General features: G+C 33.9%; 7 protein-coding genes across 10 annotated transcripts; all 7 read right to left on the bottom strand.

The window, feature by feature from the left end:
- Window positions 1-4,517: 4,517 nt before the first annotated feature.
- On the bottom strand, window positions 4,518-56,021 carry LOC142610217 (glutathione S-transferase L3-like). Of its 2 annotated transcripts, none has more exons than XM_075781973.1 (11): window positions 56,012-56,021; window positions 7,695-7,724; window positions 7,467-7,541; window positions 7,190-7,250; window positions 6,609-6,695; window positions 6,418-6,516; window positions 6,203-6,305; window positions 6,036-6,115; window positions 5,667-5,774; window positions 4,915-4,995; window positions 4,518-4,797 (listed from the first exon to the last, which is right to left on the bottom strand). In XM_075781973.1, the coding sequence occupies exons 2-11, from the start codon at window positions 7,703-7,705 to the stop codon at window positions 4,789-4,791; spliced, it is 714 nt and encodes a 237-aa protein (XP_075638088.1). In that variant the 5' UTR covers window positions 7,706-7,724; window positions 56,012-56,021; the 3' UTR covers window positions 4,518-4,788. The 2 variants fall into 2 exon arrangements, with proteins under 2 accessions (XP_075638088.1, XP_075638087.1); XM_075781972.1 differs by lacking the exon at window positions 56,012-56,021 and adding an exon at window positions 31,397-31,415.
- Window positions 28,569-31,652, bottom strand: LOC142610218 (glutathione S-transferase L3-like). Its single transcript, XM_075781974.1, has 10 exons — window positions 31,371-31,652; window positions 31,148-31,222; window positions 30,836-30,896; window positions 30,533-30,619; window positions 30,342-30,440; window positions 30,146-30,248; window positions 29,980-30,059; window positions 29,609-29,716; window positions 28,910-28,990; window positions 28,569-28,794 (listed from the first exon to the last, which is right to left on the bottom strand). The coding sequence occupies exons 1-10, from the start codon at window positions 31,379-31,381 to the stop codon at window positions 28,786-28,788; spliced, it is 714 nt and encodes a 237-aa protein (XP_075638089.1). The 5' UTR covers window positions 31,382-31,652; the 3' UTR covers window positions 28,569-28,785.
- On the bottom strand, window positions 40,956-45,082 carry LOC142610219 (glutathione S-transferase L3-like). The gene is made up of 10 exons (XM_075781976.1): window positions 44,883-45,082; window positions 44,670-44,744; window positions 43,276-43,336; window positions 42,980-43,066; window positions 42,789-42,887; window positions 42,592-42,694; window positions 42,425-42,504; window positions 42,056-42,163; window positions 41,357-41,437; window positions 40,956-41,240 (listed from the first exon to the last, which is right to left on the bottom strand). The coding sequence occupies exons 1-10, from the start codon at window positions 44,891-44,893 to the stop codon at window positions 41,232-41,234; spliced, it is 714 nt and encodes a 237-aa protein (XP_075638091.1). The 5' UTR covers window positions 44,894-45,082; the 3' UTR covers window positions 40,956-41,231.
- Window positions 53,034-56,078, bottom strand: LOC142610216 (glutathione S-transferase L3-like). The gene is made up of 10 exons (XM_075781971.1): window positions 55,985-56,078; window positions 55,793-55,867; window positions 55,609-55,669; window positions 55,350-55,436; window positions 55,158-55,256; window positions 54,964-55,069; window positions 54,809-54,885; window positions 54,479-54,586; window positions 53,387-53,467; window positions 53,034-53,266 (listed from the first exon to the last, which is right to left on the bottom strand). Exons 1-10 carry the CDS (start codon window positions 55,993-55,995, stop codon window positions 53,255-53,257), a joined length of 717 nt encoding a protein of 238 aa, XP_075638086.1. The 5' UTR covers window positions 55,996-56,078; the 3' UTR covers window positions 53,034-53,254.
- A 7,881-nt stretch (window positions 56,079-63,959) lies between these two features.
- LOC142610483 (glutathione S-transferase L3-like) lies at window positions 63,960-72,085 on the bottom strand. Its single transcript, XM_075782294.1, has 8 exons — window positions 72,000-72,085; window positions 69,462-69,522; window positions 69,011-69,097; window positions 68,822-68,920; window positions 68,633-68,735; window positions 68,468-68,547; window positions 68,101-68,208; window positions 63,960-64,076 (listed from the first exon to the last, which is right to left on the bottom strand). Exons 1-8 carry the CDS (start codon window positions 72,083-72,085, stop codon window positions 63,960-63,962), a joined length of 741 nt encoding a protein of 246 aa, XP_075638409.1.
- Window positions 72,086-95,044: 22,959 nt separating this feature from the next.
- LOC142610729 (glutathione S-transferase L3-like) lies at window positions 95,045-97,873 on the bottom strand. Its single transcript, XM_075782652.1, has 10 exons — window positions 97,778-97,873; window positions 97,561-97,635; window positions 97,153-97,213; window positions 96,854-96,940; window positions 96,658-96,756; window positions 96,470-96,572; window positions 96,294-96,373; window positions 95,933-96,040; window positions 95,419-95,499; window positions 95,045-95,296 (listed from the first exon to the last, which is right to left on the bottom strand). The coding sequence occupies exons 1-10, from the start codon at window positions 97,786-97,788 to the stop codon at window positions 95,285-95,287; spliced, it is 717 nt and encodes a 238-aa protein (XP_075638767.1). The 5' UTR covers window positions 97,789-97,873; the 3' UTR covers window positions 95,045-95,284.
- A 6,711-nt stretch (window positions 97,874-104,584) lies between these two features.
- Window positions 104,585-107,869, bottom strand: LOC142610867 (glutathione S-transferase L3-like). Of its 3 annotated transcripts, none has more exons than XM_075782833.1 (10): window positions 107,817-107,869; window positions 106,730-106,804; window positions 106,411-106,471; window positions 106,164-106,250; window positions 105,978-106,076; window positions 105,789-105,891; window positions 105,624-105,703; window positions 105,265-105,372; window positions 104,922-105,002; window positions 104,585-104,806 (listed from the first exon to the last, which is right to left on the bottom strand). In XM_075782833.1, the coding sequence occupies exons 1-10, from the start codon at window positions 107,825-107,827 to the stop codon at window positions 104,795-104,797; spliced, it is 717 nt and encodes a 238-aa protein (XP_075638948.1). In that variant the 5' UTR covers window positions 107,828-107,869; the 3' UTR covers window positions 104,585-104,794. The 3 variants fall into 3 exon arrangements, with proteins under 3 accessions (XP_075638948.1, XP_075638949.1, XP_075638946.1); XM_075782834.1 differs by lacking the exon at window positions 107,817-107,869 and adding an exon at window positions 107,029-107,078 and having other exon boundaries at window positions 106,164-106,203; XM_075782831.1 differs by lacking the exon at window positions 107,817-107,869 and adding an exon at window positions 107,029-107,072.
- Window positions 107,870-109,351: the final 1,482 nt, after the last annotated feature.

The raw sequence follows: 109,351 nt of genomic DNA, 5'->3' as shown, positions 1-109,351 counted from the left end.
AAAATATTTATATAAATTCTTCAATTCCTATTTGTTCCCTAAGAGAGTCAAGCATCTTTTTATTCTGTTTCAATTCAATATTGTGATATTAGATATGTCTCTATATTTGTAATAATTGTTAATACTAAGAAAATTATTCTATTTTGTATGTGTTTTGTATTGTGATATGTGACTCAAAATGAGTGTTTTTAGAATTGATCAGATATATGTGTAAATCTGCTCATAGGATTGTATGCGAGAATATGTGTTGATCCCTCATCAGTAGGGGTTAGATGTTGGTATCCGCTCATAGAATTATATGTGAAAATATGTGATATGTGTATATGTGACACTATGCTTTAATCAATTATCTGTATATGTTTTCGAATGACTTTAAGATTTGATTATATATGTATTAAATGATTCTTTATATGTTTGGAAAACTATATTTGAGATTTTGAGTGAAATTGTAAAATCAAACTTGTGTTTTGCTTGACTTTATTTAGTTGTGTATTCTGTATAATTACTTACTAGATGTATGGCTCACCCCCTCAATTACTATTGTTAGATCAAAATTTAGTTGGGAATATATAACCTTTGGATTTCTTTGTAAGGTGCAAGGTAGAGCGTGGAAGTTGTAGGCGACTTTAGTATTACTTGAAGACTTATAGAATTTCAGTTACCTTTATTTTGTAATTCATGTTTTATATAGTGGAGTTTATATAAGTTCAGCAGGTTAGTCATGCATCTAAATTCATGTTCCATGGATTTTGGTTGTGACATTCAATCCCTACCTACACAAAAAATTGATTGATATCTTAGTCTGATAATAAAGAGTACTTATTATCAGAAGAGGATGCAATAGGTTGAGACTCTCTCTAAAAAAAAAAAAAAAAATAAGGGCAAAATATTTTTGATAATTTTTATTTTTCACAACTATTAACATTACTTATTGTAATTGTAACATCACTTTTACCGGAGTATTAGTAATAACTTGAGGGTCAACATGGATTATATGGCTTGGCTGATACTGACATGATGTCTTCCTAAGCTTCTCCGATACTTAAGTTAATAATCTCTCATCTATGGATGTAAATAGATTCTACTCAATGTTTTCTCATATTTGTGACTAACGGAATGAGACAGTTGATGTAGGTTAATTTTAGTGTTTTTTTTCTCCATAATTCTAGCCATTTTCGGTGTCATGGGTGTTATAGCCTTGATAGAGGTTATTGGCGTCATTTAAGAAGCTCAATTCTCTTTTAGGAGTGAGTCCAAACAATTATCATCATACCCAAGCATCATGATTGATAATGACATTTTAATTATGTGATTATTATACTAGTGTTGAGATAGTTCCTGACCTGAGAGATTTTAAACAATTATTGTGCATATTTATGTGGTATCAAAGATTGTTGATTTATACTAAAAGTCTCAATTACTCAATTAACCTATCTTAATATTTCTAACAATGGTATTCAAAGTGAAATCTCCCGTATTCAGTAGCAAGTAACTATTGATTTATGAATAATTATATATATATATATATATATATATTTTTTTTTTTTTGATAAGTTGAGTTGACTTTTATTTGAAAAAAGAACGGACTTTTATGATTTTATCTTTATAAAAAGGTTAAACGGACACCATATTAATTATATGAAGCTTCTTCTATACTACTATTTAAGGGGTTATCTTTGTTTAGACCGGAATTTTTTGTTCCAAAATACCCTTACACCCCTAGGTTTAAATAGGGATCAAACTAAAGGATAGTTTGGTAAAAACACATGTTTAACATGCACTAAAACATTGCCTATAAAATATAAACACTTTTTCACTAATTCACTTCTTCAAAGTAATTATACGTTGATTGTTATTTTTAAATAGAAAAATAAGTTAAACAACCCACGTTTGCTACTATTTTTTTCCTTTAAAATAAACACTATTTTTTTTTTCTATGACTACTAAAAAAAAAAGCCTCATTTTTTGCGTGTGTAATGAGGCTAGTTTTACTTAAGTTTTTTAATAATATATGATGGTGGGCCTTGTTTTCGTAATCTGTTTCTGTTGTTTGAATGGATTAATTGATAAGGTGATAAAGGTGGAGTGACGGAACTATTCATTGACGAGAGGCAATGCTCTAATATTTTATTTTCATTTTTATTTTTTAAATAGTATATTTAGATACATAAAAATAAAACGATTACCCAATTGCTCATGGTCGCTTCCAAACACCCAAAAAAAAAAAAAATCATGTTTTATTAATTTGTTCTTCTTTTTCAAATGGATGTGTTTACTGTTCAATACTTTTATTTTTTTAGTTATTTGGGCTCCATTTGGTAATATTATTATAACAACATTGTTTAAGTGTTGTACAAATACATGTGGATAATAAAATATTGTGAAAATACATATTGTGTTGTTTAAACAACACAACTAAACATCTCCTTACTTTTTCGGATACAAAGTTGGGAGTTGGGACTCATAGTTATAGCGGGTAAGCTTGTGAAAAAATTTATTTCTATTTTAGTATAAAAACTTAATTTTTAATATTTTACGTACTCACTTTTTAAAACATCTCATGTCAGATTATTTATTTTATATTAAATTTCATTAAAATGTAAATTTTTCTTGATTTTATGAATTGTTTATCTTTTTTCACACACAACAACTACAAACAATTTTCTTTTTTCATGTAAAGAAATAATAAAAAACTACTAATTACAAAATGAATAGCATCAGTATAAATTTACATGGTTACTGTCTCAACCATGCATGTATTATTACTCAACTTTACATGGCTTAATATGGGTAAATTTTAGGCTTGATTGGGTAAAATGCGATACTTTTTCTATTAGAGCAAGGACAATACTCTTAAAAGTTTAAACTTTGAAATTTAGATGATGTGATGTTGTTGTATAACTCCACATTGCCACCTTAATAATTTGGTGTTTTATTTATAATTTTCTTTTTTGCTTGACAACACATTAGTAAAAAGAACAAAATTTAGTTACAAAATTGGCTACAACCTTATTCAATATCTTTTTTATTGGAAATAAATTTTGACAAATCCACTATTGGACTGCATTTTTTTTTATATCTTCCATACTTGCAAAATTTCTAAAAAATTAAAGATCAATAGCTATGTCATTAATAAATTGTTTTAATTGCAAGTTTTTGTTGTTTAAAGTTATGCATAAAATATAAGCTTATAGATCATATAGTAAATAATATTTGATTGACACAAAATTTGACATGTGTATTAAAAGCGTAAAGAACATGCAATTCAGTGGTTAAATATTCAAAATATGTACTAATATTTAATTTATTCGGTAAGGTTATAGTTAAGGTTAAAACAAATTTTGTAACTAAATTTTGTCCTTAGTAAAATGTTGGAAATATTATAGAACATAATGTTGGGTGATTGAGGAGCTTAGTAATTTCAATTTTTTATTAAACTTTACGAAATGATTTTTTTAATTAAAAGAATACTGAACATATGGGAGAATAAATATGATTTTTATTTGATTTAGATAATAAGAAAATTATTTACAATATTTTATTTTTATAGTCATGAATATCATCAAAATTAGAATTGCAACAAAAAAGAAGATGGTTTTTTTTTAATGAAATCTTTGATTTTGTACATTAAAAGAGAAATTATTGTAAAATCTAGTGCAAAAAATCACATATAATGATATTTGGAATTTAAAACAATGTCTTTTATTTTTTGATCAAGCAATTATTTTTTATTATTTCATCTATATTTTGTTAATGCTAAATAAATGATAGTTTGGATTTTTTATATATTAATTTAATTTTAAATTTTAGTATATTTCTTCTCGAATAATGACTCTTTCTTATTTTTTGGTCATGCTTTACCCACAATTCCCAAAGATGAAATCTTGACTCCTGCTCTCCACTGAGCGCACTGTCTCTCCCCCACCTTTTTTTTTTTTTTTTTCTTTCATTTTTTTTTTCACGTTTAGAAAGAATGATAGGTAGAGAAATGGCAGGTAGACCAGTACTGTGTAGGCCACATCTATGATCTACCTCGGCCTAGTAAATCCTTTACTGTACAAGTAGAGTAAAACTGTAAATGTTTTTTGAGATGCGCTTTATAGTTGGAGCTGGCTTTAGCTGTGGTTTATAGTTGAGCTTCTTAGTCCTATGAGTGCAGGTGGGGGCTTTTATAATGTGGTTTGAGCAACACTGTGAACAACATATCTAAAGAGAGATCAATTACCATGCAAACATGCTTGCTAAGATGGCCTACACTCGTGGATTTTATAATTAATGAAATTTTCCCACTGATTTGTCATTCCTCATTTGTATTCAGAGTTCCGGACCACGCATTCTGATAGTGTTTATGCTTGGAACTATTTAGTTCTAGTATCAAGTTGAGGCATATTGCCAAAATTGTCATTGGAAAATCCAGTTGTTAGAGAATCAACAATCAACAATCTGCTTCACAAGTCTTCAAAGAAACATTATTCCAAGGCCCAATTTTGTTGGAAAATATGATCGGAGAATGGAGATGAAAGAAAAGCACATATAATATTTAATTTTTGCTGAGACACATATATAATATATTTAAACCAAGTTAAAAACATAATTATCATTTATCAACGTACAATAACTGTTTTAGTACTTTACCAAGTCCCAACTTCTATTTATTTAAGTAATCCATGCATACTGATCACAAGCTCACACCTAGACAGTTCATATCTTCAACTAGTACAGAACACAGGCACACAGCCGCTTATATATTTAGCTTATTAATGTCCAAAAGCCCTGCTGGATTGTTCACTACTGAGCCTGTGAAAGAAAATTAGATTGAAGGATGGGTTAGCAAAAGGCATACTTGTGGGAAATGAGAGTAGAAAAACTTCTACGAAGTCAAATTCATAATTCCATATACTAAATGGACAGTACCAAGAATTTGGCTTTGTATCTTTCAACGAGATCTTTGGGATCCGTCTTTGTTGGCTTATAAGCATCAATCTTGTTTACCTCCTGCACAAGGGTTACCAAGAATAATTATAATTCAAGAAACCAAAACACTGATACAATCGGAACTTGTGCCTCCTTCAAAGCCATGTTTTTTCCCCCTTTACAACAAGTGGGAGAGCGGAGGAGGATTTGGACACAAGTTCTCCACCTAAGAACTGGATAATGTTACTAAGTTACAAGACTCTTTAACCTCCAAAACCATGCTTTAAGTGAAGAGAATATAAATATTTTGTATATATAGCATTTGTATGCATGCCACACCATGCAACAGGTAGATTGATTGTTTCTAAACGCGAACAGAAGAGTATGATCAGGTTCAATCAACTCAAGCAAAGGATATCACAAATCAATAAAAAAGAGATCTTCCTCCAACTATCAATCTACATTCATTATCCTTTAGGTTTCAGAAACAATACCGAAGACGTGTACTACTTTTTTTTTGGGGGGGGGGGGGGGAACGCAAACATTTTCAGTCACAACCTATTACAATTATTTATAGTAACTGTAGCCCCAATGTTGCAACTCAATGCCACAACTTCGAAGCCAAAGCTATCAGTCGATTCAGTTCCTATCAATGAGGTATAGATTCTAGAACTAATTAATCTTACAAGCAGTAAATTTTAGTCCACTAGAACTCGCAATTGCCACTAAACATCATATGGGTTCTAACTTACCTCAATCCACTTTGCAAGTTTAGGCCTCCCTGCAGTGATGTCATAATTCCACAATGCTGAAAAGGCGATTTGGAATCTTTCAACAAATGGGATGTAAGCTATGTCCGCCTGAAGATCACATAGCTCACAAATCAAAGGAGGAACACTCATATTATAGAAAATACCGTTTAATAATCATATTACTGGTTTCCACTTCCTATATATATGTAGCTAAACAGTCATTGTCTGTAGCATAGGTAGAATAAAATATTAAAATCTGAATCTTCAATATGTTTATAAAGAGTATACCAAGGTCAATGAATGAACAAAAGGCAAGCAATACAGCACCAAAGAATGATAAAAAATAACATAATGGAGAAGTCAACTTACCAAACTGAACTCATGGCCAAGGAGGAAAGGCCCATCTTCAAATTTACTAAGAGCATTCTCTAGGTGGTCAAAAGCAGGACCTGATGAAAGTTGGAAATTTTAGTAATTCCAGAGCTTCTATATAAAATGCTGACAAGACTCAAGAGGCAGCTAGTTTTAAATCTTACCAGCTTCTTTAATTGCGTCTCCTTTGAATGATGTGAACACTGTCTTTTTGAATGTATCGGTGTAGGCTAACAAATCTTCAGCAAACTGTTTTTTAGCATGATCCTACAATATTTTCACATCATAGATTTTGTCAAATTCCAAGAGAGGGAGAGTGTTTTTTTTTTTTTTTTTTTTTTTTATAATGAAGGGCACGAATAAATTATGCAAATCTTACATTGGGGAGAAGAGAAGGCCCTTCAAAGTTGCTGTCTACATATTTAATCAAATCAAGGCTCTCCCCAATAACTTTTCCATTGTGTTCCAATGAGGGTACCTGTTAATATGGAAAATTTGATGATCAATCAAGAAAATCAAACAGCTCAATCAAGTATGCATTGGATATTCATATTTACAATAAAATATCACCTTGTTTTCAGGGTGGACTTTCTCTTTGTACCAAGCAGGCCTGTTTTGAAGGTTAATTGGAACTACTTTAATCTTGTCATATAATCCCTGCACCTCGAGATATTCATCAACATAAATATTGAATTAACAAAAAAAAAAAAAAAACCCAACAAAAGGAAAAGGACAAATGATCCCAGAAGAACTAAAGGATCTGTCTTTTAATTGAAACTAGAAGCTAGAAAAAGCAGTATCAGACAACTTAAGATGAATTCTAAAAACAAATTAAGGAATGAAGACTCAGAGCAGGTCAATGAAGATGTACAAGGCTAAGCTACTTGTAGTTTTAGTCCATGCTTTGTATATAGCCTAAACTGTGTAGTTTAGTTAGTCTTGTAAATAGCCTAAGTGATGCACGTGACTGAGCACGTGTAGGTTTTCTGTTTTTCTGTTAAGTAGCTGTCATAGTTGTTAAGTTAGTTAGTTAATCTCTGATTGTATATAAGGATCAATCCCGTGTATCATTAAACAAGTTAAATGAGAATTTCATTTTAGCAAATATCTCTTAAATGGGAACAAAGAGGACAAAAAGTAGTGAAAATAACCTTATAGTTCCTGGTGATCCACACGCGCTGTGCAAATGGGCATGAAAGGGAGATGTACAACCTTTAAAAAAACAGGGTCTAATTCATTTTAGCACAAGGTATAAAAATAAAATCCAAACAATACATAGACAACAAATTTCACAACTTGTTGAGGTCATTGGTATCGTCATTTTTATTATTATTTTTTATCATCTTCAGGCTGTGAAATTTGTTGGGTCACTTATTGAAATCCTAATCAAAGACACAGAAATAGGACAAAAATGAAAACAGAATGAACCTTGTAGTTCCATCAAATAGTGGAGGTGGTTCAGAAGTGGCATCCAAGGGTGTGGGAAGTTGCTCATTCACGGTTCTGTACAACCCATAACAACATAAGTAAAAACAATCTTATTTTTACCACAAAATTCAGAGAAACCCAAATGGAAAAACCAAAAAAAAAAAAAAAAAAATCCAATTGAAAAATGAAGAATTCTTGGTGTGATTTTTTGAATTTTGAGACACTTACGCTGCAGCCATTGTTGATGATGTTTTTTTTTGTTGTTGCAGTTGTTCACAGAGTGTTCCGCTGTTTCTGATTAATTTTCGAATTTGATACCGAATGGTGTCTAAGTTCACTTAAACAACAATATATATAGGGGTTTCCAGACCGTGAAGTCGTGAGCAATGACGACATGTGTATGTGACGTGGAAGAGAGAGAAGAATATTCCAGACGGTGGATTGAAGAAGAGTAGTGCTTTTTTTAATTTTTTTTTTACTGTGCGGGCACACAATAATATATTACTTATTACTTGCCACGTGGCAGTTTAGTTTGCATGGGATGTCGGCGTTCAAAAATGTTATTTTTGAAACTGTATCCCGCGTGATTTTCACACTGCTCTGTCAGGCCCCAACATACGACCAGCTACAATGATTGACGTCATTGAGAGCGTCAGCATTAGTTGCATGATTTCAACATGTGGGTCAACAAGGAAAGTCCACCAATAATTGAATTTTTAGTGCTTCAAGATGCTATGCACTTATTTTCTTTGTAATAAAACTTTCTGTCTTTCTTATCAAAAAAAAAAAAAAAAAAGACAAAAAAAAATGGGTTTAGAAGCTGTAGTTGTGTCAAGTAGTTACATCAAATTATAAAAATATTTTGGATAAAAAAAATTGTTTACATGGAGAAAACAATTTATTTATTTTTATCAATTTATTTAGTTAAAATAATAATACGTGTTTTAACAAAATATGCAACATGCATATAAGTTTGAGTTAATAGAGACAACAAATTATTTATTCTTATCAATTTCTTTAATATAAAGTAACAATAGGTGTTTTAACAAAACATGCAACATGCATTTTAGACAAAATAACAACAAGTGTTTTAACAAAATATGCAACATACATCTAAGTTTCAGTTGATAGGGACAACAATTTATTTGTTCTTATCAAATTTTTTAAATAAAACAATAATAAGTGTTTTAACAATACATGCAACATGCATCTAAATTTCAGTTGAAAGAAATAACAACTTATTTATTCTTATCAACTTCTATAGATAAAGTAACAATAAGTGATGGGTTTCAGTTAGTTTAACTAGTAAAGCCTCTCATCATTGAATAAGAGATCTGGGGTTCAATCCCCGCTTATACCAAAAACCGATAGGTGTCTTAGTTTGATGATAAAGAACTATCATCATGAGCGGACGTCATAGGTTGAAACTCTTTAAAAAAAAAGTAACAATAAGTGTTTTAACAAAATTAATATGCAACATGCATCTACACCAAAAACCGATAGGTGTTTTAGTCTGATGATAAAAAACTATCATAAAAAACGGACATCATAGGTTAAAACTCTCTAAAAAAAAAGTAACAATAAGTGTTTTAACAAAATTTATATGCAACATGCATCTAAGTTTCTGAAATTAAAATTCTACTCTAACTAAAAATCTATTATTAAAATTTCAAAACTTTTATACATTCACCAATAGTCTTTCCACAGAATCTCTCTTGCACTCCATATTTTTTCTTTTTTGAGTTGCAACTTACGCATATGTATTTGTGTTAGAATGATATAAATAAATATATATATATATATATATATATATATATATATATATATATTATATAGATTCACAGGAGTTGATAAATTTATATGGGGTCATTCTATGGTACCCCATTTTTTTTGGGAGGGGGGGGGGTATGGTACCCACTTAAATCTCAGTTATAGATTTCTCTTGTATTAATTTGGTCAGTTTATTTAATTTTAATAAGATACTTGCTACCAGTTATCTAGCTTTTCTGTAAAACTCAAAACAAAACATATGGGTTCTTCTTTGTCATGCATTCTAAGAGTTCTATTTAACTAATATCTTTGATCTCATTAGGTCTTTTAGTTAGATAATGATTAATAAATGTCCTTAACTTTTAAGGACCATAAGAATTAATCACTTTATATAGAACCATGTGTAATCTCATTACACATAACCTTGCACTTCATCTATGTTTTAACACTTAGTGAAAATTAAAAAAATAGGTCATTCGTGAATTTTCAGCTTAATTCGATTGATTCTCGATTGCTATTCAATCAATCGAAAAAGAGCATTTGATTGATCTAATACAATTCTCGATTGATCGAATATATGAAGAATAATTTATGTCCAATTCGATTGGCACTCGATTAATATTTTGATCAGTCGAAAATTTTGATTGGTACTCAATTGCTATTTCGATCAGTCAAAAAAATGAAGAAATAGCTTCTGTCCAATTCGATTGCTACTTCGATCAGTCGAAAAAATTTGATTGGTACTCAATTGCTATTCGATCAATCTAAAATCATGTAACCAACTTTTTCAGCATTCTTCTTTTAACCGTTTTTTATGTTTCCAATGAATAAAACACATTCTTAATGATAAAAAATGGTGAGATTGTGATTAAAACTTGAATTTCATTGATGTTAAAGTGTTAAAATTCAATTTTACATGGTTAAAATCAAACTTAAACAACATCATAACATCAAAATTAGTTTTATCAAACAATATTTTCAAAACTAATATATGCAGAAAAATGACTGCAGAATTTTCAAAACTATGAAAATAGTTTTCTTTGATTCTAAAACTCACTCAACATGTTATACAAACATGAGAGTGAAGATGGCTCTGATACCAATTGTTGGAAAAACACATGGAATAACAGATTTGTATCTCATACAGATACACGCAACGAAATATGAACGGATCTACTTCATTCATGTGAGATAACATGTAATATTGGAAACAAAGAATGAGAGAGCGTACCTTGGTGCGGTGAAATTCAAAACCAAAGATTAGAAGTACTTGGGAACACATTTTAATCTTCACTCAAATTTCACTTTACACCCATAAAGTGTGGTCTCTCAATCAGTTTCCAAGAGAGAATAAAAGTGTGGCTTACATTGACATACACACCATTTCATTTCATCTATGATCTCATGAAATTTTGTATGTTTCTCTCCTTATATATAACTGATTATCTAGTCGGGCTAGCCTTTTGGGCCATTCCAATTGGGCTTTAGTATGTGGCTTGGAGTGGGACTAAAAAGGAACAAATAAGACTTTAGCTTCAATGGGCTTTGTGCTTTTCTATCAACTTTTGACAAGTCCAAAGTTACCATTAATTATATTTAATACCGCTATATAAATATAATTGCACTCTAGGCCTTATTAATAAATTATATCCCAAGACTTTATTATACGTGCAACCTCTTCATTAAACTATGCGCACATATCATTATTATTATTGCGTAGATAAGAGTGAGAAAATTTGTACCCCCTGGGATCGAGAGTGTGGAGGAGATTGAAGCTCAGCTCCGCCATTTTTGGCGGAGAGAGAGAGAGAGAGAGAGAGAGAGAGAGAAAGAGAGAGAGAGAGAGATTAGGGTTTTGGAATGATCTAATGGCGAGTCCTTGAATTTCTGCACATTTGAAAGTTTCTTCTTTTCTTTGTTTCTTTGTGTTGTTTTCATGTCAAACTAACTAAAAAGCTTTGTGCGAGTCGTTTCGGTTTTATTTTTACAGTTGTGGATTTTTCAAACGTTTCTTTGTTTTTTTTTTAGTCGTTACAGGTGGAGGTTGATGATCACGTGCTTGTCTAGCGGGTTGGGCTTTGCTAGAGAGACAGCACTTGAGTGTGTTTGGAATTTTAAGGACGCGTGGCGGAAATTTGGAGGGTTTTTGGGTGACTACCAAATGGGGTAATTGTTTTAACCTTTTGAAGCTTTTTACAAAGAGAAATGATATGTTCATAATATTTTCACAATATTTTTACAACAAATTTTAAGTGGTAGGTTGTTACTGGTTATTATTGTTGGGACAAAAAAGTAATCTTAGTATTAGGTTCAAATTTGAACCAATAACAACTAACCACCTATGATTTGTTGTGAAAATATTGTATATGTAGTACCTCTCACTTTTACAAAGTAATATGACACCAAATTTTTTGTTGCACTGTTAGAAATTTACTGTTGTTTTTTTCTAACTTGTTTGCCAATAAGTTTGGTTGCAAAAATTGGTCACAAGTTTTGTCTTTTAATAAATGTTTGTGAGGTACGTTATAATGAATGCACAAGAAAAATGGTATAAATGATTAGTTCATGTGAGATTACTATATTGGAAAAAAAAAAGTTGATACTTAAACAATTCAATAATAATAAGGGTTAAATAAATGATCTGGGGTTCAATCCCCGCCTACACCAAAAACTGACTGATGTCTTAGTTTGATGATAAATAGTTATCATCAAGAGCGGATGTCATAAGTTGAAACTTTCTCTGAAAAAATAATAATAATAAGGGCGAAATATTTTTGATAATTTTTTATTTTTATTTTTCACAATTATTAACATTACTTATTGTAATTGTAACATCACTTTTACCGTAGTATTAGTAATAACTTGAGGGTCAACATGGATTATATGACTTGGCTGATACTAATATGATGTCTTCCTAAGCTTCTCCAATACTTAAGTTAATAATCTCTCATCTTTGGATGTAAATAGATTCTACTCAATGTTTTCTCATATTTGTGACTAACGGAATGAGACAGTTGATATAGGTTTTAGTGTTTTGTTTCTCCATAATTCCAATGTTATTAATTCCGTTTCGGACCCCGTTTTGGTTTGTCTAGTAGAATGGAATATTTCGGTACCAGCCTATTTCAATGTACCGTTTTAAGGTATTTCAGGTTCTTAAAAAAATAATAAAAATATATATACATTGAATATTTTTTTTTCATACTTATTATTATAATCAATTAATTCCCTCACATTGTGTGATAAAGAAAACTCCACGCCTACACTCTATATCCAAAGTACTTCAATAGGCAAATAGATACTAATAAGTAATAACCCATCTCACCATTCAAAAATCAAATAAAATAATAATTTTCAGATTCACTAAAAGACAATTATATCTTGAAAGTAGGAGCTATTCAAAACTTTACCAAACCAGATAACCATTGTTCAAAAAAATAACAAGTCTCAGGTTTTTAGCATTTAGCTTAACAAAGAAAAAAGTCTCAAGCTTTTAGCACTCTAAAGGTTGGATGAAATGTGAGGACAAGCAAGTGAAAAAATGTAGTGCAAAAAGAAAATAAAGCCAAAAATGAAAAGGGAAAATAAAAGATAGAGCATGCAAATGAAGGTTGGACACTGCCATTGTTGTTAATTTCCTTTTCTCTTCTTAATTTCTTTTTGAATTGTGATTATTTTCTTATGAATTTAAAGCTTTAGATCTTGTCAAAATAGAGGCTTTACATGTGTGAATGGATCTGTGAACATTTGATTTAAGATGTAAAACAACGTAGTTGCAGGATAGATTTTTTTTTTCTTTTTTTTTTTTAAAGGCAAAACCAATACTGGCCAAAATTCCCATTTCACCCGAAATTGGAATTGATTAGAACGGCCGAAACACCCCGAAACAGGTCGGAATTTGACCTGAGGTGGAATGGGTAGTAGTACCATTCCGGATTGCACACCGATACGAGAAATTTCAGCTGTTCCGGCTGGAATGGAACGGAATTAATAACATTGCATAATTCTAGTAATTTTCAGTATCATGGGTGTTATAGCCATGATAGAGGTTGATGATGCGAAGAAAATCAGTAGGCTGGATGCTCCGGACTTGAAAGGACCACTCGCTCTACCTATGGCCTGAAAAACAAAGGAAAACGATCAAAGGTGACCGGAATCGCCAGCCAAGTACCCTCCGATGGCAAAGTCAGGTTTCTCTCTATATTTTTGGAGTTCCAATTTCTTAGGAAATGTTCAACGTAGCTTCCATTGGTCTGAATGGGTGTTTATATAGTGTCCTAAGGACAGTTATTGAAATTGTAACCTCCCCTGGATTTGAGGAGGTCCGGGGTTCTTGGATAACTCCCATAACCATCTAATAGTTGCATTTTCTCATACAACGGTCATCGGAAGTTATGCGTGTATTACGGAGTGGTGAAATGTATTTAGTAATTCCCAAGTGTACATTCTCGTCCAGGGGTCCTCGTGTGGACGAATCCCTTCAGGAGGGGGCGGTCGCCTTCTACGGACAAGTGATGTAGGTTTGACTTTGTCCATGGACGGCCATGGCGTTAGCCCCGTCTTGATGCTTTCCTCTGGACGGCTGCTGGTGTGGATGACCGTGGACTATCTGGAGTACTTAATTCCTTATCAGAGGTTATTGGCGTCATTTAAGAAGTTCACTTCTCTTTTGAGAGTGAATCCAACCAATTGTGAGTGACCGCGACCCTAACCTGCCAATTTTTTCTCAATCTGGGCCTAACCCGCGCGAACGGGTGGGATCGTGATGCTTAAAATGTCGAATTCACTGTAAAATGTACTCCCCCTTAGATCGAGGGTTTTACATGGAGTCGCCACTTATTTAATTTAAATAAAAAAAATAAGAAAACCTTCAATATAAAAATGCTTTTGTTGTATTAATATATATGACAATTTACATCAATTGTGTAACAAAAATTTACAATGCTTTTTGTCCTAGATACAATCTAAGAAAAATAAATTACATTACTTTATTTCCTAGTTACATTCTAAAAAATTTGAAATTGCATATACAATAACATAGTCTAGAACCCTTGATCTTGGTTCGGAGGCTAATTTACGAGACGAGAAGGGATTAAGCACCCATCTCGCCAAGTTAAACCGGTCTCCTAGGTTAAGGTGGCCAACATCATGTCATGTCAAAAAAATATAAACAATATGTCATATAAACTTGTTAATTTGCAAGAATTGTAAGCAAATATGTGTTAGGGGAATGTGATATAAAGAGAAACAAAAAAAATGAAATTTGTTAGATACAATTTTAATGTAAAGAAAGCATGAAGGTAATGGCATGTTCATCCAAGAAATCAATGTAAACAAAGAATTCCTAGTCTAGACATGTTCATCTAAGCATGTGAAAAAAAAGAAAAACAAAGTTGTCATGTTATTTGTCATCAACATAATTGCAAAGAGAAAAAAATAAAATAAAACATTTAAGCATATTTGATCATCCAAGCAATTATGAAAAGAAGTAAAGGAAAATCCCTTAGACATGTTCATTTAGAGAAAATCAAAATACTTAGACATGTTTGTTAAAGCATTTAACAAAGTAAAACAACTACTTAGACATGTTCGTCTAAGTATTCAAGAGAAAGTTGTGTTTTAGCCTAGAAGTGTTCATCTAAGCATTCAAGAAAAAATTTGTGTATTAGCCTAGAAGTGTTCATTTAAGCATTTAAAATGAATATCAATGAGACATATAGGCATGTTCATCCAAGCATATCATGAAAGAAACAAATAATGACTTGTTAAGCATTTATTCAAGCACGTGTAGAAAGTTAAGAACATAATTAACTACTTACCAGTATAGAGCATAAATTAAAAGGGGGAAGTGATCACTTAAAGGGCTAGGGAGAAAACAAGGAAGTACTCAACTACAATCAAAGTAAGAACAATGGTTGCACAACAGCTTTTCTTTTCTGCTTTCTCACTAGCTCTCCAGAGGGAATTCGGGGTCCAGAAAATGGAAAAGATCTTCTCTATTTATAAGGGAAGGGATGGCTTAGCTTTAAAGCTAAGTTATTAGCTTTCTTCTGAAGCAAAGGGAGGAGATTAACCTGTTTAAATGAGCTGGAATGGATTTGGTGTTGATCCCCATTTGAATTTTGAAAGGAAGTTGAAGATGATGCTGAACTTGTGTAATCTTCTGCACCTGTTTCGTATTTTGGCTCTAACTTTCTGCTAAAAATTCTAATTGATTCAAAATTAGTGTTTTCTGAAAGGAAATTCATTTATCTACAACTTTTACAGAAATAGAGAAAACCAAATTTCAACTTTTTATAGGCTAAAAATGCGATTTAAGTTGCCGCTGAAAATTGTAACGTTTTTTGAGCGTTTTTCTGTTTTTTGAAAATTTTCAAAGAATGTATCTGTTTTCCTATCCAACTTGTTTTTCAAAAACTTTCTTTTGAAGCTAAGGGAGGGAATAAGCCTATTAGATAAGCTTGATCAGATTGGGTGTTGATCCTCATTTGAAATTTTGAAAGAAAATTGAAGATGATGCTGAATTTGTGTTATCTTCTGCACCTGTTTCGTATTTTGGCCATAAATGTTTTCTCCAAATTCCAATTGATTCGGGATTGGTGTCTTTTGAAAGGAAATTCAATTATCTACAACTTTTCCAGAAATAGAGAAAATCAACTTTCAACTCTTTCCCATCCAAAAATGCGATTCCAGTTTCTGCTGAAGATAATAACGTTTTTTTTATAGAACATTTTTTCATGGATCATATCTTTGTCTCTCCAAATTGTTTTTCACAAGAGCAGATAAGATGCCATAAAGGAAAACATTTTTTATTAAAAATAAATAAATAAGATGAAATCCAATTAAAATTCACACTTAATTAATTTTAAATTAATTCTTGTTGCAACTAATCAAAATTAAATGTTTAAGATAAGACGTGATTGGGCCCATCGTGTAGGTGAGCCATGATCATTTGAAAATTATTTGTATGATAACTTTTGATCAGGTGGTCTGATCAAAACTCATGACATATCATTATGATCGTTAGAGCATCAAGATTTGTTTTGTGTCACAAATCTGAAGATCTACCGGTTGGTTAAATGTAAATTGTAAAATGGGGTGTCTACACCAATTATCGTCAGATCCAAGCATCATGGTTGATAATGACATTACAATTATGTGATTATTATACTAGCGTTGTGATAGTTCATGACTTGGGGGACTTCAAACAGTTTTTGTCCATATTTATGTGGTACCAAAGATTCTTAATTTATATTAAAAGTCTCAATCACTCAATTGACATATCTTAATATTTCTAATGAAGAGACTTAACAGTCAAATCTCTAGTCTTCAGTTGTAAATAACTATTGATTTAAGAATATATATATATATATATATATATATATATATTTGGTAAATTAAATTGACTTTTATTTGAAAAAAGAACCGACTTTTATGATTTTATCTTTATAAAAAAAGGTTAAACGGACACCATATTGATTTTTACATTATTTTTCCTTAAGTATGATAAGCCAAATATGTATTGATCTCTTGTGATTGATTAATGGATTAATTATTTAAATTTAATTAATTAATAAAATTAACATGCAATGTATGTGGCAGCACAAAGAAATCACCAGCTAAATAAATATGCAGCAGAAAATAAATTGACACGGTGATTTATTTACGATTAGGAAAAACTTCCGAGGCAAAAAATCTCACCGGGTAATTTTAAGGTCACCACTCTCGAAAATCCACTATTATCAAAACAAGTGGTTACAAGTAAATGAATTCTAGTACCTTATACCAACTTACAGTTGAACCCTTACCCCATTTCCCAATTCCCAATTGGACTTGTTTTGTAGTAACAATCTTTTCTTGTATTGCACGGCTCCTAGTACGTGACTATCTAAAAGATGCGCGGATCCCAGTACGTGACTTGATCACCAACTTGAGAAGGATGTTGGCTGCAAAGTTCTTCTATTCATCACACGATGAAGATCATAAAGTTGCTTGGTCAGAAAATCCTATGGTGTACAAACATAGTAGCTTCTTCAAAAGAAGGAAGAACTAGGGCAAATATTGTTTTCGGTCACAATTTGCATGGAAAAGACTTTGTTCAATACTCGCACAACCTTTGACGGCCCTTAAGATAATCCTTATATATATTTAGGGTTGTGAGAAAAGAAAGCTCAAACATACATTCACGGATTGGATGAAAATCAGAACTGAAAATCTGTTTTTCATAAACCTTGACAGATACCCTATCTATCGAGTAGCTGTCGAGCCTCGGGATAAAATAGCTTTTTTCTCGATAGATACTAGCTATTGAGCTTTAATGAACAACACTTCTTCACTTGATTCTTGGACAGACTTGCATGACTTTAACACTTGAACTTAAAACCTTGTTTCTTGAAGCATTAAACATATCCTAGATCTATCCAATTACAAGTAAAGTGCGTTTTGTCAAAGGATTAGTTAATTACATAAAATGTTAACATATGTTCATAAAATGTTGACATATGTTCTTAACATGAATCACATATATCCTAACAAAGTAGTTGAAGTGTGATGATGCACTGAAAATCAGTAGGTTGAATGCTCTAGGCTTTAATAGGCTAGTGATTGCTTAGAAGGCCTGAAAAGAAAAGACACAAGATCAAAAGAGATAGAGGTGAACCGGCTAAGAACCTTCTGATACTTAAGTTAGTTTTTCTCTCAAGAACTCAAGAGTCCCAACTTTTAGGAGTGATGGAAACTTACCTTCATTTGATGTGAATGAGTCCTTATATAGTGAGCTTTGGAGTGGTTACTTGTTTAGTTACTTCCCCAATATTTGTGGAAGTTAGAAGGTTCAGACTTAACTTCCATAACTGCTATAGAAGTTAAAAAGTTCAGTCTTATCTTCTATAATTGCTATAGAAGTTAGAAGGCTCAACCTTATTCTCTATAACTGCTATTGGAAGTTAAGAACATAGTGGGAGGCTAGAGCGATGAGTGAGGATTTCGCTCATAATTCGGAATAGTAGAATGTGGTCTAGATTATAAGTTTTTGGATATAAACTTATTCTGAAAATCTCTAAGTGTTGAGGGGTCGTCCATCAGGTGCTTCCCTAATGGACGACCGTCATAGCCATGGACAACCTCTTGAGTGTGGATGGCCTTCTCATGCTGGGTTAATATTTTTGCCTTTGGACAACACTATGGAGGAATTGGAGATAGTCAAATTTAGTTCACTATCAATTGTCCCCTTTGTCCAAGGGTTGTCTAGATTACTATAGCATTTACTGTTGATTTATGACACGTGTCAATATCTTAATGGTTATATGTCATGCCACCCGTCGTCATTACTTTGGCTGAATTTTATCATTCCAAATCGTGCCATGTGTCGTAATCTCATTGGTTGAATTGTCGCATCGATTCAACTTTTTGAGAAAATGCCATGTGTCATTTTCTGTTTGGTCCACGTCGTTTTGCTGACCTCATCCTTGGACCCTATAAATATGTGCATTCTCTCTCTTACCCTTCACTTTTCACATAATTTCTTTTTTGCCATCTTGTCCAAGAGCCTCGTCTTCTAGTTTCGTCAGGTATTTCCTTCCTCTCTTCCTTAGGCTTTTGTCTTTATTGTTTTTTCCAATTATGTCTACGTCTAGTAGTAGTCTAGAAAGCGAGATAGATGAATACCAGGACATGTCCTATGGAAGTGGTGGTAGTAGTTATGAGAGTGGTGAGAGTAGTACCAGCAATAGTAGTGATAGTAATTCCTCAGACGAGCATTATTTGTTTAGGGATCCTGGTTTTTCTTTAGAGGAATTCTAGGAAATGCAATGTAGGATGGCTTTTAGGATAGGGGCTAGCTTGTCTAGAAGATCACCTAGTCCTCCTTAAGACGAAGAGGAGGAAGAAGAAGGGGAAGAAAATATAATTTATAGTTGTGCTCCCGAGGTAGTGTCTACTCTGGACGTGAGTAGATTAAATACCCTTGTAGGTAGATACCAAATTCCTAGTGAATTTAGACCTTGTCTACCAAAAGAGAGGGAATGGTGTTGTTCTCCTTTTTTTGGTCTTGGTGTTTATACTCTTATCTTTTAGCAAGTCTTAGGTTTCCTTTGAATTCTTTTTGTAGAGGTCTTCTCCATAGGTTGGGTATTGGACCAAACTAGCTTAATCCTAATGGATGGAGGACAATAGTAGCCATGCAAGTTTTATGGTGTGAGGCGCTTGAAGGGAACCGTCCAATCACAGTGGACGAGTTCCTTTATTGCTACATGCCCTCAGAGATTAAACAATCTGCTGGTTTTTACCAGTTCTCGTCCAGGGGTCCCTACTTTAGTTTGATTAGGGGTCATAGTTCTTCTGACAGGCTATGGAAGAAAGAATTTTTTATTATTTTTGAAAATTGGGTTTGGGACCCAGTTAAGATGAATAGTGCCCCCTTTCCTCCTTTTACTAGCCCCTAGGTTGTCTCCGTCCTGAGGGTATATCTTCCTTCCATTTTTTATTTTATTTTTTCTAACTCTTTTTTACTCATCTAGCATTCTTTTTGTATTGGTGCAGCTGTTGCTTGTCCACGTTTGGAAAAATTCTATTTGAACCATATTGATCAAGTTCGTGCCTTCCTTAAGAGATCCTTCCACAGCTTAGTGACTTTTAGTCATCCAGCTGCTTGGGGGCTTGGTCCTAAGCCATTTGCAAAGAACGTTGCACACGAGGAGACCACCAGTCAAAGTGAGTATCGTCCATCCTCTATTCTTTTTTTTTTTTTATACTAATTTTGTTTTCTTCATCATAGGGTTGGCTACCACGAAGTAAAACAAAGAGAAGGCTGTTACAAGTGGTGATGAGGACTTCCAGGCTCAGGACGATACTACTCCTATCGTCCAGAAGCCTGACATCCAGGTGGGGAAGAGGAAGGGCATATCTAGCTCGGTGGACCTTGGTGACCTTCCAAGTCGTTAAGGCTCCAAGAAGCAAAAGTCTCACAAGACTCCTCCTCCTAAGGTTCCAAAGTTTACTCCTCCAATGGTAGACCTAGACGACCAGGCAGTGAATGTGGTGCCCGTCCAAACCGTTCCACCTATCCAATCTGAAAACCTTCGTCCTCCTTTAGCTAAAGCTCCTCATAGGACCCATCCTTCAGAACCAGCCAAGCGTCCTCCTAACTTGGTGTTGGACGAGGGTTATGCTTGGAGGTCGTTTAAAGGACTTGTCATTAAAAATGAGGTGAATGCTTGTTACAACATGTTAGTGAAGGACTTTGAACATTCTGCCATCCATGACCTTTTTAAGGTAAGTAGCTTTTCATTATCTCTAGTTCCTTTTCTAAGAAATTTAGAGAAAATTTCTAACTCTCCCTCTTCTATCCACTTTTCAGGCCATGTCGAAGTTTTACACTGTGTCCACCCAAGCCAAGGAGCTTTGTGCTAAAGCTAAGGTTGCTAAGAAGAAGAATAAGGAGTTGTCTAACGAGATGCTTTTGAAGAAGGGGGAGGTAATCAAGCAGACTAAGGAGGTTACTCATCTTATGGTAGTTGAGACGAAACTAAAGAATGAGGTGGAGGGGCTCAAGACAGATTGTGTTGAGAAAGAGTCTCATATAAGTCACCTTGAGGTGAAAGTCCAAGAGCTTACCTTGTCTCTAAAGAAGGCTAAGGAGGAAGCCAATGTAGCCTTTATGAAGTCAGACAATTTTACCACTTGTCTAAACCGCTACTATGCTGTTAGCTATGAGGACTTTTGTGTTAATGCCAAGGAGACTTACCCCTGAGATGGATTTTGACTCCTTCAAGATTCCCACTGCCACAAAGAGTTCTTTACTTCTAACAAGCTCTGAGGGTGTGAACATTATGGATGATGCCTCAAAAGAGCCTGCCAAGGATGCCACTGTTGCTAACAAGGACGACCTAAAGTTTGGGGGTGATGCCCCCAGTGGTTTATTTAAGTAATTTATTTCTTTTCTAGAAAATTTATTTATTTTCCTTTGTTGAGGATGCTCGTTGTTTTGGGCTTTATCTTAAAATATATTTAAGTACAATTCCCTCGTCCAAGTTTATGGACGAAGAACAAATACAATTGCCTTCAGACTTTATGAACGAATACAATAAAAGCAGGCATTCTTGTGAAGGGTTTTTGGACGGTGGTCGTCTACCCTTCTTTAATTTTATGAATGAATGTCTGCTTTTATTTCTTACTTGGTGTTGAACATGTTATATACTTTATGAATGAATTTTGTTTACATCACCCCTATTATTTCTATGGTTTTTTTTAAATGTGGTCCGTTTACTCATGAAGGCATTTAGCTCGTCCATGTTAGATTAAAATTTTTGTGCTCAACACTTCTACCATTCTTTAAATTTCACAAGTATAACTTGTTTAGGAATGGTGTTCTTTTGCTGGCTTTATTCGTCCATATATTTGACTTATAGCTTGCATTATTCTTCATCCATAAGTTTGACGATCCTTTATTCATCTTTTGGTCAAGACATTTTCAGCATTTACTTGTCCAAATATTGGACTGTTTGGCTGGTTAAATTCATCCATGGACTTTGAAATATTTTTACATACACGTTTTTCCTCGTCCATTAGTTAGACCAATACACCTTAGGTTTTACCTCGTCCAGTGCTTAGACGAATATATCTTGGTTATTTTTCTTTGCTTCAACCTTATTCTAAGGAAAGCTTATAGATGTTACATCCTTGCGTTTAGAGATTTTACTGTCTTAGGCCTTTAGCCTTTTTATGGACTAGCTTGAATGAACATAACATGAGAATTAAAAATTCACACAACATTATATACATTGAGAATCCAAACTGTATATACATAACATAAACATCGTCCATAAGTGTGACACATGCTTAGAAACTAGTGTCTTAGGGAATGAAAAATACTTATATACAAATAGATAGACTAAGTACATGATTTCGTTCATCACAAATTCGTCCATAGATAGCACAAAAGTTAGAAACTAAAGCACTTTTAGGGAATTCAAATATTTAAAAACATACAGTAGTAGTAATAAACATAAGCAAATATGAGGAAAACAACACATAACTTCAACTTCGTCCATGATGCTCGTCCATGGTGGTGCTTGTCCAAGCTGACCCTTCATTGATAGTATCTTCTTAGATGCTTAACGTTTCAAGGGTGTTCTACATTCTGTCCATCTAGGGCTTCCAAGTAGTATGATCCCTGGCTTTTGCAGTTAATTACCCTATAAGGTCCTTCCCAATTAGGCCCTAGCTTTTCATGGGCAGGATTTTTGGTTGCCAATGAGACATTTTTAAGGACGAGGTCCCCAATGTTGAAGCGCCTGGGTTTTACCATTGCATCATATTGCTTAGCCATAAGACTCTTGTATCTTGTTGTCTTTTTCTCTGCCTCCATCCTTACCTCGTCCATAGGATCGAGGTTAAGGTGAAGTTGTTCTTCATTCTCCTCATCCTGATACCTCATTACCTTGTGGTTGGTCATATGCACTTCCGCTGGTATGATTGCTTCACTTCCATAGGCTAGCTTGAAAGGAATTTCCCTTGTGGGGGTTCTCACGGTTGTCCTGTAAGCCCATAGTACACTTGGTAGCTCATTTTTCCATACTCCCTTTGCCCCCTCAAGCCAAGTCTAGATGATCTTTAACAACGATCGGTTTGTTACTTCGGCTTGTCCATTTGCTTGTGAGTGGGAGGGTGAAGAATAATGATTCTTGATTCCCAGCTGCTCGCAAAATTCTTTAAAGGGTGTGTTATCAAATTGTAGTCCATTTTCTTAAACTAGCACTCTAGGTACCCCAAACCTGTATACAATGCTCTTCTAGACGAAGTTTTTGACATTTTACTATGTGATTTTTGCTAAGGGTTCAACTTCCACTCACTTAGGGTCCGTTTGGATACAACTGAAAGTTGAAAACTGAAAATACTGTAGCAAAATAATTTTTAAATGTGTGAATAGTACTGCGGGTCCCATTTTCAATTAAAAATAGGCTGAAAAGTGCGTGTACTATTCATGAATAGTGCATAAACAGTACACGCACAGTGATGAACAGTATCCAATGTCCCCTGGTTGAAACTCGTGCGCAGAAAAAAAAGAAGAAGAAGAAGAAGCTGGAAACGCTGAACGCTGGACGCGTTCAACTATCCAAACCAAGCCTTAGTGAAATAATCAATTCCCACCACCAAAAACTTCATCTGCTTGGCTCCAATTGGAGAGAGACCCAAAATATCCAATTCCCATTGTATAAAGGGCCATGGGGCCATCATTGAGGTATGGTACTCTGACGGTTGTTTAGGGACTTTACTGAATCATTGACATTGATCGCACACCTTCACATAAGCCTTAGCATCTGCTTGAATGGTTCGCCATTAATAACCTGCATGGACAATCTTGTAGACGAGTGCTCTAGCTCCTGAATGTTTGCCACATGCTCCCTCATGGACTTCTCTCAATACATATTTTGTTTCATCTAGAGCTAACCACCTTAGGTAAGGCTGAGAGAAGCTTTTTTTGTATAGTGCCTTGTCTATAAGGACATACTCAATCTATTCCTTTGCTTTCTAGCCTCGTCTCTTTCTTCTGGAAGTTTTCCATCTTTTACGTCGGTGACTATTGGGTCATCCAATTTTCTTCACCTTCTATTTGTTGTACCTTTGGAAGATCTATACTTGGCATGTATTGGACTTCATCAGACTCGTCCATCGTTCCATTTGCTAATGCTTCTTTGGTTAAGATGTTTGCTTCCATGTTTTCTTCCCTTGGGACTTGAATGAAACTGGCTTCTTTAAATTTCTTAACAAGGCATCTCACCTTATTAAGATATTTCTTCATCCGTTCTTCTTTAGCTTCACACATTCTATTCACTTGACCTATAGCCAACTAAGAGTCTCCCTGGACGACTATTGACTTTGCCTCTAAGGACTTAGCCAATTCTAGCCCTTTAAGAAGAGCTTCATACTCAACTTCATTGTTGGTTGTTTGATACTGTAGACGAACCTTATACTTTAACTTATCTCTTTCTGGGGACTGGAACACAACTCCTATTCCTACCTCCTGCATATAGTGTAAACGACCCATCCACATGGACAACCCATTTTTTAACCTCTTCCACCTCGTCTAAACCACCATGACTTGGAGTGAATTCTGCAATCTGCTAGAGCTTGAGCTTTTATTGCATTTCTTGGTTGGTACCAAGGTTTTCAGACCTGGACCGTTCAATGAACTGAAAAAGAGAGAGGTTTAAGGTTTTTAAGGTCGAACCGAGGTTGAATCGGGGTTGAACCGTGATGATGTCATAATTAATTTAATAATCATTTAATAAATAAATAAATATACTAAATTAGAAATAATAAAAAATTTGACTAAAATAAGAAAATATTTAGGTACCAAAAACATAATTTTATAAAAATAATTTTTTTTATGAAGCCTACGTCTAAGCCCATGCCTTAGGCACAGATTAAACCAAGCCCATGCCTTGATGCTCAAGCCCATTAGAACGGTCAACTGTCCAATGAAATTTAAGAGTGGAAAACAAAAAAGATAAAGGACTTAAAAAGAAGAAGCTAGAAGTCTACTCATTAAATAATAGCCTAAATACAAAGCAAAACCCAAGAATAAAGTGGTTGGTCAGTGAGTAGATGACAACCAAGCATTTCTTCACCATCTCCATCATCTGCAAAGCAACTCCAGAGTCCTCAGTCCAGACACAGAAATTGAAACGGAAAAAGGCAAAAAATGAAGAAAAATTAGCGAGAAAGCGCGAGTTAGATGGAAAAGAAGAAGAGAGGCGATGCGATCTAAAGGTCTAACAGCATCTCATGGTGGTTTAAAGCATCAACAATGGTGGTAAGTACCAAAAATAAAATCCAGATCTGAACCGTAAGAACTGTCAACGGTTCTCAAACCCAGGAGGTTCGACCGTAGTTTGGACGGTTCACTACTTTTCTTGTATAGGCCGGTTCTTGAGTGTTAAATACCCGTATTGATGAACGGTTTCAGGTTAATACGGTCAGACTGTATGGTCCGGTCCGAATTTCACAACCTTGGTTGATACTTGATATCAAACTCACTAAGTTCAACGGTCCACTGGATCAGTCGTCCTATGGCTTCCAACTTGTTCATCGCCTTCTTGGGCGGATGATCTGTCATGACATTAATGACATGAGCTTGGAAGTAATGCCTCAGCTTTCTGGAAGCTGTTATTAATGCAAACGCCAACTTTTCCATCATTGAATATCTTCCTTCTACTCCCCTTAGTGCTCGGCTTATGTAATACATAGGCTTTTGGACCTTCCCGTCTTCTCTGATTAATGCTGAAATGTGGGGACACTGTTAAGTATAAATATAACTCCTCACTTGGTATGGATGGACTTAGCAGGGGAGCGGTGGTAAGATAGACTTTAAGATCCTGGAAGACCTTTTGGCATTCATCCATCCATTTAAATGCCTTTATGAGAATTTTGAAAAAGGGTAAACATTTATCTGTAGCTTTTGAAACAAACTTGTTTAGAGCTGCAACTCATCCAGTAAGGGATTGAACTTCCTTGACATTCTTTGGTGGTTTCATGTTCAGTATAGCTTGGATCTTATCTGGATTTGCTTCAATTCCCCTTTTTGAAACCATGAATCCAAGAAACTTCCCTGATGAAACCTCGAAGGCACACTTACTTGGATTCAGCTTTATATTGTATCGTCTAAGTGTGTCAAATGTCTCCTGTAGGTCGTCTAAATGTTTCTCCTCGTCCAAGCTCTTCACCAGCATATCATCCGCATAAACCTTTACATTCTGTCCTATCTGTGGACGGAACATGTGATTAACTAACCTCTAATAAGTTGCCCCTGCATTCTTCAAACCAAAGGGCATCACTTTATAACAAAATAAACCTTGACTGGTAATGAGAGATGTCTTCTCTTGATCTGCCTTGTCCATCTTTATCTAATTATACTCTAAGAAGGTGTCCATGAAGCTTAGTAACTGATGACCTAATGTTGAATCCACCAATTGATCAATACGTGGCAAAGGATAACTATCCTTGGAGCAAGTTTTGTTCAAATCAGTGAAGTCTCACACATCTTCCATTTGCCATTTGCCTTCTTGACCATCACCACATTAGCTAACCAATTCGGGTAATAAACTTCTCGAATTAATTTTGCTGTGGTTAACTTCTGGACCTCTTCCTTAATAGCATTGTCTCATTCTAGAGCAAAGACCCTCTTCTTTTGACGAACAGGCTTGGAAGACGGGTGCAAATTCAATTGATGGGTAATAACACTTAGATCAATTCTTGGCATGTCTTCATGACTCCATGCAAAAACATCAATGCTCTTCTTTAATGGCCTGTTTGGAATTTTAGGGAGGGAGGAGAGTAGATGAGAGGAGAGTAGTGGGAAGGAGAGTAAAGGGGAATGGTTATTTTTCACATTGTTTGGATGTTTTTAAAATTAGTAAAGGGGAAATGAGTAATTAGCCCTTCCCCTTGTTTGGATGTTTTAAAAATTAGGAGGGAGAGGAGAGGAAATGATTTAAATAGACAAATTTTCCCCTATTTGAAAATAGACTTGCAATATTGGTCTATGATTAATTTGTTAGATTAAATAATTATTTAATCAACATTCTCATTCCATCAAATACCACTAATAAAAAGTATAAAACTAATATTAATTATTATAAAATAATTTTTATTACCTAAAAAAAATTATAATAAAAATAAAAATAAATTCAAAAATTCAAAACCCAAACAAAACCATGAGTTCCACAGGAGGTTCAAGGAAGGGTGGCCGAGGCAAACCAAAGTCCTCAATGTCTGTTTCTCAATCACAGAAAGCTGGGCTTCAATTCCCTGTGGGTTTGAGACGGATGAAGAAGATGATGAGGAAGCAAACATTGATTCTGACGACGACCTCGAGAGTATCTCCGGCCATGGTGGCGGCGCCAACTCAAACTCAAACTAAGAAGCCCCCGAAGTTGCAAACGTCGAAGACTCCAATGAAGATGACTCCTTTTTTCGCACCTTCCCCACAGCTCGCCTCGACGCCGCCAACGCGGGTGGAGGCTCCGACAATACGAAGATCAAGACGGAGAATCTGAGCTCCTACGCCATGGTTAAGATCGAGAATTCGGATGGCACGGATGGTGGGGCCTAGGGGACCAGTCCGACGAGTCCAACAGCTCCGGCCCCGAGCTCAATGCTTGGAGTCGTTGTTAAAGAAGACGCCACGAAGATCTTCATTGAGAACATTCAGACCAGTGGAGATTATAGTGCCAGAGAAGAAAGTTTGGAGAGAGAAGTAAGTCTCTCGCTCTCTCTGTCTGTGTAGAATTTAGTAGAAATTGTGTTTGGTTTGTAAGAAAGCACTGGGAAGATTTGTCATTTGTAGTATTAAATTTTCTAAGGAAACAAACAAAGATAATTCAATTTGTAATTTTGTTAATTTAGAAAGGGTAAATTGAGGAATTCATTTAGCCAATAATTTATTTACTTTGCCCTCCTTCAAATCTCTCTAATTTGAGAGAATTAAAAATGAGGGGTTAGAGGTACTTGAAACCCCTCCAAACCCCTTCAAATCCCTCTCTCTCATTCTTTAAAAAACTTCCAAACAAGGTAATTGAATTACTCTCCCTCCCTTTACTCTACTCTCCCACCTTTTTTTAACTTCCTTTTTTTAACTTCCAAAAAGGCCATAAGAATTGGACGAGGTCTTGCAAAGCATGTTTGCACAGTAATTGATTTCTTTGTAGATATGTTGCCCCCACCTGTACTCATAGGACTAAGAAGCTCAACTATAAACCACAGCTAAAGCCAGCTCCAACTATAAAGCGCAGCTCAAAAAACATTTACAATTTTACCCTACTTGTACAGAGGAGAAAAGAGTTGTTGCAGAGCCCACCGAAGCTCTAGAAGACATCCTTGTGTTTCTGTTGGATAATCTGCCCCCTGCCTTGCTGGCAATTTGTAAGGCAGATTATCCCCCTTGTTCCGTTCTTTTTTAGTAATGCATTGCTGATTATCAAAAAAAAAAAAAGATGGCCTACACACGTGGATTTTATAATTTATGAAATTTTCCCACTGATTTGTCATTCCTCATTTGTATTCAGAGTTCCGGACTACGCATTCTGAGAGTGTTTTTATACTTAAAAATATTTAGTTCTAGTATCAAGTTGAGGCATATTGCCAAAATTGTCATTGGAAAATCCAGTTGTTAGGGAATCGACAATCAACAATCTGCTTCACAAGTCTTCAAAGAAACGTTATTCCAAGGCCCAATTTTGTTGGAAAATATGAACGGAGATGAAAGAAAAGCACATATAATATATATATATATATATATATATTTTTTTTTTTTTCTGAGACACATATATAATATATTTAAACCAAGTTAAAAACATAATTATCATTTGTCAACATACAATAACTGTTTTAGTACATTACCCAGTACCAACTTCTATTTATTTAAGTAATCCATGCATACTGATCACAAGCTCACACCGAGACAATTCATACCTTCAACTAGTACAGAACACACAGGCACACAACCACTTATTTAGCTTATTAATGTCCAAAAGCCCTGCTGGATTGTTCACTACTGAGCCTGTGAAAGAAAATTAGATTGAAGGATGGGTTAGCAAAAGGAAAACTTGTGGGAAATAAGAGTAGAAAAACTTCTACGAAGTCAAATTCATAATTCCATGCTAAATGGACAGTACCAAGAAGCGGGCCTTGTAGAATTCAACGAGCTCTTTGGGATCCGTCTTTGTTGGCTTATAAGCATCAATCTTGTTTACCTCCTGCACAAGGGTTACCAAGAATAATTATAATTCAAGAAACCAAAACACTGATACAATAGGAACTTGTGCCTCCTTTAAAGCTATGTTTTTCCCCCTTTACAACAAGTGGGAGAGCGGAGGGGGATTTGTACACAGGTTCTTCACCTAAGAACTGGACAATGGTACTAAGTTACAAGACTCTAAACCTCCCAAACCATGCTTTACGTGAAGAGAATATAAATATTTTATATATGTAGCATTTGTATGCATGCCCCACCATGAAACAGGTAGATTGATTGTTTCTAATCGCGAACAGAAGAGTATGATCAGGCTCAATCAACTCAAGCAAAGGATATCACAAATCAATAAAAGACATCTTCCTCCAACTATCAATCAATCTACATTCATTATCCTTTAGGTTTCAGTCACAACCTATTACAACAACCAATTACAATTATCTATAGTAACTGTAGCCCCAATGTTCCAATTCAATGCCACAACTTCCAAGCCAAAGCTATCAGTTGATTCAGTTCCTATCAAAGAGGTATAGCTTCTAGAACTAATTAATCTTACAAGCAGTGAATCTTAGACCACTAGAACTCGCAATTGCCGCTAAACATCCTATGGGTTCTAACTTACCTCAATCCACTTTGCAAGTTTAGGCCTTCCTGCAGTGATGTCATAATTCCACAATGCTGAAAAGACGATTTGGAATCTTTCAACAAACGGGATGTAGGCTACGTCCACCTGAAGATCACATAGCTCACAAATCAAAGGAGGAACACTCATATTATAGAAAATATCATTTAATAATCGTATTACTGGTTTCTACTTCCCATATATATATATAGCTAAACAGTCATTGTCTGTAGCGTAGGTAAAATAAAATATTAAAATCTGAATCTTTAATAAGTTTATAAAGAATATACCTAGGTCAATGAGCGAACTAAAGGCAAGCGATACAGCACCAAAGAATGATAAAATATAACATAATGGAGAAGTCAACTTACCAAACTGAACTCATGGCCAAGGAAGAAAGGCCCATCTTCAAATTTACTAAGAGCATTCTCTAGGTGGTCAAAAGCAGGACCTGATGAAAGTTGGAAGTTTTAGTGATTCCAGAGCTTCTATATAAAATGCTGACAAGACTCAAGAGGCAGCTAGTTTTAATCTTACCAGCTTCTTTAACTGTGTCTCCTTTGAATGATGTGAACACTGTCTTGTTGAAGGTATCGGTGTATGCTATCAAATCTTCAGCGAACTGTTTTTTAGCATGATCCTACAATATTTTCACATCATAGATTTTGTCAAATTCCAAGAGAGGGAGGGTGTTTTTTTTATGAAGGGCACGAATAAATTACGCAAATCTTACATTGGGGAGAAGAGAAGGCCCTTCAAAGTTGCTGTCTATATATTTGATCAAATCAAGGCTCTCCCCAATAACTTTTCCATTGTGTTCCAATGAGGGTACCTGTTAATATGGAAAATTTGATGATCAATCAAGAAATTCAAACAGCTCAATCAAGTATGCATCAGATAGGCATATTTACAATAAAATATCACCTTGTTTTCAGGGTAGACTTTCTCTTTGTACCAAGCAGGCCTATTTTGAAGGTTAATTGGAACTACTTTAATCTTGTCATTTAATCCCTGCACCTCGAGATATTCATCAACATAAATATTGAATTAACCAAAAAAAAAAAAAACCCAAGAAAAAGAAAAGGACAAATGATCCCAGAAGAGCTAAAGGATCTGTTTTTTAATTGAAACAAAAAGCTAGAAAAAGCAGTATCAGACAACTTAAGATGAATTCTTACAATAAATTAAGGAATGGGAACAAAGGGGACAAAGAGTGGTGAAAATAACCTTGTAGTTCCTGGTGATCCACGTGCGCTGTGCATATGGGCATGAAATAGAGATGTACAACCTTAAAAAAAAAGGGTCTAATTCATTTTAGCATAAGGTATAAAAATAAAATCCAAACAAAACTCAATAGACAACAAATTTCACATCTTGTTGAGGTAGTAAAATGTAATTCTGAAACCATCACCGGTATCATCAATTTATTATTTTTTATTGCCTTCAGGCTGTGAAATTTGTTGGGTCACTAATTGAAATCCTAATCAAAGACAGAGAGTAAAGACAGTGAAATGGACAAAAAATGAAAACAGAACGAACCTTGTAGTTCCATCAAACAGTGGAGGTGGTTCAGACGTGGCATCCAAGGGTGTGGGAAGGTGCTCATTCACGGTTCTGTACAACCCAAAACAACCATAAGTAAAAACAATCTTACTTTTACCACAGAATTCAGAGAAACCCAAATGTAAAAACGAAAAAAAAAAAAAATCCCAATTCAAAAATGAAGAATTCTTTGTGATTTTTTGAATTTTAAGACACTTACGCTGCAGCCATGGATGATTATTTGTTGTTGTTGTTGCAGTTGTTCGCAGAATGTTCCGATGCTTCTGCTTTATTTTCGAATTTGATGCCGAATGGTGTCTAAGTTCACTGTGCAACCGTATATATAGGGGTTCCCAGACTGTGAAGTCGCGAGCAATGATGACATGTGTCCGTGACGAGGAAGAGAGAAGAATATTCTAGATGACAAATTGAAGAAGCGCAATGCTTGGATTAGAAACAATCACACAGCTTTTTTTTTGCCACAACCGCACGGAGCCTTTTTTTTTTTCTTTTCACTGCTCTTACATGGGGCACTTGCCACGTGGTAAGTTTGGGTAAAAATTATGAGATTGTTTGACTTTAGTATGCTAGCATTTTTCATTACGTGGGAATCAGTTTTGAGACCACGCTCTAAATTGTGAATAGTTATTTACCATTATAATTTTTCTTTTACGACTCACCTAATATCTGTGGCAAAAAAGTTAATATGAGATAAGTTGTGGTAATATATATTTTTTGTTTGTGGACCTGTTCTCTCTACCCACTAGATTTGACTGATTATCTTATGCTGTGTTTGGTAGCACAGGGGGAGGGAAAAGAAAAGTTAGGAAAAGGAAATGATTGGAAGTAGCAAGCAGAAACGAATAGAAAATTATATACTATATAATAAAAATTTGTATTAGAAATTGTGGTTGTGTTAAGTGGCTTCACCAAATTATAACAATATTTTGGATAAAAAAATTTAGATGGAGAAAAAAATTTATTTATTTTTATCAATTTATTTAGTTAAAATAACAATAAATTTTTTAACAAAATATACAACATGCATTTAATTTTTAGTTAATAAAGACAACAAATTATTTATTTTTATCAATTTCTTTAAATAAAGCAACAATAAGTGTTTTAACAAAACATGCAACTTAGTTGATAGAGATAACAACTTATTTATTCTGATCAATTTTTTAAATAAAGTAATAATAAGTGTTTTAATAATATATACAACATGCATCTAAGTTTCAGTTGATAAAGACAACAACTTCTTTATTCTTATTAATTTCTATAGATAAAGTAACAATAAGTATTTTAACAAAATTAACATACAACATGCATCTAAGTTTCAGAAATTAAAATTTTACTCAAACTTAAAATCTATTATCAAAATTTCAAAACTTATATATATATATATATATATTCACCAATGGTCTTTCCACATAATCTCTCGTGCACCCACATTTTTTTTTAGTTGCAACTTACGCATATGTATTTGTGTTGGAATGATATACATGTTATGTAGATTTAAAGGAGTTGATAAATTTATATGGTACCTTCTCTCTTTCTCTCTCTCTGGAACAATTTTTTCCCCAATAAATAACTACTCTCATTAATTATCAATTATTGGGATAACCCTCAAAAAACAATTATTGGGATATATAATAAAAGTTGAACTTAGAAGCTATGGTTGCACCAAGACTAATTAGTAAATTAATTATGGGTCGGTTTGGATAAGCTATTTTAAAAAGTGCGTTTTTAAAAATAAGCGTTTTTAAAATGTGCGATTTTAAAACACAATTTTTAAAACCATTTTTAAGTGTTTGGCAAAACTTATGAGAATATTGAGAAAGAAATTTTTTATTGTCAATTAAACATTTGATCTATATTTGACTAAAAATATTATTTGAGCGTCGTAAATTACAAAAATAGGACACAACTCTATCAACACTTATAAAATAATTTTAGTCAGACACCCCAGCTGTTCACCAATACAGTCACGTCACATCCTCACCACTATAGCTGTTCACCACTCAATAATAATAAATTACTTTCCCAAGTCAGGCCTACCATCTATTCTAAACCACAAAAACAAAATAGAGTTGAAAAGTTGAAATCTAAATCACAAAGTAAACGTGCTGAAAAGCTAACGGGAGAGGGAGAAAGAAAGAGCCTGCAGCAATGGCATTCTCTATTTGTGGTGATTGAGCTTGCAGATGGTGCAATTGAGGCTCTGCCAATGCGTCTTCTTTCTACTTCCAATATATGATGCTACATGCGATTTGGGTACACTAGGACTAGAAGCCTCTACCCAGTGTGTCTTAGCTACCATTGGAGCTTTGCTGTGATGTTGTTCTGCAACTTGCATAGAGAACAACCAGAAGTAGCAGGTACAAGTTGTCATTAAACAATAATTTCTTCATTAAGCAAAATTTTAAGGATATTTTAGGTATTGACACCCTTCAAATTTGGATTGTGATGAGTTTTTAGAATTGCGGTTTCGAAAAAGTTTGATGGTATTTCATTTCCAAAACGCCAAATTTGGCATTTCTGAAAACGCAATCGCTAAAAAATCGCAATGCCAAACGATGGAAATTTTGCATTTTGATCCAAAAAGGTGCGTTTGTGTGGTGCAAACGCTTATCCAAACGGGCTCTATATATTTTTTGTTAGGGTATATTTCCTCTTACGGATATATTTAATAATTGTTTAATTTAGGTTAAACTTTATCGTTTAAATTTCAAAAAAAAATTAAATTGTATTCAAACTAATAGTTTATTATAAAAAAAATTTATAAACTAAAATCCTACACAAGAACCCACGTTTTCTTTCTTAAAAAAACCCCAAGTTTTGATTAAGGGATAAGATTTAAAAATAAAAAGTTCAGTCTTATCTTTTATAACTGCTATATAAGTTAGAAGACTCAACCTTATCCTCTATAACTTTTATTGGAAGTTAAGAACATAATGGAAGGTTAGAGTGATGAGTGAGGATTTCGCTCATAATTTGGAATAGTAGAATATGGTATAGATTATAAGTTTTTAGATATAAACTTATTCTGAAAATCTCTAAGTGTTGAGGGGTTGTCCATCAGGTGCTTCCTTGATGGACGACCTTCATACCTATGGACGACCTTCTGAGTGTGGACGACCTTCTCATGTTGGGTTAATATTTTTGCCTTTGGACGACACTATGGATGAATTGGAGATAGTCAGATTTAGTTCACTATTAGTTGCCCCCTTTGTCGAAGGGTCGTCTGGATTATTGTAGCATTTCTATGGACGGAACATGTGATTAACTAATCTCTGATAAGTTGCCCCTGCATTCTTCAAACCAAAGGGTATCACCTTATAACAAAACAAACCTTGACTGGTAATGAAGGATGTCTTCTCTCGATCTGCCTCGTCCATCTTTATTTGATTATACCCTAATAAGGCGTCCATGAAGTTTAGTAACTAATGACCTGCTGTTGAATCCACTAATTGATCAATACGTGGCAAAGGATAACTATCCTTGGGGCAAGCTTTGTTCAAATCAGTGAAGTCTACACACATCCTCCACTTGCCATTTGCCTTCTTGACCATCACCACGTTAGCTAACCAATCCAGGTAATAAACTTCTCAAATAAATTTTGTTGTGGTTAACTTCTGGACCTCTTCTCTAATAGCATTGTCTCGTTCTGGAGCAAAAACCCTCTTTTTCTGACAAATAGGCTTGAAAGACGGGTGCAAATTCAATTGATGGGTAATAACACTTGGATCAATTCCTAGCATGTCTTCATGACTCCATGCAAAAACATCAATGCTTTTCTTTAAGAATTGGACGAGGTCTTGCTTCATCTTCTCCTTCATACTTGTTCCAATCTTAGTGAACTTCTTAGGATTACCATCTTCTAGAAGGATGTCTTCTAGAGCTTCGGTGGCTTTGCAACAACTCTTTTCTCCTCTATGCTCATGGTTTGCACATGCTCGTCCATAGCTAACATGGCTAGGTAATATTCTCTAGCGGCTAACTGATCTCCTTGCACTTGTCCTATCCCATAGTCTGTTGGGAATTTGATAGATAGGTGGTAGGTAGATGTTACTGCCTTCCAACTTTTTAAAGTTGGTCTTCCAATGATGGTGTTATAGGAAGAAGAATAGTCCACCACGAGGAAATTCACTTCTTTGGTTATCTATTGTGGGTATGCCCCCACTACAATAGGTAATGTAATAGTGCCCACAGGTTGTACCTTTATTCTTCCAAATCCAATTAAGGCTGAATTTACTGGACGAAATTAATCTCGTCCAAGCCTCATCTGCTAGAAGGCGGGGTAATATAAGATATCTACTGAACTCCCATTATCTACCAACACCCTCCTAGTCGTGTAATCTGCAATGAGCAAAGTAATGATGATTGCATCGTCATGTGGATGATGGACCCTTTTAGCATCTTCGCTTGTGAAAGTGATGGCCTGCTCGTCTGCTCCCTTCATCCTTGGAACTTGTCTAGAGAGTTGGATGTTCTGCACCACTTTCAAGTAAGTCTTCCTTGACTTGGAAGATTGCCCTGTTGAAGTTCCACCTATAATAACTCTTATTTCTCCAAGTGGGGGTCGTGATGGCTCTTTTACCTTTCCTTTCAACTTCTTGTCTTTATGGTTCCGTCCAACAAAATGTCTCAACTTTCCTTGTCAAATAAGATTCTCTATTTGCTGCTTCAAGTCATAGCACTCGTCTGTGTCGTGCCCATGATTTCTATGGAAGCGGCAATACTTGTTCTTATTGCGCTTATTGGGGTCTCCCTTCATCTTCTCTGGCCACTTCAAGAGTGAATCATCCTTGATTTGCATAAGCGCTTAATCAAGTGGCGCATTTATGGGCATGTAAAGCTAATTCCTTCTTGAAGATAATCCTACCTTCCTGTTATCTTGATCTTTTTTCTCTCTCGTCTTGGCCTTCTTTGGACGAGGGCTTTATTCCGGATGACGAGGGAACTCTGCTTCCATTCATTCTGCTTTCTTCCTTTTCTTGGTGATGATCGTGTCCTCTGCATTCATGAAGTTTTGGGATGAATGGACAAGTTCAACTATGGTCTGTGGTTCTTATTCATAAATTTTGTGAATGAGTAAATCTGCACTAATTCCATTGTAGAAGGCTGCTAACAATAGCTTGTCGTCCATCTCGTTTACTATCAAGGTTTTCTTGTTGAAACGAGTAATGAAGGATCACAAGCTTTCATTATCCCCTTGCTCTATGGTTAACAGGCTGGACAAGGAGCATTTATGCCTTTGTCCTTCGATAAAGTTGTTGACGAACAACTTACTCAACTCCTCTAAAGAACCAACAGTATTCGAAGGTGTTTTATTGAACCACACTCGTGTTGGCCCCTTAAGGGTGGTTGGGAAGGCCCTACACATTATCTCATTAGGAACTTCTTGAAGGTGCATTGTGATCTTGAAGGTTGCAATGTGGTCACACGGGTCGCGTGTTCCATTATAAGAGTCCAAGGAAGGCATCTTGAACTTGGAAGGCAAAGGATGACTATTGATGGAAGCTATGAAGGAGGAATCAGTTCGATGAACCAAGTCTTCTACAGGATTCGCTTTTCTCATATTCTCCCTCATCTCATCCATGACATTCCTTATTTGATCCATTTCCCTCTCCAAGTGTGGCACCTTTTGTGAAGCGGTACCCCTTGAGTGGCTATCATGCTCAGCATTTTCTCCTTCCCTAACTCCTTGACTTTGGGCTTGTCCTTCCATGCATCTTTCATGATGTTGTCTCTGATTAATCTCCCTAGTCAACTCTTGATTCTAACAGGTTAACTTCGCCATGGACTGCATTTGTTGGATGGAAGGCGGTTGCATGACAGGTGTTGATTGGCGATCATGGTTAGTATGACTAGAAGCGTTTCCACTCTTCTGATGGCCTGGACTAGTGGCCATTGACCTTGTTCAGACCATACATCCTTTTGTCTATGAAATATAATTTGTAAAGCACAAATTGAACTCTTTCCCACAGATAGCGCTAACTGATGATGCACAGAAAATTAGTAGGCAGAATGCTCCGGGTTTCAATGCTAGTGATTGCTTGGAAAGCCTAAAAAGAAAAAGGCACAAGATCAAAGGAGATCGGGGTAAACCAGACAAGGACCCTCCGATGCTTAAGTTAGTTTTCTCTTAAGAACTCAAGAGTCCTAACTTTTAGGAGTGGTGGAAACTTACCTTCATTTGATGTGGATGAGTCCTTATATAGTGAGCTTTGGAGTAGTTACTTGTTTAGTAACTTCCCCAATATTGTGGAAGTTAGAAAGTTCAGAATTAACTTCCACAACTGCTATAGAAGTTAAGAAGTTCAATCTTATCTTCTATAACTGCTATAGAAGTTAGAAGGTTCGACCTTATCCTCTATAGTTGCTATTGGAAGTTAAGAACATAGTGGGAGGCTAGAGCGATGAGTGAGGATTTCGCTCATAATTCGAAATAGTAGAATGTGGTCTAGATTATAAGTTTTTAGATGCAAACTTATTCTGAAAATCTCCAAGTGTTGAGGGGTTGTCCATCAGGTGCTTCTCTAATGACGACCTTCATACCCATGGACGACCTCCTGAGTGTGGACTACCTTCTCATGCTGGGTTAATATTTTTGCCTCTAGACGACACTATGGACGAATTGAAGATAGTCAGATTTAGTTCACTATCAAAGTGCATACATGTCACGAAAATGATGCTTCTTTTTACGTAAGTTTCTTAATAATTTAAGACAGTGGGCTTTGTTTTCATAATTTGTTTCCGTTGTTTGAATGGATTATTTTATTTGATATGGTGATAAAGGTAGAGTGACAGAACTATTCATTGATGTGGGGCAATGCTCTCCTAATATTTTATTTTCATTTTTATTTTTTAAATAATATTTGATGGGGATCGACTCAATACAGCACGTCCTTGGATACAAAGTTTTTTATTATTTATTTGCCTTTTCGAACACACAGTTTTTTTATTTAATTTTTTAGCATAAAAACTTATTTTTTACATTTTACATTACTCACTTTTTAAAACATCTCACATTAGATTATTTATTTTATACTAAGTTTCATTAAAATGTCAAATTTTCTTGATTTTATGAATTGTTTATCTTTTTTTTATTTTTATATACAACAACTACAAACAATTTTCCCTTTTTCCCGTAAAGAAATAAGAAAAAACTACTAAATACAAAATGAATAGCATCAGTATAAATTTATATGGTTACTGTCTCAACCATGCATGTATTATTACATAATTTTAAATGGCTTAATATAGGTGAATTTTAGGTTTGATTGGTTAAAATGTGATACTTTTTCTATTAGAGAAAGGACAATATTCTTAAAAGTTTACACTTTGAAATTTGGATGATGTCATGTTGTTGTATGACTCCATATTGCCACCTTAATAATTTGGTGTTTTTATTTATAATTTTCTTTTTGCTTGACAACACATTAGTATATAGGACAAAGTTGAGTTATAAAATTGGCTGTAACGTTAGGTTATAACTTTACTCAATATCTTTTTTTTATTGAAAATGAATTTTGATAAATTCACTATTGGATTACATTTTTTTTTAATTTTTTTATATCTTCCATACTTGCAAAATTTCTAAAAAAATTAAAGATCGATAGCTATGTCATCAATAAATTGTTTAAATGATAAGTTTTTGTGGTTTAAAGTTATGCATAAAATATAAGCTTATAGAGTATATAATAAATAATATCTGATTGACATAAAATTTGATATGTGTATTAAGAGCATAAAGAGCATGCAATTCAATTGTTAAATTTTCAAAATATGTACTAATATTTAATTTATTGCGTAAGGTTGTTGTTAAGGTTACAACAAATTTTGTAACTAAATTTTGTCTTTTGTAACTGATTTCAATTTAAAAAAAAAAAACTTGACAACATGATTTTTTTTAATTAAAAGAATTATGAACATATGGGAGAATAAATATGATTTTTATTTGATTTAGATTATAAGAAAATTATTTACAATATTTGATTTTCATAGTCATGAATATCATCAAAATTAGAATTGCAACAAGAAAGAAGATGGATTTTTATGAAATCTTTGATTTGTACATTAAAAGAGAAATGATAGTAAAATCTAGTGCAAAAAATCACATATATTGATATTTGGAATTTAAAAAAATGTCTTTCATTTTTTGTTGAAGCAATTATTATTTTTTTTATTTCATCTATATTTTGTTAATGCTAAATAAATGATAGCTTGGATTTTTTATATATTAATTTAATTTTAAATTTTAGTATATTTCTTCTCGAATAATGATTCTTTCTTATTTTTTGGTCATGTTTTACCCTTAATTCCCAAAGATGAAATCTTGACTCCTGCTCCCCACTGAGCTCACTGTCTCTTCCCCACTTTTTTTTTTCATGTTTAGAAAGAATGGTAGGTATAAGGGTCGTTAATGGGCCAGGTCGGGCTGGACCAGCCCATTTTTACTTAGCCAAGGGGCATAATGGGTTGGGCATAATAAGCTTTTAATTAGTTAACAAACTGGGTCCGCTGGGCCGAAAGAGAAAACCTCGACCCACGACCCTGCCCATTGGCAATGCCCATTTTGCCTTTAACGGGCTAGGCTACTAGGTTGGGCCTAATCAGCTACCCATGAGATTGTGTTAGCATATTTTTTTATTATTTTTATAAAGAAAGAATCAGTTTTTTTTTATAGAATAATCAATCTATTTTTTTAAAGGAAAGAATCAAAGAATTTAGTACTTAATTACAATTTTTTTTAAAGTCAAATCTACTTATTTTTTTCTTTTGTTGATGGAAACTTATTTAATTTTTTATTATTAAGGCTTCAACTAGTTTTATTTTATTTTTATCTTTAATAAAAAAAATATCAAATGGTTAATTCAAATTTGCTAGACTACTAGAAAAATATATATTTAGTAAACTAAGTTTAGCACAATTACTTTAAGTATCTTAGTGGTTGGGAGAGTTATCTTAAAAAATTCTTTTACAATATCTCAAGATCAATCCTTTATATACCTCCTATATATTTTTGTTATAAATTCTAAGTTATTGGACTAGGCAACAGGTTGGGCTATTGGACTAACCCACTAGATGCCCATAGGCATAAAAACTAGCCCACGGCTTAACCCACTGGGTTAGTGGACTACCTATGGGCCTCAATAACAACGGGTCGGGCCGCCATTTGCCCGATGGGCTGCTGGGTTTTTGGGTCGGGCCGTGGGCCATGGGCTATTTGATGACCCTTAGGTAGGCAGAAAAATGGCAGGTAGACCAATACTGTGTAGGCCACATCTATGATCTACCTCGACATAGAAAATCCTTTACTATACAAGTAGAGTAAGACTGTAAAAATGTTTTTTGAGCTGAGCTTTATAGGAGGTGTTTAGTAGAGTAGTTTGAGTTATGTTGTTTGAGTGTTTTTGATATACATGTGAGTGAAAAGGTGTGTGAAAATGTGTGTAATATTGTTTAAACTGTGAGTTTGAGCAACACTGTGCAACATATCTACAAAGAGATCAATTACTGTGCAAACATGCTTGCTAAGATGGCCTACACAATGTGGATTTTATAATTTATGAAATTTTCCCACTGATTTGTCATTCCTCATTTGTATTCAGAGTTCAGGACTACGCATTCTGATAGTGTTTTTATACTTGGAACTATTTAGTTCTAGGACCAAGTTGAGGCATACTGCCAAAATTGTCATTGGAAAATCCAGTTGTTAGAGAATCAACAATCAACAATCTGCTTCACAAGTCTTCAAAGAAACATTATTCCAAGGCCCAATTTTGTTGGAAAATATGATCGGAGAAGAAAGAAAAGCACATACAATATATATTTTTTTGCTGAGACACATATATAATATATTTAAACCAAGTTAAAAACATAATTATCATTTATCAACGTACAATAACTATTTTGGTACATTACCAAGTACCAACTTCTATTTATTTAAGTAATCCATGCATACTGATCACAAGCTCACACCGAGACAATTCATATCTTCAACTAGTACAGAACACACAGGCACACAGCCACTTATTTAGCTTATTAATGTCCAAAAGCCCTGCTGGATTGTTCACTACTGAGCCTGTGAAAGAAAATTAGATTGAAGGATGGGTTAGCAAAGGGCAAACTTGTGGGACATAAGAGTAGAAAACTTCTACGAAGTGAAATTCATAATTCCATGTACTAAATGGACAGTACCAAGAAGCGGGCCTTGTAGTGATCAACGAGCTCTTTGGGATCCGTCTTTGTTGGCTTATAAGCATCAATCTTGTTTACCTCCTGCACAAGGGTTACCAAGAATAATTATAATTCAAGAAACCAAAACACTGATACAATAGGAACTTGTGCCTCCTTTAAAGCCATGTTTTTTCTCCCTTTACAACAAGTGAGAGAGCGGAGGGGGATTTGGACACAAGTTCTCCACCTAAGTACTGGATAATGTTACTAAGTTAAAAGACTCTTAACCTCCAAACCATGCTTTAAGTGAAGAGAATATAAATATTTTGTATATATAGCATTTGTATGCATGCCCCACCATGCAACAGGTAGATTGATTGTTTCTAAACACGAACAGAAGAGTATGATCAGGCTCAATCAACTCAAGCAAAGGATATCACAAATCAATAAAAGAGATCTTCCTCCAACTATCAATCAATCTACATTCATTATCCTTTAGGTTTCAGTCACAACCTATTACAACAACCTATTACAATTATCTATAGTAACTGTAGCCCCAATGTTGCAACTCAATGCCACAACTTCCAAGCCAAAGCTATCAGTTGATTCAGTTCCTATCAAAGAGGTATAGCTTCTAGAACTAATTAATCTTACAAGCAGTAAATCTTAGACCACTAGAACTTGCAATTGCCACTAAACATCATATGGGTTCTAACTTACCTCAATCCACTTTGCAAGTTTAGGCCTTCCTGCAGTGATGTCATAATTCCACAATACTGAAAAGACGATTTGGAATCTTTCAACAAACGGGATGTAAGCTACGTCCGCCTGAAGATCACATAGCTCACAAATCAAAGGAGGAACACTCATATTATAGAAAATATCGTTTAATAATCGTATTACTGGTTTCCACTTCCCATATATATATAGCTAAACAGTCATTGTCTGTAGCATAGGTACAATAAAATATTAAAATCTGAATCTTTAATATGTTTATAAAGAATATACCAAGGTCAATGAATGAACAAAAGGCAAGCAATACAGCACCAAAGAATGATAAAAAATAACATAATGGAGAAGCCAACTTACCAAACTGAACTCATGGCCAAGGAAGAAAGGCCCATCTTCAAATTTACTAAGAGCATTCTCTAGGTGGTCAAAAGCAGGACCTGATGAAAGTTGGAAGTTTTAGTGATTCCAGAGCTTCTATATAAAATGCTGACAAGACTCAAGAGGCAGCTAGTTTTTAACCTTACCAGCTTCTTTAACTGTGTCTCCTTTGAATGATGTGTACACTGTCTTGTTGAAGGTATCGGTGTAGGCTATCAAATCTTCAGCGAACTGTTTTTTAGCATGATCCTACAATATTTTCACATCATAGATTTTGTCAAATTCCAAGAGAAGGAGAGTGTTTTTTTTTATGAAGGGCATGAATAAATTATGCAAATCTTACGTTGGGGAGAAGAGAAGGCCCTTCAAAGTTGCTGTCTATATATTTGATCAAATCAAGGCTCTCCCCAATAACTTTTCCATTGTGTTCCAATGAGGGTACCTGTTAATATGGAAAATTTGATGATCAATCAAGAAATTCAAACAGCTCAATCAAGTATGCATCAGATAGGCATATTTACAATAACATATCACCTTGTTTTCAGGGTAGACTTTCTCTTTGTACCAAGCAGGCCTACTTTGAAGGTTAATTGGAACTACTTTAATCTTGTCATATAATCGCTGCACCTCGAGATACTCATCAACATAAATATTGAATTAACAAAGAAAAAAAAAGAAAAGGAAAAGGACAAATGATCCCAGAAGAGCTAAAGGATCTGTCTTTTAATTTAAACTAGAAGCTAGAAAAAGCAGTGTCGGACAACTTAAGATGAATTCTAACAACAAATTAAGGAATGGGAATAAAGCGGAAAAAAAGTAGTGCAAATAACCTTATAGTTCCTGGTGATCCACGTGCGCTGTGCAAATGGGCATGAAAGACAGATGTACAACCTAAAAAAAAAAAAGGGTCTAATTCATTTTAGCACAAGGTATAAAAATAAAATCCAAACAAAACTCAATAGACAACAAATTTCACAACCTGTTAAGGTAGTGAAATGTAATTCTGAAACCATCACTGGTATCATCATTTTATTATTTTGTAGGGAAAATTACACTTTGCCCACCCGTGGTTTGCCCGAAAAACACTTTACCTACTTGTGATTTAAAAATTGGCACTTTACCCACCCTTGGTTTAAAAATTGGCACTTTATCCACCTGAAGTTAGCTCTAGTTATCTTCCGTTACCCACCTCTGTTAAAAACAGGGGTAAATTTGTATTTTTGTTACCCTTTTATGTTTCTCTCCCCTCAAAACATAAAAAAACTAAAAAATCAGGGGAAAAGAAGATCTAAAAGCTAGGTTTGTAAAAGTTAAAACCTAACTTTTCCATCTTCTTTTCATGTATCAACTTTTAAGTTTTCTATTTTAACACATTAAAAATTGAAATTATGCATCTTTATGGTGATGTTTTCCTGTTCCCAAAGTACGAATCCTTATTTGCTGTTGCACTTGGTTTTGGCAGCCAATTGTTCATTCTGTAAGGATCTTTTTATTTTTATATTTTGTTTAGATTCATGAAGCTTAGTTTATCACATCACTGTCCTAAATGCCCTCTTCATTCTTTGTTTGTATTTCCAGCACTGTCATAATTTTTATGCTTGCGTTGGTTGGTGTTTTATTTATTGCACTGATAGTTATATATGCACTCATGTCTGGGATTGTAGGATACACATCATCCTCTTTCTATTGTTAGCTTGAAGGAAAGAACTGGATTAGTCTAGATGAATTCTTTATGTGAATTTAGCTTAAGTAAGACCCGGTGAACTTAATTGATTTTTTTTTTTCATTCTTTGGTTTAGGTGAGGAAACACATAATTTCAATTTTTAATGCGTTAAAATAGAAGCTCTAAAAGTTTATTCATGAAAAAATGTAAAAGTTTTAATTTTTACAAAACTTAGTTTTTAGATCTACTTTTCTTGCATTTTTTAAGTTTTTATGTTTTGAGAGAAGTGATACATAAAATGGTAAAAAAAAATAGAAATTTATCTCTATTTTTGACAGAAGTGGGTAACAAAAGATAATTAGAGCTAACCTTCAGCGAGTAAAGTGTCAATTTTTAAATAACAGGTGGGCAAAGTGTTTTTGGGTGGGAAACCACAAGTGTAATTTTCCCAATTTTTTATTGTCTTCAGGCTGTGAAATTTGTTGGGTCACTTATTGAAATCCTAATCAAAGACAGAGAGTAAAGACAGTGAAATGGACAAAAATGAAAACAGAACGAACCTTGTAGTTCCATCAAACAGTGGAGGTGGTTCAGAAGTGGCATCCAAGGGTGTGGGAAGGTGCTCATTCACGGTTCTGTACAACCCATAACAACACAAGTAAAAACAATCTTATATTTACCACAAAATTCAGAGAACCCCAAATGGAAAAACGAAGAAAACCCGATTGAAAATGAAGAATTCATGGTGATTGTTTGAATTTCGAGGCACTTACGCTGCAGCCATTGATGATTTTTTTTTCTTCTTGTTGTAGTTGTTCACAGAGTGTTCTGATGTTTCTGCTTAATTTTCGAATTTGACGCTGAATGGTGTCTAAGTTCACAGAGCAACCGTATATATGTGGGAGTTTACGGACTGTGAAGTCGCGAGCAATGATGACATGTAATGCGTGACGAGGAAGAGAGACGAATATTTTAGATGGTGTATTGAAGAAGAGCAACACTTGGATTAGAAACTGTTGAAGTGGGCCCGCGTGTATGGAATGAATTGCCACAAGCCCAGGTCAATTACAAGTAAACCAAATACAACTTGTAATAGAAAACAATAATTGATACGAGGAATTCTATATTGCCGACTTAAGCATAGTAATATATAAGTGTTAGTGTGCGGCAACTATAATTAACAATTTCTAAAAATCTAGCAGCAGCCGCATAAGAACAAGAATAGTGTTTTCATGTTTTGTGGGTGAGAGAGAGTTAGGGTCTATTGGGATATGAGTTTCTTGAGAGTGTTCTTGTACACTATTATATCTCCCTATTTTTATAGTGAAATTTTTCTGTCGTTGCCATGGAGATAGGTAATTTTTTGAACCACGTAAATTCCTGTGTTCTTTGTGTGTGCTTGTTATTTAATTTTCGCTTATTTACTGTTACTGATTTGAGTCCTAAGGTGTCATCTGCACAACAGAAACAATCCCACAATTTTTTTTTGCCACAACCGCATGGAGCCATTTCCTTTTTTTTTTTTTTCTTTAAATACTTATCACTTACCACGTGGTAATTTGTGGTAAAAATTGTGCGATTGTTTGACTTTACGTTCGTTGTTTCAGCAATGATATTTTCTAGAAAATGAGTCATTTTCCAAGAAACATTTTCTATAAAATTATATAATTTTTTAACATTTGGTAGCAACTTTAAATGAGTTAAAAAATAATTTAATAACTTCCCTTATTTAGTTTGATGTGAGATAGAGTTGTTTTCCAAAACAATTTAGGCTCTATTTGGATCTGCTTATTTTGCTGAAACTGAAATTTTTTTGCTGAAAGTATTGTAGATAAAGGTAAAAGTTAGCTGAAATAGTATAGTGGGATCCATAAATAGTACCAAAAAATGCAGTGAGACCTATAAATAGTAGCAAGAATAAGTTGAATAGTAAAATAAATTGGCAAAATTAATCATGCCAAACGGACACTTAGTGGAAAACTATTTCTAAAAATAAGCTATACTTTTTATGTTAACTAAAGATAGTTTTCATTTTACTCATATTTTTTATGCTACCAACACTAGAAAACACGAAAAACTATCTTTATCTAAGGTTTTTCACTAAAACAAACGGAACATTACACGCTCTGTTTGTTTCATTCATGAAAGGGTACTAGCATTTTCATTCATGAAAGTGTGTGGATGAATTTTAGGACGCGGCTTCTATCTAGTGCTTCCAGTGCACTGGACTCGCTGCGATCATGACATATGTCCATTTTCGGACACGTGTCATGATCGCAGTGGGTCCTGTGTCACAGGATACTGGACAGAAGTCACACCTTGAATTTTAAGATCACACATTATTTCACAATTTTGATGTGGCAGACTGTGAGTAGTTATCTATTACTTATACATAAAACCTACTATTTTTTCTTTCACTATTCACACTGCCATGTAATATTTGTGGCAAAAAAATTATTAGATAAGCTGTGGTAATAGATTTTCTTGTTTGTGGACCTCTTCTCTCTACCACTAGATTTGATTATCTTACGCTGTGTTTGGTTGCACAGGAAGAGGGAAAAGAAAAGTTAGGAAAATGAAATTATAGAGAAATTCCTCTTATATGTTTGGAAATAGCAAATGAAAGCAAATAGAAAATCATATACTATATAATAAAAGTTGGGCTTAAAAACTATGGTTACGCAAGTGATTTCACCAAATTACAACAATATTTTGAATAAAAACAATTTTTTAGATAGAGAAAACAGCTTATTTATTTTATCAATTTATTTTGTTAAAATAAAAATAAGTGTTTCAACAAAATATACAACATGCATATAACTTTCAGTTAATAGAGACAACAACTTATTTATTTTTATCAATTTCTTTAAATAAAGTAACAATAAGGGCACGTTTGGTAGATTATAATGGTAACCACATATGAATATGTATTATAAGGAATACAAGATGTTGTAATGTAATACGTATTACTATTCATTTGTTTGGTAACAACACAATAATAGAACCTTGAAAATAATGGAATGAAAGTATTTTAAATCAAACTTAAGATATATTTTAAGAAATATCTTACTCATATAATTATATTTTATAAATTTTTTTTTTCAATTTGAAAGAGAGATTAGTTATTATTTATGATTTTTATTTTCATAATTGTTATGTGCATATGAAATTTTTTTTATTTGGAAATTTTATTAATTTTAGAAATTAATACACCTATGAAGAAATAGCTATTAGAACCCTTTTACAGATGAATAGTTATTTATCATGGTAAAGAATAGCTATTCATAAGGAATGACTATTCCCTGTAGTAAAACATAACCAAACTATTGAATAGCTAAACTATAGGAATAACCATTACATTATAGTGCTTATTACAGTTTACCAAACATACTCTAAGTGTTTTAACAAAACATGCAACATGCATTTTAGACAAAATAACAATTGTATTTTAACAAACATGCAACATGCATTTAAATTTCAGTTGATAGAGACAACAATTTATTTGTTCTTATTAATTTTTTTAAATAAAGTAATAATAAGTGTTTTCACAATACATGCAGCATGTATCTAAGTTTCGGTTAATAGAGACAATAACTTGTTTCTTCTTATCAGTTTTTTTAGATAAAGTAACAATAAGTGTTTTAACAAAATTAATATGCAATATGCATCTAAGCTTCAGAAATTTAAATTTTACTCAGACTAAAAATTTATTATCAAAATTTCAGAACTTATATATATATATATATATATATATATATATATATATATATATATATATATTCACCAATGGTCTTTCCATAGAATCTCTCTTGTACCCCACATTTTTGTTTTGTTTTGTTTTTTTTTTTTTTTTCGAGTTGCAACTTATGCATATGTATTTGTATTAGAATGATATACATGTTATATAGATTCGTAGGAGTTGATAAATTTATATGATACTCCTTCTCTCACTCTAGAACAATTTTTTTTTTCTAATAAACAACTAGTCTCATTAATTATTAAATTAATGATTGAGATATATAATAAAAGTTGGGCTTAGGAGCTGTGATTGCACCAAGTGGCTACTCTTACTAATTAATAAATTAATTATATATTTTTTGTTAGGATATATTTTCCCTAAGGTATAATATTTAACAATTGTTTAATTTAGGTTAAACTTTATCATTTAAATTTCAAAATATTTAAATCTTATTCAAACTAATAGTTTATTATAAAAAATTTCTAAACTTAAATCCTACGCAACAACCCACGTTTTCTTTCTAAAAAAACCCCACGTTTTGATTAAAGGATAAGATTTAAAAATAATTTAAAACAAATTTAAATTATATTCAAACTAAAAGTCTATTATAAAAAATTTCTAAACTTAAATCCCACACAACCCATATTCTTGTTTTTTTTTTCCTCCAGTTGCGTGATTTAATAGTAATTTAAAACAAATTTAAATTCTTTACAAACTAAAAATTTATCATAAAAATTTATAAACTTAAATCCCACACAACCCACATTTTTTTCCTCAAGTTGCATCTTATTAAATTAATATTTTATTAGGATATTAAGCTACCAAGTTTTTGATTAAGAGATAAGATTTAACAATAATTTAATTTAAATAAAGCTTTATCATCTAAGTTTTAAAAATTTAAATTCTACTCCAACTAAAAATCTATTATCATTTTTAGAACTTATATAGATTCATTCATGATTTTTCAATACAATCTCTCTTAACCAATAAATCATCCCTATAATTAAATCCCACACACAATACACCCCACGTTGTTCTATTTTTTATTTTTATTTTTCAAAATGAAACTTACACTTATGTTTTAATCTAATAAATTCATCTTACTTATTATTCTTTACTTCTGAATTTGAGTGCAAGATATTATGCCAAAAGAATTTTACCATAAAGAAGCAAAACAATGCATGCACACCCATTTAATTTCTTGGTTCTCTTATGTAAGTTTTTATTTATTTTTTTATATTCTAAAATTTTGAACACTTTTGTGTATGTTTTGATTTTTGGTTTCGGTTATTGTATTTAATTTGTGGGTGTGTTGATTTTTTTCAATTAGACATTTTGTCAATTTGTTTGTGTATCACAACTACACAAATTAATTATAAAGCTTACCTTGATCCATTGCCGAAATTTTCTTAAGATCAAGTTTTAGTATAAAAGACACTTAGTTCTTATAGAATTGATTTCTCTCTCTTAACTCTCTTTTCTCTTTAACTATTCAGTGTTTGTAATGGGGTAGCTAAATGTCTCTTTTATAGGTAGAGAGAGGACCCAATTCCTTGTATCTATAACCTCCAATTGCCCATCAAAGTTAGAGTTGTTTAGAAAACTTACTTCTCCATTAACCAATGTTTTAAGGACATGTAACATCTTATTAAACCATAAAATATATGAAGTTATCAAATGGATATGTTATCAAATGAGACAATTTATTCTTACAATTTATACAAAAATGTAATGTAACTTATGAAATTATGAGATACAAAGCATGACTTGTAACATAAAGTTTCTTATAGAGATATGGTATTGATTAGAGATATATTCTCCTATAATGGACTCAGTTATATTTAGTTTTTTAGTGTTAGCTTGTTAGTTACTAGAAAAGTTGGATATCTGATTACAAAATATTTATATAGATCATTAATTAATGATATATATATATATATATATATATATATATATAGATATAGGAGGCAAAATTTTAAGCCAATTATAAAATACCACATCAAAATTTAGTGACAAATTTTAAATTAATATGTTATTAAATTAAATGATGACATGTGTCATCCAAATTGATATCAGATTGGCATATTGAAATTTGCCATGTGTCATTTGGCCCACAAGATAAAGATAAATTTCTTATTAAAATATATATATATATATATATATGTAGATAATTATCTTCATTAAAATAAATAAATAAACTAAAGATAAATTTTCTATTCAAAATTGATAGATAATTATCTTTATTAAAATAAATTAAATAGAGATAATTATATTTCTTTGTTGATTATTATCTTTATCAAAATATGATATAGATAAATAGAAATAATTATCTCTAAGAAGAATTTGGGCCAATCAAAAGTCTACTACATACTTTCAAGCATATTAATTCAAAGTAGAGCTTATCCTCTGACATTACTATAAATAGAGGATATCCTCTCTCATTTTCAGGACCAAGTCTTCAAGAGGCCTAAGCTCTGAAGAAATTCTGTCTCAAAATTCTTTGAAGAACTTGAAGCATCTTTGAAGAACTTAAAGAACATTAAAGGGTTTGAAGAACTTGAAGGACAACAAATCTCTAACAAGCTTAAGACTAGAGATTCATTGTGAAGACCGTTCAATCCATCTTCCAACCAAAGTCAATAAAATCTCTTGTTTGAGTTCTTTGAAGTTCTATTGGAAATAAGTTAAAAGGCCTCCATAAACTTCAACAAACCCAAATCTTTGAAGTTCAACGGATCAAGCCTCTAAAGCCTCGAAGAACTTCAACCTAAGATCCTTCACATTCGAAAACTTAAAGAACAATAAATCTCTAATAAGCTCAAAGCTAGAGATTTGTTGTAAAGACCATTCAATCCATCTTCCAACTAAAGGCAAGAAGATTTATTGTTTGAGTCAAGTTCAATGAAGATAGAATTAGAGGGTATTCTTTTGTAAAAGAATTGAAATAGAGATTGTACTCATTATGCATCAATACGAATTTATATTTGCAAACCATATTTCTATTAATTGTTTGATTTTCTGCAATTGGGAAATTTTGTGTTTACAATATATATATATACACACACACACCCACACATAAAGCTCCCTAAAAGATATAAAATGTCTGAAATATATAATTCAAAATCTCAAAACACGTATTCTAATCAAGTTGAAAGGGTCACTATCATGTGGCACAATCCTCTTAGCAAATATTTATTGAAAGAGGGATTTGATAACATTAAAATTGTCCATATATATAGGGTAGAAAACGAGGAGTCCAATATAAAAAAAAAAAACCATAAAAAATTTAATCATATATCTAACTCTATATATAAAATTAGAGGAAAAAAGAGTTTGAATGATTTTATATTTATGAGCCATGTTTTTGTGTAACTAGAAATAATTCAAATTTATAAGTTATTTATGTAATATACCATGACTATGTATGGTCCATTACTAACTAGGTAATACATACATACATACATACATACATACATATATATATATATAAACCAAAGTTTAGAGAAAATTCAATTAGAATCAAAATTGGATTTTGCTTTTGTTAACTTTCCATAAAAATTTAATTATTTAGATTTTTGCTATTATTTTTTTCTTTAAACTAATGAGCATATTTTTTTTATATTGTTTCTATTAAGATATTTTATATATGAAAATCTTGAACCTAAAAAATTGTAATTGAGCTAAACGATCCCATCCAACTATCTTCATTCAATTTAGGAGATATTATTGGATCAATCTATTCTTTTTATTTTGCGTTGTATTTAGTAGAATTTCACGTACAATGATTGTGAATTGATATTATATATGTAGTATCTAATAGTGATTTTTAAAATTAGATACATAACAGCAATGTAATGAAAAACTTAGCGTAACTAATATCGTGCCATATGTTAACCAAATATTTTGGTGCAAATGTTTATTACTCATTAAAAAAAAATCAAGGACCAAAATAATAGCACTCATTCATCCATTGCTTTGGAATTTGGTGGTTTTATTAATTTTGAAAGACCTTTATTTATGGCAATCATGTGTTTTTCTTTTTTGGGAGATTAATACTTCCATCCATTGTAAAATTAGCATACTCTATCAAATAAAATCCTTGAAAGGCTTTCACAAAGTTGACAACAACATAAAAATGACTACCAATAGCAATCAGCTTAGGTAGGAATTAATATGCATATATTTATGACTCTTTTTAAAAATGTATCCATGCGTATGCATAGGATTACAAGCTAGTTTATTAAAAATGCAATATAGATTTCTACTGTTGAAGTATATATTAACAAATTAAATCTTTTAAGAGCTCTATAAGAACTCACAAATACCTCCACTTTTTTTAAAGAATGTGTTTGAGATGAAAGAAAGATCTTTGTAAAACAAAATTTTGGATCCTCTTGAACAACAAAATCCTTAGTTGGAATGAGACTTAGCACCAATTTTTTGAGATTTTGAGAGGAGTTGCTCTTTGGAGAGCATAGCACAATGAAAGTTGTAAGTTGTCTTGACCTTTAAATTGAAAATCTTTCAAATGGAATTCTTATTCATGAGTCAACATACACAAAAAAATGTTTTGAAACACTGCATAAAGAAAGCTCATGCTTTGAGCACTCCATTTATAGTCCACTCAACTGATGTAAAGATTGACAATTTTCGCCCTTATGATAACTTAACGCAATCGGTGCTCTAATGTATTTTGTGAACTGCGCACGACTTGATATTATCATATTGGCCAACTTACTAGCAATTTCTGGTTATGCATCAATGGTAGGATTTCCAAAATATTATCTCAATAAAAAATATTATGTGGTATAATATTAATGGGAAATGCTAATGAGAGCCCTTAGAGTATTGGTTAACAATTCATTTTAGGAAAGTTTTGACATTATTTCTATATAGGAAATGAAAAAAACTGTCAAAATATTTATTGTTTTTTTTTTCTTTTCCCATAAAAACTTTTTTTAACTGGATTGTTAATCAATGTCCTAAAGGCACTCATTAGCATGACCCAATATTAATTAGGAAAGTCTAAGGACACACACCTTACCTCAACTTGCAAGTGTCAAGTGGTAATTTGATTACTTTGATCCAAACATAAGTCGACACGTGCAAGTTGTGATAATGTACAAAACAAAATGCATGGTCGTAGAAGAATTAACAACTGCGTGATGGCTAACTCGATCCCAATTCATATATATAAACAATATCTTTTTAGTACAGTACATCTTTTTTTGGTAAAACTTTAGTACAGTACCGAACCATAGTACTAATTATTTCAGCAATTCATACATGCTGAAGACTCACTGTCCATGTCTTCAACTAGTACGTACACACATAAGACATCTTTGATATACCAAGAAACATTACAGAAAGGCAGACCACCATTTGTCCGAAGGAACTGTGAAATGTTCAGTGCTGAACCTGAGGAAGAAAATTAGATAAAAGAGTGGTCAGAAAAAAATGACATTTGAGGAAAATAATTAAGAGTATTAAACGAAATAAAATTCATAATTCCATTTGCATGTACTAAATGGTTAGTACCGAAAATAGGGCCTTGAATGTTTCAACAATCACTTTGGGATCCGCCTTTGTTGACTTATAAGCATCAATCTTGTTTAACTCCTGCACAAGGGTTGACATGAATAATCAACCAATAGCCAATCAATCAATATAAGAGAATTGAAATATTTTCAAGTCTCACCTTAGAGATAAGAATAAATTAAATATTAATTTTTTATTTCATTTGGTTCTATGTTTCAAGATTTTTTTTAAATAAAAAATAAATATTTTTGTATCATTTGGTTCAATATTTCAAGAATTTTCATCCTTCACACATATATACAAAACTCTTTGCATTTTAATTCACTATTGTCACTTCTTGCACTTCTTCCCCTTTATATATACCTACCCATAACGCATGATTTCATCCCATGTCAAATACACATAGACCAAAAACGATGTCATTTACTTTCAATTTTTCGATGATGCCTATCTAACTCTAACATTATTGTTTCATCTAATCATAATCTGTATAAGTTGGTTACAACTAAGGAATGGAGCTTGTATTTTATATTGAGTTAAGGTTGGACGTTGTAGATTGTGAGTTTTGTAAATGATGTGATCGACTGTGGGTGTTTGGGATGTGTATTTTGTTTTAAAATTAAGGAGAAAGAGAAAGACATATTTTATATCCTCTTTTATTCTACAATATTCCTCCAAAGTTATTTTTATCTTTTTTCCTTATTACTTCAATTGAATAATTATAATAGATATGTGTGTGCAATTTATAATTATTGTTTTTTTTAATGATAAACTCATTACTAATAAAGTTCTATAACAATTATACTATAATACATGTATAACATTTTCTAATACCATCTTACATAAAACATTACAACATTATTCATGGGTATAAATTACTAGTTACCATTAAACAAGAATTCTAGTACATTAGAGAATGTAAAATATAGATATGGCATTTACATTGTATGCCCCACCGTAAAGATATAATGTTGAATTAAAAAATTGGCTATTAATCAAATGGGGGAGATAATTAATCTTATTATTTGCATATCTAACTAAGACAATTAGAACTCACAATTGTCACTAAACCTCATATGTGTTTAAAGTTACCTCGATCCACTTAGCAAGTTTAGGCCTTCCCGTGGTGATGTCATAATTCCACATAGCTGAAAAGAAGATTTGGAATCTTTCAACAAATGGGATGTAAGCTATGTCCACCTGAAGATCACAAATTTTCACTCAATAATCAATATTATTGGTTTCCCCTTCCCATATATAAAGCTAAATAATCTGTCTTAATTTACTCTTTAGTATAGGGCAAATAAATTCTGAATCTTTACTGTGTTTATCGAGAATGTACCAAGGTCAATAAATAAACAAAAGGCATGCAACACAGCACCAACGAAAGATAAAAATGACATAATCAAGGAGTCAACTTACCAAACTGAATTGACCAAGAAAGAAAGGCCCATCATCAAACTTGTGAAGAGCATTCTCCAGATGGTCAAAAGCAGGACCTGATTCAAGTTTAAGGTTTTAGTAAGCCCAGCTTCTATACAAAATGGTGTCAAGAGGCAGCAAGTTTTAAAGCTTACTAGCTTCTTTAACTGCGTCTCCTTTGAACGATGTGTACACTGTCTTGTTGAAGGTATCAATGTAGGGTAATAATTCCTCATGAGCAAAATCTTTTTTAGCAGGATCCTATACAGTCACATCATAACTTTAGTCAAATTTCAATAGAGAGGTAGACAGCTTTTAAGAAGGGCACAATGAGTTATGCAAATCTTACATCGGGGCGAAGAGAAGGCCCTTCAAAGTTGATGTCGACATATCTAATCAAATCAAGGCTCTCCCCGATGATTTTGCCATTGTGTTCCAATGCGGGTACCTGTTCATTTCAAGATATTGTTGGTCAATCAAGAAAATGAAACAGCCCAATCAATTATGCATTAGATAGGCATATTTTGTTTAAAAATATCACCTTGTTTTCATGGTAAACTTTCTCTTTGTACCAAGCAGGCCTGTTCTGAAGGTTAATAGGAACTAATTTAATATTGTCATGTAATCCCTGCAGCTCAAAATATTTAGCAACATAAATATTAAGTGCAAAACAATCCCTAGAAAAGCAAAAGGACATATGATCCCATAATAGCTGAAGGATCTATCTTGTTACTGAAATTAGAAGCTACTAAACGAATTAAGAAATGAGAACAAAGAGGACAAAAAGTCATGAAAATAACCTTATAGTTCCTGGTGATCCACACACGCTGTGCAAATGGGCATGTGTAAGAGATGTACAACCTTTGTAAGAAAAAACAAAAAAACACAAACAGGTCCAAGTCCATTTTAGCATATAAAGTATAAAACAATGAAAACATCCTAAACAATGAAAACGAATTAACAAAAAGGGAGAGAAGAGTAAACCTTGTAGTTCCATCAAATAGAGGAGGTGGTTCAGAAGTGTCATCCAAAGCTGTGGGAAGATGCTCGCTCACGGTCCTACACAACACATAACAACATTATTAAACAATCTTAGTCTTTGCCACAAAATTCAGAGAACCCCAAATGGGGAAACAAAACAGCAACTGAGAAATGGAAAATTTGTGGTGGACTTACGCAGCAGCCATTGATGATGTTTTTTTTGTTGTTGTTTTAAGAGGTCCTCTGCTTCTGTTGTTTATAATCGGATGATCACTGTCGTCTATGTCTAGTTGTCTACCCTTTATATAGAAACTTCTTTGACTGTAATCGAAATGTGACTGGCCACGTGGGATAAAGAAAGAGATAATTGTCTAGATGCTGGAATTGAGGGCAGGTTCATGATAAGGTTGTGGACTCTTTCTCTTTACCCGTTTGATGTGATTTTTTTTAAGGGTTTTGAAACTTTCAATATTTTCTAAGTACGGGCTTGAGAGAGCGTGCGCCTTGGTGCCAAAGAAACCATATTAATTTCTTTACTAATTGCAAATTCCACCCGGAAAAATGGCCAAATATCACATATTTTCAAAATTTTCAGCAAAATAGCACTATTTATAAACAATGTAGTAGAATATCTTCTTTTTGGAACTTGATTTTGTGAAAATCGAGTTCCACATAGAACTCGATTTCAACGATATTGAGTTCCATGCGTAAAAAATATCATATGATGTGACTTTTTTCAATAAAAATGCCACATGAAACTCGATATTTATAAAATCGAGTTCTGTGTAATTTTCTTTTGGAACATGATATATTTGTGAAATTGAGTTATACACATAATTCCATTTTCATAAAATCAAGTTCCAAAATGGTGGTATTCTACTGCATAGTTTGCAAACAGTTTCATTTTGTTGAAAATTTCGGTCATGCGTGATATTTGGCCATTCCACCACTAAATTTTTTGGTATTTTTAAATTTTGCTTTTAAAGTTTTCAAAATTTTGATTTGGTTCTCTGATGATAGGTATCATTTTGATTGGAAGCCCTTCGGTCCATATAAGTGCTAGTGTATTTGTTAAGTGCTTGTCACATGTGCTAATTAGCCAAATTAAATAATGCCACGTGGATCATGTAATTAAATAACTTCAAATTCAAAGACTTTAAAACAATTAAAATAAACTGATTTTTCTTCCCCTTTTTTTCATTCCATTGCTTCAATATCTCTCTCTCTCTCTCTCTCTCATCATTGGTCGATCACATTACTTGCTAGTGATGAAGCTGATGAACTCAAAGACGCACTTGCAATCGAGAGTGCCTTCTTGGCTTCTTCATGATCCGACTAATATTTGTGATTGGGAGAAATTGGTCTTACTCGCAAACTTTCGAGCGAGGCTTTGATCACTGCTCTTGTTATGGCTACCTTCGTTTGTAATTGTTGAAACTTGAAATTTCAGGCATCATCGTTGCCAAACCTGTCGTAGCTACCTCTAAGATAATCATTGATCTTGATTATTGTGCGGCCACTGTTGTTTGCGAGGTAAGATCTGCAAAGGGATTGTTTGTTTGTTAAGAAAAAATGTTTGAGTTTTATGTGTGTATTTTGTTTCTAATAAAATTTTTTTTGATTTTACTAGGGAGATTAAAAGGTTTGTGGCAAGAAAAAAAACAGCAAACATAATTGTAACACGTCCATTGATTATGAATAAGATTTTTTTGGGGAAGAACAACTATATTTTTGTTGACCAGCAAATTCACCCCTAAAGTTTAGGGTAATTTTGATTTTGCTTCACAAATTTCAAATTTTCATCCACTCCCCAAAGGCTAGGTATTATTTTGAGTGGGAGCTCTTCTATTCATGCCCGCATTGATATGTCAATTAAATGACACCTAAGTCTGCGACAAACTAGTTTATCCAATTAAATCATGCCACATGGATCATGTAATTAAATAACCTAAAAAATTTTAAAACAATTAAAATAAATCTCTAAAATCTGATAAAATAATTTTATTTAACCTAAATTTTTATTCCTGTTCAACATTTTGTGGGATGAATTGATTGTTTTTCCCCACCAAATTTTTTTAACATTCCATTGCTCTCTCTCTCTCTCTCTCTCTCTCTCTCTCACACACACACATTACTTACTGGTGATGAATAGTTATACTATTTTTTTTAGAAAGAGATAAATAGTTATACTTAACTATATTTCTTGAATATTTTATCGCTACAATATACATATTTGTTTTACCTACATTACAATATTTTATCATCTTGTAAATATTTTGTGCTTAATTCTATTAATTCACAATATTTTTCTAAGAAAAAGTATTGATAATACAAATAGTTCATTTTATAGAAAAAATTATATATAATATTTAACAATACAAAGTTAGTGATTCTGATTTTTATGAGTTCATAAACAAAAACAAAATTTTCTAATTAACTCAAATAATTTTTAACTATAATTTAGTTATTATAAATTATTAGTATAGATTTGTGAATGGGTAAAATAGTCTTGGTTTTTACCATGTATAGGAGAAGAATAACTTAATTAAGCAACTTGAGAAGGAGCTCAAACTTGTTTGACTAAAAAAAATGAACCAAGCTTGAAAGTGTAATATAGTTCATTGATAAGCTAGAACTTGGCTCATTTCTTTTTCTCAATTACTGCTTTACCCATTCCATTATATTCTTATTTGGTTTTTGTTTCACAAAATTTTAATTCAAAGTCAATTTTTTTGTCAATTACTGCTTTACCCATTCCATTGCAATCTTATTTGGTTTTTGTTTCACAAAATTTTAATTCAAAGTCAAATTCGTTTCACCGCATATCATATTCTTTTTGCAATTGTGAAAATATAATTAGTTTTAGAACATTAGCATTAGTTCATGCAAAAATTACAGCTTTACAAATCCTCACAATTTTTTAGCATAGTTTTACTTTGGTCAACCTTTAACAAATAAACTTCCCAAAAAAAAAAAAAAAAAAAAAACTAGTTCAAACGTAAGTGTTGCGAGAAGAAGGATATGGAAGTGTGCTTCCTTATAAAAATAAATTTAAGGATAATTTGTAAAGTTGTGCCCTAATTAAAAAAATTGACATTTTTCCCTCTAAATTTAAGGATAATCATTGATCTTGATTATTGTGTGGCCACTGCTGTTTGCAAGGCAAGATCTATAAAGGGATTTTTATTTATTTATTTTTTATTAAGAAAGAATGTTTGAGTTTTGTATGTATGTTTTGTTTCTAAAAAAATAATATTGTTTGAATTTTCTAGGACGATTAAAAAGTTATTGGCATGGAAAAAACAACAAACAAATAGCAAACCTAATTGTAACACATTCATTGACTGTGAAAAGGAAATTTTTGGGGAAGAACAACTAGGAATTTGTTCATCCATGAACATCAATACGGGCATTAACAGAACGATTGCCAATCAAAACGAACCATAACGTTATGGGAGCAGACTAAATATTTAAAACTTTAAAAAGGGAAAAAAAATTACCCAAAAGAGAAAGTAATATAATCACACGTTTAAAGGGCACATGCCATTTTCAACAAAAGGAAAAACATTAAATCAAGTGAAAGTAATATAATCACACGTTTTATATGAATCCATATAATCCAATCCTCTCTATAATTTATATATTTAAGGATTCCAAATGGTATTGATATTTTGTCTTATTGGGGACTTAGTGAGTTAGTGTGATAGGTTGAACGGTGTGTTTCTATACACACACACACACACACACACAAGGTTAGGTTTAAGTTATACTTAGTATAACTCTAAGTAATGTTACACCATTCAATAACTTGTTATTGATTTCATATTTTAAAATTTTGACTATATATTGGATTACATGTTTTATGTGTTCTTAACATGCTAACCAATATTATATGTGTGGGGTATAGAAATCCAATGAGGAAATCATACCACGTGTCATAGCAAAAGCCAAGGGAGGCCACTGTAGCTCCGAGGAGGTTACGCCCTTGGGTGGTAAGGCCACTTTAGTGGCACAATACCAGAGGAGGTCACAATGAAGAAAAAGAGCTTCGAGCAAGAGGTTGGTCTTGACTAAAGGGATGGTGGCTGCCATCACATTTAATACTTCCCACCAAACCTCCTAACCGCATTAATGTGGAGAAGACCCTTGAACAATGCTGCCTTGCTTGTCGCAACTCAAAAGAGATTTGTGAAGGTGTCTGATGGGACAAACACTCAAGTAGTAGCCTGAGTGATCAACAGCTAGAGGGCCAAGATCATCCAAATGGGACTATATAATGTGAGAGACCCTCTAGAGGAAAGGGGGTAGGAGAAAATACTGTAGCAACTTAGAACAGAAATTATAACCAAGTTTTAAGGAATATATTCAAGAACTATTCTCCTCGGACTTTACTAGGGAGCAATTTCCTTCGTATACAATTTAATTTTCTTTATTTTTCTATCTTCCTTGATCTATTGTGCACGTTGATCCTTCAGTAGAAGCCCAGCCTTCAAGTTAACTCTCTACAAATTCATTGTGCTGGGCTGTTTGAGCCTTGGACCTGTTGCTATTTGGGGCTAGGAACCAAATCACGCTCTTACAACATGTTTTATTCATTATTTTAAATTACAAAAACTTGAATTTAAACAATTGATTGATGACATGACTATTGATATTTAGCCATTTTTAAATTTTGCAAGCACGGAGAATCCATGAAAATAATATAATCCAACAGTTGATTTGTTAAAATTCCCATTCAATTAAAAAACATTTAGTGATATAATATTGCTTAGAATTACACAACGTGTATAACTTGAACCTAACCCATAGAATGTTACACCTAACCTATATATATATATAGATGGGTTCAAGTTACACCTAATGTAACTCTTGTAAAATTATATATTTTTTACACCGAAGATTTTTAAGAGATCTAACGGTTAAAAAAAACATAATTAAATGTTATAACTTAACACCTTTTTTGCTCTCCTTATTCAATGTTTTTCACTTGATTAAAAGGCACATGCCATTTTCAACAACTTGCTTTTTAAATGATTCATCCTAAAAGAGAAATTAAATAAATATTTGATGATGAAATTAAACTATTTGAAATAAAATTTATACAATTATGTATATGATTGAAGTATTGAACAAAAAAGTAATCTATTGCTTTTTAAAAGTTTTTGCATTGCAAATGTAAAAATAGTGAAAAATTATTATCTCTGCTCATGCTTTGGTCCTCCATATAAAGTAAATTGTTATGGTAATGGTATGACAGTGCCACCTAACATGGTTATTTAATTAATTAATTAATTAAGAGTAATTTTATTTTATTGAGCCAAAAAAAAAGTATTATTCTAATTTATATGACAAAATTTTGTCCGCTAAGGAATCTGAACGTGGACTTATCTTTGTCCTTTGCCTCTTAAATTAAAGTATGCAATGATTTGCAATGTATGTACAGTACTATTCTAAATTAAATTGATATTTTGAAAGCAATAATAAATAAAAAAAAGAAAGAATGTTAGTATTTGTGAGGGGTAAAAGTTATTGAATAAACGTTTGGATTTTGGGCCTGCTTGGTTGGTACCAGTTTATCTTTATCAGGGGGCTTCTAGGCCCACAAGTCAGTCTATACTTAAAAGGTCCGAGGAGTTGTCCGAGGAGTAATGTCTCTTCGGACAGGCTCGGCAATGATCTTAGAACTTACTAAAAGGGTTAGAGGCAAGATTCTGGAAAAACTGATGGGTAAGAAGGCGATCCAAATAACCTTAAGAAGGAAAGACGTGTGAGAAATATTTGAAAAAAAAGCTGCTACCACCACATTAAAGACCTGCATCTACCTCCCTGGCCGCATTAATGGGGAAATGACTTCTGAACAGTACAGCTCAGCCTTCTTGCTATTGTTTAGAGACTTTAAGAAGGCGGTGGATGAGACAAGTATCTAAGGAAATGATTTGTATGACACGTGGATGAACCAATGAGGAAGAAGAAGTATATAAGGAGACGCGAGAGGAAAGAGAGGGGATCGACACTTTCTGTTGAGAAGAACAGGAACTAAGTATTGTAAATTTTGGTATAAAAAGAGAGTGTTTATACGACTCGTCCTCGACTTACGTTCGAGGAGATCCCTTTGTCATATTCGTTTGTCATTTGCACAGTTTGTGGCCTTCTAGCCTGTTAACCAACTTCCAATATCCCGAACTTAGATTTCAAACTCATTCTCTACAAATTTTATTGTGTAAGGCTCATTGGGCCTGAGCCTAGCACTTGTCTTTGGGCCCAAGTACAATTGTGCGCTTACAGTATTAATTAAGTAATACTATTAATAAGGTAAAAAGTAATAACATTTAATAATTTTTTTTTTCAACCATTAGATCTCTTAGAAATTTATGGTGTAAAAAAGGTGTAACGTTCTTGTTATTGAATTAATCTTTTGAAAATCTAAACGTTGAATTACATGTTCTATATGTTCTTAACATGCATGCCAATTTTCATATCAATCAGATGTTATTTATCATTTGATCCATAAACTCATATTTTATGCATTATTTTAAACTACAAAAACTTTAATTTTAACAATTGATTGATTACATGACTATTAATCTTTGATCACCTTGAAATTTTGTAAGCATGAAGAATATATGAAGATAATGTAATCTAATGGTGGATTTGTCAATATTCGCATCCAATTAAAAAATATTGAATGGTGTAACATCGCTTAAAGTTACATTAGGTATAACTTGAACTCAACTCATATATATATATATATATATATATATATATATATATATATATATATATATTATCAATCTTTTCTTAATTTTGTTTTTATCATTCCATAATTTGTGAGTCACATAATTGTAAGGTTCACACACACACACACACACACACACACACACACACATATATATATATATATATATATATATATATTATCAATCTTTTCTTAATTTTGTTTTTACCATTCCATAAATTGTGAGTCACATAATTGTAAGGTTCACACATATATACCTTACAATTATGAGAGTAGTACTTATGACTCTCACAATGGGGATGAGCTTTTGTGATGAGCTCATGAGCTCATCCCCTTTGTGAGAGTCAGAAGTACAAGAGATTACTTCAGAATTTCCCCTTTTTCACGGCAAAGTAAACACAAATTCAAACCAATGACAAAAGAGGAAAAGAACAAAAGAAAAAGATAAGGAATGTAAAGGTAGGTAGGAATATGTCATTTTTGGGTTTCGCATGTAGTTCCTGGTGATCAACACACGCTGTGAATATGGGCATGCAATAAAGAAGTACAACCTTCAAATAGAAGTCCCGAGTTCAGTTTAGCATACAAGGTCAAGATATAAAATCCTAAACAAAGGACATAGTAAAGACTAAAGAAAGTGAATATCGGATTAAAATAGAAGCAAAAAAAAAAACAAACAAAACAAATAGCACTATATTGATTTATAGGTATAAGGATTTGACTTTTTATCATTTTTAGCATTTTTAATGTGAATGCTCCAAGAGAAACTTAGGAGAGTGAAGATCAAAACAGACCATCACCAATTGTGGTCCCGCCGCAAATCATGTTGGTCTTGACCACTCCATTGTGGGCTCACAATACAAACTCAGGCCGAGTGGGGCCAAGTCTGTAGCGGTTAAAGCTCGTACAACTCCCCAAAAATATTACTAACAAATTAATCAGGCCGAGTGGGGCCAAGTCTGTAACGGTTAAAGCTCGTACAACTCCCCCAAAATATTACTAACAAATTAAATTTTAGGGGGTTGACAAGGCATTTTTTATTTATTATTTGATTAATATTAGGGTTATAACTTTTGCCATAACATATAAACTTGGCAAATTCTAAGTGGTAGGCGCGTAAATTTATATAGATCGGCTACTTACAACTTGACATATGAGTAAATAGTGGCAAAAATTATGATAAAAATTGTGTTCTCAATATTTTTCATAATTTTTTTTAGAACTGATATGAACCGAATGACTTATATTTATTTAAGCAATCCATACATGCTGATCAGAAGCAGTCAATATCTTCAACTAGTACGTACACACGTACGACATAATATACTAAATTTACTGAGAAACATTACACATAGGCAGAAAGGCAAAGACAGCCTCTTATTTCACTCTTAACGTCCAAAGGAACTGTGCTGGTACTTAGCATGAGGAAGAAAATTATATTATAGGGTTGTCAGCAAGAACCACACTTGCAAAAACTAGGCGTAGAAAGGTTTCAATGGTCACTTTCGGATCGGTCTTTGTTGACTCATAAGCATCAATCTGGTTTACCGCCTGCACAAGGATTTTAAGAACAATTACCAGTAAGAACCAAGAGAATCAGCATTGGTGGTGCCAAAAATTTTAACTTTTGATACTACAAAAAATTACTTTATCTACTTTACCACTTCAATTTATAAAATACCTAATGTGGGGTCATGGATTTTGGGATTTGGCTGAGAGCATGTGGTTTTGGCCGAGAGCATGTAGGTTTGGCTGAGAAGCATGGGTGGTCCTAGTCCGAGGAGTACTATCTCCTCGGACAAAGCTAAAACGTAAATCTAGTATAAATCCTAATGATCAAGGATGACCTTCCAAGAAGTTCTAATGATAGCAACGAGTATCATGAACGTACAAGAGGGATAAGGACTAAAAAATATCTAAGGGAAAGCTGCTATCACCGCATTAATGAGGAAGTGACCTCTGAACAGTATTATGGCAGCCTTACTGCCACCCCAGAAGACTTTTAGAGGGGATGATGAGACAAATATCAGCATAAACCATCAACTGTCCACAGGTAGTCCACATGTAGGGTAAGGATGAAGGGGGAGATGTAATATAAATAAGGGTAGAGATCCCAGAGAGACGGGACGGAAAAAAGAAGAAGAGAAAGCACTGTAGCAACCTCAACAACTCCTGTAACCGTGGTCATCCAATATATGCTAGAACAGAGCTCCTCGGATTGTGCTGAGGACAAACTTTCTTGCACAAACCGGGTACAATTCATGTTGGCTCATCATCCAAAACCATACTAATTGCTATCCACGCACTAAAGCCTAACTCTTTGACCCACTCTCTACAAATTTATTGTATTGGGTTCACTGGGCCAAGATCCCTTACATTTTGGGCTTGGTTTGAAAATTGTGTCCCCACAATTGGCGCCGTCTGTGGGAAGAGCTTGTGTAATAGTGAGTGCAACGGTTAAATATGGTGGGCTCAGGCCCCCATCAGCAAGAGTCATTGGGGAAAGCCATTATGGTGGCCAGTTTACTATGTGAGCAAGTCACTACGTAGGGCACACACGATTGTTGTCCTAACTTAGCTTCCGCTCAGGTCTATACGACAAAGTGTGGATTATATGGGGAGGATGGCTAAATGGGGCACAGTTCTGGGGGCTTTTGACATCAAGTACATGCCTCGTACCTCTGTCAGGGGCCAGGTCCTCGCGAATTTGGTGGCCGAGTTCGTTGAACCTCCATTGGAGGAAGTGGCAGCAACATATGAGCAATTCAATGGGGCTTTGCGACGGGGCTAGTCCTTGAAGGTATATATATTGATATCTTCTAAATCTTTTGAAGTGGTTAAACAGAACCTTAGCTATGCCGGGTCTTCGGACCTCCTGCTTTGGGGAAATTAACACACACTGGCATCTTTTGAAGTGGTTAAACAGAACCTTAGCTATGCCGGGTCCTCGGACCTCCTGCTTTGGAGAAATTAACACACACTGGCATCTTTTGAAGTGGTTAAACAGAACCTTAGCTATGCCGGGTCCTCGGACCTCCTGCTTTGGGGAAATTAACACACACTGGCATCTTTTGAAGTGGTTAAACAGAACCTTAGCTATGCCGGGTCCTCGGACCTCCTGCTTTGGGGAAATTAACACTTCATGACATTCTCTCTTCAAAGTGTTTAAACTATAACTCGATCATGCCTCGGTCCTCGGACCAGATGATGTGAGAAAGTTAACACTTCATGACATTCTCTCTTCAAAGTGTTTAAACTATAACTCGATCATGCCTCGGTCCTCGGACCAGATGATGTGAGAAAGTTAACACTTCATGACATTCTCTCTTCAAAGTGTTTAAACTATAACTCGATCATGCCTCGGTCCTCGGACCAGATGATGTGAGAAAGTTAACACTTCATGACATTCTCTCTTCAAAGTGTTTAAACTATAACTCGATCATGCCTCGGTCCTCGGACCAGATGATGAGAGAAAGTTAACACTTCATGACATCTCTCTTCAAGGTATTTAAACTATAAACTTAATCATGTCTCGGTCCTCAAACCACATGCTTTGGGGAATTATCATTCCACAACATCTATTTGTTTCTCACTAAGTGTCAAGACAGGCCCAAGATTATAACCAAATCCTCAGATTGGTAGCTCTGAAAGGAGCAATTGACAGTATAAATATGGGGTGCCTGAAACGACACTCCCACAGGTGTAAATCAAAGGATCAAAGCAGAATCGACTCTTAAGAATTCAAAACCCCACTTTTCTCCTCGGATGCGAGGAGAAAACCGGAGTTTTGAGGGGCTATTGTGGGGTCATGGATTTTGGGATTTGGCCGAGAGCATGTGGTTTTGGCCGAGAGCATGTGGGTTTGGCCGAGAAGCATGGGTGGTCCTAGTCCGAGGAGTACTATCTCCTCGGACAAAGCTAAAACGTAAATCTAGTATAAATCCTAATGATCAAGGATGACCTTCCAAGAAGTTCTAATGATAGCAATGAGTATCATGAACGTACAAGAGGGATAAGGACTCAAAAATATCTAAGGGAAAGCTGCTACCACCGCATTAATGAGGAAGTGACCTCTGAACAGTATTATGGCAGCCTTACAGCCACCCCAGAAGACTTTTAGAGGGGGATGATGGGACAAATATCAGCATAAACCATCAACTGTCCACAGGTAGTCCACATGTAGGGTAAGGATGAAGGGGGAGATGTAATATAAATAAGGGTAGAGATCCCAGAGAGACGGGACGGAAAAAAGGAGAAGAGAAAGCACTGTAGCAACCTCAACAACTCCTGTAACCGTGGTCATCCAATATATGCTAGAACAGAGCTCCTCGGATTGTGCCGAGGACAAACTTTCTTGCACAAACCGGGTACAATTCATGTTGGCTCATCATCCAAAACCATACTAATTGCTATCCACGCACTAAAGCCTAGCTCTTTGACCCACTCTCTACAAATTTATTGTATTGGGTTCACTGGGCCAAGATCCCTTACATTTTGGGCTTGGTCTGAAAATTGTGTCCCCACACCTAACATTAATAGTTTTATTTTAGCATTCAACACATTAATTTAATATAAACAACACAATAAAATAATATATCCACTATAATAAATAATAATCACAACCACAACCAAAAAGAAATAATTATTATAATAATAAAAGGACAAATAAAATATATTTTTTAATTATAACAACTAAGCTACAGTGCACAGCCACTGTAGCTCAATAGCAAAAAATTATGAATTTAACTCAAGGAAGTCAATACCGTACCGGAGGCTGTACCGGTTTGGCCACCGGTACGATATATTTCGGATACCAGTCAATACCGGTGTACCGTTTCGGGTTTACCGCTATTTTATATACACACACACAAATCTCTAGAACTATGTTTATAAACATATAATATTTCACTTATATTATAGTAAATATAAAAGTTTATCATAAAACATTACCTCAATTCAGAACAAATTATTCATAATTTTAGACTTTAGTATCAATTAAAAGAAAAAAAAGCACAATATAAAAAATAGAAAGCTTAATTGCTCATTGCATACTAAGAAAACAAATAATACTAATAAGTTAATGTAAATAAGTTACCATTATGTCTTTACAAAAATTCAAAAACTACAAAAATTTTTTTAAAAAAAGCTTTTTTCTGTACCGGCCGGTATTGCCCAAAATTGGCCGGTATAGCTAGTACGGCCGGTATTTTTTTCGGTACAATATAGAAGTATACCGGTACCGGTGCACTGGCCGGTACGGCCGGTACCGGTACGGTATCGACCACCTTGATGTAACTCCGCAGATGCAGCCCTATTTTTCTTCTGTTGGTTGTTAAATTTGGCAATATGGCAATTTTACACACCACCAATGTTAATGCTCTAACTCATGCCTACTACAAAGCCATGTTTAAAGTTAAGAAAGAAATGAATTAATCTTTATGGCCCACCGTAAAGATTAATGACTAAAATGAATTAGCTATTAACTAATGGGGGAGATAATTAATCTTACAAGTCGTAAATATTAGACTACTTGAACTCACAATTGCCACTAAACATCACACGTGTTTTAATTTACCTCGATCCACCTAGCAAGTTTTGGCCTTCCTGCGATGATGTCATAATTCCACAATCTTGAAAGTAAGGCTTGGAAATTTCCAACAAATGGGGCATAAGTTATGTCCACCTGAAGATCACATAGTTTCACTCATAAGTCAAATGAAGAATTGTAGAAAATATCGTTTAATAATCATGCATATTACAGGTTTCCACTTTCCATATTTATATATAACTATATATAATCATTGTCTAGAGAACAGGTAAAATAAAATTTGAATCTTTAACATGTTTAATTAAAGAGAATGTACCAAGGTCAATATATACACAAAAGGCACGCAACACAGCCCCAACGAAAGATCAAAATCATAGTTGAGAATTCAACTTACCAAACTGAACTCATGGCCAAGGAAGAAAGGACCATCATTAAATTTATGAAGAGCATTCTCTAGCTGGTCAAAAGCAGGACCTGTTGCAAGTTTAAGGTTTTAGAGAGCCTGGCTTCTATACAAAATGGTGTAAAGACTCAAGAGGCAGCTAGTTTTAAGTCTTACCAGCTTCTATGACTATGTCTCCTTTGAATGATGTGAACACTGTCTTGTTGAAGGTATCGCTGTAGGTTATCAGTTCATCGGCAAACTCTTTTTTAGCAGGATCCTATAGTCATGTCATAACTTTAGAGTCAAATTCCAAGAGAGGTAGAGAGCTTATATGAAGGGAACAATGGATTATGCAAATCTTACATCGGGGAGAAGAGAAGGCCCTTCAAAGTTGCTGTCTAAATATCTAATCAAAACAAGGCTCTCCCCAATGACTTCGCCATTGTGTTCCAATGAGGGTACCTGATAATATTAAAAAAAAAATTGATAATCAATCAAGAAATTCAAGTAGCCCAATGAAGTATGCATTAGATAGGCATTTAAAAATACCACCTTGTTTTCAGGGTAGACTATCTCTTTGTACCAGTCAGGCCTGTTCCGAATGTTCATAGGAACTAATGCAATCACGCCATCTAATCCCTGCAGCTCAAAATATTCATCAACTTAATAAAATAAAATTTAAAAAAGAAAATCCCAATAAAAGGAAAAAGGAAAAAGGACAGATGATCCCAGAAGGGCTAAAGGATCTGCCTTTTAATTGAAATTTCTTTAAGAATCACTAATTGCATTGTTTTTTTGGATGCCTGATTGTGTTGTACTGTATGACTTGTACAGTTAAACTCTACATGTGGCAAAATTTTAAGTGGCTTTTTTTCCTATATGTTGCAATAGCCTTAATTGTAGAAAAAAGCTTATGCTATTATATATAGTATTAGATTAAAAGTTAGAAAAAGCAGTATCAAACAACTTAAGTCATGAAATTAAGAAAAGTCATGAAATTAACCTTAAATCTCGTGGCGATCAACACACGTTGTGAATATGGGCATTCCAAAGAGAAGTACAACCTTCAAATAAAAGTCACAAGTTCAGTTTAGCATAAAAGGTAAAGACCAAGAGCATAATTAAAATTAAAATTTTTAGCATTTAACGTATTAAAAACTTGCTTTATCAATTATAATTCTCTGCTTTTTCAATACACACTGCAACAAATTTTTTATTTTTACGTTCAACCTATTAAAATAATATAAATAATCCATTAAAATAATTATAAAAAAGCCACCACTAAAACTCAGAGCAGCCGGCCACCCACAACCAGCCACCGCCACAACTACCACGGAAGCAACCACACCTTACCGCACAAAAAAAAAAAAAAAAAAAAACCAAAACCACCGGCACAACCACAACCACCACTGTCTTTAACAACCCATAGCAAACCCATTAAAATCCACACAACAAACCTACAACGAAAATGATAGCAAAAACAAAACCCACAACCACACAAACCAGCAAAGCCAGAGATCTCACTGCACAAACCCATACCACCGGCGGCGGCGGCGGCGACAGAACCCAATCTAGCCACCAAGAGTGACGACCACCATCACACCTAAACACAGAGAATTTTAATGGAGCGATGGAGATGAGAATATGGAGGAGATAGACGCAATGGAGCCATGGAGAAGAGATGGCCCTGAAGATTTGGGTTGGATTTGAATTCAAATGGAGAAGAGAGGCATGGGTGAGAGGGAGAAGGGGAGGGGCTGATGGCCTCGAAGCTTTTGATTGGATTTGGTTTTAGATGGAGAAGAAAGGTATGGGTGAGAGGGCTGGAGAGAGGAAGAGAACAGGTGAGAAAGAAAGGAAAAAGAGAGAGAAGAGAGACCGGTGAAGGAGAGAAGCAATAAGAAAGAAAATCCGGTGAAACGGACAATAGAGAGAGAAAAGGATATTTTAATTAAAGAGTAGAGGCTGTAGTCCAGTAGCTCACTTTTTGAAATTAAATGCTAAAAATTGTATATTGCGTACATTACTTTAACAGTTTAACTAGAATATTATTGCACACAATTTCAACAAAAAAAAAAAAAAAAAAAGAACGTGGAGGAAAAGTTCATAAACTTCCTTGCAGTTTTGTGGGGAAAAAAAAAAATACCCCATTGAAAAATGAAAAATTCTTGCACACAATTTTCTTGAGCTGTGCATGATCCGATGTGTTCAAAGATGTGAATTACAATCACTAACAGAAAAAAAAAAAAAAAAAAATTTGAACCAGAGATGAGCTGAAGCTTGTGGTTCAGAGATGTGAATAATAATCATTAACAAAAAAAAAATGTCGAAATGTCATGGAGGAAAACTTCATGAACTTTGTTGCAGGTATGTGGAGAGACCCCATTGAAAAATGAATATTGCAAACAATTTTCTAGAGCTGTGCTACAACCACTAACAGAAAAAAAAAAAAAAAAAAAAATTGAACCAGAGTTGAGCTGAAGCTTGTGGTTCAGAGATGTGAATAATAATCATTAACAAAAAAAAAATGTCGAAATGTCATGGAGGAAAACTTCATGAACTTTGTTGCAGGTATGTGGAGAGACCCCATTGAAAAATGAATAATTCTTGCAAACAATTTTCTAGAGCTGTGCTACAACCACTAACAGAAAAAAAAAAAAAAAAAAAATTGAACCAGAGTTGAGCTGAAGCTTGTGGTTCAGAGATGTGAATAATAATCATTAACAAAAAAAAAATGTCGAAATGTCATGGAGGAAAACTTCATGAACTTTGTTGCAGGTATGTGGAGAGACCCCATTGAAAAATGAATAATTCTTGCAAACAATTTTCTAGAGCTGTGCTACAACCACTAACAGAAAAAAAAAAAAAAAAAAAAATTGAACCAGAGTTGAGCTGTTGCTTGTGGTTCAGAGATGTGAATAATAATAATTAACTAAAAAATATTGTCGATATGTCATGGAGGAAAACTTCATGAACTTTGTTGCAGGTATGTGGAGAGACCCCATTGAAAAATGAATAATTCTTGCAAACAATTTTCTAGAGCTGTGCTACAACCACTAACAGAAAAAAAAAAAAAAAAAAAAAATTGAACCAGAGTTGAGCTGAAGCTTGTGGTTCAGAGATGTGAATAATAATCATTAACAAAAAAAAAATGTCGAAATGTCATGGAGGAAAACTTCATGAACTTTGTTGCAGGTATGTGGAGAGACCCCATTGAAAAATGAATATTGCAAACAATTTTCTAGAGCTGTGCTACAACCACTAACAGAAAAAAAAAAAAAAAAAAAAAAAATTGAACCAGAGTTGAGCTGAAGCTTGTGGTTCAGAGATGTGAATAATAATCATTAACAAAAAAAAAATGTCGAAATGTCATGGAGGAAAACTTCATGAACTTTGTTGCAGGTATGTGGAGAGACCCCATTGAAAAATGAATAATTCTTGCAAACAATTTTCTAGGGCTGTGGCTACAGCCACTAACAGAAAAAAAAAAAAAAAAAAAAAAAAAAAAAAAAAAAAAAAAAAAAGGGAGAGATGAGCGAACCTTGTGGTTCCATCGAAGAGAGGAGGGGAATCAGAAGTGGCATGCAAGGGGGTGCGAAGATGCCTGCACAACCCACAAGTTGACATTAGTAACTCACTTAAGTCACTCTGCGCACACCCATCAAACTCTGAGAACCTCAAATGAAAAAATGAAACCCCAATTGAAATATAAAGAATTCTTGGTGATTTCAAATTCCAACACACTTACGCAGCTGCCATTGATTATGGTTTTTTGTTGTTGTTCAGACTTCTTCTTCTTCTTTTTGATGGGGTGGTTTTTACGACTACAGATGGTTCAGGCTCAAATGAAGTGTCTCATAAGTACTATACAAAATCTCTTGAGATGGTGACACGTGTCACGTGTCACCATATCAACGGCCCAAAGTCATTTAGATTTTAATAAAGCATCTAGGATAAATGATTTAAAAAATAAAACGCAAACGGACCTATATTTCACATTTCCAGTCATTTTTACTTTATTTTTTCTCCACAAAAAAAAAAAAAAAAAACTTTTAGTTTTCAAAAACTGGTTCAAGAACAGATCGTTGACGTGCCTCTCCTCTCCAGCGAGATCACAGTATCTTTGTCTCCAGCAAGTTATGTACAGGACACTGAACAAAAAACCTTTATTAAAACACGCGTCTCTCTCTATTTAATAGTTTTTCCTGTGTAGGGGGAAAAGACTGGCTATATGAAATTGTTAATAATGAAAGAAAATAGTTTATTTTTTATTTTTTTGAACACGAAAATGGGTTATTAGACCTTAGAAGAAGACTACGTTGAATTCCAAATGAGAAGCAAAAAGTCAAACCCACAAAAGTTTACTATTAAAGCAATTTGCGATGATTTATATTCCAAATTTTTTCATATAAGCTTTATGGGAATCTACCATATATCTACAAATAGTAAAAGTGATGAATATTATCTATCATGCTATATCAATATTTTAAAATAAAAAGACATGTAAAAAAATATAGTATATCAACAATTATTGTCCATATAGCAATGAATTAAGTTACATTGATATAAGAATAGATACAAGAAATTCAAAAATACAAGATTACAACAACATACTGCAGGAAAAAAAAAGAAAAAAAAAGAAAGAAAAAGCGTTAATTATCTAGATTCCGCAATAGCAAAGAGGTCACAATCAATACAGTTGGAACTTGGAAGAAATACATAGAGATCAGGACCTGAAATCACAATTCAACTAAGTAATTCACCAGATTCAGATCCTCTAGAGTTCCTAGGGTACTCTACCAAGTAGAGTTCATTAAATTCTAACCACTCTTTAATGATTTAATGTGCAGATTTCTGTGCATTTCATTAACAATCATCTTAATTGTTTTGTTTACAACATTATTTTATTATTTCAAGAATATTATTAATGAAATGCTGACATGGCAGAATCTAAACCATTAAATCATTAAAGAATGGTTAGGATTTAATGAAATCTACTGGTAGAGTACCCTAAGAACTCTAGAGGATCTGAATCCTAATTCACCTATCAAAAAATAAAAACTAGTAGGTAATACACCAACTAAATACCAATGGTGTACTGAGTATAAAGTTTAAACAAAACTAGATTCAAGAATCCCCCTTGAACAACAATGGGCCATGTTTAAGATAGAGTTAATTCTTAAAACAAGCTATGTCCACATCACGAGTTTTAATTAACTTCTCATTTATTAAGTTGCATTAAGCTTTCCTATGTTTTAAGCCGTCGTCCACGAATATGATTGTTCCTTTGGACCCATAGATGATAAAGAGCACTTTCCCAAGCCACTATACATAGAAATCCCCTCAAAACTCTTATCATGGCAGTTATTTAAACCCAATTCTCCTATCTCATCCCGATTGGTTACAGACTTACAGGTTACTTTGGGGCTGCCTTGGCCAAGGGGGGCTGGGCTCTAATGGTCCAATTGTTTTTTTCATATAGTTAATATATATTTTATTTTTGTAGTTGAGCCTCTTCCGAACCCTTACACTCTTATTTTTCTCAATCAGCTTAACTAACCTAACCCAAATAACAACTATTCAACCCAAAAACTTAACAAAAACAATAAAAACATTCAAAATGGTGATTGTATTCTAGCAAAAAAAAACTATTTTACCACCAAAGAACAAAAAAATCATGTGTTATTAGGGAAGTTAAAACTAAATTTTTTGTAAATACAATAAACTGGTATAAATAACAATTAATTGTAGCAAGTTATTAAAAATATAATGTAATATTTTACTAAAATTATATTTCTTCCTTCAATTAGAAAACTCAAATTCTCTTTCTTTATTTATTATTTTAATGAGTTGTTTATATTATTTTAAATGAAGTGATAAAAGAAATAGAACATTTGGTATTGAGTGTATTGTAAAATGAGGTAATAAAATAGATAAAGTAGTTTTTTGACGTACTAAAATTTTTGACACCGCCACTGTAAATACTCTAACTTCAAAAAAAAAAAAAAAAAAAAATCATAGCCAACCTAGTATTAGAAAATAAAAACATTATTTTGTTTTTGTTTTTGTTTTTGTCTTTGATAGTAGATGATTGCATTTTTAATGTATTTAGAAAGACTATTTTGTGTATTTATAATTTTTTAATACTATATAATTTTTTAAAATCCTAGGTCTGTCCTTCAAATCTGCGATTCAATTTTTCTTTTCTTTTTTTGGTTAAATGATTTCTAAATTTTCAAAACAAATTTTTAAAAAAAAATTGTGACATGCCAGTGTGCTTTTATTAATTAGCTAACCTGTATGAGTGTTTTGAGGTTTCAGTAAGTGGAATAATGATATGCCATCATCTGAGCCATTTATTTTAAAATCAAAGGTACATATTAAACCATTAAGCCACACATGCAGCGGGGAGAGAGTTACGCCTTGTTTGGATTTTGCATAACTTAACAAAACTGAGTTTTGTTAACTCACCATCCAAAATCCGTGGGGCCACATGCAGCAACATTGTTTGGGCAATTTATTTTTTGTTCAATCAGTTAACAAAATTGAGTTTTTTCAGCTTTGGGTTATCAATTTTGGAAACACCGAATTGTTGTTTCCAAGTGATGAAGTCGAAAAAATCACCAATAAGTTGCAAGCACTCCCCAACTCGAGTCAACACCTGCAAAGAGAAAACAAAGAGACCTAAAAGAGAGCACCGGTGTGGTACCGGCAAAAAACCTTCCGAAGGTCAAGTTAGAATTTCTTTACAACCCTAGAGCGCCAGAGTTGAGTCAAATGTGCGTACCTCGAGTCATGGGGGTTTTGATGTATTTATAGGGGCGTGGAGTTGACTTCCATACCTTGATTACCAAGTTCTTTCCTTTTATGATTAAAACTCTTTCCCTTTTTATACCTCCAAGAATTCTTTTCCTTATAAAATTCCTCCAATCAAGGCTAACGTGTAATGCAAGAATTCTTCATATTTATGTTGGCGTGAATTAAACTCAAGGCCACGTCAGCCCTAATCATATAGCGTGATTTGAGGTAGCCTAAAGAACGATGCATGAATTCTACTCGTCCGTCCACTATGCATCCGTCCTCCTTGGTCATATAACCCGTCACCCTATCGTAATCATTTCAACCATACCGTCATGTTGGTTTTATCCCTTATCACCAAGTTATGAGTTTATTAACTCAATGGCATTTTCTATAATTTTTCTTCTTTGCTGGGTCCCACAGCAGTGTGTAATCCCATCAGTGCAAGCTGCAGCTCCAACGGGTATTACTTTCCTGACCACATTTCATCACTTTCCCTTTTCCTTCTCCCCAACCCACAGCACAAGCACAACCGAAACGGCTCCACGCTCAGCTCTAGTTCCGCCGATCAGCTCCAACAAAGCTCCGTTCACTGATTCCATTTTCCGGTGAGACCCAAACGCTCCCCCTCCATTACAATCTAACAAACCCACATCACAATCTCTTTATTAAATAGCCACAAAATTCAAAACACAAACTAAAATCAAAACCCAAAGAAAAAAATAATGAAAACCCAGAAGCAAATTCAGTCTTTTAGCGCCAAAGATGCAAACTTTATTATCAAAGAAAGCAGATTTCAAATTAAAAATAAAAAATCAAGACCTGCAAGAACTGTTTGGTTGTATCGGCAGTTTGCCGACTGCAATCTTTAGAAAAGACGAGACCATACTCTGCTTATCAGTTGAAGAGAGCACCCCTTCCATTGTTTCTCTTTTGGATCTTTTTTTTTTTTTTTGGTTAACTCAAACGCTGAGCTCTCTCTCTCTCTCTCTCTCTCTATCAAAGGGTTTTTTTTTCATACACAGAATGCCATTTTTTATTTGTTTTACTATTTATTTATATCTCTTCATATCAGACAGAGAGAGAAACTCCGAGGTGGGTTAGGAAAGTTGGGGGTTATTTTTGGAGAGTGTTGTAGGTGGAAGATGAGTCTTTTTGTGCTTGCTTGAGATGAGATACAATCAGACTAGAATGAAAGGCTCTAATAATACCGAGGTTTGAGAGCAGTTGCGTGAATGGCTTTGAGGTGTTTGAGAGCAGAAAGTGAGAGGGGAAATGAGTTTGCACTGCACAGTGAAAGAGGAAACGAGTTCTACCCAAAAAAATTTTGATCAATCCACAGGTAACCTAACCGTGTGCATTGCACAGTTGTCAGTTCGTGGATCCCACAAAAAGGTGAGTTTTTGTGAGTTTTTAGGAAAAAATCAAAACTGGGTTTAGTTGCCAAATAAGAGTTGAGAGTTTTGGGGATTTTAAAGTGATGAGAAATGAGTAATAAAATGATGAGTGATGGGATTTGAGGTAATTATCACCTAGCAACCAAAGAAGGCATTTAGGGGCTGTTTGGTTTTTTTTTTTTTTTCATTACTCATCACTCTTCACTCAATTTTCATCACTCATCACCCATCACTCATCACTCATCACTTAAAATACCCCAGTTTTCTAATACCTACCTATTTTGTTTTTGTTTTCACTTTATATCGCTCAAATATTTCCACCTTTTTTATGGGTCCCATAGTTAGACCCTTCTGTTTCCTTTCCTGCGGAACCCATTCCCCAAGCCATTTCCTTCACTTCTCATCATCCCCTTTTCACCCATTCAACAGAGTGCCTCTCCCAAAACGCAAACCCTAACCCATAAAACTACAAAACCCATCACTAATAGTAGCCACAACCCATCTCCAACCAAAAATGAAACTCATCACCAGTAGCAGCTACAACTCATCATTAAAAGAAACCCATTCACTTCTGCCTTCACCAATCCTAACGGTAGCAGTGGCGTATATCTCCGACGACTTGAAGAAACTTCTCAATGGCGACAAATTTTGCAACGACTGATCGGCGCTACAGAGGTTTGGTCTCATCAATGGTTAGATTGCGGTGATGGCAAGGTAGAGAGAGTGGAACAGGTGGTTTAGCTACTGCTGCTTCTTTATCTTCATCTTCTACGGCTTCTTCTTCTTCAGCTTGGTCTCCGTTTGCTCCGATGGTGAGCTCGAAGCCACCGACACGATGGGGAAAGATGAGATTTGTGGGTTTTTAGGTTCTTCTTCTATGGCTTCTTCTTCTTCTTCTTCTTCTTCTTCTTCTTCTTCTTCTTCTTCTTCTTTTTTTCCCAAATCTGTATCCCTAAACCCAGTAAAAATCTTGTTTTTATATTGATTATGGATTTTGATGTTAAATTTTGAGTTGATCTTGAACTTCATATGTTTAGATTTCTAAGTTTAATTTTAGTGGGATTTGTATGTTTCTATTTGGTGCTAAATCTGGGTTTTCTGGGACTTGAAAGATTATAAAAAATCTGGGTTTTTTGGGCATCACGTTCGCCGGTCTAAGCTCAGGTTGGCACGGGTTGGCTGAGGTGGGGCTGTTTGGTAGGCGTGGTTGGGCTGAGGGTGTGTGAGAGAGGAGCTCTGAGGTTGGATGTGGGATATTTTTTTGTGGGTTAATTTTTGGTGTGAAGACGGAGAAAGAGCCATTGGTGGGTTTGTCAAAAGCAGCGCCCGGTGTGACTTTGCACTAATAGTGGGCCCCATGATGTGTGTTTAATTACAAAATTACCATTGAAAACTGAGTTTTGAAACTGAAAACATCCAAAATATGTTTTCAGTTTTCATAACTCATCACTCAAAAATCAGAGAATTGAGTGATGGAAACAAAAACAATAAACAAATCCAAACAAACATTTTTTTCGTGGGTTCCACTTATTTTGAGTTATGGGTGATGGAAACAGAGTTATGGGTGATGGAAAACACAAAACCAAACAGCCTCTTAATCATCTAGAGATGCTGGTGGAATTGTTGTGAGCTAATCAATAATCTAAAGATATTAGAATCGTTGTGGGCAGGTTCATGATAAGGCTGTGAACTCTTCTCTTTGGTCTTTACAATTAGATTTGATTATTTTTCAAAAAGTTTGAATTTCATATGTACGTTGTTTATAAAACTAAACCTCTCTCTCTCTCTCTCTCTCTCTCTCTCTCTCTCTCTCTCTCTCTCTCTATATATATATATATATATATATATATATATATATTATTTAAGGGGGGTAATTTTCACTCACGTTCCTTAAAAATTAGTAGTGTAAGTGCACAATTGCACCTGGACCCAAAGACAACTATGGGCTCAGGCCCAATGAGCCTTAAACAATGAAATTTGTAGAGTGTAGGCTTGAAATCTAGGTTAAAGGTACTGAGAACTTGATAACAGGCTGAGGTGTGCAAACACTTGTAAGTAATAGATGATAATTGCAAATGGACCTCCTCGGACGTGAGCCGAGGACCACTTCTGTATTATTTCTCTTTCTTTCTTAAAGATTACAATTCTTGATTTCTTTCTTGGTTACTCACTGATCCCCCTTTTTCTTTGGCCTTCACCCCCCTTAAATACTTCTTCTCCTGATACTTTATCCACGTGTTGCTCAAATCCCCTCCCCTCTAGATATTTCTTCTCTTAGTGCCTTTGAATAGTAACCAGAAGTCTCAGTTCTACTGTTCAGGGGTCACTTCCCCATTAATGTGGCCAGGGAGGTAGGTGCAGAGTCTATAATGCAGAGGTGGCAGCCTTTGCTCATGATATTTTTCTAACACCGGTGTATCTAAAAGGTTCAGGGTTTCCCCCTTTAACCAACAGTCTTTCTGAAATTCTGCTTTGACCTTTATAGTGAATCTCCGAGTTCTCTTGGGTCTGTCCGAGGAGAAACTCACCCTCGGATGTGTCCTCGGACCCTTGGCGTATGGGCCGGTATACTGTACTAACGAGTTCTTGATTTGATAACAGGTCGGCCCACCTTGCCAGAGCCCAAAGGCCCAAATTCCTGCTTGGGTCCTTTGGCTCCCCACAAGTAGAATGACATTTCACTCCAAATTTGAAGGGAAAAAAAAAAACTCTATCTCTTGAGATTTAAAAAAAATTAACACCCCTCCCTCATTTTGTTTATAATATTAGTAATGAAATATTTTAAATTTTTATCGTAATCTCTCTACAAAAGCTCAACCATGGTTAGTAAAAAAAAAAAAACTAATAAATTTAGAATACAAATGCAAAATTTATCAAGTACCAAAACACTTGCAACGGCAAGCCTCTCCATGATCCGCTGAAAAAAGAAAATAATAATAAGCAAAATTCACACTTAATACTTTAAAATACATTTTCATTAAAATTTTAAAGCAATGAACTTTAATTATGAAATAAGATAATTTTGAAAACTTGCACTTAAGCAAATGGCAAGTTAATACACAACATTTTTAATATTAATTTATCAAAATTTGGTCAATCGAATGTCAAGGGGGGAAATTATTTTTTCCCTTCATGTTTGAGGTGAAATGTCATTTCCTCAAACTTCAAGGAAGAGAAGTGTAATTACCCCTTATTTAAAAAAGTAACCTATCTTCTATTAAAATAATCAAGTTATTAAATTTGCATATGAATAATTTCTTTAATCAACAATATAATGAGTTGGAGGAAAATAACCAAACCAATTTAAAATTAAACTTTTTCCTAATTTTCTTCTTTCAATCACTTATTATTTAAAAATAAATAAATACATACAAGAATGTTCAAAGATTTGAGTTGTTCATCTTGTTCTTGTATGTTTGTTTTAATTTATAATGTCACTCTATATTTGTCAGGGTTTTGAAATCAGGATCATTCAAAGAACCAAAAGAAGAAGAAGAGAGATTTAAGGTTTTTTTAGGTCGGACCAGGTTTGATTGAGATCAAACCGTACATAACATGTCATTTAATTTTTTAATAGATTTGATACTTAAATTGTGTGTGCACTAATTTTTCATTCCTTACCAATAAAACATGTATGGCCCAATAGTTTGGGCTTTGAACATGCTAATTCCCTTAAGAGTAGGCTCAACTAGTTAAGCCACAAAACTCTTGGCTTTCGTAAGGTAGTTTAGTTGGTTAAAAGCTTTTTTGTTTTGTTTTATTTGGCATTATTTTATAATATTTACTTTATTATCCAAATTACTATGTAAATTATCTGAAAATTTAACTTTAAACCAAATGTTAATTATAAAATTTTTTATGTTTCTTACACACACTGTAAATATTTTAATATCCTCATAATTTAAAGGGTCAATCACCCAATAATTTATTAATTTTGATACTAATTTAGATGGTATGATAAATATTGCAAATGCTTATAAAATATAAGATATACAGTTATAATTAAGTCTATATTTTGTCGCTACAATATCCACGCTTTATACATACATAATATATTACAATATTCTATCATATTGTAAATTTTTATGGCTATCCTATTTTTTTCATAATTCTTATCTTAGAAATAATATTTGGAACTTTTGTAATATTTTGCTCAACTCTGGCCATTTATAGCCTACCCATTGTATTATAATCCTTTTGTTTTTTTAATGGAGTTTATGTGCAACTTTCCACTCCTTCAATTTTTTTAAATACAATTGTACTTTTACTTCTTTTTTTCTGGTAAAAATAATGCTACACATATAAAAAAAAATTTACCATAAACAAATGCAAAAAAACTACTTTATTTTCTACCTTATACAAGAAGAGTTACAGTCTATGGTGTTGCTGTTGCTCTAAACTTTCATCGACGGGTCTCAATCTGTAACAATATGAATAATCCAAAGGATTTTTTCAGTAATGTTATTGTTTGCCACAGAGCTGAAAATTTTATACTACTTTAATGTGGTGGTGGAGCTAGAGGGGGGCCAGGGGAGGCGCCCCCTAACTTTTCAAAAATCCTATGAATAGCACTAGTAACTTCCTAAATTTTCTGTAATCAACAATAAATTATTTTTACTGGCCCCCCTAGATTTTGAGAAAGTAGAATATATTCTTGGTTCAATTAATTCTAGTTGAAAAAAATTATACAAAACATATAACAAATTTCCAAATCAACAATATTCCCAAAAAAGGAAAAATAATAAAAAATAAATATGAATAAAGCTTATGATAGTATAAATTAGAATTTTCTAAAAGTAGTGTTGTTTGTGATGAAGTTTGACTTAAAATGGATTAATTGGATAATGGAATGTGTGTCGTCATATACTTTACTTGTAAATGGGAATCTGACAACCCCTTTCATACCAGCACAAGGATTGGGGCAAGGGACCCTTTGTCCCCTTATCTTTTTCTTATGTGTGCAAACATCCTTTCCATTTCCTTTCTCCAAGCAGAAAGCTTAAATAGGATAAAAGGGGTAAAATTAGGGAGGAATGGGCTGTCTTTTACTCACTTGTTTGCTGATGATTTCCTTTAATTCTTTAGGAAGGACGAGCACTCCTTAGAAAATATAATGAAAATCCTAGATTGGTATTGTAAGCTTTCGGGTCAGAAAATTAATTTGGCTAAATCTGACCTATATTTTTCTCCCAATATGCATTAGTCTGATCAGAATTCCTTAGCTAGAGTGCTGCAAGTGAATCTTGTCCAAAATCCTAGCAAATATCTTGGATTGGATTTCAAGCTAAGAGGGAATAGAGTTGCTGATTTCCGGTTTCTTATTGATAAACTCAACTCTAAATTGCAAGGATGGAATTCTATCTCAAGCAGGCAGAACAACCCTCATTTCATCAGTTTTACAATCTCTCCCTCTTTATACTTTCTCTTGTTTTAGAGTGGCTGAAAGTTTATGCAACAAAATGGATTCCATTGTTAGGGCTTTTTGGAGGGGGCATGAGCTTGGAGAACATAAACTTCATCTTATTAAATGGGATCAAATCTGTCAGCCAAAGAGAAATGGTGGCCTAAGCCTCATCACTCCTGGATTTGGAAGAACATCGTCAAATCTGACAACCCAAAGTTGAGGGAAGGGAAATGGGAGGTTGGAAGAGGTTTTGATATTCCCCTTAACCATCAAAACTGGTTTGCCCAACAAAACACACAGTTAAACCATCCAGGATTAGCTACAGGAACTGTTGGTGATTTAATTGATCATAATTCACATTCTTGGAGGTGTAATTTAGTAAGATCCTTATATACCCCTGCTCAATCTTCGAAAATTTTGCAAATTCCCTTATCCAGAACTGATGCGGTCCAAGACAAGCTTTGCTGGAAATACTCAAATGAAGGGCATTATGAGGTTAAATCTGCTTATCAGATTTTGGTTAGGGACTGCGCTGTCACACAAGGACCAACCCTGCAGCAAAAAGGGGTGTGGAATCTAATTTGGAGTGTGAAAGTCCCGCTGAAAATTAGTACTCTTGTGTGGAAACTTATGCTCGACAGATTGCCAACCATGCTGAGCTTAATTAATAGAGGGATTTCACCCCTAAATTTATGTCCTTTCTGCAATGAAGAGAGTGAGTCCACCACACACCTTTTTCTTTTATGTCCTCTCACAAGAGCTTGCTGCCATGGTTCAGGTTTGGCTGTTCATTCCTCTGACTTCACTAGCATAACAGTGCAACAATGGCTAACCTCCCTTCTGCTTAGACACAAAAAGAAGGAAGCATACTCTATGGAATATTTGCAAGCTGTTTTTACATATCTGTGGTCAATCTGGACTTATAGAAACAGGGTGGTTCATGAAGTAACAGATCCTAATCCTATGGATGTGATACTAACAGTACAAGCTTTATCTTGCAGGTACAAAGAGGCTTTCAATGACCAATATCTCTATGACAGGAATTCAGGAAGACCAAAAGCAGTGCAGCAACCTGTAGCAAGTCCATGGCAGATCATTTTCAAAGTAACAGGAGCAAGATTGAATAGGACTAGAAGATACTCTTTTGCCTATGAAGCAGTAAATATGCAGGGAGTAATTGTGTTTTTCGGAGTTGCTAGTAGTGCAGCCAGATCAAAAGGTGGGGCAATGTTTGAAGCAATGGTGGATGCTGCCATCAGAGCAAAGCACCATGGATTTCAGTATATTTTGTTTTTGGGTGATGATAGGAGGGTTGTCCAAGCCTTTAGGAAGAAAAGATCAACTGATTGGTTAGACAATACTAGATTAGCTGATCTTAATACCCTTACTCAATCTGGGCTCGTTTGTAACATGCTTTTTGTACCCCACATTATAGTCAATTATGTCTGGTATGTAGCAAAGATAGCAACTCAGGTGCCTATTGCTGGTACAACCCGGCTCTTGTATTAACTTTTGTTTATATCTCCCTTTGAATGGTATCAAAAAAATAAAAATAAAAAAAGATCCCAAAAAGGAAAAAAGATTTAAAAAAAAAAAAAATTCTTTGCTAATCAGGAATTCTCTTTCAATTAGAATTACCCCTCCAGTAATGAAAAAATATGAAGAAAAAACAACATATTACATATATCTGACATTTAAAGGAAAAAAAAAAAAAAAAAAAAACCCATATGCCATTGTTGCCACCACGAGTTGCTTCCAACCTCCACTCAATGACTGGCGTTGGCTCTGTCCAGATCAATCGGCACTGGTATCTATTTCTAACTTTCTTTCTTTCTTGCTCAGTTGCTCTCTGTAGATCTCCCTCTGACTCTTTCTTTATCTCTGTTTATGTTTTAGTTGGGTGGGAGTGAGATGTATCATGCATGTTAAAGTGAATAGCCGTGTATATCTAAAAATGATAAATGTGCATTGATTTGTGTTCTACAGTTGGCTTGCACTTGTAATGTTTAAATAATATTATATATAATTTTCTGTTTTTTTTTTTTTTTTTTTTTTGCTTGGCGTGTAGCTGTAGATCACTAGATTGTTTAATATGTTTGCAAATTGAATCCATTTGTGAGTTACAGCTAAATTTTGAGGTTTTATTAATTTATTTTGTTTGATTGATAAGCATACAATTAATTATTTATATGTTTTTTAAAATAAATATATAACTAGTGCATAAAATTTAATTGTTTGATAAGCATACAGTTTATTATTATTTATATTTTTTTTGTTTCATTGAATATCTTATTAATCAAGAACTATCTTGTGACTTCCCAAAAAGAACTATCTTATGAAAAAAATTTCTCTTTTACAAAAATCATTAATTAAGAATTTTGTTATATTTAGTTTGGCTCCCTCTAGAAAAAATTCTTGACTCCGCCACTGCTTTAATGTAATGTACTATGGTGTCTAATTGAGTGCATAGGGACTACCTGATAGGATTGAGATCCCGTGCAATACTTTGAGTATTGCACGGAGTGCAATTCTTTTAATATGAGTCGTTGATTTAATCTAATGGTTATAAAATTGAGTCACGTCAGCAATCCGTGTGCTCATCTCTTTGCCAATTCAATTTGCTCTCTCCTCACCACTTCCTACCTAAGCTTCTCGTCAGATGCAAAAATTCAAAATATTTTTCTCTTCGACCAAACCTTTGTCTATAGCTGAATCTCCATGGCTATAGCTAGCAGCCACCAAATCCCACACCACCACCAATGATGCTTGCCACTGTGGCCTTCTTCTCGTCTCGTCTCTCTCTCTCTCTCTCTCTCTCTCTCTCTCTCTCTCTCTCTCTCTCTCTCCTGGGTTTCTCTGTTTTCTCCTTCTCTCAAGCCCAGCCGTGGCCAAACTTCTACTTGCACCCACACCTATCACTGTTGGTAGTGCTTCTCATTGGCGTCACAACCACTGTTGGCCACGAGTCTAGCTCTCTCATTCTTTATTTTCTTTCTCTTTTATTTTTTTCAATTTTTATTTTCCTTTTAGACTTGACCAAACCCCTTTGACATTCATTTTGTTTCATTTTTGATTAGCTTGATGAATGGCATTTTGTTTCAGTTTTGACTAGCTTGATGAATAGGTTTTCTTTTTTGGATTTTTGGTATTAGCAATAACTATTATTATTGGCATTTTTAAAGTTGGTTTTTGGGTGACCGCTGAAGATGTTTGTTGAAATGCTTCATAGAGTTTTAGTTTAGGGTAAATTACAGTAAACCCACTTGTGATTTGACTCGTTTGCATTTTACCAACCCGTAGTTTAAAACTTAACACTTTGCCCATCTGTGTTTAACTCTGTTTAGTTTCCGTTACCTACCTCCATTAAAATCAGGGATAAAATGTATTTTCTCTTCCCTTTTATGTTTCTCTCTTCAAAAAAAAAAAAAAAAAAACGTAAAAAACACAAACAAACAAGATCAAAATGGACTATTTCAAACCTAAGAGTATGCATCTCTTAGAACATGGCTCAAATAAAAAAATTTCAAGCCCATAACACAAGATCTAGATTATTCACTTTCCCATCATCTTCACACTTTAAACTTCAATGGTATTGATCTTTAAACCCTGCAAAACTAATACACAGCTACAAGATAATGACTTCCACCGACAACAACATACAAAAGAATAGAATCTCTCAAACGAAATTAACCTCGAGGTTCAGTTTCGCTGCAGAAAGCAAACTTATCAAGTACCTAAGCTTCTAAACAACAACAACAAAAACAACAACTTTAAGTTATTATTCAACGTGAAGGGAGCAGAATTGTACTCCAATAATCACTTTATACGCATTCAATTTCGAAGCAAGCCAAGACCCCTAATTTCGTATGTTGCAAGCAATTGAACATAGTACTGTACAAAGAGGAACATTAAATGCAATAAACAAGGAGGAATAAATAAAAATGATAAAAAAAAAAAAAAAAAAAAACTGCCTTTGGAGGCTTGAATGGATAATCAGGAGGGGAGTGAATAGAAACTAGAAATACACCTCCAGCATAAGGACTATCAGCAGGTCCCATGATGGTGGCTTGCCAATGGAGCATGTCCTCAGCCACAGGTCCTACAGTACGGTAACACACAAATATACTACACCCTCTTTCAATTTACTAATCATATCAAAAGCTTGAGGGAGAGAAATGAGTTGGCCTGTCAATTTGATCTTGTTTTGATGAAGTAAATCATATCAAAAGCTTGAGTGAGTGAGAGAGAGAGACAATGAGAGTTTGAGAGAGAGAAATGATGAAGTAAATGAGTTGGCTTGTCAATTTGATCATGTTTTGACACACAACTTGCTTCTCTCCAAAATCCCCTCTTTGATCTTGTTTGTTTGTGTTTTTTATGCTATTTTTTGTTTTTGGAGGAAAGAGACATAAAATGAAAGAGAAAATACATTTTTATCCCTGATTTCAACGAATGTGGTAATGGAGATTAAACAGAGTTAAACATAGGTGGACAAAATGTTAAGTTTTAAACCACGAGTAGACAAAGTGCAAACGGGCAAAACACAGGTGGGTTTACTGTAATTTTCTCCTTTAGTTTATCTCTTTGTATTTTGACTTCTTCTTTTTTTGAATTTTTATGCTAAAACTATGAATTAGTCAACAGTATGAATTAGTCAATAATATGTGTAATGCTTCAGAGAACACATACGAATTAGTCAATAATAGGACAATGAGGGTGCAAACATGTAGTTGGAGATCCTTCTATGGGTAGCAAAAAATCAAGTTGTATATTTTTCTTTTCTACATCATTGATTAAGCAAGACTGTGAATACATTTTTTATTTTTCATTGATTTCATTTTTCAATTATAGACAATCAAAAGTAGAATTCTAAAATACATGAATATTCATCAATCTTATAAGGTAGAATTGAAAGAAAAATAATAATAATAAATCCAACAAAAAATGAAAAAAAAAATTAAGAGAGAAAGAGATAACCTTTTTTGTATAGGAAAAATATGCATATAATGGAAGAGAGTGACAAATTTATAGTAAAAGGATGAAAATAAGAAGAGGCAAAAAAAAGGAAGATAAAATGACAAAATAATATTTAAATTTAAAACCGTCCAAGAGGAATATATGTAGACAACGCTTTTGTTTTGATTTTCCATAAATTTATTATTTAGTTATAACATCAAAATTAAAGTAAATGTATATGTAAAGTTAAAACCGCCTAAAACGAATTTGTAAAGCTAAAACCGTCTAAAATGAATTTGTAAAGTCAATATATTTATATAATTAATATTGTAAAAAAAAATTAAATTTAAAAACTAAATATGAAAAATACTAATAAGAATTTGTAAAGTTAAAACCACTTAAAAAGAATTTTGTAGGGACACAATTTTCAGACCAAGCCCAAAATGTAAGGGATCTTGGCCCAGTGAACCCAGTACAATAAATTTGTAGAGAATGGGTCAAAGAGCTAGGTTTTAGTGCTTGGATAACAGTTAATATGGTTTTGAATGATGAGCCAACAAGAATTGAACCATGTTTGTGCGAGAAAGTTGGTTCTCGTCATAGTCCGAGGAGCTCTGTTCTAGCATATATTGGATGACAATGGTTACAAGAGTTGTTGAGATTGCTATAGTTCTTTCTCTTCTCCTTTCTTCATCCCCCCTTCTCTGGGATCTCTATCCTTATTTATATTACATCTCTCCCTTCATCCTTACCCTACACGTGGACCACATGTGGACAGTTGATGATTGTCCCATCAGCCCCCTCTAAAAATCTTCTGGGGTGGCTGTAAGGCTGCCATAATACTGTTCAGAGGTCACTTCCTCATTAATGCGGTGGTAGCAGTTTTCCCTTAGATATTTTTGAATCCTTATCCCTCTTGTACGTTCATGATACTCGTTGCTATCATTAGAACTTCTTGGAAGGTCATCATTGATCATTAGGATCTCTACCAGATTTGCGTTTGGCTTCATCCGAGGAGATAGTACTCCTCGGACTCGGACCACCCATGCTTCTCGGCCAAAACCACATGCTCTCGGCCAAATCCCAAAATCCATAACCCCACAATAGCCCCTCAAAACTCCGGTTTCTCCTCGCATCCGAGGAGAAAAGTGGGGTTTTGAATTCTTAAGAGTTGATTCTGCTTTGATCCTTTGATTTACACTTGTGGGAATGTCGTTTCAAGCGCTCCATATTTATACTGTGAATTGCTCATTTCAGAGCTACCAATCTGAGGATTTGGTTATAATCTTGGGCCTGTCTTGACACTTAGTGAGAAAAAAAATAGATGTTGTGGAATGATAATTCCCTAAAGTATATGGTCCGAGGACCGAGGCATGATCAAGTTTATAGTTTAAACACCTTGAAGAGAGATGTCATGAAGTGTTAACTTTCTCACATCATCTGGTCTGAGGACCGAGGCATGATTGAGTTAAAGTTTAAACACTTTGAAGAGAGATGCCATGAAGTGTTAACTTTCTCACATCATTTGATCCGAGGACCGAGGCATGATTAAGTTATAGTTTAAACACTTTGAAGAGAGATGTCATGAAGTGTTAACTTTCTCACATCATCTGGTCCGAGGACCGAGGCATGATTGAGTTCTAGTTTAAACACTTTGAAGAGAGATGTCATGAAGTGTTAACTTTCTCACATCATTTGATCCGAGGATCGAGGCATGATTGAGTTATAGTTTAAACACTTTGAAGAGAGATGTCATGAAGTGTTAACTTTCTCACATCATCTGGTCCGAGGACCGAGGCATGATTGAGTTATAGTTTAAACACTTTGAAGAGAGATGTCATTATGTGTTAATTTTCCCAAAGTAGGAGGTCAGAGGACCCGGCATAGCTAAGGTTCTGTTTAACCACTTCAAAAGATGCCAGTGTGTGTTAATTTCCCCAAAGCAGGAGGTCCGAGGACCCGACATAGCTAAGGTTCTGTTTAACCACTTCAATAGATGCCAGTGTGTGTTAATTTCCCCAAAGCAGGAGGTCCGAGGACCCGGCATAGCTAAGGTTTTGTTTAACCACTTCAAAAGATGCCAGTGTGTGTTAATTTCCCCAAAGCAGGAGGTCCGAGGACCCGGCATAGCTAAGGTTCTGTTTAACCACTTCAAAAGATGCCAGTGTGTGTTAATTTCCCCAAAGCAAGAGGTCCGAGGACCCGACAAAGCTAAGGTTCTGTTTAACCACTTCAAAAGATGCTAGTGTGTGTTAATTTTCCCAAAGCAGGAGGTCCGAGGACCCGGCATAGCTAAGGTTTTGTTTAACCACTTCAAAAGATGCTAGTGTGTGTTAATTTCCTCAAAGCAGATGGTCCGAGGACCCGGCATAGCTAAGGTTCTGTTTAACCACTTCAAAAGATGCCAGTGTGCGTTATTTTTTTCCCCAAAGCCGGAGGTCCGAGGACCCGATATAGCTAAGGTTCTGTTTAACCACTTCAAAAGATGCCAGTGTGCGTTAATTTCCCCAAAGCAGGAGGTCCGAGGACCCGGTATAGCTAAGGTTCTGTTTAACCACTTCAAAAGATGCCAGTGTGCGTTAATTTCCCCAAAGTAGGAGGTCCGAGAACCTGGCATAGCTAAGGTTCTGTTTAACCACTTCAAAAGATGCCAGTGTGTGTTAATTTTCCCAAAGCAGGAGGTCCGAGGACCCGGCATAGTTAAGGTTCTGTTTAACCACTTCAAAAGATGTCAGTGTGTGTTAATTTTCCCAAAGTAGGAGGTCCGAGGACCCAGCATAGCTAAGGTTTTGTTTAACCACTTCAAAATATTAGAAGATATCCATATATACCTTCAAGAACTAGCCCCGCCGCAAAGCCCCTTTAAATTGCTCATATGTTGCTGCCACTTCCTCTAATGGAGGTTCAGCAAACTCGGCCACCAAATTCGCGAGGACCTGGCTCCTGACAGAGGTACGAGGCATGTACTTGATGTCAAAAGCCCCTAGAACTATGCCCCATTCAGCAATCCTCCCCGTATAATTCGTACTTTGTAGAATAGACCTGAGCGGAAGCTAAGTTAGGACAACAACTGTGTGCCTCATGTAGTGACTTGCTCACATAGCAAACTGGCCACCATAATGGCTTTCCCCAGGGACTCTTACTAATGGGGGCGTAATTGTATCATATTTAACCGTTGCACTCACTATCACACAAGCTTTCCCCACAGACGGCGCCAATTGTAGGGACACAATTTTCAGACTAAGCCCAAAATATAAGGGATCTTGGCCTAGTGAACCCAGTACAATAAATTTGTAGAGAGTAGGTGAAAGAGCTAGGCTTTAGTGCTTGGATAACAGTTAATATGGTTTTGAATGATGAGCCAACAAGAATTGAACCCGGTTTGTGCAAGAAAGTTGGTTCTCGTCATAGTTCGATGAGCTCTGTTCTAGCATATATTGGATGACAATGGTTACATGAGTTGTTGAGATTGCTATAGTTCTTTCTCTTCTCCTTTCTTCATCCCCCCTTCTCTGGGATCTCTACCCTTATTTATATTACATCTCTCCCTTCATCCTTACCCTACACGTGGACCACATGTGGATAGTTGATGGTTGTCTCATCAGCCCTCTCTAAAAGTCTTCTGGGGTGGCTGTAAGGCTGCCATAATACTGTTCAGAGGTCACTTCCTCATTAATGCGGTGGTAGCAGTTTTCCCTTAAATATTTTTGAAATTTTATCCCTCTTGTGCGTTCATGATGCTCGTTGCTATCATTAGAACTTCCTGGAAGGTCATCCTTGATCATTAGGATCTATATCAGATTTGCATTTGGCTTCATCCGAGGAGATAGTACTCCTCGGACTCGGCCAAAATCACATGCTCTCGGCCAAATCCCAAAATCCATGACCCCACAAATTTGTAAAGCTAAAACTACCTAAAATGAATTTGTAAAGTCAATATATTTATATAGTTAATATTGTAAAAAAATTAAATTTAAAAAATAAGTATGAAAAAGACTAATAATGTGGAAGATGAATTGGCTCAATAAGAACTTAGCAATAATAAATATTATACTTCAACTTTTAGATATATTTATAGTAAGAGGATGAGAATAAGAAGAGCCAAAATAAAGGAAGATAAAATGACAAAATAAAATTTATATTTAAAACCGTCCAAGAGGAATATATGTAGACAACGCTTTTGTTTTGATTTTCCATAGATTTATTATTTAGTTATAACATCAAATTAAAGTAAATGGATATGTAAAGTTAAAAATGCCTAAAAAGAATTTGTAAAGCTAAAACTGCCTAAAATGAATTTGTAAAGTCAATATATTTATATAGTTAAAATTGTAAAAAAAAAAAAGTAAATTTAAAAAATAAATATGAAAAAGACTAATAATGTTGTAGATGAAGTGGCTTAACATGAGCGTAGTAACAATAAATAATATACTTCAACTTATATATATATATATATATATATATATATATATATATATATATATATATATATATTATTTAGTTATAACATCAAAATCAAAGTAGATGAATATGTAAAGTTAAAACCGCCTAAAAAGAATTTGTAAAGTTAAAATTGCATAAAATGAAATGGCAAAGTCAATATATTTATATTGTGGGGTCTTGGGCTTCGGCCCAGAGCGTGGGGTTTTGGCCGAAATCGTGAGTAGTCTGAGTCCGAGGAGGAATATGTCCTCGAATAAGCTAAATGCAGATCGGGAATAGATCCTAATAATCAAAGTGACCTTCCAGGAATTTCTAATGATAAGGACGAGCATTATGAACATACAAGAGGGATAAGGACTCAAAAATATCTAAGGGAAAGCTGCTACACCGCATTGAATGCCCTGCAACTAACTTTCTGACCGCATTTATGTGAAAAAGACCCTTGAACAGTGCTACCTCGACAACCACAACTCACAGAAGGCCAAAAAGGGTGTCTGATAGGACAATCACTCAAGTGGTGGCTCAAAAGATCAACAAGTGTAGGATTAAGATAATCCAAAAGGGATTATATAATGTAAGAGGCCCTTCATGAAAAGGGATGGAAAAAGGAGAAAAGAAAGCACTGTAGCAATCTCAACAACTCCTGTAACCAGTGTCATTCAATATATACTAGAACAGAGCTCCTCGGACTGTGCCGAGGACAAACTTTCTCACACAAACCGGGTTCAATTCTTGTTGGCTCATCATACAAAATCATATTAATAGTTATCCATGCACTAAAGCCTAGCTCTTTGACCCACTCTCTACAAATTTATTGTACTGGGTTCACTGGGCCAAGATCCCTTACATTTTGGGCTTAGTCTGAAAATCGTGTCCTTACAATTGGCGCCATCTATGGAGAGAGCTTGTGTGATAGTGAATGCAACAGTTAAATATGGTAGGATCAGGCCCCCATCAGCAGGAGTCCCTGGGGAAAGCCATTATGGTGGCCAGTTTACTATGTGAGCAAGTCACTACATGAGGCACACAGTTGTTGTCCTAACTTAACTTCCGCTTAGGTCTATACTACGAAATGCAGATTATACGGGGAGGATTGCTGAATTGGGCACAGTTCTAGGGGCTTCTGACATCAAGTACATGCCTCGTACCTCTGTCAAGGGCCAGGTCCTCGCGAATCTAGTGGGCGATTTCACTGAACCTCCATTAGAGGAAGTGGCAGCAACACATGAGCAATTCAAAGGGGCTCTATGGCGGGGCTAGTTCTTGAAGGTATATATTGATATCTTCTAATCTATTGAAGTGGTTAAACAGAACATTAACTATGCCGGGTTCTCAGATCTCCTGCTTTGGGGAAATTAACACACATTGACATCTTTTGAAGTAGTTAAATAAAACCTTAGCTATGCCGGGTCCTTAGACCTCCTGCTTTGGGAAAATTAACACAGATTGGCATCTTTTGAAGTGGTTAAACAGAACCTTAGCTATGTCGAGTCCTCAGACCTGTTGCTTTGGGGAAATTAACACACACTAGTATCTTTTGAAGTGGTTAAACAGAACCTTAGCACTGTTGGGTCCTCAGACCTGCTGCTTTGGGGAAATTAACACACACTGGCATCTTTTGAAGTGGTTAAACAGAATCTTAGCTATGTCGGGTCCTCAGACCTCCTGCTTTAGGGAATTAACACACACTGACATCTTTAGAAGTGGTTAAACAGAACCTTAGCTATGCCGGGTCCTCCGACCTCCTGCTTTGGGGAAATTAACACACACTAGCATCTTTAAAAGTGGTTAAACAGAACCTTAGCTATGCTGGGTCCTCAGACCTCTTGCTTTGGGAAAATGAACACACACTAGCAACTTTGGAAGTGTTTAAACTATAACTCAATCATGCCTCGGTCCTCGGACCAGATGATGTGGGAAAGTTAACACTCCATGACAACTTTCAAAGTGTTCAAACGAAACCTTAGTTATGCATGGCTCCTCGGACCACATACTTTGGGGAATTAACATTCCATGATATCTATTTGTTTCTCACTAAGTGTCAAGACAGGCCCAAGATTATAACCAAATCCTCAGATTGGTAGCTCTGAAAGGAGCAATTTACAGTACAAATATAGGGTGCGTGAAACGACACTCCTTCGGGTGTAAATCAAAGGATCAAAGCAGAATTAACTCTTAAGAATTCAAAACCCAACTTTTTTCCTTGAATGAGAGGAAAAAACTCCATGACATCTCTCTTCAAGTGTTTAAACTATAACTCAATCACGCCTCAATCCTCGGACCAGATGATGTGGGAAAGTTAACACTCCATGATAACTTTCAAAGTTTTCAAACGAAACCTTAGTTATGCATGGCTCCTCGGACCACATACTTTGGGGAATTAACCTTTCATGATATCTATTTGTTTCTCACTAAGTGTCAAGACAGGTCCAAGATTATAACCAAATCCTCAGATTGGTAGCTCTGAAAGGAGCAATTTATAGTACAAATATGGGGTGCGTGAAACGGCACTCCCCCGGGTGTAAATCAAAGGATCAAAGCAGAATTAACTCTTAAGAATTCAAAACCCAACTTTCTTCTTCAGATGAGAGGAAAAAACTAGAGTTTTGAGGGGCTATTGTGGGGTCTTGGGCTTTGGTCGAAAGCGTGGGGCTTTGGCCGAGATCGTGGGGCTTTGGCCGAGATCGTGAGTAGTCCGAGTCCGAGTCTGAGTCCGAGGAGGAATATCTCCTCGGATAAGCTAAACGCAGATCGAGTATAGATCCTAATGATCAAAGTGACCTTCTAGGAAGTTCTAATGATAGGGACGAGCATTATGAACATACAAGAGGGATAAGGACTAAAAAATATCTAAGGGAAAGCTGCTACACTGCATTGAATGACCTGCAGTTAACTTTCTGACCGCATTTATGTGGAAAAGACCCCTGAACAGTGCTACCTCGGCAACCACAACTCACAGATGGCCAAAAAGGGTGTCTGATGGGACAAGCGTTCAAGTGGTGGCTCAAAAGATCAACAAATGTAGGATTAAGATCATCCAAAAGGGATTATATAATGTAAGAGGCCCTTCATGAAAAGGGGATGGAAAAAGGAGAAGAGAAAGCACTGTAGCAATTTCAACAACTCTTGTAACCAGTGTCATCCAATATATACTAGAACAGAGCTCCTCGGACTGTGCCGAGAACAAACTTTCTCGCACAACCGGGTTCAATTCTTGTTGGCTCATCATTCAAAACCATATTAACTGTTATCCATGCACTAAAACCTAGCTCTTTGACACACTCTCTACAAAGTTATTGTACTGGGTTCACTAGGCCAAGATCCCTTATATTTTGGACTTGGTCTGAAAATCGTGTCCCTACATATATAATTAATATTGTAAAAAAAATTAAATTTAAAAAATAAGTATGAAAAAGACTAATAATGTGATAGATGAAGTGATTTAATAAGAACATAGCAATAATAAATACTACGCTTCAATTTTTAGATATAATATATATATATATATATATATGTGTGTGTGTGGACATTCATGTAACAAACTAACAATGGTAAATATGCGTATTAAATAGTAGATATGAACGAATATTTTTCCCAAACATAAACAATAATTTTTTAGAACTGTACCAAATCGAACTGAGTTCTATTTATTTAAGCACGGACGCTGTTTATATCTTCAACAAGTACACACGTAAGACATAATAATATACTAATTAAGAAACATTACATAAAGGCAGAAAGCCACTTATTTCTTCAACCAAAAAAAAAGACAAAAAAGACTGCCACTTGTTTCACTTATTAAAGTCTGAAGGAACTGTGCTGGTATGTTCAATTCTTAGCCTGAGAAAGAAAGTTAGATTAAAGAGTGGTTAGCAAAAAGCATACACTTGCGGAAAATAAGAGCGAAAAAGCTTAAAATCACATGCATAAGTACATGTACTAAATGAGTGAATGGTTAGTACCAAAAAGACGGACGTGAAAAATTCAACGGTCACTTTGGGATCCGTCTTTGTTGACTTATAAGCATCAATCTTGTTTATCTCCTGCACAAGGATTAACAATAACGATTACCATTCAAGAACCAAGAACCCTGATACATTTAGTAATTAACTCATGCCTCCTTCAGAGTCGTATTTAAAGAAAAATATATAGCATTTGCATGTTCACCGTAAAGATTTAGCTATTAACTAAGGGATAAAGTTTGATTATAACTCTCACTGAAAAATTTAACATGGTTATATTTTTTGAAAATCTAATTGTTCAATTGTATATTATTTATGCTCTTAATAGTGAATTTCTCAAAATTCATATCTAATAAAAACATATCAAAGAGAGTTGTAGCCATTGATTACAACTAAGTTTGTAACTAAACTTTGTCTTTAACTAAATTATGGAGACAATTAATCCTAAAAGTTGTAAATCTTAGACTACTAGAACTCGCAAGTGCAACTAAATTTCGTACGTATTTTAATTTACCTCGATCCACTTAGCAAGTTTAGGCCTTCCTGCGGTTATGTTATAACTCCACACTGCTGAAAGGAAGTCTTGGGATTTTTCAACAAACGTGATGTAAACTATGTCCACCTGAAGATCACATAGTTTCACTCATAAATCAAAGGAGGAATTGTAGAAAATATTGTTTAATAATCATGCATATTACTGGTTTCCACTTCCCATCTTTAAATATAAAGTATGTAATCATTTTCCAGAGCATAGGTAAAATAAAATTGAATCTTTAAAATGTTTAAGGAGAGTGTACCAAGTTCAATAAATACACAAAAGGCACGCAACACAGCACCAACGAAAGACTAAAATCATAGTTGAGAAGTCAACTTACCATATTGAACTCATGGCCAAGTAAGAAAGGCCCATCATTAAATTTATGAAGAGCATTCTCTAGGTAGTCAAAACAAGGACCTGATGCAAGTTTAAGGTTTTACCGTTTTAGTGAGCCTGGCTTCAATACAAAATGTTGTCAAGACCTCAAAAGGGGCAGCAAGTTTTAAGTCTTACCAGCTTCTTTGATTGTGTCTCCTTTGAATGATGCGAACAATATCTTGATGAAGGTATCACTGTAGGTTGTCAATTCTTCAGCAAACTCTTTTTTAGCAGGATCCTATAGTCATATCATAACTTCAGTAAAATTTCAAGAGAGGAAGAGAACTTTTCTGAAGGGCACTAGGAATTAATGCAAATCTTACATTGAGGTGAAAAGTAGGCCCTTCAAAGTTGCTGTCTACATATTTAAGCAAATCAAGGCTCTCCCCAATGACTTTGCCATTGTGTTCCAACGAGGGTACCTGATAATATGAAAAAATTGATGATCAATCAAGAAATTCATACAGCTAGCTCAATGAAGTACGCATTGGATAGACATATTTCGTTTAAGACTGTCACCTTGTTTACATGGTAGACTTTCTCTTTGTACCAGGGAGGCCTGTTCTGAATGTTAATTGCTACTAATTTAATCTTGCCTTGTAATCCCTGCAGCTCAAAATATTCATCAACTTAAATATTAAATCCCAAAAAAAAAAAAAAAAAAAAAACCAAGAAGAGGAAAAGGACAGAAGGGCTACAGGGTCTGTCTTTTAATTGAAATTAGAAGCTGAAAAAGCGCAGTATTGAACAACTTAAGTTGAAGTCTAGAAACAAATTAAGAAAAAAGAACAAAGAGGACAAAAAGTGATGAAAATAACCTTATAGTTCCTGAGGATCCACACACGCTGTGCATGTGGGCATGTATAAGTGATGTACAACCTTCAAAAAAAGAAAAAGACCGAAGTTCATTTTAGCATACAATGTATAAAATCGTAAACTAAGGACATAGTAAAGACTAAAGACAGTGAATATCGGACAAAAAAAAAAAAAAAGAAGAAGAAGAAGAAAAGAAAATATAGTTGTTAATTATACCAGTGTGTGCTCTGTGTGACCCTGTCGCATCATCTAAACACGATTTCAGATAAATTATGAAATTTTGTTTTCAAGACACAATTTCAAGTTTTCAAAAAAATTATAACTGAAATCGTGTATTGAATACACTGAGGCTGTGTGTGACAGACAATAACAAAAAAAAAAAAAATAGGGACTGAAGACTGGAGTGAAACCTAGTGGTTCCATCGAAGAGAGGAGGGGGTTCAGAGGTGGCGTCCAAGACGGCGGGACGAGGGTCGTTATCGGTCCTGCACAACACATAACAACGTTAGTAAACAATCTTATTCTTAACTACCACAAAATTCAGAGAACCCCAAAAGAACAACAACCAAAAAAAGACAGTTGAGAAAACGGAGAATTCTTGGTCATTTCAAATTCCTAGACACTTACGCAGCTGCCATTGATTATGTTTTTTTGTTGTTGTTGTTCAGAGAGTTCCGAGGTTTCAGTTTTAAGGTCTTTTTAATCTGATGCTATGTGTTATCTATATGTGTTCACCGAGCTACCCTTTATATAGGACTTCACTGATAGGAGTGTAGGACTTTTTCTGACTGATTCAGTGAAGTCGCGAGCAGTGACGAACACGAGATGGGACTGTCACGTGGGACGAATACAGAGATAATCTTCTGAATGCTATGGACTTTTCTCTTCTTCTTCTTCTTCTTCTTTTTTTTTTGTTGATGAAAATGGACTTTTCTTTTTAGCCTTCCTCCACAATTAGATTTGATTTTTTTAAGAGGATAAATTGAGTCAGGAACTGGCTTAAAAAGTGTGTTTTACGCTAGCCAATCCTGACCTACTACGTCACCAACTTTTTTTTTTTTTTTTCAACAAAAAAGATTTAAGTCTTAAGCCTTTCTCCCTCTCTTTCTCTTCTCTCCTCACCCGATCTCTCCATCTCTAAATTAAACCCATGACCTCCACAACCAGAGGGAAAATAGGGCCACCCCAGTGTGGCTCGCGGTGGCGGCTATTGGTTGAACCATGAAGTTTCGGCCATGGCAGTGGTGTTAGTGGCTTGTGTTTAACTTTAAAACTCCGGCCATGGAGGTCGTGGGTTTGATTCAAAGATGGAGAGAACAAGTGAGGAGAGAAGAGAAAGAGAGGGAGGGAGGCTTAAGGCTTAACCTTTTTTGCTGGAAAAAAAAAAATTGGTGACATGGTAGGTTAGGATTGATTGGCATAAAACACACCTTTTACGCCATCTCCTGACCTAATCTATTCTCTTTTTTTAAAGGTTTATAAGACTAAAACTATATGGAGTAATAAAACCATAGATTAGTAAGCCATTTTAGACAATTTTTTATTTGAAAACTAAAAAGTGATAAACTTTTTTTTTTGATACATATTTCACTTTCCCATAAAAAGCTTCTTAAAATTGATGATTAATGTGTACCCTAAATAATACATTAACTAGACCTAAGTCACCCAACTATATATATTCTTCAAAAGACAAAGTTTAATTACAAAATTGATTGTAACTTTAGGCTACAACCTTATTCAATATCTTTTTACTGGAGATGAATTTTAACAAATTCACCATTGCATTATATCTTCTTCTTATATTTTTCATACTTGCAAAATTTCTAGAAAATTAAAGATCAATAGCTATGTTATCAATTTATTATTTAAATTGCAAGTTTTTATAGTTTAAAACTATGCATAAAATATAAGGTTATAGATCATATAGTAAATAATATTTGATTGATACAAAATTTGACATGTGTATTAAAGTCGTAAAGAACATACAATTCAACAATTAGATTTTCAAAATATGTAGTAATTCTTATTTTATTGAGTAAAATTGTAGCCTTGAGTTACAACCACTTTTGTAGCTAAACTTTGTCATTCTTTAAATAAGTAGCATAACTAACATTAACAATTGAGGGCAGGTTAAGGTTATGAACTTTTCTAGTCTTTACCCACCATTTAGATTTTATTTTTATTTTTATTTATATGTACACGGTTTATAAGACTAAAACAATATGCATTATTTAAATAAGTAGCATAATTAATATTAACAAAATTCATTTAAAATTATGTGACTAAAATTACATATGATTTTTTTTTTCATTAACTACCTAGTAAGTTTGAAGAAAATAGTTCGAATTTGGTTTGAAGTAAACTTTTTTCTATAAATTTCTTCCTCTTTTATTCATTCATTTTTGAAAAATAAAAATAAAATTAGGGCGAGTTCCTAAACTATTTTAAATGTAAATGTTCAAAGATTTTATTTGTTCATTTCTTTCATGCATGTTTGTTTTAATTTAAAATATCACTTTATTTTAATACAAGTAGAAGAATTGACTTACACACAAAATATAATTAAGTTTGAGTCTATACTATTACTTTAATATATCTTTAACAACAGTGTATGGCATTGTTGCTGTTGCCCTCAACACAAGTCTCAATTTTTAATACTGCTATATGAATAATCCAGAGGATTTTATAATAATGTAATTCTTTTCTAAAGAGTCAAAAATTGTATACTACTTTAATCTATACGTGCGAAGGGGGCGATCTGAATGATACTCCATTTAGGAGAATTTTCCACCTTGTGATGTTGCAGTGACGAACTTGACTGTAATGGGTGGAAGAAAGATCACGTATAGCGCCAAAAAAAGACCAGGTCTAGGTTAGTGGGAGAACAGAGAATAGAAAAGTGTGATAGCGATAGCATTTCCTATATGGTGGAAATGATTGGTGGCATTTTGCTCAAAGAAAAAGTCCGGATCTGCAAGCCTGAACTTCTCCTGGTATTCTCTCTCAAGTCCCAATCCATAAACTAAAGCCTTTCCTCAACTTGTCTTTGGCTTTGTTCATCTTCTTGTTCTTCAAATCTCCTCTGATTTTGGTGTGATAATTCCTACCTTCCGCTACATTCCTTATCTTTTTCTTTTGTCTTTTTCCTCTTTGTCATTGGTTTGAATTTGAAAATTGACCATGTGTGTTTACTTTACCGTGAAAAAGAGGAAAGTTATGAGCTCTTATAGCCTGTTTGGAAGTTTAGATAGGGAGGAGAGTAGAGGGGAGTAGAGGAGAGGAGAGTAGTAGAGAGGAGAGTAGAGGGCAATGGTTACCCCTACCTTGTTTGGGAGTTTTTAAAATTAGTAAGGGAGAAGGAAGTAATTAATCATTTTTCTTATTAAAGTGTTAAAAAATTAAAATGGAAAGGAGAGGAAATGATTTAAAATAGACAAATTTACCCCTATTTAATTTTTTTTATCCAATTAATAAAGCAAATTTTTTTTTTTATTTATATCTATTCTTTCATTGTTTGACTGTTTGGATGCCAAGAAAAAGAAAAAAGAAAACTTTGTATGCCTGTTCCATCTAACACCACCGGATCTTCCTCTCAAGCTTCGCAGCAGCCACCGCCGGATCCCTGGTCCCACCGCCCTCAGTCGAGAAAACCTGTTCGGCGCCACACCGCATTGCGAACCCGCCAGAGATCCCTCCCTTTGAGGGTCCTCCCAGCGCCTTCGAGCATCGAACAGGCTAGATCGGCGACTGAGCTCTCGCCACAATCTCGTGCGGCGTCAACATCTCGCCGTCTTCGTCGTCGTTAACGTTGTCGAATTCGTGCGGGCTCCGCATCGGTTGAGACATGACCAGCACGTTCATCGGCGCCGACTGGTACTTGACCGAAGAAGGCAGCGGCATTCGGTCGATCGGCGGCTTAGGAATCGCCGGAATCATTGCGAGGAAGAGGAGGATGAAGAGGAAGAAGACGACACAGAAGCCTTGTGGTAAAAGTGTGAAACGTTTCCAATTTCTCTCCTTTGCTCTGGATCCATTTCCGTGGTATTTCAATGGTTTTTAGCAAAAATGACATGGATGTTTAGCTTCTTAGTCAGTGAAATAGTGAGATTCAAAAAAAATTTTCATTTACCTTAAATTTTCTCAAGAAACAAACAGAGATTATTTATATAATTAGTTTGTAATTTTAGTAATTTAGAAAGGGTAAATTAGAAAATTTATTTGGTCAATAATTTATCTACTCTCCTCTCCCTCCAAATCTCTCCAATTTGAGAGAATTAAAAATAAGGGATTAGAGGGAGTAGAAACCCCTCCAAACCCCTCCAAATCCCTCTCCCTCATTCCTTAAAAAACTTCCAAACAACGTAATTGAATTACTCTCCCTCCCTTTACTCTACTCCTCCTCCTTTTTTTAACTTCCAAACAAGCCATTAGAGATGGGGATGGGCTCCATGACGGGACTCATATGTGAGGCCCAACCCTTTTGTGAGAGGCCATCCCCTAAGTTTTTTTTATTATAAAAAGTTGAAAATTTAGTGCAGTCGTAATTGACTCACTTCTTTCTTGTGCTAGAGGCCATCCCCTAAGTTTTATTTTATTTTATTTTATAAAAAGTTGAAAATTTAGTGCAGTCGTAATTGACTCACTTCTTTCTTGTGCCACATGATTCTCTCTATACAAAAGAGAAAGCGACTATTAGTATATATAGTTTTAGGTAAATAAAGTATTTGGTTCTTATTATTTACTTCATATTTTAATATGATTTTTAACATTTTAATTCTGTTAATTTGGTCCATAACTTTTTAATGTCGTGTCAATTTAGTTTTACCATTATCTCTTGAATGGAAACTGCTAACGTGGAAAATGAAAAAAAAAAAAAAAAATCAGTTTTGGTTAATGTAGCAATAAACTAATTTTTTATTTTGGTCGTTTGGCATATTAGTAATTTTCATCTAAGAGATAACGGCAAGGACTAAATTGACACAGTACTAAAAGATTAACCAAAGTAAAATATAGTGTAAAGAATAAGAACCAAATACGTAGTTTACCCCATAGTTTTTAATAAACGCATATTATAACAATTCTTTTTTGGTAAAAAGAAAATGCATAGGCTGAAGGGGCAATTTCTTATACCCCAAGGCAATTAGAAGAAGATAGACACCAACATATTCAATAGTGAGGGGACACTCAAATTCAAGACCGGAGTCTTGTTGACTCAAATCCCTTACCACTAGGCCACCTACCGCGTTGGCCATAGCATAGCATATGTAATCTGGCATGTATTTCCACTTCCTCTAGGTCTGACTTACCAAAATAAAAACCTTCCCTATATCTGTGTGTTTTGCGCTGAATGATAGTAATGCTTCTTTATAAGTAAAAGGTTTTATTTATTTATTTTCGCTGCCAATAGTAAAAGAATATTTATATGGAACAAATCTAAATTGTCCTTAGTAAACTGTAGGGTGATTCTTTTATGGTTGCTTGTCAGTTTATGTAAGTTATACTGCAGGGTGATTCTTTTTACGGGATTTTATTTTATATATGCATGATTTTAGCTTAGTTTTATAGCCTCGAAGAAATTATTATACCTTTAAAAAAGTGATAGCTTTATAACATTGTATTTCAAATAAATAAATAAAACATTGTATTTCAAATTTTTAGATGGAAAAGAAAAAATTGAGGCAAACGGACTTATATGTGAGCAAAAATATGGTTCACACTTCACAGTTCTTTTAGCTTTAGCAATCTCTTACCAAAACACGGTTCTCTTATTTTATTTTTTATTTTTTATGAAGTTATTAACTTATTTATTGTTAGACTTATGGTTAAGTGATTAAATTCATCATTTGCTAATAGCTTAAGATTTTGGGACAATCGATAATTTAACATTTATTTATGTACAATTTTTTTAAATTTATTTTTATTTATTATTGTACTTTTACTTGTTACAATGAGATTTCATCTCAACACACTTTATGAGATTTTGAGAAGAATTGCTCTTTGGAGAGCATACTACAATGCAAGTTGTGAGATATATCTTATAAATGGAATTCTTATTCATGAGTCAACACACACACACACACACACAAAAGGTCTTAAAGCACCTTTATATAAAGAAAATTCATCCTTTGAACACTCCAATATTAGTTCAGTTAATTGATGTAAGTGACCATTTTTGTCCTCAAGAAGATGATCAATAAACTCTTAGTTCTAATTCTAAAGTACCATATTTTAATAAAATCAGTGGTTTGATGTATCTTGTGAATTGCACAAGATCTGACATTACCTTTTTGACCAACTTATTAGCAATGTATTGTTAAGTATCAACGGTGGGATTTTCAAATATTAACTTAATAAAAATTATTAGGTGGTGTAATATACTTGAAGTTACATTTATTGAGTGGGTCAGAATATTTGCAGTGTTGGAAAAATTTGGTATTAAAAAGTTTCTATGGTAATTGCGAATTTCCATGTATTTTAATTTCATTTCAATTGTAATTTCATCAAATCATTGAGGTTCAAGTTCAAAAGAAAGACTTCAAGTGCTATAGAAGGAATCTTAATTAAGTGAAATACAATGTGTCAGGAGAAATTTTGAGCATGATAGTCACATTTGAAAATTAGTTACACAAAACAATTCACCTAAAATTCACCCGAAACTTGGTTGAGCGAGTTTGCCTAGGAATTTCAATTTTGATTTTCCCAATTATTTTTTTAGCCAACCAACCCTTATTTGTGACTTGTATAAGAGCGAAAAATAATCTCTAAATTGGCTTGCAATTGAGAGGAGATTCCATTCAAACACCTTGATAATTCATGAGTGCATTTGATTGTTGCTAGAAACCAAAGAGGCACATCATCAAATCTTCAAGTAGCCTTGAAAAATCTAAGAGATTGGGATTTGATGTTGGCAATTGACTTGCATAACCTAGATGTCAAGAGTAGAGAGCTCGAATACAAATATCTTACTCATTTAGGATGTATGTAGTATTTTATCACAACTATTTTCATAGTGGATTCGATTTTAGAACATGGTCTATAAGGGTTTTTTCTTTCGGTCAATATATTGCTTGTTAGTGTGCATTTTTTGTGGGTGATTGTGGGTTTATGGTTGTGTTCATATTATCCATGAAATCAGTTAATCAACTACTCGAACCATAGTTAAAGAATTTGATAAAATTAGTAATAAGTTGTGCTAGGGATCCGCATAAGCCTTCTTCAAGGTGTAAGCACACACACAAATGCATATATTTAAACAAGAGGGTTTTGATTCTCACACATTAATTTACTATTTCACATATTTTTTTTCACTTACACTTTTATGTGTTAAAATGTAGACATATGGGAATCAATTATGGATATATGTGTGTAAAATAGTAGATGTAAATGAATATGTTTCCTAAACATAAACTATTTTTTTAAGGACTGTTCTAAACCGAATAATTTATATTTATTTAAGCAATCCATACATGCTGATCAAATGCTGTCTATATCTTCAACTAGTACATACACACGTAAGACATGATATACTAAGAAACATTACAATAAGGCAGAAAGCCACTTATTTCTTCAACAAAAGAAAAATAAAAAATAAAAGGCAGCCACTTATTTAACTAATTAACGTCCAATGGAACTGTGCTGGTATGTTCAGTGCTTAGCCTGAGGAAGAAAATTAGATTAAAGAGTGGTTAGCAAAAAACACACTTGCAGAAAGTAAGAGTAAAAAAGCTTCAACGAAATCAAATTCATAATTCCATGACTAAATGGTTAGTACCAAAAAGATGGCACTGTATAATTCAACGATCACTTTGGGATCCGTCTTTGTTGACTTATAAGCATCAATCTTGTTCACCTCCTGTACAAAGGTTAACAAGAACAATTACCATTCAAGAACCAAGAACTCTGATACATAAGGAACTCATGCCTCCTTCAGAGCCATGTTTAAAGTCGAGAATATAAAAATATATAGCATGTGCATGTATGCTCCCCCGTCAAGATTGATGACTAAAATGAATTAGCTAGTTACTAAATGGGGGAGATCATAAATTTACAAGTTGTAAATCTTAGACTACTAGAACTTGCAATTGCCACTAAACATCATATGTGTTTTAATTTACCTCAATCCACTTAGTAAGTTTAGGCCTTCCTGCAGTGATGTCATAATTCCACACTCCTGAAAGGAAGGCTTGGAATTTTTCAACAAACGCGATGTAAGCTATGTCCACCTGAAGATCACATATTTTCGCTCAAAAATCAAAGGAGGAATTGTAGGAAATATCCTTTAATAATCATATTACTGGTTTCCACTTCCCATATTTATATATAACTATACATAATCATTGTCTAGAGCACAGGTAAAATAAAATTTGAATCTTTAATATGTTTTAAGAGAATGTACCAAGGTCAATATATACACAAAAGGCACACAACACAGCACCAAAGAAAGATCAAAATCATAGTTGAGAATTCCACTTACCAAACTGAACTCATGGCCAAGGAAGAAAGGCCCATCATTAAATTTATGAAGAGCATTCTCTAGGTGGTCAAAAGCAGGGCCTGATGCAAGTTTAAGGTTTTGTGAGGCTAGCTTCTATACAAAATGGTGTAAAGACTCAAGAGGCAGCAAGTTTTTAAGTCTTACCGGCTTCTTTGACAGTTTCTCCTTTAAATGATGTGAACACTATCTTGTTGAAGGTATCACTGTAGGTTATCAGTTCTTCGGCAAACTCTTTTTTAGCAGGATCCTACAATCATGTCATAACTTTAGAGTCAAATTCCAAGAGAGGTAGAGAGCTTTTATGAAGGGCACAATGAATTATGCAAATCTTACATTGGGTTGAAGAGAAGGTCCTTCAAAGTTGATGTCTACATATTTAATCAAATCAAGGCTCTCCCCAATAACTTTGCCATTGTGTTCCAATGAGGGTACCTGATAATATTTAAAAAATTGATAATCGATCAAGAAATTCAAGAAGCTGAATGAAGTATGCATTAGATAGGCATTTAAAAGTATCACCTTGTTTACATGGTAGACTCTCTCTTTGTACCAAGCAGGCCTGTTTTGAAGGTTAATTGGAACTAATTTAATCTTGTCATGTAATCCCTCCAACTCAAATTAATATTCATCAACTTTAGTAAGTAAGAAAAAAAATCCCAAGGAAGGAACAGGACAGATGACCCAGAAGGGCTAAAGGGTCTGTCTTTTAATTGAAATTAGAAGCTAGAAAAGCAGTATCGAATAACTTAAGTTGAAGATAAATAACCTTATAGTTCCTGATGATCCACACACGCTGTGCAAATGGACATGTATAATTGGTGTACAACCTTCAAAAAAAGGGTTCCAAGTTCATTTTACCATACAAGGTATAAAAACAAAATCCTAAACAGAAGACACAATAAAGACTAAAGAAAATGAATATCGGACAAAAACAAAAACAGAATGTAGGCCCCCCAAAAATATAAAAAGAAGATAGTTGAATATTCGGACATAGTGTTGTGTGTTCAGATTTGTGCAAAGATGTGTATACCAAACATTAACAAAATTTAAAATATAAAAATAAAAATAGGTAGAGAAGAGTGAACCTTGTGGTTCCATCGAAGAGAGGAGGTTGTTCGGAAGTGGCATCCAAAGGTGTGGGAAGATGCTCGTTCACGGTCCTGCACAACTCACATAACAACATTAGTAAAAACAATTTTACTTGTTAGAGATAGAATAGCCCAATGTAATAGGTTCTAACACAATGTTTAATTTACTATATATACATATATTATAGTTCATTGTAATAAAATATTTATATTACATTCTTCCGTCGTGTCATTTGTTTTTGTGTTTTATAACAAAATTCAGAATTCTTGGTGATTTCAAATTCCAAGACACTTACGCAGCTGCCATTGATGATGTTTTTCTTGTTGTTGTTGGGAGAGTTCCAAGGCTTCAGTTTATAGTGTTTCTAATCTGCTGCTGAATGCCATTTATATAGGAGTTTTCTCACTGTGATTCGCGAGCAGTGACGTACTCGAAATGTGACCGTCACGTGTGACGAACACAGAGATAATTATCTAGGTGCTGAACTGTGGACTCTCTTTGGTCTTTAGTCTTTACCCATTGGATTTGTTACCTTTCAAGGGTTTGAATTTTTCACGTATGCTGTTTATAAGACTACAAAACTATATATATAACTTATTATTTAAATAAGTATTATGAATAATTTCTTCAATCACAATATAACGAGGTGCAAGAAAATAGTTTCAAAGTGGTTTGGAAATAAACTTTTTTCCTACAAATTTCTTCCTTTTTTATTCTTTTTTTTAAGAAAATAAATATATGCAAGAATGTTCAAAGATTTAATTTGTTCATCTTGTTCATGTATGTTTGGTTAAATTTAAACTGTCACTTTATTTTTACTAAAGCTCTTTCTCAAACTTCTTTTAGTCCCTTCACAACTCACATAACAACATTAGTAAAAACAATTTTACTTGTTAGAGATAGAATAGCCCAATGTAATAGGTCCTAACACAATGTTTAACTTATTATATATACATATATTATGGTTCATTATAATAAAATATTTATATTACATTCTTCCGTCAACATAAGCCATGTCATGTGTTTTTGTGTTTTATAACAAAATTCAGAATTCTTGGTGATTTCAAATTCCAAGACACTTACGCAGCTGCCATTGATGATGTTCTTCTTCTTGTTGTTGGGAGAGTTCGAAGGCTTCAGTTTATAGTGTTTCTAATCTGCTGCTGAATGCCATTTATATAGGAGTTTTCTCACTGTGATTCGCGAGCAGTGACGTACTCGAAATGTGACCGTCACGTGTGACGAACACACAGATAATTATCTAGATGCTAAACTGTGGACTCTCTTTGGTCTTTAGTCTTTACCCATTAGATTTGATTACTTTTCAAGGGTTTGAGTATTTCACGTACGCTGTTTATAAGACTATAAAACTATATATATAACTTATTATTTAAATAAGTATTATGAATAATTTCTTCAATCACAATATAACGAGGTGCAAGAAAATAGTTTCAAAGTGGTTTGAAAATAAACTTTTTTCCTACAAATTTCTTCCTTTTTTATTATTTTTTTTTAAGAAAATAAATATATGCAAGAATGTTCAAAGATTTAATTTGTTCATCTTGTTCATGTATGTTTGGTTAAATTTAAACTGTCACTTTATTTTTACTAAAGCTCTTTTTCAAACTTCTTTTAGTCCCTTTTTGTCTGAGGTTATTTTAATGGTGGAATGAGAATTTAAAATTTAGATATCTTTGTTGGAAATACCAAAATATGCTAATTGGTTGTGATGCAAAGCTCTTGGCTCGTCTAAGGTTATTGGTTAAAAGCTTTTTTTGTTGATATTGATCAAAACCATTATTTGACTTTTTTTTTAATATCTACTTTATAATCCAAATTAGTACGTAAGTTATCTGAAAAGTCATTTTAAACTAAATGTTAATTATAGATTTATTTTTGAAAAATTTTTACACACATTGTAATTAATATGAACAAAATTTAAAAGGTTAGTCACCCACTAATTTTTTTAATTTTGATAATAATTTAGACAATATGATACATATTGCAAATGCTTAGAAATTAATTATAAGATAAATAGTTATAATTAAATTTATATTTTGATTATTTTATTGCTACAATATCCACAGTCTTATACTACATAATACATTACAATTTTCTATCATCCTGTAAATCTTTTATGCTAATCCTACTATTTCATAATTTTTATCTTATTACTAATAATATAAATAAGTAAAAATTATATATCTAATTTTTTAGCAACACAATATTGGGAAACTAATTTTGTAAGTTCAAAAATGAAAATAATTTTATGACAAAGTTTAGCTAAAAAATTGGTTGTAGCCTTAGGTTACAACATTACTTAATAAAATAAGCAATACTACATATTTTAAAAATCTAACCGTTAAATTGCATGTTCTTTACGCTCTTATTGTACATGTCAAAATTTGTGTCAATAGGATATTATTTACTATATGATCTAGAAATTTATATTTTATGTATAATTTTAAACTACAAAAACTTACAATTTAAAAAATTTATTGATGACATAGCTATTGATTTTTAATTTTCTAGAAATTTTGCAAGCATAGAGTATATAAGAAGAATATGTAATCCAATGATAGATTTGCCCAAATTCACCTCCAATAAGAATATATTGA

The sequence above is a fragment of the Castanea sativa genome, chromosome 9 (genome assembly GCF_040712315.1).
Source record: "Castanea sativa cultivar Marrone di Chiusa Pesio chromosome 9, ASM4071231v1".
NCBI classification, from domain to species: domain Eukaryota; kingdom Viridiplantae; phylum Streptophyta; class Magnoliopsida; order Fagales; family Fagaceae; genus Castanea; species Castanea sativa.
Note: the sequence above shows the minus strand (reverse complement) of the source record. Positions and strands in the feature narration are given on the sequence as shown.

What these genes read in the sequence shown, in the direction of transcription:
- LOC142610729 (XM_075782652.1), bottom strand. An exon ending in GGATCCTCAGGAACTATAAG is followed by an intron (nt 96,941 to 97,152) that starts GTTATTTTCATC and finishes TTTGAGCTGCAG; the next exon opens with GGATTACAAGGCAAGATTAA. An exon ending in TTGGCCATGAGTTCAATATG is followed by an intron (nt 96,041 to 96,293) that starts GTAAGTTGACTT and finishes TGTGATCTTCAG; the next exon opens with GTGGACATAGTTTACATCAC.
- LOC142610219 (XM_075781976.1), bottom strand. An exon ending in GGATCACCAGGAACTATAAG is followed by an intron (nt 43,067 to 43,275) that starts GTTATTTGCACT and finishes CTCGAGGTGCAG; the next exon opens with CGATTATATGACAAGATTAA. An exon ending in AGACACAGTTAAAGAAGCTG is followed by an intron (nt 42,505 to 42,591) that starts GTAAGGTTAAAA and finishes AACTTTCATCAG; the next exon opens with GTCCTGCTTTTGACCACCTA.
- LOC142610216 (XM_075781971.1), bottom strand. An exon ending in AAGTTTACCATGAAAACAAG is followed by an intron (nt 55,257 to 55,349) that starts GTGATATTTTTA and finishes TGAAATGAACAG; the next exon opens with GTACCCGCATTGGAACACAA. An exon ending in TTCTTGGTCAATTCAGTTTG is followed by an intron (nt 54,587 to 54,808) that starts GTAAGTTGACTC and finishes TGTGATCTTCAG; the next exon opens with GTGGACATAGCTTACATCCC.
- LOC142610483 (XM_075782294.1), bottom strand. Translation starts at nt 72,085, where the DNA reads ATGTCAACTTGTGGGTTGTGCAGGCATCTTCGCACCCCCTTGCATGCC. An exon ending in TGATCGCCACGAGATTTAAG is followed by an intron (nt 69,098 to 69,461) that starts GTTAATTTCATG and finishes TTTGAGCTGCAG; the next exon opens with GGATTAGATGGCGTGATTGC. An exon ending in AGACATAGTCATAGAAGCTG is followed by an intron (nt 68,548 to 68,632) that starts GTAAGACTTAAA and finishes AACTTGCAACAG; the next exon opens with GTCCTGCTTTTGACCAGCTA.
- LOC142610217 (XM_075781973.1), bottom strand. An exon ending in CTATTTGATGGAACTACAAG is followed by an intron (nt 7,251 to 7,466) that starts GTTCATTCTGTT and finishes GTTTTTTTAAAG; the next exon opens with GTTGTACATCTCCCTTTCAT. An exon ending in GGCCTTCTCTTCTCCCCAAT is followed by an intron (nt 6,306 to 6,417) that starts GTAAGATTTGCA and finishes AAAATATTGTAG; the next exon opens with GATCATGCTAAAAAACAGTT.
- LOC142610867 (XM_075782833.1), bottom strand. An exon ending in GGATCATCAGGAACTATAAG is followed by an intron (nt 106,251 to 106,410) that starts GTTATTTATCTT and finishes TTTGAGTTGGAG; the next exon opens with GGATTACATGACAAGATTAA. An exon ending in GACCTTCTCTTCAACCCAAT is followed by an intron (nt 105,892 to 105,977) that starts GTAAGATTTGCA and finishes ACATGATTGTAG; the next exon opens with GATCCTGCTAAAAAAGAGTT.
- LOC142610218 (XM_075781974.1), bottom strand. An exon ending in AAGTCTACCCTGAAAACAAG is followed by an intron (nt 30,441 to 30,532) that starts GTGATATTTTAT and finishes CCATATTAACAG; the next exon opens with GTACCCTCATTGGAACACAA. An exon ending in TTGGCCATGAGTTCAGTTTG is followed by an intron (nt 29,717 to 29,979) that starts GTAAGTTGACTT and finishes TGTGATCTTCAG; the next exon opens with GTGGACGTAGCCTACATCCC.